At 37.7% G+C, this 123,240-nt stretch overlaps 1 protein-coding gene across 4 annotated transcripts; it reads left to right on the forward strand.

The window, feature by feature from the left end:
- Window positions 1-34,491: 34,491 nt before the first annotated feature.
- On the forward strand, window positions 34,492-114,292 carry TBC1D15 (TBC1 domain family member 15). Of its 4 annotated transcripts, none has more exons than XM_086398680.1 (18): window positions 34,492-34,543; window positions 56,369-56,467; window positions 57,017-57,091; window positions 61,969-62,107; window positions 67,105-67,315; window positions 74,323-74,425; window positions 75,447-75,497; window positions 75,811-76,008; window positions 77,432-77,560; window positions 78,546-78,649; window positions 80,220-80,314; window positions 96,863-96,979; window positions 102,960-103,060; window positions 107,231-107,330; window positions 108,190-108,287; window positions 110,213-110,329; window positions 111,619-111,705; window positions 112,973-114,292. In XM_086398680.1, exons 1-18 carry the CDS (start codon window positions 34,514-34,516, stop codon window positions 113,192-113,194), a joined length of 2,076 nt encoding a protein of 691 aa, XP_086254806.1. In that variant the 5' UTR covers window positions 34,492-34,513; the 3' UTR covers window positions 113,195-114,292. The 4 variants fall into 4 exon arrangements, with proteins under 4 accessions (XP_086254806.1, XP_086254808.1, XP_086254804.1 ...); XM_086398678.1 differs by lacking the exon at window positions 34,492-34,543 and adding an exon at window positions 53,771-53,921; XM_086398682.1 differs by lacking the exon at window positions 75,447-75,497.
- The last annotated feature ends 8,948 nt before the right edge of the window (window positions 114,293-123,240 follow it).

A 123,240-nucleotide genomic window follows, 5' to 3' on the forward strand; every position in this document is an offset into this window, starting at 1 on the left:
TGTGTACTCCAGAACAACAGATTTATTCATATTTGACTTTTAATGAAAACAATTCAGACAGCAAGTTAAGCACAAGTTTACATGGTTTTGTTAATTGTTTCCATATGGTATTTTTAAAAATTTAAACATGTTCTCTGTTCATCATGACTATCAATTTCATTCATTCATTGAGTGCCCAGAGCATGCAAACGGGAACCAGACTTTATAGTTAGAGCTTGGAGATGGGGAACTGATTACTATTGCCCACAGTCTAGGATATAAATGGTTTATTTGTGGATATGAGATCAACCAAGCACATGCTAACATTCTGTTTGATCACATAGATAGGTACTGGTCAAACTTGTGAGGTGCAGTAATGAGAATGACAGTAGTTGAAGTTGAGAAGTGAATTTGCAGTAAAGCTGAACAGAATTTTGGGTCTTGCAAACAGTACATTTTCTAGCCAGATTAAAATAGAATACGTTTTCTAGCCTTAAGTGGCAATTAAGTCCTCAAGTTCTTATTACTTTTCCAAATTTTGTGGTAGCACTGAAGAAACAGATGTCTTTTGCTTGTTTACACAGCTTTTTTCTTTAATCTTGAAAAAAATGTATTTAAAAAAGCAGTTGTTTTCTTTGCCTTTGACAGATGTCCCCTGTTGTCAGATAGTAATCCAGGACACAGTCCATTCCCGAGTGACAGTAAACCCCTTTGGGGAGGGTAGCGTGCTGACGTGTATTCTTTCTTCTGGCTGTGTTGGGTCTTCACTGCTGCGCATGGTACTCTAGTTGTGCACAGGCTGCTCATCACAGGGGCTTCTCTTGGTGTGGAGCACGGGTTCTAAGGGGCATGGACTGCAGCAGTTGTGGCTCAGGCTCTAAAGTGCTGGCTCAGTAGCTGTGGTGCACAGGCTTAGTTGTTCTGTGGCATGTGGGATCATCCTGGGCCAGGGATCAAACCTGTGTTCCCTGCGATGGCTGGCAGATTCTTGACCACCGGGGAACTCCATAACATCTATTTCTAAAGGCACTTTCCAATTTAGGAGTATGGGTTGCCTTTTTCCTTCCTGAAATTGAAGATACAGGCCAGAAAGACAGCTTCATGAATACCAGGATTTCCTAATACTCTTTCCAGTGCCTTTTAAGAATATTTTTGATACTGCAGTGTGTTATTAAAGTTATCTATGTCTCTTCTTGATCCTCTTGGGTAGAAAACAAAGTCAATTTATTGACTTGTTTTTAAGAAAAACTATTCCAAAAAAAAAAAGAAAAGAAAAGAAAAACTGTTCCATGAACCAGTTATCAAGAAGTAACTTCTTTTCATCTTCATTAATTCATCTCCACTAGTTCACAAAACGTGAATACTTTTAATAATCTAGTGACAGCTCTTCAAAACGTAAGAAGCCTGTAAAGGAAAAACTATATCATAAGAACAAGAGGCTTTGAGACTTCTGGCTGTCTCCTGGGTAACAAAGTTATTCCTCTTATCCAAATACTATGCAATATAAGCTCCTCGCTCCCCATTTTGAGTCCCATGTTGGTATTATGAAACCTGAAAACGTACTTTAGCTGAAGAAGTGGCATTTAGTATTTCCTCCCTGTCAAAGATCAACAGTAGTGGCACAATAAATTTATTTATTAAGGATATAATCCAGGATGAACTTTATTGAAAATTGCCAGGTATAGCATTGTTCATTTACTGAGAACTTAATCTTCAGTAGGTTGCCTTGAGGTTGTCATGTGACAGTTCTAGTTCCTCAGCATTTGATTCACTGCTTTGCTACAACTACAGCTGTGCCTCTTCCAATAAAAAATTTAAAAATTATTAACTGGATATAGAGTTATTTACAAAATAATCACCATACATGAGCAGTTCTCATCTATGAAAGATTTAACAAAATATGACTAATATATGGGGGCAGAAAGGGGGAATTATCTTAAATACAGAACTAAGAGCTAAAGTTCAAGAGTTGTGTTGATCAAGAGCTTCATTCAGTCTGGTAAGTGAGTTGTCTTTTTCTATGAACAGTCAATCTAGGAATATAGGTGAGTTTAATTAGAGAAATAAAATTTGGCAAGATTTGTGATTCAGAGTATTAAAAGTCAAGAATGCAAGAATAGCCACTTGAAAACATACCATCAAAGAATCAGAATATTTGTGGCAGTGCTAAAAAAGGAAGGAAGAAACTCTAAGCTAAGCTCTGCTTTTTTTCTTTTTAAAGAAAAAAAAGCTTGCATTTAATAATGATAGAGACATTTGAGTATGTCCCTCGCCTAATAATAACTTCTACTAACAATATTTAAAGTCAGTTTTAATATTAGGGAAGACTGAGATAAGTTCTATGACCTTTAGTTAGTAAGATTAACTAATACCTTAGTCAGCTCTTCCCTGCCCCCCAATTACAGTCTTTCGCCATGATAAATTACACAGAAGCTTCCAGCTACTTGGCATTTCTGCAATGAATTCCCAAATTTTTCATATGCCACAAGTTCTGCTAATGCTGTCCTTGAATTTCCTGACCAGTTTTGCTCTCTTGTTTTTTTGGTGGTGGTGGTGATGGCAGGGTCTTTTTGAAGCTGATTATGGCACTGCCTGTTATCTTTTGGAAACACTTGAACTAGAGAACTTTTACCATGTCTCACCATTTTTGCCCTAATATTAAAAACTGGGTGGAAGTTAGTATCCCCAAATTCTTAATTTCTAATAGAAAAATATTTTTTTTAATGTTTTTAGCTTCTTCAGTATTTCAAGGTGATTTAGCTGCTGTTTCCTGGTTACTTTGCAGTTAAAAATGCACATGCCAGTTACTTATAATTAATTCAGTACATTTTAATGGGATATTCAAAGCAGATCACTACACTTACTATATTAACTGAATTTTTATGCTATTTTAATGTACACACCAAGAAATACTAAAAGGAAAGTTTGCATGTACCTGATAGGCGCCCCCCTCCCCGCCCCCCCCTCCATCCCAACTGAGAATTAAACAGTGAATGGACAGGAAAAGAGGCAGAAGGTAAAATAAACGAGTCATAGTCTCAGGTTGTCATTTACACTGATTAGCCTTGTAGATGGACATTTATCTACAGGCATACCTTGTTTTAGTGAGCTTTTGCTTTATTGCACAAAGAAGTTTTTTGTTTTTACACAAATTGGAGGTTCCTGGCGACCCTGTGTTGAAGTCTATCAGCATCATTTTTCTAAGAGCATTTGCTTACTTTGTGTCTGTTTCACATTTTGGTAATTCTTATTTCAAGCTTTTTCAGTATTATATTTGTTACAATGATTTGAGATCAGTGATCTTTGTTAACTATTGGCAATTTTTTGGTGTATTTTAAAATTATTCTGTAGTTTTTTTTTTAGACATATGCTATTGCTCACTTAATAGTATGGAGTAAAAAGTTTTATATGCACTGGGAAACCAAAAAGTTTGTATGACTCACTTTATTGCCATATTTGCTTTATTTTGATGGTCTGGAATGGGACCTGCAATATCTCTGAGGTATGCCTGTATTTATCTAAATAAGAAATAATGAAAACTAATTGCACTTATATTATTTGAATGTTGTGGTCGGGATTCATATCTTGAGCTTATGAATGCATTGGTTAGATCTCCAAATCTCAATTGCCTACCTTTAATGGTCTTTGATAGTCTTAGAATACTAGCACATTTGAAAATTTATGCCTCAGTTTTTAGGAGTTGGGAGTGTGAAATATATACAGTCAATATAAGATCTAAGGGATATTAGTCTACTATAAAATACAAGGAAGAATCAATTATTGAAGAAGTGAAAGAACCTCATCATGAGGTTTGAGAAGAGCCTTAGAGTTAAGCTGAGGGATAGTATCTTATGACTCTGAGGAAAATCTACAAATATTTATTCATTTTGGCTGGGCAGTGTTTTTTTGGTTCGTTTCTTTTATTTTTAAAGTTTATTTATTGAAGTATAGTTGATTTACAATATGGTGTTAGTTTTAGGTGTATAATAAAGTGATTCAATTATATATATATATATATACACACATGTATTTAATCTTATGTTTCTTTCCTGGATGTGTGTTTTTATCTATAGTAGCATTTGAGCTACTTAAAATATTAAACATATGGAAACTGCTTTATATATTTTTTGGTTGGGCAGTTTTCAGAGCTGCTTTTTGGGAGTTGGGGAGTTCCCTAGTGTCTAGTGGTTAGGATTCTGGGCTTTCACTTCTGTGCCCAGGTTCAGTCCCTGGCGGAGGAACTGAGATCCCACAAGTCATGTGGCATGCCCTCCAACCCCCCTCCCCCCACCAAAAAGCTGCTTTTTGTCTATACTTTCTTGAATTTTCATCTTATTTCACTGTATCATACAATTATTGCTACTTTACTTCACCTAATGAAAATTTTAATTTGGAAGTTAGAATTTTTAACCACATTTGAAAATGCTTTGGGGAAGGAACATTTGCTTTATCATGTGAAATTCTGATTTTGTGTAGTATTTTTAAGAAGGACACATGACTGATTTATTCTTCTGATATCCAGGTAACTGGTATACTTTGGAAATATTTTAATAAGATCTCTAACTATAAAGAAGACTGATTTTCTTGTATATAGAATTTAATCTTCTGTTTTGTGCATGTAAACATCTTTGGTTTAGATCTATGTGATATTAAGCTTTAATGACCATTTCCCCCATCATGTTATACCTAATGTGTATAGCTGTTACATGAAATCATACATACCTTTAGGAAAACTATTATGGACAATGAATGAATATTATCAAGGATGTTTAAGCAAAACTGAAACTAAAATTTTTACTTTTTGTCTGCAATTTCATATGTAAATCCAAGAAAAAATCTTACAAGCTGAAAGGCCTATTTTATTGCAAAGTATATATGTGACATTTTATTTAAAAAGTTATTGTGGTAGGAGAAGGGAATTAGATTCCATGAATGGGTAGAACTGATAAATTTCTTTTTAGAAGGAAATCAGTTTTGGTTTCATTTGTGGGTGAGACCTGGAAAAAGAGATATGAGTGAATCACTGAGACAGATTCAGAATTTAGCAGGCACTTCATGTTTTTGTTTTCATAATAAAGAACCGTAAACCGTTCTATGCAGAGAATTTCACTGGTGCTCTGAAAGGTGTACAAATGCAGTACTATAATTTGTGTCCTCAAGGAACTTAAAAATCTAGGGGAAAATTATGTAACAGATGTGAGGGCATTCAGAGACATTAAAAATGGAGGAGGAAGTAAATTTATAGAAGATAGGAAAAGGCTTCAGAGAGTCAACTGAAAGGAGTATGCTAAAACTAATGAAGTCACTGGGTATAAAATTAGTCACAGAAAGTAAAAGCTTTCATTTAAACAAATAATAGGCAGTTCACAGGTATAATTGAAGAAAAGTCCCCTTTTAAATGCCTAGGAATAAACAGTATGCAAGACTGCAAAAAGACCATGTTTTTTCTGAAAAGAAAGTTCAAGCACATGAAAAAGCATATCGTATTCTTGGATAGGAAGACTTAAAGTCATTCATGCCAGTTCTTTGTAAATTATTCTATAATCTTAATGTAACCCCAAGAAAACTGTCAGGATTTTCTAAAACTAGAAAGCTGATTCCAGACTTCCCATGAAAAGGAAGCAAGACTAGCCAATAAGACTCTGAGCAATGAGGGCAGACTAGTCTTACAGGATTTTAAACTAGAGAGCACTAATAATTAGAAGAATTTGGCACTGGCATATGGCTACTCAGATGTTTAGAAGAGAATAGAAGGGTAAGAAACAGACCCAAATATGGTAATTTAGCACAAGGCAAAGATGACATTTCATTTCAGTGGGGGAGAATATGGTTTAACTCATTAAAGATATTAGGACATCTGATAGCTATTTGGAGGATAAATAGTTGGATTTGTATCTCATATTATACCAAAATAAAACCCAGTTTTAAATGTAAAACTGAAATGTTTAAAGTACCTGAAGAAATCATGAGGAAATTTTAAAAGATTTTAGTGTGGTGAAGGCTTTTCTAAATTTGATATAAAAAGATAGATTTTCACTATAAATTTATAACTGATAAATCATACACTATATAAAATAAATTCTTCATGGCAGAACCCACTGTAAAGAAAAATGACAAATGTACAAAAAATATCTGCAAATCATGTCATGCTTTGCTTAATATATAAAGAACTCCTATAATTCAATAAGAAAATGTTCACCAGTCCAAAAGAAAAAAGATCCAAACTGTAAACAGTTTTCACAGAAAGGGATATGAATGACTTAAACTGGAAAAAAAAAGTTCAGCTTCACTATTAAGAGAAATACAAAATAAAACTATATCAAGAAACTTTTTTAACATATTTGAACAAGAAAGACTTTAATGTTTATAAAACACTCTTATATCCTAGATATCATTGGTCAGAATTGAGGAACAAGTATTTTTGCTGGTAGAGGTATAAATTGAAACAACCCCTGAGGATGGTGTGCTAAGCCTTCTTGGATAAACTCACTCAACCACCAGTTTGCCTACCTAATCAGAGAAGTTGATAGATAAATACATTTCCCAGATTTGTGTGTGTGTGTGTGTAGCTAGGGTTCTGGAAGCTAATCAGGTTTTCTGAGTTAAATGTTCTCTGCATGATTTGAAAAGAGAAATGAGGCAAAGGCCATCTTCTGGAGGTCTTTGAATGTTGCAAAATTATGTATGATTGCAGAGATAGTAGCTCCCCTGGTGAATTTGTTTTATATTAAGGTGGGATTAATCCTGGGAAACTCAACCTAGATTCCCAGACCTTGCTTCTTCAGCCCTTCCACTGAATTTGTAAGCACCAAATTCCCTATAACAAATGCCTTCCTGTTTTAAGTATCTAGAATGGTTTCTGTTTGCTGCATTGAATCAATTTGGTGATTGATCAATTTGGTAGTAGCAATAAGAATTGTAAGGGCATTTCCTTTTGACCTAGTCTAGGAATATATCCTATAGATATGCTTGTATATGAGGGAAATGAGTTTGTACAAGGTTTTCCAATGCATTATTTATAAATCGTCATCAATAGGGGAATTGTAAAATCAATTATAGTTCTTGTATATAATAGAGTTATGGGTAGCTAGCTATAAAAAAAGGAATTTACAAAGCTTTGTGTGTTTAAAAGAAACAATCAACAGGGTATCAGTTCAGTTCAGTCACTCAGCCGTGCCCAACTCTTTGTGACCCCATGGACTACAGGACGCTAGGCCTCCCTGTCCATCACCAACTCCTGGAGTTTACTCAAACTCATGTCCATTGAGTTGGAGATGCCGTCCAACCATCTCATCCTCTGTTGTCCCCTTCTCCTCCCGCTTTCAATCTTTCCCAGCATCAGGGTTTTTTCAAATGAGTCCGCTCTTTGCATGAGGTGGCCAAAGTATCAGAGTTTCAGCTTCAGCATCAGTCCTTCCAATGAATATTCAGGACTGATTTTCTTTAGGATGGACTGGTTGGATCTCCTTGCAGTCCAAGGGACTCTAAAAGTGTCTTCTCCAAAACCACAGTTCAAAAGCATCAATTCTTCAGTGCTCAGCTTTCTTTATAGTCCACCTCTCATATCCATACATGACTACTAGAAAAACCATAGCTTTGACTAGATGGACACTTGTTGGCAAAGTAATGTCTGCTTTTTAATATGCTGTCTAGGTTGGTCATAGCTTTTCTTCCAAGGAGCAAACATCTTTTAATCTCATGGCTGCAGTCCCCATCTGCAGTGATTTTGGAGCCCAAAAAAATAAGGTTTCTTACTGTTTTCCATTGTTTCCCCATCTATTTGCCGTGAAGTGATGGGACTGGATGCCATAATCTTAGTTTTTGAATGTTGAGTTTTAAGCCAACTTCTTCACTCTCCTCTTTCACTTTCATCAAGAGGCTCTTTAGTTCCTCTTCACTTTCTGCCATAAGGGTAGTGTCATCTGCATATCTGAGGTTATTGATATTTCTCCCTGCAATCTTGATTCCGGCTTGTGCTTCTTCCAGCCCAGTGCTTCTCATTATGTACTCTGCATAGAAGTTAAATAAGCAGAGTGACAATATACAGCCTTGACGTACTCCTTTTCCTATTTGGAACCAGTCTGTTGTTCCATGTCCAGTTCTGTTACTTCTTGACCTGCATACAGATTTCTCAAGAGGCAGGTCAAATGTCCTGGTATTCCCATCTCTCTAAGAATTTTCCACAGTTTGTTGTGATCCACACAGTCGAAAGCTTTGGCATAAAGCAGAAGTAGGTGTTTTTCTGGAACTCTTTTGCTTTTTTGATGAGCCAACAGATGTTGGCAATTTGATCTCTGGATCCTCTGCCTTTACTAAATCCAGCTTGAACATTTGGAAGTTCACGGTTCATGTACTGTTGAAGCCTGGCTTGGAGAATTGTGCATTACTTTACTAGAGTGTGAGATGAGTGCAATTGTGTGGTAGTTTGAGCATTCTTTGGCATTGCCTTTCTTTGGGATTGGAATGAAAACATGTTTTTCACTCCTGTGGCCACTGTTGAGTTTTCCAAATTTGCTGGCATATTGAGTGCAGCACTTTCACAGCATCATCTTTCAGGATTTGAAAGAGCTCAACTGGAATTCCATCACCTCCACTAGCTTTGTTTGTAGTGATGCTTCCTAAGGCCCGCTTGACTTTGCATTCTAGAATATCTGGCTCTAGGTGAATGATCACACCATCGTGATTATCTGGGTCATGAAGATCTTTTTTGTATAGTTCTTCTGTGTATTCTTGCCACCTCTTCTTAATATCTGCTTCTGTTAGGTCCATAACACGCCCATGTTTGCATGAAATGTTCCCTTGGTATCTCTAATTTTCTTGAAGAGATCAACAGGGTATATTATTTGGGAAAAAAAAAAAGGCAGGGGGCAGAATTGTGTAAACTGTTTTTAAAAATTAGCTTTGTTGAAGTATAATAGACACAAAATACATACATAAAGTGTGCAATTTGACACATTTGACCTAGAAACCGTGATCACATAGACAACGAATATACCCATCACCCCCACCAAAGTTCCCTTATGCATCTTTGTAATCCGATTAGTTTGAATTTTCTAGAGTTTTATATAAATGGAATCAAACAGTGTGTGTACTTTTGAGTGTGGCTTCTTTCACTCTGCATAATTAAAGACTCATCCATGTTGCGTTTATTCCTTTTTTTTTTTTTGCCAAGTAATATCCCTTTGTATGCATGTACTACTTTTTGTTTATTCATTCATTTGTGGATGGACGTTTGGATTGTTCTCCATTTGTGGTTATTAAAGCTTCTATAAATATTAGCATACAAATCTTTGTAAACATAGATGCTTTTATTACTCTTGGGAATTTACCTCAGGGTAAAATGGCTAGGTTATTTGGTAGGTGTGTATTTAACTTTTCAAGAAACTGTCAAAGTGTTTTCCAAAGTAATTTTACATTCCTACCACCAGTATGAGAGTTTCAGTTCCTATACATCCTTGCCACCACTTGATATATGGTCAATTTTTTAAATATACCTTTTAATAGGTAATGACAAATGCTGTTGAATGTTTTTCATATGCTTATTTGACTTCTGTATATCTTCTTGGTTATATGTCTATTCAAATCTTTTGCCCATCTTTTATTTAGTTAGTTCTGAGAGTTCTTTATGTATTCTGGATACAAGTCATTTATCAGACACATGATTTGCAAACTCTTCCTCCTGGCTTGGCTTGCCTTTTCATTCTCTTTCAAAGAACAGAAGTTTTAAACTCTTCTCTGGATTGTGCTTTGGTGTAGTTCCTAAGAACTCTTTGCTTAGTTATGGTCACAAAGATTTTTCTCCAATATATTCTTCAAAAGTTTTGTAATTTTAGGTTTTACATTTAGTCCTGTGATTCCTTTGGAATTATTTTTTTAATATGGTTCAACGTAAATATTAAAGTTTTTTGTTGGTTTATTGCATTACTATTTGTTGACAAGACTGTTATTATTTATACCTTTGTTGAAAATCAGTTGTCCACCTAATGGGTGGTTCTACTTCTGAACATTGATTTGTCTCTCTTAATGCCAATACCACACTGTACTGATTATTGTAGTTTTATAGTTGGTCTTGACATCAAGTAGTGTTAGTCTCCAACTTTGTTCTTTTACAAAATTGTTTTTGTCCATTGTAGGTTCATTCCCTTTTTATCTTTTTAAAAAATTCTTCTTTTTTTTTTTTTTTTTGAGGGGAGTCATTCAGTTTCATATGAATTTTAGAATCAGCTTATTAATTTTTATAAAAAAATTTTTTTAATCTTACTAGAATTCTATTAGGATTGCAGTCAATTCATAGATTGATTTGGGAAGAGTTGCCGTCCAGTAATGATTCATCTTTGAATCCGTAAAGGTAGTATAGCTCTCTATTTAGATGTTCTTTAATTTCCTTAAGCAACATTTTGTAGTGTTTAGTGTACAGGTCTTTTACCAGAGGTATTCCTAAGTATTTCATGTTTTTGATGGTACTGTAAATAATATTTTAAATTTAATTCTAATTTTTCATTGCTAACATAGAAACAAGGCTTCCGAGGTGGCTCAGTGGTAAAGAATCTGCCTGCCAAGCAGGAGATGAAGGTTCAATCCCTGGGTCAGGGAGATCCCCTGGAAGAGGAAATGGCAACCCACCCCAGTATTCTTGCCTGGGAAATCCCATGGACAGAGGAGCCTGGCAGGCTACAGTCCTTGAGGGGTCGCAAAGAATCAGACATGACTTAATGACTAAACAACAACAGCAGCAATATATAGAAATATTTGGTATTTCTGTATTGAACTTGCATCCTACAACTTTGCTCAGCCCACTTATTAGTTGTAATAACTTCTTTGTAGATTACATAGGATTTTTTAATATAGGTATTACATCTTCAGTGAATGAAGACAATGAGATTTCTTCCTTTCTAATTTGGATGTTTTTACTTCTTTTTCTTGTCTTCTTGCACTGGCTATATTGAATAGAAGTGGTCAGAAATGATATATTTGTCTTGTTCCTGATCCTTTTGTTGTTGAAAAATAAAAAAAGGGTAACTATACATATTTGCCTCTATAAACCTAGAATATCTCCAAAAACTTACATTAAAAATTGATGATATTGGTTGCTTCTGAGGAGAAAAGCTGAATTGGATGGGGAAAGGGATGAGAAGCAAACTTCTTTTATAGGTTTTTTTGTTTTGTTTTGTTCTTTTTTCACTTTATTCTTGAGAAGCAAACTTCTTACTAGACACTTTTTGGTATATTTTAATATAGGAGCCATTAGATACAAATCTTAATTTATGATGGGGTTATGATAAACCCTTCAAGAGTTGAAAATATTGTAAGTCAAAAACATGCATTTAAAATTCCTCACTTACCCACCATCATAGCTTAGCCTAGCCTATCTTAAATATGTTTGGAACACTTACAGTAGCCTACAGTTGTGCAAAATCCTCTAACATAAAGCCTATTTTATAGTAGTGCTTGAGTAGCTCATGTGATTTATTGAATACTGTACTGAAGGTGAAAGACAGAATGATTGGGTACAGAATGGTGGTTGTAAGCTTATCAGTTATTTCCCCTTGTGAGTGTGTGCTGACTGGTAGCTGTGGCTCATCCACTCCCCAAGAGAGAATCACACATGGCTAGTCTGGGAAAAGATCACAGTGCACAGTTAGTATGGTTTCTACTGAACGTGTATTACTTTTGCACTATCCTAAGGTCAAAAAATCGTAAGTTGAACCATCCTAAGTTGGGGACTGTCTGTATATTGCCTATTCCAGAAAATAAGAAAACTTAGGTGTATAAACAGATCATTTGCTAAAGTACTGAACATTTCTGTAAAGAAACATCTTAAGAACGGGTCACAAGAGATCACAAAGTTAAAAATTAGCAAAGATTTGCTGAAATATTTAAGAATCTTTAAAGAATACTTGGGAGTAGGTAGTCTTTGCAGTAAACTTTGAAAGAGGAGAGACATGAATTGAGAGTGAAGTAGATATTTTGAGAGGAAGATATGTATAAAGGCATGAAAATGGTAAATGGCAAACTTTAGCAAGCAAATTAATTTGACTGGGGCATTGGGCCTGGGAAGGGAAATGAGAAGAAAAAGTTAGATAAAGGAGGGCTTTGCAGAAGATTTAAGACTAACATAAATGCAATTTCATATGGTTCACTCCAATACCCACGCAATCCAAGGCACGTACTTGCCTTCAGTTATCTTAACTGGTTGACAGACACCTTCAGTGAGTGCCTGCTCTTCACTAGACCCCGTGCCAGGTGTTGCGTGTGTATCCATTTAGCTGTGAGCCAAATGGACATGATGACTTTTCTGGCAGAGGTTTTAGTCTAGTGGGCACCTCTGGGCTTCAACAAAATGAGCAACCCCATGTTTCCCTTTGTTTCAAAGTTCTGGGTACAGATTCAGTCTGACACTCGTAAAAACCCTAACCCTTTGCCCACTCCTAAATATAACCATTTCGATAAAGATTCAAACCATTACTCAAACCCCTTGACCTCCAGTCTTCCTCCCCTTTCACACTTATCAGTACAGGATAGGAATGGAAACCAAAGACTCTGAAGCCAAATGTCTGAGTTTGAAATTTCACTTTACGTTTCCCTTTGTGATTTGAGCAGTTAACTTTCTGTTTCCCAGCTTCCTCAATTATAAAATAATGATAGTAACAGTATGTACCTTGTAAGGTTGCTGAGAATATTAAATGAATTATTACATATAAAGTGCTTAGAATATCTATATACATTTGAGTTTTAAATAAATATTAGAAATTGTACTATTATTAGTAGAAGATCTTGCTTGTATCATTTCACCCAAGCCTAATACTTCTCACAAACTGTGTCCCACCTTCATAGATGGTTTCATTTTTCCCATAGCATATTCAACATTCTGGCCCTTTTCCTAGAATTATAAACATGCGCAAGAGCTGCCCACCCAAAATCCATCCATAATTGGGAGCATCTCTTCTCTATTGTTTTGTAATCAAATTTACTGAAAGTTCACATGGGCACCTCTTTTCTATTCCTTAATCTATTGCAATCTTGGTACCTGACCCCATCACTCCACAAAATTGCTTTTGGATCATGCACAACTATTTTTAAGATGCTTCCTGTACATTTTCCCATTGTACCCCATGACCTGCCATCCACTTGAAAATTATAATTTTTTAACACTTCCTATTCCCTCTAATGGGGTTTCCTGGGTGGCTCAATGGTAAAAGAAAAAATAAAATCTGCCTGCCAATACAGGAGATGTGCATTCAATCCCCAGGTCGGGAAGATCCCCTGAAGAAGGAAAGGACAACCCACTCCAGTATTCTTGCCTGGGAAATTCCATGGACAGAGGAGCCTGGTAGGCTACAGTATGTGGGATCACAAAAGAGTTGGACACAACTGAGCAATTAAAACAGCAATTCCCTCTAACATAGTATAATTTTTACTTATTTATTTTGTTTTTATCTGTTTTGCTTGGTTCGATTGTAAAATCAGGAAGGACAGGGATTTTGTCTGCTTTGTTTACTGCTACATACCCAGCACCTAGAATAATGCCAGAATATAGGTATTCACTAAATATGTTTTGAATGAATGAGCACTGAATTGTGGTGATCTATTAATGTCTTCTACATTAGATCAGGAGCTACTTTGAATACTGGAACTGGTTTTTTGTGTTTTTTTTTTAATCTCTTTATTAGCCCTATTAGTTTAGCAACTGACCCATAGGTAACAGTGAGTATAACAAATGTACTGGAGTCATTATGGTACCAATACTTTTGGTAAATGCTTCTGGATGATACTCCAGGGCCTAAAAAAGTAATTTTAAATTCTGAAACCCTAGAGTTCCAATGAGCTAATACTAGGATTTTGTAAACAATGGAAATTTAAGTTGCCTAAAGAAACTATTTAACTTACATGCAGAGTACATCATGCAAAATGCCAGGCTGGATGAATCGCAAGCTGGAATCAAGATTGCAGGGAGAAATATCATCAACCTCAGATATACACACATGTTACCACTTTATTGGCAGAAAGTGAAGAGAAACTCAAGAGCCTCTTGATGAGGGTAAAAGTGAAGAGTGAAAAAGCTGGCTTAAAACTCAACATTCAGAAAACTAAGATCATGACATCCAGTCCCATCACTTCATGGCAAATAGATGGGGAAAAAGTGAAGCAGTGACAGATTTTCTTTTCTTCAGTTACAGTATCTCTGCAGATGGTAACTGCAGTCAGGAAATTTAAAAATGTTTGCTCATTGGAAGGAAAGCGATGACAAACCTAGACAGTGTATTAAAAAGTAGAGACATCACTTTGCCAACAAAGGTCCATATTGTCAAAGCTATGGTTTTTCCAGTAGTCATGTACAGATGTGAGTGTTGGTCCATAAAGAAGGGTGAGCGCTGAAGAATTGATGCTTTAAAGTTGTGGTGTTGGAGAAGGCTCTTGAGAGTCCCTTGGACAGCAAGGAGATCAAACCAGTCAATCCTAAAGGGAGTCAACCTTACTATTCATTGGCAGGACTGATGCTGAAGCTCCAGTACTTTGACCACCTGATACAAAGAGCCGACTCATTGGAAAAGACTGTGATGCTGGGAAAGATTGAAGGCAGGAGGAGAGGGGTGAGACAGAGGATGAGACGGTTAGATAACAATGACTCATGGACATGAATTTGAGAAAACTCTCAGTGGAGGACAGAGGAGCCTGGGGTTCTACAGTCCATAGGGTTGCAAAGAGCGAACACAACTTAGCAACTGAACAACAAAAACAAAGAAACTACGTTCATCAGCAGCCTCCAGAGAAACAGGACCGATGGGAGATTATCTAATTATCTGTGCTCATCTATTTATTATGAGGGATTGACTTGTGATTACGGAGGCTGACAAGATCTACAGTCTGCTATCTGGAAGCTGGAGACCCAGGAAAGCCAGTGATGTAATTCAGTTTGAATCTGAAGGCCTGAGAACCAAGAAAGCTGATTAAGTACCAGATTTGGGACAGAGGATGAGTTGAGAAGTTAAAGCAGTAAGACTGGAGAAAAGAGGAATTCCTTCCTCCACCATTTGATCTATCCAGGCCACTAATGGCTTGGATGCCCAACTGCAGTGAGGGAGGGCCATCTATTAGTAGTTTACTGAGTCCATCAAAGCAAATGCTAGTCTCATCCAGAAACACTCACAGACACACTCGGAAATAGTGTTTTATCCAGGCAACTGACACAGGAAATTAACCGTCATGCTCTTTATCCCTTTAATTTGTGTTATTAAGATTCCTGAACTTCCCCGGTGGCACAGTAGATAGGAATCTGCCTGCCAATACAGGGGCCACGCGTGGCTGCCAAGCAACAAAGCTTGCAGGCCACAACTTCTGAAGCCCATGCACTTCAAGCTTGTGCTCCACAATGAAATAAGCCACTGCAACGAGAAGCCCTGGCTTCACAATGACGAGGAGCCCCTCTCGCTACAACTAGAGAGCCCTTGGGTGGCAATGAAGACCCAACGCCACCAAAAATAAATAAATAATTTAAAGCTTTTTGAAAATTCCTTGAACATTGTTCCATTGCCAAGGAAGTTTGAAAATGGTAGCCACCAAAGATAGAGGAGGGAAAGAAGTATGAAGGAAGGACAGAGGACATGGTTCTCAAGCCTAAATCCACATTCAGATCACTTGGGGAATTTCTATATTGATTTGGACCCTACTCCCAGAAATACTGATCAGGGCGAGGGACTGAGCATAGACCTATTTCTGAATTCTTCAGATGTTTCTAATGTACAGTCAGGGTTGAGAACCGCTGAAATAGGTAATCTATAAGAAATGGGGCGAGGCTACCAGGGAAGAAGAATGTCTATTGAGAGAAGCAAAACACCCCTGATGGTTGCTTAGGTTTCTCTCCAGTAACACTGGGCCAGAGGCAGTCCCTGTCACTGATTTTCTGTGCTTATGACCAGTAATTGTATCCAGACACTGGAGGGGACATAAGAGCAAGACCAAGTACTAAACAGTTACTTTATGGGCCACTAAGAGCCACTAAAAATTAGAAAAAAAAATCATTCTTCCTTGAAGTTTTCTAAAAGGTTAATTATACACCAGCTCTTTCAACCTTTAAATTACTTCCAGAGGGTGAATTAGAAACAGGAGCATGATCCATGAGGTCATAAAGAGTCAGATACAACTTAGTGACTGAGCGCGTGTGTGCACATGCACACACACACAGACACACACACGAATTCCATTAGCAGATTGTGGTACTTTAGATTAATTTTTCTTATTAAATGGTATCTTGTTGTTCATTTTTCCCCACAAAGAGGCCAACTTAATCTTTGTTTTGAGCTTGCATATTGAGCAATTCTGTATAATTGTATGTAGACTGATAACCTTTATAGCAGGCACAATTCAATGCATAGGAAAATTTGTACTTGGAATGCAATTTCAATTTCATAAAGTGGAACTTAGTATCTTGAAAAGGGAGTATATGAGTTTCTTGGTGGTGTATTATTCCCAAGGGAAATTTCCAATTATTCTGTGACTCAGTGTAGACTCAGGATAAATATATGCTACAGGCACCACCTGAGGCATACTCACAAATTAACCACATTTGATTTATTAGCGGGTAAGTATGCTTAATCAAAAGTTATATAATTTTGGCCATGAGTATCTTGTTTTTCTTAGTATTCTCTTTATGAAAATACATCTCAATGACAGCAAAACTCTCTGTAAAGAAGGATAAGTTATAATCCAGTCCTTTGTAAAGAGTAAGCTATTTTCATAAGATACAGTAGAAATTTTTTCCCTTCAGATTAACTGGTGCTACTGAGTAAATTTGATGAAATAGTTTACCACAAGGATTGCCTTTTACATTCCAAAACAAAAGCATTAAACGATAGTTGAGTTTAACAGAAATGGATATTGCACTAATTCTTCAAGTGCCTGTATTTTTTATTTTGTAATGATTTGTATTCCCTGATGTGCTTTATCTGATGCATGGCTGATTACAAATGTGAAGCGGGGTTAAATGTATTTGCTGTTGGCAATTTAGCATTAATTGTAATACGCTGTAATCCAAATTACAATCTGTCACTTCCAGTCAAATTGTGAAGCACTGTAATTGTATTTCAGAATTCCACTGCCATTGATTATAGCTACCTCATTTGTGTTTTAATATACCATGACGAATTTGTGAATGGAAATACAATCTTGTAACAAGGCAGGAAACAAGCATTGTTCTTCCTATTATAGCAGCAAGAAAATGATTTCTTAACAAATGAAAAGAGGAGGAGATGGTAAGAAGTAGAGGATTCAATTAAGGATGAAAAAGACAAAAATGACTTTAATTTTCTAGCAGTGCATAAAAATAAGTGAGCCATGGATTTTTAGAAAACACTTTTATACCAAACAGTACAAAAATATTCTTTAAATTAACATTATTTGTAGAATCTACTCATACTAGTACAGATACTCTAGTTTATTCATATGAATTGCCACACAGCATTCCACAGACATTCTCTCCCTGATGATCATTCAGGTTGTTTAGAGGTTTTTACCACAATAAATAACGCTGCAGTAAACATTCTTGTATATGACTCTTCATATACTTGGAGGATTCACTAGGAAACATACTTAGAAGTGGGCTTTCTGGGCTGCAGAGTATGCGTAGCCTCTATTTTACGTTGTATGTGTGTGTGTGATAACAACGCAACATGAGATCAACCCTCGATAAATTTTGAAGTATATATTATTGTTGACTATAAGTACAGTATTGTATAACCACATCTCTAGAGCTTATTTCTCTTACTTGACTGAAACTTTTATGCCCATTGATTAATAATTCCCTCTTTACCCCCACCCCACCAGTCCTTGAAAACCATCATTCCGGATTTGTTTCTATGCATTTGAGTATTTCTGATACTCATATAAGTAGAACTGTGCAGGATTTGTTTTTCTGTGATGGCTTATTTCACTTAGAATAATGTTTTCAAGGTTCATCCATGCTGTCACATATATCAGATTTACTTCTTTTTTAAGGTTGAATAGTATTCACTGTATATATATGCAACATGTTCTTTATTGGCTTATCTATCAGTGGACATTTAGGTTGTTTCCATATCTTCAGTTCAATTCAGTTCAGTTGCTCAGTTGTGTCTGACTCTTTGCGACCCCATTAATTGCAGCATGCCAGGCCTCCCTGTCCATCACCAACTCCCGGAGTTCACTCAGACTCACGTCCGTTGAGTTGGTGATATCATCCAGCCATCTCATCCTCTGTCGTCCCCTTCTCCTCCTGCCCCCAATCCCTCCCAGCATCAGAGTCTTTTCCAAGGAGTCAACTCTTCGCATGAGGTGGCCAAAGGACTGGAGTTTCAGCTTTAGCATCATTCCTTCCAAAGAACACCCAGGACTGATCTCCTTTAGAATGGACTGGTTGGATCTCCTTGTAGTCCAAGGGACTCTCAAGAGTCTTCTCCAACACCACAGTTCAAAAGCATCAATTCTTCAGTGTTCAGCTTTCTTCATAGTCCAACTCTCACATCCATACATGACCACTGGAAAAACCATAGCCTTGACTAGACGGACCTTAGTTGGCACAGTAATGTCTCTGCTTTTCAATATGCTATCTAGGTTGGTCATAACTTTCCTTCCAAGGAGTAAGTGTCTTTTAATTTCATGGCTGCAGTCACCATCTGCAGTGATTTTGGAGCCCCCAAAAATAGTCTGACACTGTTTCCAGTGTTTCCCCATATCTTGGCTATTGTGAACAGTGCTACAGTGAACATCATGAGAAACACTGGGCTGGATAAAGCACAAGCTGGAAGCAAGATTGCAGGGAGAAATATCAATAACCTCAGATATGCAGATGACACCACCCTTATGGCATAAAGTAAAGAAGAACTAAAGAGCCTCTTGATGAAAGTGAAAGAGGAGAGTGAAAAAGTTGGCTTAAAGCTCAACATTCAGAAAACTAAGATCATGGCATCCGGTCCCATCACTTCATGGCAAATAGATAGGGAAACAGTGGAAACAGTGGCTGACTTTATTTTTGGGGGCTCCAAAAGCACTGCAGATGGTGATTACAGCCATGAAATTAAAAGACGCTTACTCCTTGGAAGGAAAGTTATGACCAGTGTAGACAGCATATTAAAAAGCAGAGACATTACTTTGCCAGCAAAGGTCTGTGTAGTCAAGGATGTGGTTTTTCCAGTAGTCACATATGGATGTGAGAGTAGGACTATAAAGAAAGCTGAGTGCCTAAGAATTGATGCTTTTGACCTTTGGTGTTGGAGAAGACTCTTGAGAGTCCCTTGGACTACAAGGAGATCCAACCAGTCCATCTTAAAGGAAATCAGTCCTGAGTGTTCATTGGAAGGACTGATGTTGACGCTGAAACTCTAATACTTTGACTACCTGATGCAAAGAGCTGACTCATTTGAAAAGACCCTGATGCTGGGAAAGATTGAAGGCGGGAGGAGGAGGGGAGGACAGAGGATGAGGTGGTTGAATGGCATCACTGACTGAATGGACATGAGTTTGGGTGGACTCCGGGAATTGGTGACGGACAGGGAGGCCCGGCGTGCTGCAGTCCATGGGGTCGCAAAGAGTCGGACACAACTGAGCGACTGAACTGAACTGACTAGAACACTGGAGTGCCAATATTTATTCAAGATGTTGACTGAAATTCTTCGGATAAATACCCAATGGTGAGGTTGCCAGGCCATATGATAATTCTATTTTGAAATTTTTGAGGACTGTCCATACTGTTCCCATAGCAGCTCTACCATTTTGCATTCCCATCAAGTGTGCAGGAGTTCCAATTTCTCCAACAACATTTGTTCCTTTTGATTTTGTTTTGTTTTTGATAGTTTGGAAGTGCTCCCTCTTCTTCTGTTTTTTGGAATTGTTTGAGATATATTGACTTGTTTTTAAATATTGGTAGAAATCATCATTGGAGCCATGTTGTTCTATGTTCTTCCTTGTTGGGAGGTTTTTGATTACTGATTCAGTCTTGTCAGTAGTTACAGATCTGTTCAGAATTTTTATTTCTTCAAGATCTAATCTTGGTAGGTTGTATGTTTCTAGGAATTTATTCATTTCTTCTCTGTTAAACTATTTTTTTGGCATATAGTTGCTTCTAATTGTCTTTTGATCTTTTTATTTGTGGCATCAGTTTTACTGTTTCTTCCTTCCTTTTTAATTTTGTTTGAGTCTTCTTTATTTTTTCTTAGTTTAGCTAAGAGGTTAGCTATTTTCTTGGTCCTTTCAAAAAACAGTCTCCTTGTCTTGATCATTTTTTCTATTTTATCTTTATTTTTGTCCTGATACATTTTTCTTTCCTTCTACTAACTTTTAGCTTAATTCGTTTTTCTACAAGACTCTGATGAAAAAAATTGAAGAAGATACAAATAAATGGAAAGACACACTGTGTTCATAGATGGAAAGAATTAACACTGTTAAAATATCCGTACAGCCTAAAGCTACCTATAAATTCAGTGCACTCCCTTTCAAAATCCCAATAGCATTTTTCACAGAAATAGAAAAAAAAATCCTAAAATTTTAATGTAACCACAAGAGAACCCAAATAGAGAAATTCTGAGAAAGCAGAACAAAGCTAGAACCTTTACACTTCCTGATTACAAACTATAGTCTATGGCCATACCATCTTGAATATTCCTGATCTCATCTGATTGCAAACTATAATACAAAACTATAGACAGAAAGACAGTGTAGAACTGGCATAAAAACTGACATGTAGACAAATGGAATAGACTCAGAGAGCCCAGAAATAATCCCACACATACACAGTCAACTAGTATTTGACATGTGAGCCAAGAATACTCAATGGGAAAATGATAGTCTATTTAATAAATGATATTGGGAAAATGGTAATTATATGCAAAAGCATGAAACAGCCCCTACCTTATACCACTCACAGTAATTAGCTTGACATGGATTAAATGTGTAAAGATAAGACCTGAAACTATAAAACTAGTAGAAGGAAACAGGGAAAATTCTCCTTGTTATTGGTCTTGGCAAGAATTTTTCTGGTATGGCTCCAAGAGCACAAGCAACAAAAGCAAGAATAAACAAGTGGCACTACATCAAACTAAAAAGCTTCTGCATAGCAAAGGAAACAATGAACACAATTCCCAACCTATGGCATAGGATAAAATATTTGTAAGCTATGCATTTCATAGAAGGTAATACCTAATATAGCAATACGTGAACCGTGAACTTCCAGATGTTCAGGCTGGTTTTAGAAAAGGCAGAGGAACCAAAGATCAAATTGCCAACATCCTCTGGATCATGGAAAAAGCAAGAGAGTTCCAGAAAAACATCTATTTCTGCTTTATTGACTATGCCAAAGCCTTTGACTCTGTGGATCACAATAAACTGGAAAATTCTGAAAGAGATGGAAATCCCAGACCACCTGACCTGCCTCTTGAGAAACCCCCTGCTTATTTAACCTCTATGCAGAGTACATCATGAGAAACACTGGGCTGGAAGAAGCACAAGCTGGAATCAAGATTGCCAGGAGAAATATCAATAACCTGAGATATGCAGATGACACCACCCTTATAGCACAAAGTGAAGAGGAACTAAAAAGCCTCTTGATGAAAGTGAAAGTGGAGAGTGAAAAAGTTGGCTTAAAGCTCAACATTCAGAAAATTAAGATCATGGCATCTGGTCCCATCACTTCATGGGAAATAGATGTGGAAACAGTGGAAACAGTGTCAGACTTTATTTTTGGGGGCTCCAAAATCACTGCAGATGGTGATTGCAGCCATGAAATTAAAAGATGCTTGCTCCTTGGAAGGAAAGTTATTACCAACCTAGACAGCATATTAAAAAGCAGAGACATTACTTTGCCAACAGAGGTTGTCTAGTCAAAGTTATTATTTTTCCAGTAGTCATGTTTGGGTGTGAGCGTTGGACTGTGAAGAAAGCTGAGTGCTGAACAATTGATGCTTTTGAACTGTGGTTTTGAAGAAGACTCTTGAGAGTCCCTTGGACTGCAAGGAGATCCAACCAGTCCATCCTCAAGGAAATCAGTCCTGAATATTCATTGGAAGGACTGATGCTGAAGCTGAAGCTCTAATACCTTGGCCACCTGGGGGAAGAGCTGATTCATTTGAAAAGATCCTGGTGCTGGGAAAGATTGAAGGTGGGAGGAGAAGGGGATGACAGAGATGAGGTGGTTGGATGATATCACTGACTCAATGGACATGAGTTTGTGTAAACTCCAGGAGTTGGTGATGGACAGGGAGGCCTGGCGTGCTGCAGTCCATAGGGTCACAAAGAGTCGGACATGACTGAGCGACTGAACTGAACTGAACTAAACTGACAACAAGGAATCCAGTTTTTGTACAGAACAAGAACTTTCTAACAATGAGGGGGAAAAAATAAACTGGTTTTTAAAATTTTAGACAATACAAATTGCTCAAAGTAGAAAGTGGGATTCCTCTGACTCTCTCAGGAGTTTGGTGTTTGGTTTAGAATCTGCACTGCAGACACTTAGGGTCTTTTGTCTGTTCTCATTCATGCCTTAACAGGTAAGGAAACCAAATAGTTCACTTAAGTAGTGGGCTCTGAAGCATCCTTAAATTCCAGTAACAGGATTAGCAGGCAGGACTCCTGAATCTATCAGCTAATGAAATCATGTTTCGTGGATACTGTATGTCTTTTCTCACTGTTAATATGGACTCAATTATGCATGCACATGCTATTTGTAGGCAACATTTGCAATAATGCCTTTCCAGCTTTTGTAGAGAAATACATCCCCCAAACTGTGGATGCAGTAGTAGACTGTAGCAACTGTTATTTTCAAGAGTTCAATTTATGCAAATATCTGAATGTACTAGTTTTGTTTTCCATTACCTTCATCAGAGCACAAAAGCTAAATGCTGTAGATTCATACCAATATAATTTAAATGATTATTACATTGATATTCTTTTTTCTCCCCAAATAGCTAATAAATTTTGTTTTCCTCCTCCAATTATAGTTAAAAAAAAACATTTAAAAACATAAATCTCTATGACACATTAAAGGAGAGAAAAATGTAAGTGGGTAAGCAATGAAGCTGAGAAGGAAACATTTAATATTGGGAAATATGTGTCCTGATAGGAGAAAACAAGAATACCTCCTCAGGCTTCAACAATAACTCCATTTCTCAGTAGTTAGCAATGTTATTCTTCTGAAATAAATGGAAACATTTTATGAATAATCAGCAGTTTGGGATGCTATTTTTTATTATTTGCCTAACAGGGGTCTTTAATTTCTAAGCATCATAACATCAGAGAAAAAAATATTGTATGTACAGGCTGCCACTGAGAAACAGTTGACACTCAAAAACTCCTTATATATAACCATGCCTCAGGTTTGAAGTTTTTGTTTATTAGTTTTTCAGTTGCTCTTTATTGCTTTTCTAGCTTACTTTTATAATTCTATTAGTAGAGGTTCTTTTGTCTATTACCACTCTGATGAAGGATTGTGGAGAAGCCTTCCAGGAGAAGGATTGATACCCTGGTTGATTCTTAAAGAATAAGGAGCATTTCCTAGTGGAAATTTATAGGTTTGGGAATGGAAAGCAAGGGCATGCCAGGCTGAAGAGGGCACATCAGCAAAGGAAGAAATAGCATAGTGTTCAGAGAACCTAAATAGTTGGGGTCATTAGAGTATCAAGTTCTGCACGGAATGATGGGAAATAGGCTGAAGGGTCAAGAAGGGGTCCTGAATTTCATTCCATCAATGTTGATGAAAAATTGGTGGATGATTTATGGGATTAATGACATTGTGACTTAAGGGGGGGAAAAGGAAAGATTAAGAAGATCACTGAGCCTCATTGTAGGAAAAGGATTAGAAGGGAAAATATTTTAGGCAGGGAGTATTTGCTGCACTTATTCATGGGGGTGATGACAGTGTCCTCAGATATAACGGGTAATGATAGGGCTATTACTTTTCAATTGTATCAAGGGTTAAACAAAATTTTAATCCCAACTGTACATATGTTGTGACAGACATACAGCCTGTCTACCCAATAACCAGTTTTCCCTTTTTCTTTGCTGCTTTCTAGTATTGAGAACCGTATGCTCAGGACCATACTACATTTCCAGAGCCATACTAATTTAGGAATAAGATGCAATTCTGGCCAATGATTTTACAGAAAACCTCCTGAGGTCTTTTCGTTAGCCTTAAAAAAGGAACCCAGGAAAGAAACGTTCTCCTGGTCTTTGCATGTTTTTATAGAAGGATGTGATTAATGGGGCTGCTGTAGTCATTTTGAGATTCAGTGGACAGTTTTAAGACCAGGTACCAACATTCTGGAAATGAAGAGGGAGAAATACAGCACGAGGCTGGGTCTTTGACGACCTAGTTGGAGTGATGAATTAATCAACCCTGACTATCTTTTGAATTTTTGCTTTGTAAGACAAAACAAAATCCACTTATAATACATTTTTTGTGACAAAAAAAATTGATTGGAGTATAGTTGATTTACAATGTTGTGTTAGTTTCAGGTGTACCATGGATATATCTACTCATTTTTAGATTCTTTTCCTGTATAGGCCATTACAGAGTATTGAATAGACACACACCACTATAGTAAAATAGGGGCTTCCCAGGTGGCTCTACTGGTAAAGAACCCACCTGCCAATGCAGGAGATGTAAGAGACAGGGTTCGATCCCTGGGTCAGGAAGATCCCCTGGAGAAGCAAATGGCAACACACTGCAGTATTCTTGCCTGGAGGATCCTCATGGCCAGAGGAGCCTGGTGGCTAAGTCCCTGGGGTCGCAGAGTTGGACACGACTGAGTGACTTAGCCCAGTGCACAACTAACAAGGCCCATACTGTATAGCACAGGAATTGTCACAATTTTGACACAAAGTAGCATAAAGTAATATGATACAGCATAATTTTTCAGCATGACTTTCAAACATTGTGCCCTGGAATCTTTCACTTTTGCCCTTGCCTACCGACTCTCTTTCCGCTTCACCAGCCCTACACCCCAGTGCCTCTGGAGCTGCAGCCTCTGCACTCAGCTTCATGCTGGCATAGGCAGTGGGGCATCTGCCCTTGAGAAGTGTCACCCTTCCTGCTCTGGACCCATCACCTCTCCTCCCCAAGTACTCTGCCTCTGCAGTTACCCTGTCTGCTTCCAGTATAAGGTTCTCCCAGGCGGTGGTCCTTCTTTTCGGCAGACAGGCCTGCTCAGGAGTCTCCCATCCTGGCTCCATGGGCCTCTGACCTTCCAGCCCCTTCTCAGAGTTCCTTCTCCACACACCCTCTCATGACCTTTGTCTGCACTTGATGTCTCCAACTACTCACCAGGTACTTTCTGTCTGACCCATCCTGATCTAACCTCCCTCTTTATATATATATATATATATATATATATATATTTGGATTGTTTGCTACTTGTGGCCAAAGTTGGCTATCCTAATACACATTTAAAAATATATAACTGAATTTCAAATATCTAATATACACAAAAACTTTGGAAATTTGCCAAAAAAAAAAGGATGGGCAATTTCCATATACTTTTCACCCACTTTTTCCCAATGATAATATTTTATAGAACTTTAGTACAATACCAAAACCAGGCAATTGACTTTGATACAATCCACAGAATTTACTCAGATTTCACCAGTTTTACATGCACTTATTTGTCTATGTATGTGAACACTGAATATAGTATGCAATTTTATCGTGTCAATTTATGTAACTATCACTCTGATCAAGATACAGATCTGTTCCATCGCCACAAAGCTTCCTTCCCTTTATAGATACTCCCATCCTTTTCCCCTTTCTCCCTAATCCCTAACCCCTGGAAATAATAATCTGTTTTTAATATCTATAATTTTGCTATCTCAAGAACATTATATAAATGGAGTCATGTAGCATTAACCATTGTGGAACTGACTTTTTTTTTCATTCAGCATAATTCTCTTCATCCATTCAAGTTGTTGCATGTTATCAGTTTTGTTGTTCTTCAGTAACTGAGTCCTGTCCAACTCTTTGCAACTCCATAGACAGCAGCATGCCAGGCTCTCTTGTCCTTCACTATCTCCCAGAGAGAGTTCGCTCAAATTCTTGTTCATTGAGTTGGTGATGCTATCTCACCATCTCAGCCTCTGCTGGCCCCTTATCCTTTTGCCTTCAGTCTTTGCCAGCATCAGGGTCTTTTCCAGTGGGTCAGCTCTTCATATCAGGTGGTCAAAGTATTGCAGCTTCAGCATCAGTTTTTCCAATGAATGTTCAGTGTAGATTTCTTTGGGGATTGACTGGTTTGATGTCCTTGGAGTCCATAGTCCATAGGGACTTGTGCATAGTTTTCATTTCCCTGGGATAAATGACCAAGAGAACAACTGCTGGATCATATGGTAAGTGCATTTTATAAGAAATTGACAAAGTATTTTCCAGAGTGATTGTCTTACTTTATAGTCTCACAAGCGATGTATTAGTGATCCAGTTTCTCCATATCCTTAAAAGGTTTGGTGTTACCCATACTTTTTTATTTTAACCATTCTAATAAGTAGGTAGTGATACTTCATTATGGCTTTACTTTGCATTTCCCTAATGACTAATGACAGAGAAGGCGATGGCACCCCACTCCAGTACTTTTGCCTGGAAAATCCCATGGACAGAGAAGCCTTATAGGCTGCAGTCCATGGGGTCGCTAGAGTAGGACACAACTGAGCGACTTCACTTTCACTTTTCACTTTCATGGCAACCCACTCCAGTGTTCTTGCCTGGAGAATCCCAGGGACGGGGAAGCCTGGTGGGCTGCCGTCTATGGGGTCGCACAGAGTCAGACACGACTGAAGCGACTTAACATCAGCAGCAGCAGCAATGACTAATGAAGTTGAACATCCTTTAGGTGCTCATATTGCCATCTTTATGTCTTCAATGAAATGTGTGTTTATGTGTGTGATAGGAAGAACAGTTTCCTCCCAAACATACTATGCCACTATCCCCAGAACCTCAAGAAAATGTTATTTTGCATAGCAAAGTTACTTTGCTGATGTGATTAAAGGTATGGACTTTGAGATGGGGAGAGTGTCAGGAATTATCTAGGTGGACTTAATCTAGTCTCATGAGTCCTTACATGGAGAACCTTTCAGGTGGAAATATGAATCAGACAAAATAATTTACTCTGTTGTCTTGCATCTTCCCATGCTTTTACTAGCAAGTTCAAATATATATTTATTCTTGTCCTTTTCATGCAACATATTTTTCCCCAACTGTGCAAGTTTTTACAATCTTTTGATTCTCATTGTCCTGAAATGTTACAATTACATCCCTTGCTGTTAGTCTTTCTGTTACACTATGCTGGGTGCTTGGTGTGCTGATTCAGTTTGAAAATACGCATCTGACATGTCTGAGAAAATTTTTTAATTATTTTGTTTAGTAATTTCCTTTCCTCCATATTTTCTGCTTGCTGTCGTTTATTTGTGTTTAAGATATCCTGTCTACTCCACTAATTTTCTTAACTTTTCTCTCTTCATAGTGTTCTCTTTTTGTTCTGTTTTCTGGGACATTTCCTCAGATTATCTTTCAATCCATTTATGGGCTTTTGAATTTATGTTAGCATATTTTTAATTTCTAAAAACTTATTTTGGTTTCCTAAACATTCCTTTACATGGCCTTTTATTCTTGTTTCATGGATACAAAGTCTTCTCTCATCTCTTAAAGGAATTTATTACAATTAAAACATTTTCTTCTGGGCATTGCCTATTTGTCTTGAATTGCTTGTTTGTTGATTTGTTCATTTTGGTCTCTGCCTTTCTGCTTAAAGATCTTCTTCAAATGTGGAGTGATCCATAGTTATCTGTTCATATTTAAGAGACTGGAACCAAAAGCTGATTGGAAGTTTTAGGTATAAAGGTGGGGCCTGTTGATTTTTGTTTTTCATGGTAGAATGATGTGGTTGGGTCATTTCTGTGGAGATTCCCAACTGTCAGTACTTAGAGGTCTGATTTCTTCAGCTGGCCAATTTATCCCAAGAGAATGGCAGAAATCTCTTGCCAGTCACCGGTCTATGCTTTCTTCATGGCACCACCCTGTGTGCGTGCGTGCATACTAGTGTGTGTGCTCAGTTACTCAGTCGTGTCTGACTCTGTGACCCGTGGTCTGTAGCCTGCCAGGGTCCTCTGTCCATAGGAGTTTCAAGGCAAGAATACTGGAATGGGCTGCCATTTCCTTATCCAAAGGATCTTCCTGACCCAGGGATCTAACTCACTTCTCCTGTATTGGCAGGCAGATTCTTTACCCCTGAGCCACCTGGGAAGCCCACTACCTTGTATAGTTAAGCATGAAAACAAAGTTTTTAGTCTGACTGTTATAAGAATTCAGGCAAGGTAGGGATAAATGAATGGTGACAACATTGGGGAGATCGTAATACATGATGTGTGACAGGGACTAACCCATGAAAGACGAACAGGCCAGTCAAACTGAGGTGCGTGAAAATCAAACTGAACAGTTAATTAAATTCTGTAGTTTAGAGAGGGGAGTGATCACTTTCAGTTGATAAGTGTAGCACAGCCTACTAAGACACATATCTCTAATGAAGTTTCTTGACAGCCATAAAGTAGTTCATGACTTTGGCAAACCGTTAATCTCTAAGAGCCTCAATTTCTTCAGCTGAAAAACCTGGGAGATTCTCTCTAAAGTTCCACCCACGTCCAATGATTCTTTAAGGTGCTTCTTAAGATTCTTTTGCATTATATGATTATTTTGAGTGATAAGTTATAATTAGTGAATGGCTATGTAGTTTATGAGAGTGAACTTAGAAACTATAAAATTGCTCAATTCCATGAAGACAGTAATTATTTTAAGTCATAGGAAACACTGACTTTATTTACATTAAATTTATGAATGTACACTTGTTATACATAAATAAACTATGTTTTTTTCCTTCTACTGTAGTAAACTCCTACAAAGGAAACAAATTACATTGATATTCTGACATTCTTGCTTCCCCTTTGCATACAGGCAGAGGATATCATTGAAAATGGTCTCTTTCCTCTTGAATGTAAAGTTTCAGTTCAGTTCAGTCACTCAGTTGTGTCTGATTCTTTGTGACCCCACGGACTGCAAGACGCCAGGCTTCCCTGTCCATCACCAGCTCCCGGAGTTTACTTAACTCATGTCCATCTAGTCGGTGATGTCATCCAACCATCTCATCCTCTGTTGTCCGCTTCTTCTTCCACCTTCAGTCTTTCCCAGCAGCAGGGTCTTTTCAAATAAGTCAGCTTTTCGCATCAGGTCGTCAAAGTATCAGAGTTTCAGCTTCAGCATCAGTCCTTCCAATGAATATTCAGGACTAATTTCTTTAGGATGGACTGGTTGGATCTCCTTGTAGCCCAAGGGACTCCCAAGAGTCTTCTCCAACACCACAGTTCAAAAGCATCAATTCTTTGGCACTCAGCTTTCTTCACAGTCCAACTCTCACATCCAAACATGACTATTGGAAAAATCATAGCTTTGACTACACAGACCTTTGTTGGCAAAGTAATATCTCTGCTTTTTAATATGCTATCAAGGTTGGTCATAACCTTTCTTCCAAGGAGCAAGAATCTTTTAATTTCATGGATGCAGTCACCATCTACAGTGCTTTTGGAGCCCCCCAAAAATAAAGTTTGTCACTGTTTTCATTGTTTCCCCATCTATTTGCCAAAAAGTGATGACCAGGTGCCATGATCTTAGTTTTCTGAATGTTTACTTTTAAGCCAACTTTTTCAGTTTCATCAAGAGGCTTTTTAGTTCTTTGCTTTCTGCCATAAGGGTGGTGTCATCTGCATATCTGAGGTTATTGATATTTCTCCCTGCAATCTTGATTCCAGCTTGTGCTTCATCCAGCCCAGCATTTCTCATGATGTACTCTGCATAGAAGTTAAATAAGCAGAGTGACAATATACAGCCTTGACGTACTCCTTTTCCTATTTGGAACCAGTCTGTTGTTCCATGTCCAGTTCTAACTGTTGCTTCCTGACCTGCATACAGATTTCTCAAGAGGCAGGTCAGGTGGCCCGGTGTTCCCATCTCTTTAAGAATTTTCCACAGTTTGTTGTGATCCACGCAGTCAAAAGCTTTGGCATAGTCAATAAGGCAGAAGTAGATGTTTTTCTGGAACTCTTTTGCCTTTTCAATGAGCCAGTGGATGCTGGCAATTTGATCTCTGGATCCTCTCTGCCTTTACTAAATCCAGCTTGAACATCTCTAAGTTCATGGTTCACGTACTGAAGCCTGGCTTGGAGAATTTTGAGCATTACTTTACTAGCGTGTGAGATGAATCCAATTGTGTGGTAGTTTGAGCATTCTTTGGCATTGCCTTTCTTTGGGACTGAAATGAAAACTGACCTTTTCCAGTTCTGTGGCCACTGCTGAGTTTTCCAAACTTGCTGGCATATTGTGTGCAGCACTTTCACAGCATCATCTTTTAGAATTTGAAATAGCTCAACTGGAATTCCATCACCTTGACTAGCTTTGTTGGTAGTGATGCTTCCTAAGGCCCACTTGACTTCACGTCCTAGGAGTCTGGCTCTAGGTTGGTGATCACACTATTGTGATTATCTGAGTTGTGAAGATCTTTCTTGTATAGTTCTTCTTTGTATTCTTACCACCTCTTCTTAGTATCTTCTGCTTCTGTTAGGTCCATACAATTTCTGTCCTTTATTGTGCCCATGTTTGCATGAAATGTTCCCTTGGTATCTCTTATTTTCTTGAAGAGATCTCTAGACTTTCTCGTTCCATTGTTTTCCTCTATTTCTTTGCATTGATCACCGAGGAAGCCTTTCTTATCTCTCCTTGCTATTCTTTGGAACTCTGCATTCAAATGGGTGTATCTTTCATCTTCTCCTTTGGCTTTCACTTCTCTTTTTCACAGCTATTTGTAAGACCTCCTCAGACTACCATTTTGCCTTTCTGGATTTCTTTTTCTTGGGGATGGTCTTGATCCCTGCCTCCTGTAGGGAGGTCATGAACCTCCGTCTATAGTTCTTCAGGCACTCTGTCTATCAGATCTAATCCCTTGAATCTATTTCTCACTTTCACTGTATGATCATAAGAGATTTGATTTAGGTCATACCTGAATGTGGGGTCGCAAAGAGTTGGACACGACTGAGCGACTGAACTGAACTGAACTGAACTGAATGGTCTAGTGGTTTTCCCTACTTTCTTCAATTTGAATTTGGCAACAAGGAGTTCACGATCTGAGCCACAGTCAGCTCCTGGTCTTGCTTTTGCTAACTGTATAGAGCTTCTCCATCTTTGACTGCAAAGAATATAATCAATCTGATTTCAATATTGACCATCTGGTGATGTCCATGTGTAGAGTCTTCTCTTGTGTTTTTGGGAGAGGGTGTTTGCTATGACCAGTGTGTCCTCTTGGTAAAACTCTAGTACCCTTTGCCCTGCTTCATTCTGTACTCCAAGGCCAAATTTGCCTGTTACTCAGGTATTTCTTGACTTCCTACTTTTGCATTCCAGTCCCCTATAGCAAAAAGGACATCTTTTTGGGTGTTAGAATGTAAAATATAGCTGTGCCATTTCTAAGTGGGGAATTAGTTGATATTAATGTTAAACCTTTATTTAATATCTTCTATGGGTCAGGCATTTGTGTCAGGTGCAGTGGTAACACATATAAAAAGCATTGTACCTGCTTTTCAGTAATTCATAGCCTAGTGTGGAAAGGAAGGCAGTTCATTAAACCACAAAGTATTTTCCAGCATGACACCATGAAAGTGCAGAAATGGAACCTCTTTAGTTAATCTCTGCTTGCATGCTTAGGAGTCAGTCATTTTTTTTGGAATGGTTCATGGATTTTTCTCTGAGAATTATTATTCTGCTATTTACGTGTACTTTGACTGGAGCTGTGGGTATGTGACTCAAATCTGGCCAATCAGAACATTATATATTTTGGGTCACTGTGATCAGTTCAATGATAATTCCATGATCCAAACCAAGTCAGTCTGCTACAGTGAGAAGCAATCTTGGGACACAGCATGGAACATTCGAGGAACCACAGTTATTTGGCTGTTGTTGGAGAACTGGGTCTGAGTTGGGAAGGTAAAGCTAAAATGGTAGGCAGCAACAATTTATGAAGGTGCTTCTAGCTATGCTGGAGAATTTGGACTTTTTCCTGAAGAGATAGGGAGCCATTAAGAGATTTTTAAGCAGGGAGCTCACATGATCATGTTTATGCTTAGAAAGATTAATCTGGTAGGAATACAAAGGATAAGATGGGGTAAGATGAAGACAAAAGCAAGAGAATGAATGAAGATGCCAGAATAGTTGTTCAAATGAGAGACCTGACCTGCAGGAGTGGTAGTGGGGATAGGAAGGAGCAACATGATGGGGATGTTTCCCAGAAGACAAACCAAAAAAGCATACCATGATAGCAATACTTTCCTGGAGAAACTGGACTTTGACTGCATCTCTACTTCAGTAAATGGTAGTAATTTTCAAAGAAGAAAAGCAAAATTTAAGTTTTATTTAAGACCATGTTTCTCAAAGTTTAGTATATACACAAATCACCTGGGGATGTGTTAAAATGCAGATTTTGATTTGGTATATCTGGGGTGGGATGTAGGAGTCTGCATTTCTAACAAGCTCCCAGGATATGATGGTATTGCTTGTCTGCAGACTACACTTTGAGTTAGTAAAGATTTAGGATTTTTTAAGGTGTGAGTGGGCCATTCAACTTAAAAGTTCCAGTAGGCAGTATATCTAGGCTCTAGATTTTAGAAAAGGGAGAGAGACTGGGACTTGAGATATTTGGGAATGATCAACATTTAGAAGGTGATGATATCAGATCAAGATATTATTACAGAATTAGCTTTTGGAAAAAAGGAAGGAAGTCCAAGGATAATCCAAGGAAATCCAAGGTAACATCGTAATATAAGGTGCAGTCGGAGGTCATGAGGCTTAAGAACATAAAGTAGCAGATGAACCAAATTTTCAATGAAAAGCCTTTAATTCCCAAGTTTGTTATATAAATATCAATAATAGCTACAATTTATTGAGTACTGGATTCCGAGTACTGTACTAAGGGCTTCAATTTTCTCCAAAACACAGGGCATAAGAGATGTCATTAAAATTTTTCTCTAACCACACCCCATTACTCCAAGCTGATGGAAAACTTAATCTGTGTCTTGATTAGGGCTCAACATCACACCTAGGATTGCATGAAGTTTCCAGGGGTCACACTTAGTCCAGTACTCTTAGAGAAGGCCCTCAAGTCTTGACTCAATGCTGGTTACTGCTAATATTCTCCTTTCCCCAGCTTGTTCATACTTTGTGGGTGAGCTGTTTTGCCTACTGAATACCAAGCTTGGGCATGGAATCTTGGCCATGGGTGGTCTCTCTGATGCAGTCCTCCTTGTAGTAGGACTGCATCCATTCCCATCTAAGGTCTTGCGACCTCCTTCACCCATTAAGTTTCCAATATTCCACTCCAGTATTCTTGCCTGGAGAATCCCAGGGACGGAGGAGCCTGGTAGGCTGCCCTCTATGGGGTCGCACAGAGTCGGACATGACTGATGAGACCTAGCAGCAGCAGCATTCCCAGAAGTAGTAACCCCTCTCCTCTGTTGATTACCACTCACTCAACCAACCTCGAAAGCCTCCAACCTCTCTCCACTGTGGGAAGAGAGAAGTACCTCAATGCGCACAGGTGTTTTGCGTACAAAGGGAACTTTTACTCAATCCAGGGGCAAGAAAAGTCCCGTATTGTGTGCCAGAGCGATTAGGGGTAGAATCCTATCATTCTCTGACATTTTTCTCCAACACTGAGAACAAAACAAATTATTATCCTAATATCTCAACAAATCATCTCACCACATATGCACTGTCCCATGAGATCTTTACAACCACTCCATAAGTATTTCTAATTTTCCATCCTGAAGCTTGGATGAGTTTAAAAACTTGTTTCCAGTCAACTGTGTAGGAGTTATGAGATACTGTGCGCTGGACTCTGGAGCAACGAGGGCGTGGTATTATCGCAGTTCCTATCAAAATACCTTGGTCATATGTCAGTGGCAGTCACCAGACTCAACGTCAGAAACTACACGAAGGCGAAAAGTCTCTGTGTGTGCGCCTCGGATAAAGGGCTGGATTCTGTTAACTTCACTACAGCCCTATTTCAATTTTACAAATGAGACTTTGAAGCTGAAGGTGGAAGTGACTTGCCTATGGTCACAAAGTCATAGGTTTGTTGGGTCCCAGTATGGTGTTCTTTCCATCATATGGTGTTCTCTTCATCAAGCTGAAGAGGCCTGCGAACAGCTCACAGCCTCGCTCCCAGACAAACTCCCAAAATATGACCACTTCAACTTCTATACTCGCCAAGGAAAATTAAACTGGTACTTGAGCCAGAGACTCCACCCAAGCAGCCTCCGAGTCCTACTCAGCGCGCATGCGTCAGGCGGCTCCTCCCGCCCCCGCCCCTTCACTCCTCCGCCTTCCCGCCTCTCCCCGCCCCTTTCCCGCCCGGATGTCTGTCTAGCTTTGCCGGATGTTGTTGTGAGTCCGGGAGACACGTGAGGCACTGCTACGTCATCACAGGCACGCGCAGGAAACATGGCGGCGGCGGGTGTTGTGAGCGGGAAGGTAGGTAACGGCCCTGGAGGGACACTCCAGTTTTTCTCCGGGTAGGGCTGCTTTTGCTGCTTGGAGGCCGGCTGGGGAGGGATGCGAGGGCCTTTCTGTATCGGGAACAGCGTGTAGAGGATGTAGGAGAAGATGCCTAGTTGTCAGCTGTTTTTCTTGAGAATGCCGGCTCAGCCCGGGAATTAAGAGACCTGGCTCCTATTCCAAGACTAGCTAGGCCTTGGCGTGTTTGGTCCGCTCTGCCCCAGGGCGAGAGGCTTTTATCTGTATTGCCTTATCTAAGAGACAGGTGGTTGCTCTATTCCGTTCTTTTTCTGGCTCGATTTTCTCTGACTGTCGTTCTTTCTGTCACTCTTCGGACTCCAGGGATTTTTCTGTCTTCCTTTGAGGCGTCACTGACTCGCCTCTGCCTTCCTCTGCTTCACTCTGGTAAGGCATCTTTGTCCTCTTCGGGGGGAGCTGAAAACAGGTGCTTTGCAGCTCTGCACTTAGAAGAGCGCATTGGATCTATTTTACTAGATTGCCGAGTTGATTGGTGATGGTGAGCAGTAGGGATGTTTCCTCTCAGGGAGCTGGAGATTTACAGCATCCCACCCTTGTTTAGGAAGGCGTTCGTTACGGTATTTATTTCGGACGCAAAGCTGTTATGTTCCCGTGGGAGACTGTGCTGCATTTTTACGGAGTTGGTCATTGACCGCTTCGTTTTTCGTTAGGAGTTAGGATTAGGTGCGGAGGATATTGCATTGCATACTGCCTATTCATGTTCCAAGGGAACGTCTTAATGCCTGTTAGTACTACTGTGGCATACTACTGGCAACATTTACAGTTGCGGGAGTATTTCGTAAACAGTTGGGTGGGGTAATGACTCATCTTATACCAAGGACTATTTCCTTTCCGCGGATAGCTACCCCTGTTCCTTGATTTCACTCATTTTCTTTACGCTGCCCTCTGCATACCATTTTGAATTGAGTGACAGCATTTGTGCTTTAGTGTATGAACTACTAGGCAGAATAACACACTACTTTTACTCTGAATTGTGACCTTGCGAAATTGAGGAAGCATGACTTCTCTGTCCTTCAAGGTCTTTATCTCCAGAATGGATGTGGTGCTAGTCATTATTTCTTGCATTGGAGTTAAGATTATATGAAATGATACAAGCATTAAGAAAGCACGTCCTTCTGCATACTGGATGTTTTAAATGATGGGTTGGTCATCGTTTTCGAGTTTTCTCGGTCTTTGGTTGTCTGTTTTTGTCTTTAGGATGGGTGCTGATCTTCTCGTTGACTCATTACATGTAGTAAGATTTTATTTCTGGACTGATCCAATCTAGGACTTTACAAGAAGGGATCCTTTCTATTTGAACTACATTCTGTCTTTCAGGTGTGGATTGATTTTGATAGAACCTTTGCGATGATGAAGCGGAGTTGTGAAATAGGACTTTTTTCACCTTTTCCTTCCAGGCACTCACTACGTTTCATAATTTGCGTCTTTTACTTACTTTATTTATAAACCGCATTTATTCTCACATATTGCAAACTTACACCATTCTCATCACTGCACCTAAATTTGTTTTTTTTTTTCATGCCAAAGGCTGCCCATCTTTCAAATAATTCTGTTGTGACCAGTGAAACTTGCTTATTCCTCCTTCAGCAAATTCAGATCTAGTTAATGGCATCATCATTTACTTGGTTGCATGTAAAACAAACTTGGAGATGTCCATTTCTGTAACAGCATTTAGTCAATAAGATGGTAGGACTAATCAGATCCTACCAGTTTTACCTTAAAGAGATTTCTTAAATTTGCTGCATCCTCTTCATTCAGACATTTAGTCTTGAGTTCTCTGCAGATTTTTCTTCTTTTCTACAGTCTTTTTGCCCAAAGTCTCCTCTCTACACAACCACTAGAGTTATTTTCTAATGCACGAGTCTGATTGTCTCTTCTTTAAAAAAAACAAACAGAAAAGTCTTCATTTTCTTATTGTCACCATTAAAATAATACTCAAGGCTGGTTAACATGGCATTAAAAATCTGTGTTGACTTTCTGGCTTTATCTTATGCTTTTCTACTTCTCAGTCTTGTTTCTTTGGGAAAAGGGGGAGAGGAAAGAAAACACACACGTATATTTGTGAAAGAGAGTGTATATGTGTGTCTCTGTATTTATTTATTCCCCATCCCCACCCCAAAGGTTCAGCTGCTGCTGCTGCTGCTGCTGCTGCTGCTAAGTGGCTTCAGTCGTGTCCGACTGTGCGACCCCATAGACGGCAGCTCACCAGGCTCCCCAGTCCTGGGGATTCTCCAGGCAAGAACACTGGAGTGGGTTGCCATTTCCTTCTCCAATGCATGAAAGTGAAAAGTGAAAGTGAAGTTGCTCAGTCCTGTCCGACTCTTAGCGACCCCATGGACTGCAGCCCACCAGGCTCCTCCGTCCATGGGATTTTCCAGGCAAGAGTAATGGAGTGGGGTGCCATTGCCTTCTCCAAGGTTCAGCTAAGACCTGTCTAATTAGAAACCTAGGGCAGTGAGTGTTAACCAAGACTTAGGAATCACGTGTGGTACTTTTAAAACTATGGATGCTGGGTCACAGCCCAATTCTATTGATTAGAACCTCACGGAGTTGAGATCTAGGATATAGAGTAACTTTCCTACTGAGTCTACTTGCTTGAAGCTTTGATTCTAGGAAGTCATGTGGTGAGGAAGTTAATGTCTGTCATATGGAGAAGCAGTGTAAGATAACAGGTAAGAGCATGGACTCTGGAGAGCCAAGCCAGTTTCAAAAACTAACTTCACACTTACTAGTGACATCAGTCAAATTACTTAATGTCTCTTTGTTTCAGTTTCCTTATCTGTAATACAGGGATGATAATAGTATGTACTTCATGGAATTTTTAGGATTCATAAGGAAATGTATTAGAACAAAGCCTGGCATATAGTGTGTAGATCCTGTGTAGGTGTTATTCATCATCTTGATTTCCCTGCAAGTCAGTAGTTAAGTATGGTAGAATTTTGAAGGTTTAGAATATGGTTTTTGGTATGAGTGTGAAATTCATTTTTGAATTTCAGTTCATTTGCTCAGTTGTGTCCAACTCTTTGTGACCCCATGGACTGCAGCACGCCTGGCTTCCTTGTCCATCACCAACTCTTGGGGCTTGCTCAAACTCATGTCCATCAAGTCCATGATGCCATCCAACCATTTCATACTCTGTCATCCCCTTCTCCTGCCTTCAATCTTGCCCAACATCAGGGTCTTTTCAAATGAGTCAGTTCTTCTCATCAGGTGGCCAGAGTATTGGAGTTTCAGCTTCAACATCAGTCCTTCCAATGAATATTCAGTACTGATCTCCTTTAGGATGGACTGGTTGGATCTCCTTGTTGTCCAAGGGACTCTCAAGAGTCTTCTCCAACACCACAGTTCAAAAGCATCAATTCTTCGGCACTCAGCCTTCTTTGTAGTCCAACTCTCACATCCATGCATGACCACTGGAAAAACCATAGCCTTGAGTAGATGGACCTTTGTTGGCAAAGTAATGTCTCTGCTTTTGAATATGCTGTCTAGGTTGATCATAACTTTTCTTCCAAGGAGCAAGCATCTTAATTTCATGGCTGCAGTCACCATGTGCAGTGATTTTGGAGCCCAGAAAAATAAAATCAGCCACTGTTTCCACTGTTTCCCCATCTACTTGCCATGAAGTGATGGGACTGGATGCCATGATCTAAGTTTTTTGAATGTTGAGTTTTAAATTCTAATTCTCAGTGTTTTTTAGAATTTGAAAAATACCTTGTTTTAGAAGTCACAGGGAGTTCTCTAGGGGTCGAATGGTTAGAACTCTGTGCTTCCTCTGCTGGGGAACTGGGTTGCTGCATAGTGTGGCCAGCCCGCTCCAAAGTCATGTGGTTGTGATGAATGAGAAGCCATCACGGTAGGGCAGTGGTGAAGGAGACGGAGCCTGAATGCTGGAGTCCAGAACTGGGCTCCACTGCTGTGTAGCTGTGTTACTTTGGGCAAATGTCTGAACTTTCTGTGCACCAGTTTTCTCATTTGAGAAATGGGAGCTAATGATTTAATAGGAGCTAATGATGTAGGATGGGAGCTAATGATTATTTTCCATCATGGGGTTGTGGAGAGGATTAAATGAGTTAATATTTGCAAGGCATTTAGAATAGTGCCTGGTATCAGATAAGTGCTTAATAAATATTAACTGCTGTTATTATTATTGTTAAGGAAGATCTTTCAGACTGTCTTAAAGTTGTAAGGTTATTATTTGTTTGGAAATAGTTGAGTATTTGTTTTTTGCTGCCTTTTTCTACAAAGAGATTAAAGCTGCCCCAAAATACTAAAGCACTATAGTTATGTAAAATAAATTGGAGGGAAAAAAGGCAAAAGGAAAGTAAAGAATTGACATATCACTATATAAGCTTAACGTGCACAGCCTGATGGTTTGATTTATATGTATTGTGAGATGATTACCACAGTAGGTTCAGCTAACTCTTCTTCTCATATAGATCCTTCTATATGAGGATAGATCTTCTCACGTAGATTGTGTTGTGAACTTTTAGGGGAGAAATAGGGCCACTCCCTGCAAAAGCTGTCCTGCTTTAGGATAATTAATGGACTAAGTTGACTTATCACAAAAGAGGCAGGAGAAAAGAGATCGTTAGAAGTAGGTTTTGGCCTTTATACCCAGTGCCTATGAGGGTTGCAGTTTTCTTTTATTCATTTACAGAATATTTATTAAACACCTGCTTTTTTCCAGGCACTATTCTAGGCATTAAGGATACATTAGATAGTCCTTACCTTGGAAATGACAGATTTCAGTTTTTCAGAAGGAAAATATTCACTAAAATCCACCCCCTTATCGTGTTTAAATAAATTCAGTGAGTTTCAGGTTTTTGAACTGGTGCTGTTAATACTGATGTTTGTTTTCTTGAGGCTTGTAGACTAGACTCATCCTCATGAGGGCAAGGTCTGAAATGTTTCACCTGTATCTGGCATAGATGCTGTCACAGAGTATGTATTCACTGAGGAGGAAAGAGCAAGAAAATAGAGGGAAAATAAAATGAAGGGGGATTAGAGGAAGAGTGATGGGTTCACTGAAAGCGCTCTAGTTTTGGACTTGAAAAGTCCTGTGTTAGTATATTTGCATTTCTCTCTAGGCCTGTGGTTTTTTACTGTGATGGTGGTAGATTTTGGTTCTGTTGAAAATAGCTTGAAACAATTGGGAAATCACCTGTTATTTTTTTTTCCTGAGTTTTTTTTTTTTTTAATGGTTTTCTTAGGAAGAATTTATTTTGTAGCTTAAATTTGGCCCTTTCCAGTTCCTTTTAGATACGTTTATAGTCCTGTGAAATCCTGTGCTTAAGAAAGATTGATATTCTTATTATCTGGTAGGTTTCCCTGGAGAATTTTCTTAGACTGTGTATGTGTTAGTTGCTCAGTCATGTCTGACTCTTTGTGACCCCATAGACTGTAGTCTGCCAAGCTTCTCTGTCCATGGCATTCCCCAGGCAAGAATGCTGGAGTGGATTGCCATTCCATTCTCCAGAGAACATCCCAACCCAGGGATCGAACCCTGGTCTCCTGCATTGCAGGCAGATTCTTTACTGTTTGAGCTACAGGCAAGTCTTTTTCTTAGACTAGATCTTATTAAATGGTAGTATCTTCTTGGTTTAGGATACAATGAATATGTCTTCCTTATTTTTCTGGCATTGTTTAACAAACATTTGAGTACTTTCTGTGTGCTGAGTTCTTTATTCTTGACACAGCACAGTAGTTTGCCATTTTAATAAGTCATTTCAATCTGTGATTTAATAAAAACATGACTTGGGGAAAGAATTTAAATATTGTTTGCTTTGATGGGTTTTAGTTGCTGAGACTAAATGAAAGGAAGGAAATCCTTTTGAAATTTGTTTACTGTTTCTTGCACAGTCTGTGGCGTGTCTGTAGTCATTGGCATAAGAGAAGTCCTTCATTAAATCCTCGTTATACCTCCTGTACTGCCTTCCTGTCTCACACAGTTTGGCACACGATGCACTTAAGAAGCATTAGTAGTTCTGCCTGCCCTTTATTGAGAGCTGTACTATCCTCAGTGTCTCTCTGTCTTCACTCTCAGAAGTTGTGTGGTTTGTTACTCTTAAAACCACCTGTGTTCTACATTTCTCTGAGTTACACAGTCATTACTGACTGCTGCTGCTGCTGCTCCTCCTAAGTCGCTTCAGTCATGTCTGACTCTGTGCAACCCCATAGACGGCTGCCCACCAGCCTCCGCCATCCCTGGGATTCTCCAGGCAAGAACACTGGAGTGGGTTGCCATTTCCTTCTCCAATGCATGAAAGTGAAAAGTGAAAGTGAAGTCGCTCAGTCGTGTCCGACTCTTAGTGACCCCATGGACTGCAGCCTACCAGGCTCCTCTGTCCATGGGATTTTCCAGGCAAGAGTACTGGAGTGGGGCACCATTGCCTTCTCCTTCGTGACTGACTAACATGCCCCAAATAAAACTCACTGTTTACATTCTTCCTTCTGTATTCTCTCTCTCGGTGAGTAACCACATACACTCAGGTTTGTCCTTGAGTCTTCTCCCTTCACCTCCCACGTCTAATCAGTCATGACGTCCTGTCATTTTGACCTTGAAATTAGCATTCTAAGCCATCTGCCTTTCTTCATCCCACTGCCGCTGCCTTGGTTCAAGCCACCATGAATTGCTTCCTCTGTGGATTATTGCAGCTGTTCTTTCTTGGCTCTCCAGCTGGTGTGTTGGTTTTGAAAAGGCAGGTCTGACATGGCATTCCTCTGCTAGAACTTTCTAGTGACTTTTAGTGGTAAATAATTGTCTTCAGGGTAAACTCCAAACTCCCAAATTCCTGAGCATGGTTTAAAAACATTGTAGTCACTGGGGGCTTTCCAGATGGTAAACAATCTGCCCGCAGTGTGGGAGACCTGGGTTCGATCCCCGGGTTGGGAAGATCTCCTGGAAGGGAATGGCAACCCACTGCAGTATTCTTGTCTGGAGAATTCCATGGACAGAGGATCCTGGTGAGCTACAGTCTATAGGGTTGCAAAGAGTTGGACACGACTGAGCGACTGACACACATCATCTGATTTGGTTCCTGCTCTTGTGTCGAAACTGTTAGTCACTGTCGATCAGGGTTGCAGCCATTAATGAAACTACTCTCTGCATAGAACACATACCCTCTGCCAAGAACATACACCCTCTTTGAGGTAACATTGCCATTCTTCAGGTCTCGGGCTGTATGTCACTCTAGTTAAAGTCTTTCTGATTTCTCATCCTGCCTGACCCCTTTCATGTAGGGTGGAAGTGTTGGTTGCTCAGTCATATGCGACTGACTCTGCCACCCCGTATACTGTAGCCCGCCAGGCTGCTCTGTCTGTGGAATTCTCTAGGTGAGAAGACTATAGTGGGTAGCCATCTCCTTTAGGGTCTGCTTTGGCAACTGTTTACATATTTATTAAATCATACGTTGCTTTTATCTGTTTCCTTGTCCTAACCCCCAATTAGATTGCTATGAAGACAGTGACTGAATCTTACTTATTTGTACCCAGAAGCTTGCTCAGTGCCTGGCACTGTGCAGGCATTCACTATATAACTATTGAAGAAATAACTGTGATTGACATCTCATACAAGATCCTGTGTACACTTCTGTCACAGTTTTCTATGATCGTTGACTTACATGACATTACTAGTTAGTCAGACACTTTTTATGATGTATGTTTTTCCACCAGCACTTTTTATCTCCAAATCTAGTTGGTGCTACGTAAATGTGAATGAGTAAAGAAACTTAAATCAGGTTAGATGGAATGCAGATTGGATGTGTTTGGATAGGCTCTACTTGTGTCCTTTTGAAGGACTTAGTAGAAGTTGTTTCCACAGAGAAGGTATAAAAGGGTGTTCTAGGTAGAAGGAACAGAATGCACACAGCACGCAAAGGCACAAGGCTTTGAGGAACAGGGAAATTCAGAGGGGCCCGAGGCACGAAGTATTGAGGAATGACAGGTGTTGCATAGTTGTAGAAGGAAAGGGTGGAGTCAGAAGATTTTTAAGCTCAGGTGTGGTATGGTGAGACATACATTTTATAAAGGTCATTTTTGTCAGTTGTTATATACTATACAGTTTACACAGATTATTGGAAGGTGACTAGATTGGGGAGGAGTGATCAGAATATTATTTTAGTAACCCAGGCTAAAAATGATGAAGGGTCAGTGTCAGGGGAAGGTTTGAGGGGTTTTAGGAGGTAGCATGGGGATGGTGAAAGAGACATTTAGGTACTGGGTGGAGGGGTTGTCTTACAGTTGGGAATATCAGAGGAGCAGATTTAGGATAAAACATACTGAGTGTAAGATGTCTGTGGATGGTTCAAGTGGAGACATCCAGTGGGTGCTTACATATTTCTCATTAGAGTTTCTGGGCTTATTCTGGCATTTCCTGCAGATAACATCTCTGATAAAAACTTTAAATTACTTATATGCTGAATAGTGTTAAAGAAACTGAATTTTGTAACTTTTTTTGTTGTTAAATTTAGCTTAAAAATTCATAGTTGCTAAAGCTCAGAATGTATGTTGTGTATAGTAGGTGTTGGATTTCCAGTTTTGGATAGAGATTTAGGGCAAGGATTTTGTCCCTAAAGCCTAAATTTCAAATATTAGTTGAATGTTTTATCTTTAGTCTTTGAAAATAGAGATTATAATAATACAGATAAAAATCCAATTCCAGTAAGGAACAAAATTAAAAATTATCTGCCATTGTATTGTGCAACTTTATTCTAATTTCTGCTAAATTAAGAGGTCAGTAAGTTTATTCTAAATAATTTGCTGTGGTTCCCAGAGTACTTTTAATGAGTTGTGTGGGACATGGTTTCTTTGGTAAAGGAAAAAAAAATCTGCAGTTTCTGTCGCAGGCTGTCATTGGAGGTTTTATAAATATAATTACCTAGTTAGGCATCTTAGCAAATATTTAAGACCATTTTATTCCAAATAGAGAACTTTTCTCCTTTTTTAGTACCTTTAGAAATTCTCCCCCTCTCCTACCCCCAAGAGGGTGGGAAGCAGTTAGAATGCTCTAGCTTGTGTCAAGATTTTACCCTTTTTATAAAAGTACCAGGTATACAGGCAAGGAACTTTTATCTTGTTTATTTTTTCTGCTCTCCATGGTGTCTGGCACATAATAAGTGCCCAATAAAAGTTTGTTGAATTAAGTTTAGATAATTGATTTATCACCACCAAGTGGCAAGTCTTTGAATGTGCTTGATACTTTCTGTTCGCTGTGGACACTTAATCCCCAAAGAAAAATAGATAGGGTGTGATTTTTAAAAAAATTTTGGCAGCAGGATCAGCTTTTTTTTTTTTTCCAGTAGGGTACTTCTGCCATGTGTTCACTTTTATACAGGGTTTTGCGGTGTAAAATAGACTTTCCTGTAAGTTGTTTTTTATACAGCTTTATTGAGGTACTAATTGACAAACAGTAAGTAGCACATAGTGTGTATAATTTGATAACTTTTAATGCACTATAGACCCATCAGTAAAATCAAGATAATGACATATCTACCACTCAAAAGTTTCCTCTTGACGTATTGTAATCTGTCACTACCATCATCCAGTCCACAGGCAACCACTGAGCGCTTTTTGTGACTAGATTAGTTTGTACTTTCTGCAGTTTTATATAAATGGAATTATATGGCATGTACTCTAGTTTTGGCCTTTCTTTATTCAGCATAATTATTTTGAGGTTCATTCATGTTGTTGCATGTATCATTAGTTCATAATTCCTTTTTATTGCCAAGTAGTATCCTGTCCTATAGGTGTATGGGTTTATTCATTGATCTACTGATGGACACTTTTTTTTTCACTTCTGGCTTTACAAATAAAGTTTCTGTGAACATTGATGTATGAATCTTTGTATGACTATATGCTTTGTATTTTGTCAGGCAAATACCTAGGTGTAGAATGGCTGGATCATAACGTTAGTTGCGGGCTTCCTGGATAGCTCAGCAGGCAAAGACTCCACCTGCAGTACAGGAGACACGGGAGTCGCAAGTTTGATCCTTCGGTCAGTAAGATTCCCTGGAGGAGTAAATGGCGACCCACTCCAGTATTCTTGCCTGGAGAACCCCATGGACAGAGGAGCCTTGTGGGCTACAGTCCACATGGTCACAGAGACTCAGGCTGAGCACATGGCACAATGTAAATTGGATATTTAGGATTTCAAAAAGCTGGCAAACTATTTTCCAGACCATTTTACATTCCCACTGGTGGTGTATAAAGGTTCCAGTTACTCTACATCTTTGTTAGCATTTGGCATGTTTTAAAAATTATAGTCATTTTAATAGATGGTTTCAGTTTGCAGTTCCCTAATGACTTAGCAACTAAAAACAGCAACAGCGACTTACGATGTTGAGCATTTTTTTCATGTGATTTTATGTCATCCCTATATTTTCTTTGGTGAAGTGTCTGTTTAAACCTTTTGCCCTTTTTCTAATTTTAAAATTTTTTGTTCATTTTCTTGTTACTGAATTTTGAGAGTTATTTATAAAAATAACTGGATATAAGTCCTTTATTGCACATACAACATGACTTGCGTGTATTTTCTCCACCTGAGCTGTGACTTTTCATTTGCTTAATGTCTTTTGAAGAGAAGTTTTCAATTTGATGATTTACCAGTCTTTTATGCTTTTGGCATCATTTCTAAATTTTTTGTTGTTGTTGAACCCAAGGCCACATAAATTTTCTGGTTAAAGCTTTGTAGGTTTAAGTTTTACATCTAAGTCTTGTTCTGTTTGATTTGTGTATGTAGTGTGATGTATGGGTTGAAGTTTTATTTTTTTGTACATAGGTATCCATTTATTTGAGCACTGTTAAAAAAACTATAAATTTAATTTTCTTAATCTATACTGTACTAAGGGCAGATTATCTTTTTCATCTGGTGAGTATTGGTGGCTATGTCTCTTAGATTTGTTTTAATTTGTCAAATTCATGAGTATAAATTTTTCATAAATATTCTTGGTATCTTTTTTACTTGTGTACATCTGTAGTGATGTTAAAGTTCTAATTCCTAATATTGGTAGTTTGTGTTGTTTGTTTTTTCCTCATCTGTTTGGCTAGAGTTTTAACCAGTTTTATTTAAAACTGGTTAAACTTTTTTGTATTTTATTTAAACTTTTTTATATTTTATTGATTTCTACTCTGATCTTTATTTCTTCCTGCCTTCTTTGGGTTTAATTGGCATTTCTTTTACTAGTTTCTTAAAGTAGATGCTGAGGTTATTAACTTGAGACCTTTTTTCTTTTCTGATAAAGGCATGGAACCCTGTGTGTTTCCCACTAAGCACTGGTTTACTGGCATCGCACAGACACGCACAGGTTTTAATATGATAAGCTTGCATTTTGGTTCTGTTCAAACACTTTCTAATTCCCCTTTGATTTCTTCTTGACCCTTGGGTATTTAGAAATATGTCATTAATTTCCAGATATGTGAGAATGTGCCAAAGATATTCCTATTACTGATTCATAATTTGATTCCATTGTGGTCACAGAATGTACTTGAATTCTTTTATGTTTATTGGTATTTGTTTTATGGCTCAAATTTTTTTTTTTTGTGGCTCAATTTTTGATCTGTCTTAGCAAATGTTTTGTGTATATTTGGAAGAATGAGTATTCTTTCAAATATTCAAATGAATACGCGTTCAAGTAAGTATTCAAATGAGTACTGATGGATGGAATGTTTTGTAAGCATAAATTAGGGTCCAGTTGGTTGATGGTGTTATCAAGTCTTCTATATTATTACTGATTTTCTTTCTATCATTTGATCAGTTATTGAGAGGGGTTTGCAATTTTGCAGTAATTGTGGACTTGTTTATTTCTTCTTGCAGTCCTGTCACTTTATGCTTCATGTTTTTTCAAAGTCATATTAGGTGCATAAACATTTAGGATTGTTAGATCATCTTGAACCATTGACCACTTTATCATTAGGAAATTATCTTTCTAACCAGTAATATTTCTCTTGCCATGAAGTTTTATTTTTGTCTGATATTAATATAGTCATTCTAGTTTTTTTCGAATTAGTGTTAGTATATCTTTTCACCTTTTTCTTTTTAACTTATTTGTGTCTTTATATTTAAAATGCTTTTCTTGCAGGTAGCATAGAATTGGGCTTACTTTTCAATCTGATACTCTTTTTAGTTGGAGTCTTTAGGTAATTTGTATTTAATGAGGTATGGTTAAATTTAAGTCTTACAATCTTGCTAATTTTTATTGTGCCATCTCTTCTTTGTTCCATTTTCTTTTTCTGCCTTTTTTGTGACTAATCAAGTGGTTTTCATTATTCTAAGTTTTATTTCCTTTGTTGACAATTAACCGTTAACTCTTATTTTAGTGGTTGCTTTAAGGCCGGTAGTATCATCATTAGCTTATGACATTTACCTTCAGGAGTTATGCTGCTTCACAAAAGGTATAAAAACCTAGAACGATATACCTTCATTTCTCTTCTCCCGACTTTTGTGCTATTTTTCTTATTTTACTTTTGCATATAGTGCAAACTTAACAAAAACATAGATTCATTTCTTTTTAAAAAATTGTATTTGTTTTCGGCCGTGCTGGGTCTCTGTTGCTGACCGTGGACGTTCTCTAGTAGAGATGCCTGGACCTGTCATGGTGGTGGCGCTTCTTGTTGCGGAGCATGGGCTCGGGGGTGTGCGGGCTTCAGCGGCTGTGGCCTGTGGGCTCGAGAGCGCAGGCTCAGTAGCGGCAGTGCGCAGGCTTAGGTGCCCCACAGTTTATGGAATCTCTCAGACCAGGGATCAAACCTCTGTTCCCTGCATTGGCAGACGGATTCTTAACCACTGGACTGTCAGGGAAGTCCACGTGTATATGAAAGTGAAGTGAAAGTGGCTCAGTCGTGTCCGACTCTTTGTGACCCCATGGACTGACTATTACAGTCCATGGAATTCTCCAGGCCAGAATACTGGAGGGGGTAGCCTTTCCCTTCTCCAGGGGATCTTCCCCACTCAGGGATCAAACCCAGGTCTCCCAAATTGCAGGATTCTTGACCAGCTGAGTCCCTAGGGAAGCCCCCACATGTATTGATTTATTTAGGCTTTAAACAAAGGGATTTGATTAACAAAAATATATATATTTATTCACATAGTTACCATTTTTGGTGCCTTTCATTTCTGTATGGATCCACATTTCCTTCTAATGTAATCTGTTCTTCCTGAAAAACTTATTTAAACATTTGTAATGTAGGTCTGTTAGTGATGAAGTTTTTAAGCTTTTATATATCTGAAAAAGTCTTTCTCTCTCTTTTAGATTTTTTTTTTTTTTTTAAATTTAGTTATGGCTGTGCTGGGTCTTTGTTGCACTGGGTCTTCCTCCAAGGAGGAAGGAGGAAAACTTTGGGAAGTGATGGATATGTTTGTGGCTTGATGGGGATAGTCTCCTGGGTATATACTTAGACACAACTTACCAAGATGTATGTGTTAAATATGTATAGCTTCTTATATGTCAGTCATTCCTCAATAAAGTGATTTTATTTATTTATTTATTTTTATTTTATTTTATTTTTTAACTTTACAATATTGTATTGGTTTTGCCATATATCAACGTGACCGCCACAGGTATACACGTGTTCCCCATCCTGAACCCTCCTCCCTCCCAATAAAGTGATTTTAAAAAAAGCATTGCTCCATTGTTTTCGATCTCCATTGTTTCTTAAAAGGAATCTTCTATAATCACTATGCTTAATTTTTTTTCCCCCTCTGGCTCATTAAGATTTTCTGTGTGTTACTGATTTTGCATAATTTGATTGGTCGTAGTTTAGTCACTAAGTTGTTTCCAACTGTTGTGATCCCGTGAACTGTAGCCTGTCAAGCTCCTTTGTCCATGAGATTCTCCAGGCAAGAATACTGGAGTGGATTGCCATTTCCTTCTCCAGAGGATCTTCCTGACCCAGGAATCGAACCCAGGTCTCCTGCATTGCAGGCAGATGATTTACCAACTGAGCTATGAGGGAAGCTCATAATACATTGTAATTTGATTAATACACTGTAGTTTGATTACAGTGTGCCTTTAAATGATTTCTTTGATTCTTGCTTTCATTTTGGAGTTCATTGGTATGTATATCTATGGGTTTACAGTCTTAGTCAAATTTGAATAAACTTTTGCAATTATTTTATCTAAAAAGGTTTTTTTTGTTTCTTTTCTCAGTCAACTCTTTCAGGTACATCAGTTATGTTAATACATACACTAGATCAGTTGAAATTTCCCTCCAGCTCATTGATGCTTTGTTCACTTTTTTTCTCAGCCCCCTCCCCTTTTGTGTTTTGTTTTATATAGTTATTGCTGTAACTTCAAGTTCATTATTCTTCTAAAATATTTAATCTGCCAATACCCCATTAAGTGTATTTTTTATCTCAGAGTTTGTATTTTTCATCTCTAGAAGTTCGTTTGGATCTGTTATATTTTTGATGTCTTAGCAAGTTGTAACTTGTTTCGAGTGTCCTGAACAATAGAGAATTTAGTTATAATAATGTTTTAATGTCTTTCCCTGTGTTATTAATTGTGTCATATTTAATTGGTTGATTTTCCCCCTTATTGTGAGTCATATCTTTCTGATTGTTTTTTTGGTACCAGATGCCAAAATCTATCTGGTAGTTGTTTTTTTTTTTTAGCCAAATGTCAATGTTGTGAATTTTATATATATATATAATTTTTTTTTCCCTGTAAAATATTCTTGAGTTTTACCCTAGAAGACACTCACTTGTGTGGAAACGATTTCATGCCTTTGGGACTTGCTTTTAAGCCTTGTGAGATGTGGTCAGCACAGCTTTTGCTTTCTTGAAGTATAGTTGATTTACAGTGTTGTGTTAGTTTGCAGTGTACAGCAAAGGGATTCATTTATATGTATATTTTCACATTCTTCCCATTATGGTTTATTGAAGGATATTGAATGTTTCCCTGTGCTATACAGTAGGGCCTTGTTTTTGTCAGTACAGCATTTCATGTAAGACCAACAGTGCCCACCGCTGAGGCAAGACTGTTCTGAGCATCTACCTAGTGCCCTGTGATTTGTTAGTTTTCCTGCACTGATGAGGGGCTTCCCGGGTGGTCAAATGGTAAAGAATCTGCCTGCAGTGCAGAAGACCTGGGTTTGATGCCTGGGTTGGGAAGATCCCCTGGAGAAGGAAATGGCAACCTGCTCCAGTATTCGTGCATGGAGAATTCCATGGACAGAGGAGCTGGTGGGCTACAGTCCATGGAGTCACAAAGAGTTAATACCAGAACAGTGTTCACACATGCTAAGCCTTAAATTGATTGTCTTTTCCATTATGTACTCTTTGGACAAATAAAACTTGTCCGAGCAGACATGAGTCTCAATCCCGGAATAATGGAAATTGTTGTTTTTGTTCAGTTCCCAGGTTATGTCCGACTCTTTGTGACCCATGGATGCCAGGCTTCTCTGGCCTTCATTATCTCTTGGAGTTTGCTGAAATTCATGTCCATTGATTGAGTCAGTGATGCTATCTAACCATCTCATCCTCTGCCACCCTCTTCTCCTTTTGCTTCCTGTGTTTCCCAGCATCAGGGTCCTTTCCAGTGAGTCCGCTCTTCTCATCAGGTGGCCAAAGTAGAGTAATAGAAGAACTTTGATCAAATCACTTCTGGGACTTTCCTGGCGGTCCAGTGGTTGGTCTCTGTGCTTCCACTGTGGGCGACATGGGTGTGGTCCCTGGTCACGGAACTGGGATCCTGCATGCTGCATGACCGAAAAAAAAAAAAAATTACTCCTTGCCTTTTTTTTCCCTCAATTGCAAAGTGGGAATGATAACATGTATCTAATAGAATTGTGAGGATCAAATGTGGTAATGTAGAAATGCTTTGTAAAGTAAGGAATAGTAAAAGTATTACATGGCCAATAATAGCATTTGAACTTTTCTTTTTATTTTACATTAGAAATTATTAACAAAACCAGAGTAAGGAAATTGGAAGCATGTTTTACTAAAAGTATTGAACATTACCTTAGATGAAATTCCTGGTATCATAATTGTTCCCTGTTACAAAATAATTTTTCATATCAAACAAGCTTAGAGATAGCTTTTCAGATATTAACCATTACTATTGGTAAATGGAGGAAGCAGAATGTCCTGTGGCAGTCTCATCCTCCTCAGGAATCAATTCACTGTGGAGTTTAATGAAGAAATATCATCTTTCATGCTGTTGTCAGTGGAGAAGGCAATGGCACCCCACTCCAGTACTCTTGCCTGGAAAATCCCATGGATGGAGGAGCCTGGTGGGCTGCAGTCCATGGGGTCGCTAAGAGTCGGGAACGACTGAATGACTTCACTTTCACTTTTCACTTTCATGCATTGGAGAAGGAAATGGCAACCTACTCCAGTGTTCTTGCCTGGAGAGTCCCAGGGACAGAGGAGCCTAGTGGGCTGCCGTCTGTGGGGTCGCACAGAGTCGGACATGACTGAAGCGACTTAGCAGCTGTTGTCAGAGGATCAAATTCTTTTTTTGGCTTCACTACACAACTTGCAGATCTCAGTTCCCCAAACAGAGGTTGAACCCAGGCCCCTGTGGTAAAAGGGTGGGGTCCTAACCGCTGGACTGCCAGGGAATTCCCTAAGATCAAATTCTTAATTGGATTTTAGTTTCTGTATTTTGAACTGTTCAAGTAGTTGATACAACTGTGTTTTATTATATGCATGTACCCATAAACTGTGGTGATGAACATATATATGCTGTGAATAGAAAATAAGTAAAATCATGCCCTCAAAAAAAGTAGAGTAAAGGGTTATCATATTAAAACAAATGATTCAAACCAAGGTGCTATACAAGGGGCTAAACTTCTCTTGTGAAATGTTTAGGCCTTCAGATGGGGGAGAAATGAAGGGTTTTTGTTTAAGGCCAAACTCTTAAATAGTTAGCTGTTCCATTGATCTATAAATTAAAGGCATTTAAAAATTGTTGTTAGGTAATTCCCTGGTGGTTCAGTGATTAGGACTGTGTGCTTTCACTACTGAGGGCCTGGCTTCACTTTCTGGTCAGGGAACTAAGATTCCACAAGCTGAGAAGTGCAGCCAAAAAAACCTGTTTTTTTGTTTTGTTTTTAGTCCTTGAAGCAGCATTATTTTCTGCATCTAAGCAATTTCAGAAACCATCTTCTAAGGAAGCTATGTAGGATTTTTCTGGTAGATTCTTGAGGCAGTATTCATTGAGATTTAATGAGTGAAGGTGCCAGGAAATCTGAAATCCACTTCTTTCTTTGATATAAAGTCACTTAACAGCTTTGTGTCTCAGTTAATTCTTTAAAAATGGAGGTAATAAGATTAAATATTATATTTGAAGTAAATTATGTACTAATGTAATGATTATTTATGTTTGTATGCCTTTGAGTCTAATAAGACTTAATGAAGTTTAGTGGGCATGAAGGTAAATTTACAAATTTTATTCCTTCTGCACAATTAATTTGTATTGGTTAACATCATACTTTTCAAATCAGAAAGCTGAACATAACTGCTTTCTAAAGACAGTACAAGTCAGGGTTTAGAATTGTCAAATTTTGGACATGTAATTTGTCCCTCAGAAAGTGCTAAAAAGTTAAGAACATGAGATGGGTACAGATTTGACTTTTTTGGTGAGGTGCCTGGTGCTTTAGTATTTTTAAAATATTTTCCCAACTGAATTACTTAGGAAACAACTTTTTCTTAAATGAAAAAGAGTAAGGCTACACTTCATTGACATGCATATGGGAAAGAAAGAGCCACTTGATGTGCTTCAGTTAGGGGACACGTTGCATGTGATTCTTTAGGGCTCATTTATTTCACTGAAGTTCCAGAATCTCTTTAGTGTTAATAGTACCACAGAATTTAAGAAGCAATATAACACTATTTTTGCACTTTGAAATATTCAAACAAGTCCAGCATTAACATAGAAAGTTACAGTTTCTCTTTCAACCTTTCTCTGTTCCATTCTCTTTTTCAGAAGTAGCCTTTGCTAACATTAAAGTATGTCCTTCCAGAGCTTGTTGTCTGTTATTTTACACAAATAAGAGTGGATACAACTGAAGTGACTTAGCGCACATAGCACACACAGAGACACTTTTAAAAAATATAAATGTCATTATCTTATATATAATTGGGAGTTCTTTCCATGTATGCCTGTTTAATCTGTTTAATCTACTCAACTTCTGAGTACTGTTCTCCGAAGAATGAATATTGCAGATTGTATTTGATAATTTCTTTTTGTGGTCATTTAGGTTCATACTTTCCTTTTCCTCCTTTCAGCCCTACCACCCACCATGTTATAAATAATAGTATTGTGAATATTCTTATGCATATCTTTGTGTACATCTGTGAGTAAATCTGTATGCTTTAAAATGTAATTTTTCATTTCTATACAAACAGTACAGACTTGTCTCCCACCACTCCTTAACTCAGGCTGTCCCTAGTCTTTGCCTTCTGCTTAATGCTAGTCTGGTGTTTAACAGCTGTTTCATTGAAGGCCATCTAAGATTTTTGAGATCAGAACTTCTCTTGTGATCTTGATTACTGAAAGGACTCTTTTTTGACTTGATGTAAGTCTGTATCAGAAGCGATTAACATAACAGGAGAAGTAATAAATTAATGTGGGAACTTTATAGTGCAGTGGCTAAGAGAACGGTTCTCTGGTGTCAGACTGCCTGGGTTTCAGACTCTGCACCACTCCTTAACCACTCCTTACTATATGTATCTTCAACCTTAGGCAAGTTATTTAACCTCTTTCAGATTTCTCAGCCCATAAATGCTCTCCTCATCCTAATGATATAGTTATAATAATATAGAACCTATGATTATTGTAAGGATTAAGCTATAACATGGAATTGTTGGTTCATAAATGTTCCATAAATGTCCTCTGGGGAGTGATAATGGTGAGCTTTGTTGCTCGTCCTACATTCTTGGTCCCTATGCTATTCAGTCACCCAAAGCCAGACATTCTAGAGTGTGAAGTCAAGTGAGCCTTAGGAAGCACTGATGTTAATAAAGCTAGTGGATGCAATGGATTTCCAGTGTGTGTGTTAGTTGCTCAGCACTGTCCACCTCTTTGTGACCCCATGGACTGTAGCCCGCCAAGCTCCTCTGTCTATGGAATTCTCTAAGCAAGAATACTGGAGTGGGTTGCTGTTCCCTTCTCCAGGGGATCTTCCCAACCCAGGGGTCAAACCTGGCTCTCTTGTATTGCAGGCAGATTCTTTACCGTCTGAGCCACCAGGGAAGACCAGTAGAATTCCAGTAGAGCTGTTCTAAACCCTAAAGCATGATGCCTTTAGGCATCAACGTGTTGCGGTCAGTATGTCAGCAAATCTGGAAGACCTGTCAGTGGCCACAGGATTGGAAAAGGTCAATCCTCATCCCAGTTCCCAACAAGGGTAGTACTAAAGAATGTGCTAATCATTGGACAGTTGCCTTTATCTCCCATGCTAGTACGGTCATGCTTAAAATCTTACATGCTTAGCTTCAGCATTATGTGAACCAAGAACTTCCAGATGTCCAAGCTGGGTTTAGAAAAGGAAGAGGAACCAGAGATCAAATTGCCAACATTCGCTGGATTATAGAGAAGGCAAGGGAATTCCAGAAAGACATCTACTTCTGTTTCACTGACTACGCTAAAGCCCTTGACTGTGTGGCTCATAACAAACTGTGGAAAGCTCTTAAAGAGATGGGAATACCAGACCATCTTACCTGTCTCCTGAGAAACCTGTATGTGGGTCAAGAAGCAACCGTTAAAACCGTGTGTGGAACAACTGTTTAGTTCAAGATTGAGAAAGGAGTACGGCAGGGCTGCCTGCTGTCACCCTGTTTAACCTATACACTGAGCACATCATGAGAAATGCCAGGCTGGATGAGCTAAAGCTGGAATCAAGACAGGCGGGAGAAACATCAGCAACCTCAGATACGCGGATGATACCACTCTAATGGCAGAAAGCGAAGATCAACTAAAGAGCCTCTTGATGATGGTGAAGGAGGAGAGTGAAGAGCCGGCTTAAAACTAAATATTAAAAAAACTAAGATCATGGCATGTGGCCCACATTACTTCATGGTAAATAGAAGGGGAAAGGTGAAAGTAGTGACAGATTTCCTCTTGGGCTCCAGAATCACTGCGCCAGTGACTGCAGCCATGAAATCTGAAGACGACTGCTTCTTGGCAGGAAAACTGACAAACCTAGACCGTGTGTTGAAAGCAGAGATACTACTCTGTGACACATGTCCGGATAATCGTGACTGTGGTCTTCCCAGTGCTCGCGTATGGTTGTAAGAGCTGGACTGTAAAGGCAGAACACCAAAGAATTGATGCCTTCGGATGTGGTGCTGGAAATGACTCCTGAAAGTCCCTTGGATAGCAAGGAGATCACACCAGTCAGTCTTAAGGGAGATCAGCTCTGAAAACTTGTTGGAAGGACCAGTGCTGAAGCTGGAATTTCAGTATTTTGGTCATCTGATGCGAATAGCCGGCTCATTAGAAAAGTCCCTGAGACTGGGAAAAATTGAGGACAGAAGGAGAAGAGGGTGTCAGAGGGTGAGATGGCTGGATGGCATCACCAATGCAATGGACATAAACTTGGGCAAACATCGTTCGTTAGATGGTGTGGGACAGGGAGTCCTGGCGTGCTGCAGTCCATGGGTTTGCAAAGAATCCGACACAACAGGGTGGCTGAACAACAGCAACAAATGCTATTTTGAATAGTGTGATTGTGTTGATAAAAGGTCTACATAAATAGAAAGTAGACTGTATTCCAAACTTATGTCAAAATTACTTAGGTCTGGGAGTGACTATTTTATTTTCCTTTTACTTATTTTCATAATGAAAAGTAATTTCTAATGGTTTGAAATGGGTCCCAGAAATAGAATCTTACTATATCAGATAATGCTTTTAGCAAATAAGATTTAACTTTATAAACATTTCAATTTACGTAGGAATTAATTTAAGTCTCCCCTGTATTCCTGTAGGACATTGTACTGGGACCATGTCTTGTGTGCTTAGTCGCTCAGTCGTGTCCACCTCTTTGCGACCCCATGGACTGTAGCCAACCAGTCTCCTCTGTCCATGGGGATTCTCCAGTCAAGAATACTGGAGTGTGTTGCCCTGCCCTCCTCCAGGTCGTCTTCCCAACCCAGGGATCAGACCCAGGTCTCCTGCATTGTGGGCGGATTCTTGACTGTCTGAGCACCAGGGAAGCCTCTCATAGCCTTACACTTACCTTTTTATATGCTTTTACATATAGAGGCACTCAGCAAGTGTTTATGAACTTAAACTAGTTCTGATCATCCCAAGAAGGCCTCATTATTGCTTTTTAATATTCCCATATTATTCCATGAATTTCTGGGCCATTGTGCTATAAAAAGCACACCAAAATAAACTTACAGTAAAAACATATGCTGTTATAGAAATAGTTAGAAATCATTAATTTCCTATTATATTTCATATTCCTTATTTTTAATATTTTCTGGTTGAACCCAATATTTTGCTTAATGTTTGTTAAAAATATTTGTGTGAAATTTGCATATAGTGTCACATAACAATTAGCCTGACATCTTTGTTGAAGGAGAAGATCAAGATTGTGATTACATATCACCAGCCTTGCATGTGTAACAAAGCAAATTCCTTTCTAGTTTATGTTTGAAGTGTTTTTAAGTCTCAGTAATATTTTTCAGATAATGCACTTTTATATGAAATAATCAAAAACTTGATTCAGGCATTATAGAAAAACATCTCAAATATTTTAAGAAAAATTTTGAAACCATACTGCATAAAAATGGTTTGATTAATCTTATTTTTGCTATTTCAGATCATATATGAACAGGAAGGGGTCTATATTCACTCATCTTTGGGAAAGACCAATGACCAGGACAGCTTGATTTCAGGAATATTACGTGTTTTAGAAAAGGTATGTTTCTAGTAAATGGCTTTATTTAACAATTGTTTAAATAAATTTTTTAAAATAATTGTTTAAATTAATAATTGGGACATTATCAGGAAGTTTGAATTTCACATGTAACATAAAATTATATAATTGACAGTGGTTGTAAATTTGACATCAAAGTGATGTTAGAAATAAAATTCTTCAGATAAGTCAGTAAAATGGCGTGGAATATTTTTAAATTTAGTAAAAGTTACAGTAGTGTAATTTTTTATAATGAAAATCGGAATTTAGAAATCTGCATATTGTTTGTTGTCAAATAGTGATTGTTTACATATGGTATGGATATTAAGGTGCTAATAAATTTAAGAGGTTAAAAATTGATTTTGGGGGCTTCCCTGGTAGTCCAGTAGTTAAGAATCTGAGCTTCCACTGCAGAGAGCGTGGGTTCAATTCCTGGTCAGGGAACTGAGGTCCTGCATGCCTTGTGGTGCAGCCCCCCAGGGAATTAACTATCGGTGACTGAAAAATAAGATATTGCTGAAGAGTAAATATGGTTAATAATTTTTTTCCTAGGATGCTGAAGTAATAGTGGACTGGAGACCATTGGATGATGCATTAGATTCTTCTAGTATTCTCTATGCTGGCAAGGTATTTAAGGAAGAAATATCTGACTAAAGGAATGACATTTTTAAATAAAAGCTTTATTAAGATATAATTCATGTACCATAAAGTTCACTGTTTTAAAGGACATAATTCAGTTTCTTTAGTATATTTACAGAATTGTATAACCTCACCAGTAACCAACTTTAAAACATTTCTATTCCAAAAAAAGCAGTCACCTCTCATTCCCACTTAACTCCAGTACTCTTCACTCATTAATTTACTGTCTGTCTCTGAGGATTTGCTTATTGTGGACATTTTGTCTGAATGGAATCATATAACGTAGTTTTTTGTGACTGGCTGCTTTCACATAGCATACTGTTTTCAAGGTTCATCCATGTTCTAGCACCTGTCTGTTCTTTCCTTTCTTTCCTTTTTGCTGAATAATACTGCGTTTATGGATATGTGCCATATTTTGTTTATTCGTTCATCAGTTGATAGCACCCCACTCCAGTAGTCTTGCCTGGAAAATCCCATGGATAGAGGAGCCTGGTAGGCTGCAGTCCATGGGGTTGCTAAGAGTCAGACACGACTGAGCAACTTCACTTTCACTTTTCACTTTCGTGCATTGGAGAAGGAAATGGCAGGCCACTCCAGTGTTCTTGCCTAGAGAATCCCAGGGACGGGGGAGCCTGATGGGCTGCCATCTATGGGGTCGCACAGAGTTGGACATGACTGAAGCGACTTAGCAGCAGCAGCAGCAGCAGTTGATGAACATTGGGGTTGTTTCCATCTTCAGGCTAATATAAATAATGCTGCTGTGCATGATCAGGTTCAAATTTCTGTGTGGACATATTTTCCTTGAAAACCTAGGAACGGGATAGTTGGATTAGTTTATGTTTACTGTGTCTAACGTGTTGAGTTCTCGCTATGGAAGGGGTTTAGCTCTGTCTTATCTCTTAACTCACCTTGAAACTATGGCTCAGTTGTGTACATTTCTTCTCAAAGTATTAATCACATAGGCGATCTAATTTTATCTTCTTAAAGACATTTCTTGCAGAATTTTCTTCCAAGTTCCTTCTGAACTGGCTGCTCTCTTGGTTTGCTGTGCAGCAGTTATCCTGGGGGTTCCTTTTGCCTCTCTCCCACAGTTTAATCCCTGTTTCCTGTCTCCTGTGCTGTCTTCTCTTTTGGTTTACTCTCTAGTTTTGGTGCACCTCCAGTGCTTCCTCAGAAGCATGTATGAGACCAAAAACATCTCTATTTTCAGACTTTTTTTATCCTTCTGTGAACATTTGGGTTGAGCTATCAATTCTGAATTGATGACTGGCTGGCATAGAATTATAATTTGAAAAGAAATTACCCCCATATTTTTGGAAGTTACTATCTTTACATTTCTCTTATTTCCTTTATTGATGTTAAGTCTAATGTATTTGAATCCTGATCCTTGCTATATTTTTTTCCTGTTCAGAAGTTTTAGAATTACCTTTTTGTTGGTAGTATTCTAGATGTCCTGGAAATGTGCCCTTGTGGTCCTTTTTATCCTCTGTGTGGATGCTTGATAGGCCTTTTTAATGTGAAAACTTCTATCAAAAAGTTTTTAGAAAATGTTCTTGAATTGTTTTAGTGGTGGTTTCTTCTTCCTGTCCATTTTCTACTTTGATTCTTTCTGGAACCCTCTACATGTTTTATATCGGTCCTATAGTATTTTAATTGCTGCTGTGTCGCTTCAGTCATGTCCGACTCTGTGCGACCCCATGGACTGCAGCCTACCAGGCTTCTCCATCCCTGGGATTCTCCAGGCAAGAACACTAGAGTGGGTTGCCATTTCCTTCTCCAATGCATGAAAGTGGAAAGTGAAAGTGAAGTCGCTCAGTCGTGTCTGACTCTTAGCGACCCCATGGACTGCAGCCTACCAGGCTCCTCCATCCATGGGATTTTCCGGGCAACAGTACTGGAGTGGGGTGCCATTGCCTTCTCCAGTATTTTAATACTTTACTATTTTCTAATTCTTTGTATATGTGTATGTTATTTTCTAGGAAATTTCTTTAGTCTTATGTTTCAGTTCTTCTGGAGTCATTTTCATCTTTGCTGTTTTTTAAATTTTGAATGCATCTTGTTCAGTTTAGTCGCTCAGTCGTGTCCAACTCTTTGTGATCCCATGAATCGCAGCACGCCAAGCCTCCCTATCCATCACCAACTCCCAGAGTTTACCCAAACTCATGTGCATCAAGTTGGTGATGCCATCCAGCCATCTCATCCTCTGTCGTCCCCTTCTCCTCCTGCCCCCTATCCCTCTCAGCATCAGGGTCTTTTCTAATGAGTCAAATCTTCGCATGAGGTGGCCAAAGTATTGGAGTTTCCACTTCAGCATCAGTCCTTCCAATGAACACCCAGGACTGATCTCCTTTAGAATGGACTGGTTGGATCTCCTTGCAGTCCAAGGGACTCTCAAGAGTCTTCTCCAACAACACAGTTCAAAAGTGTCAATTCTTCGGTGCTCAGCTTTCTTTGTCCCCTTTCCCCCCTTTAAAAGAAAAATTGTATCCTGTTTTTCATGGATGCTATTCATCCATGATTCCCTTGTATCTGAGGAATTTAAGGATAATTTTTTAGATGTTTTCATTTCTGTATATAGTCCACTTTCTCTAATTCACTATCTTTCCCCCTGTTTCATTTAGACTTTTATCATTTATGTAGACACTTACCTTTGTTTGGTGATGGTTGTATTGTGGTGCTAATAAACAGCACATATGAAAAACTGATCATACTCTCAGTGTATAGATAGGTTTGTTGATAGTTGGGACTCAGGGTGACCTGGCTAGGCTGTTGCCTTGGGGAATCCCTGATGTTGAAACCTGGGTCTTTTTTCTTGGACTGGTCATGTGTCAGAGAAGAGTACAGATTTCTGCCTCAAGAGGGAAAACTGGATTCTACTGTTCTGGGAACTGATTGGAGGAAGAGAGCTGGGAGTCTTGCCACTCATTTCATGAACTTTTGATTCATTGTCCTGTTTTCAGTTATTATCTCTTTGCTCAGTGTCCCTGGTTGCTTGTAATCCAGAGAGAATCTGCTTTACCTTTTCCAGTGAATAAACCTCCAGCCTTCTGGACTCTTGTTAGTAGTCCTTTTTTCAGCTTGACCTTTATCCTAGTTTCCATAAGTACGTGATTCACCAGGTCCAAGCCTGCGGGTGGGGTTGGATTCTGTAAATGCTGTTTAGCTTTCCTCTTTATTAGTAGTGATGGTGGTAAAGGTTGCATTTTTTAAATTGGGCAAACAAGGAGGACTCCCTGAGAAGTGACATTTGTGGAAGGACTCTGAGGAAAAAGCACTCCACTTTATAATTTCATTCATTCAGTTTTTTTCTGCCCTATTCTTCAGTCTGTTTCTATTTCTTTATAATATATTCCTGTTCCTATAAAATCTTTTTTCCATTTTTGAATAGAATTACACTAGTAATCCATATTGTAAAAATTCAAATAATAGAAGGTTGAAGTCCTCCTTGACTAGAACCCCATCCCTCACGTGTTTACTGTGTATCTTTCCAGACTTATCAGTACACATTTCCTGCCTTATCTGTGTAGCTGTGTATATCCATTCATTCGTCCATTGTCCCTGGTTTTCTCTAGTGTGTTTCTCATTGTGTGTGTTCCATGCAGTTGTTAACGCTGCATACATTGTTTCAGGATTTCCTTTTATTTACTTTTACATATTGAACATAAATACACATGAACAGATATCAATCTTTAAACTTCTGCATAGCATTTTATTGGCTACCCCTAGTTTATTTACTTTTTCATTGATGGCTAATAAGATATGTTCAGCTTTTCACTTTTACAAGCAATGTTATGATGAGGATTCTTATATCTGCCTCTTTGTATACATGTGTATTTCTTAATGTAGATAAAGTTATTGTGAAATATGCATATTTTAAATTTTAATAAATATGACTCAGTTTTCATTTCAGTCAGTACTGATTATCCCTGTTATCAACAGTGGGAGATAGCGTTTCCTCACACTGTCTTCTATTTTTTAATTGAAGGGTGCATAAAAGCTGAAATTCATCTTGCTTCTCTTTATTTCTGAAGTTGGACATCTTTATTTGTCACTTCATGTTTTCTTCTTTGATTTGCTTGTTCATGCCATTTCCTTTTCTCTTTCTGATATTTGTTGATTTCTAAGTACATTGGTAGGGGTTATTTTTATATTCTGCATGTTTTCCTGTCATCTTCTATGTATTTTAGAAAGATTTCACAAGTTTTGCTTATCGTTAACTTATGTGTAGTATCTTTTGTTGACTAGAAGTTAAATTTTTTGATTTAGTCAAATTATTAATGTTGCGTTTTAGACTTGGTTTTTTTTTTTTTTTTTTTTAGGTTTTTGGTTGTTTTTTTGTTTTAGTCTCTTTTAAAAGAAAGTTCTTTAGGACTAAACATGTAGATATGTTATTTGTAGCTTTTAGGTTATTTTGATTAAGAGAAATATAGCAGCCAATGATGATGACTTCCATAAGTGGCTGCTGTTGGCTGTTTTCCTCAAATAACTTTCCTCCAGAAGTCTGGAGGTTTGGAGTTCTTTGCAATGTTTTTCTTGCTTTTTCTCTATGGTTGTAAGGTGGCTGTTACATTTTTACCAACATAGCTGCATTGAAAGCAGGAAGTATCAAAGCATTCCCAAGGCCTACTGTTGTCTTAGCTTGTATTTCACTGATAACTCTGTCTGTAGGAGAGTCTGGACACGCTTTTCTTTTTTTGTTAACTTGAACAAGGGAGAAAGGGTAGGAAACAGTGTTCAGTTTTGCCATCAGTGATGTCTGCCACAACCTACAAACTTAATTTATATAGAAGCTGAGAAGACATTATTGATTGAAATGAAATTCTAGTCTTAGTCCCTAAATATTTTATATGTTATAATTATTTTAGGACTCCAGCTCAGTTGTAGAATGGACCCAGGCCCCCAAAGAAAGAGCTCATCGAGTCGCAGAACATCTGAACAGTTACGAAGCAGAGTGGGACATGGTTAATACAGTGTCATTTAAAAAGAAACCACATACTAATGGAGGTATGATTTCAGTCTTTTGAAATCTTAAACTGATTTGCTACAGTATAAACAAAAGTGCAAAGAAAATGGTTTCATGCTTCTTAGAGGAAGGAGGATTTGCTGCTTTGATTAATATGTATAACTCTTACGTTTTTATTCCTTTATCATCTTTTTGTTGCCTTGGTTGTGACTTCATAAAGTACTTGTTCTGTTTAAGTTATTAATGGCATAAAATAGAAGCACTTTAAAAATTGCTTTGGTTGTCTCTCATGTATATTTTTCATAAATCCTGTAGAATTAAAAAAAAGTCATGTTATTTCATCCTTAAAGCACCAGGGGGAGATGGAGGATACCGCTACAGCATATTGTTCTAATTTCAGTGTTTACTGGGATCATCACAGCTCATTGCAGTCTCCCCTTTATATATATGTTCAGTGATTATTCTCCTTTATATATAAATTTATGTTTGCTGTGTGGTGACTGTCTACATGTAGATAACAAGAAAGAGCCAAGCCAGCAGTCTGGTAGAACACATACGTATACTATCCCAGATACAAGCTCGCTAGCCTGTCTGTGATGTGGCCAACTTACTGGAGGTCTCTTTAAAAAATACTAAACACTCTAAATTAGAGTTACATTTTTTTGGTTTTGATTTCTTTGTATTTTATAACTAATAGGATATTTGATCTTTTAATGATTTTGGTCTGAATTTAGGATTTATCGGCATTTACCATAGTCAAAAAGGCTAGCCAAAGTTTACTAGAATATGTATTGCTATGTTTAATATATGTGTTGCTATGTTAATATAAGTAAAATTGATTTTCATGTATGGCCTGGGGAATCATTCTCATATACACTTTGTACTATATCATTTCTTGGGAACAGTAGCAATTAAGAAATAAATAGTAAATCACAAACTTTTTTTTAACAATCAGCTCATGCATATATTAGGCAAACAAAAAATAGCAATTCACATAAACCAACCCTGAAGGTCTAATCTAGAGAAGTTAAAAATCCCTCACATGCTAAATATACTAAAATCCTGTGGTTTTCTTTTCATAACATTTTTACATTGTTCTGATAAGAACCTTCCCTGTAGAATAGGAATGCCAAAAAAAAAGCATATATGCATGCATGGTGGTTTAGTTACTAAGGCGTGTCCTACTCTCGTGACCCCATGGACTGTAGGCTGCCAGGCTCTCTGTCCATGGGATTCTTCAGACAAGAATATTAGAGTGGGTTGCCATTTTCTTCTCCAGGGGATCCTCCCAACCCAGGGATCAAACCCACTTCTCTTACATCTTCTGCATTGGCAGGCAGGTTCTTCACCACTAACGCCATGGGAAGCCTATGAGCTAGGGCTAGCTTTCTCTTATAGAAATACAGTGGTCCAAATGAGTGGGTTGAAACCTCAAGAAAGAGCTTTGAAAAGAAAACCACTGAATTTTAGTATATTTAGCATTTGAGAGATTTTTAACTTCTCTAGATCAGACCTTCAGAATTGGTTTATGTGAATTGCTATTTTTCACTGCCTAATATTATTGCTAAATCCTTGAAAATGAAAAAAGTTACAGAAATGAGCAAAATGAGTGAATTTTCAGAATTTCAAAAAGGAAGCATTACATGTTTGAGAAAAGTATCTGACAGTAAACATCTTTTTAGATTAATGGTTTTTAACTTTGGCTGTGCATTGAAATCACATGGGGAAGTTAAGCTGTTAAAGAAACTACCAGTTGGGACTTCGCTGGTGGTTCAGTGGTTGGAAGCCTCCGTGCTCCCACTGCAGGACACAGGTTTGATCCCTGGTTGGGGAACTAAGGTCCTGCATCCTGCATGCTGTGCTGCATGGCAAAAAAGAAAAATCAAAAAAGTACCAGTGCTTGGGTTTCATGCAGCAAATTAAATCATCCTCTGGAGATGGAGCCCAGGCACCTGTATTTCTCAGAAGTTCTGGTGATTTTAGTGTTCAGAGTTGATAATGTCTGTGTAACTGCGTACTGCATAGCTTAGCAAGAAACAGACATAAATGCTGCTTGTATATCTTGGCACTGTATGATGGCTTGTAAAGAGCCTTTATTTAGTAATTATTAAAAGTTAAGGACACGTTTTCTTTTTCTCTATTCTCTCCACTACTTAAAAAATTTTATGATAGCAGTAAGAAATATATTGCACCGTGTGGCCCAGTGTGCAAACACATGTACATATTTAACAGCACAAGGAGTTAATGAAGTACATGTATTCCATTTCTTCCCATTCCATCTCAGCTTATCCTTGGCTTAACCTCATCCAGTCATGTTTCATAAAAACTGCTTCTTAAGACATTTTCTTATCTTAATGTTTCAGAATTAAAAATTAGGCCATTAAATTTTTGTTCGTTTTTGAAAAGCAGTTTTTCAAATAAAAATTTTAACTTTATTATTATAACCTTCACATTTTTTACTTTTTTGGTGTGATTTACAGAGGAAAAGTTGGGGCAAACCTTAAAAAAGTTGACTATTGAAAACTTTTTTTAAGTTTATATTTCTTAGGAAATATACTGCTAAGTCTTTGTTTTTATGTTCTAGATCAGATGCTTTGAAAATACATCTTTCCAGAACAACAGACTGCCATGATGTTCTGGAAACCTATTCAAGTAAAATGTCATGACCTTCATGTTAATTCTGTTTAAGACATACGGAGACTTACTATTTTATTCACTTTTCTGCTGTTGTAGCCAGTTTGTTGTCAGTGTGTTGGAGGTATTTTTTACATGTATTTGGTAACATGATAAGTTCATCAGAACTAATTAGTTTCATTTACCTTTCTCTAAGGAGAAAGAAGGAAATTTGGGGTTAACTCAGGTTCTGTTAGTTTTCTTCTGTGACATTTTCTAGTTCTGGCTAGCTTGTGTTGGTAGACCAGATTGCACATTACTTTTCTGTTGACTTGTTACTAGGTTGTTATTCTATTTAACACACCTTTGAATACCTACTATGTGCTAGTCACTTTTCTAAGCACTGGGCATATAGCTGTGAATGGAATTAAAACTTACACTCTAGTAAAGGGACTTCTAGAATTGACTTGTAATGTTTCTCTCATCGTTTATCAGAGCTTTAAGTGAGGAAATGTGTGAGGCATTTTCTGTCATATTTAGTATGAAATGTGTTTCTCTTCCATTAACAAGAGAAAATCTGTGTAAAATTTTTACTTTGGGAATATGCACAAACTTCTGATAGTTCGTATAGTCTGCATATATTATTTAATATTCTTCATATGATATTCTTGCATTACTTTGGATTAAATACTTTTTGTGTAATTTAAGAACTTAATTTAAAAATTGTATCTAGTTTCTCACTGTTGTTTTGCTGTGAAAATATTTTTGTCTTTGTAGATAATCTAGTAGTATGAATTCTTTATAGGTAGTCGAGATACATTCATATGTAGGTGACACATGTTGGAATTCTAGAATTGTTCTCACTTTGCTGTTCGTTTGTAATGGTGTTATGAGCCTGTAATACAAATTCCAGTGAAACTTGATGTGTAGTCATAGTACTAAATCTGTTATCAGCCTTGGATATAGTTCACCATCTGAACAGGAAGTCGGCAGGTCACTGCATAGATAAGTTACTTTAGCCTTTCTGGACTTTCTTTCAAGTGATACTTGTTAAAGGTATCACTTGACCACATGTCCGTGAAAGAGTGATGGTGTCTGCATTCCCTGCAAGTAGAGGTTTCTGTAAGGTGTAGATTCCTCTGGGTCAGTTGAGGAGATCTTTTTGGAGGTGATGGAGTTGTAATGTTCCTGACTGTATAGGAAGGTGACATACATTCAGGTCAGTACCGACTGATCTACCCTTTGATTAAGTTCTGTAAGCAAATATTATCTATGTGGTTTATCTTTGTGGAATTGATAGTGTTGGGACAGAATTAGTGACGATTTTCAATAACAGGATAGTATGACACTTCTTATGAAATAACATTCAAGAAAGGGTTTTTTAAGATTTCAGAATCTTTCCTGCTTAAGGTCCGAGTTAAAATGTTAAAATGACATTTTTAGATAAGAAATTAATTATAAGTATTGGATAGCATTTTTTCCTTTGTTCTTTACATTTTTATTTAAATAGATAATCTTTAAATTGATTATGATATTATTCACAAACCTAGGATTTTAAGTCTCTCTAAAGAGCCCAAATACTAGGAAATGCTTTATTTTACATAGCTATAGTTTGACTTGAACTGAGGTCTTAATTTAGTAAAAGGTTGATTTTAGCCGTGATATTCAATGTATTCATTCTTTTTGAAGCATTCACAACTTGATTACCTTTTTATCCTCAATTTCCCACTGTTATGTGGGTTTTTGCAAATGTTAGTCTGTGTATTCACTCCAGTGTTACTTTTTATATTGGCGTACTTTTACCTTCACTCAGTGTAGTCTGCTAAAAATAATTGCAAAAGGATGTGAGGAATAAAGGTTGGTTTTTGTTTTAAATGCATTTTGTTTTAAACGCACTGTTGAAGTGCATCGTTTGATTTGTTTTTGAGGGAAGTGGAGAGGATGAATATTTATTATTTGCTCTGTACTTGACACCATAGTAGTTAGTTGACAAGTATTTTCTTTTTAATTCTTAGAATAACATTGGGAGGTAAGTATAATTATCTCCATTATACAGATGAAGAAACTAAGGCTCAGAGAGATTCAATTATTTGCCCCAAATAATTCAGTTAGTAAGATGGTGGTGTTGCAGTTTGAATCCAGCCTACCTGCTTCTAAAGCCACTATCATTTTGGGACAAAGCTGATATTTTAAATAAGGATAGCATTTTTTTCAAATTTGTATGCAGTAAGATAATTATTTTAAAGACTGTTCTTTAAAGAAAATGTTTGTTGCCATTTCTAATACAGGTGGAAGACATGGTAATATGAACGCTGCAGTCACTCCCTAGGTTCAGCAAATTTCTGTTAGGCAGTTGTGAAGAGTGCTGTCAGTACCTGTTAAAAAGGTGAAAAAAAATATTTTGCCCCACTTTCTTGTTTTTAAGATGCTCCAAGTCATAGAAATGGGAAAAGCAAATGGTCATTCCTGTTCAGTTTGACAGACCTGAAATCAATCAAGCAAAACAAAGAGGGTATGGGCTGGTCATATTTGGTATTCTGTCTAAAGGATGACGTCGTTCTCCCTGCCCTGCACTTTCATCAAGGAGACAGCAAACTGCTGATTGACTCTCTTGAAAAATACGTGGCATTATGTGAGTAAGTATCCAGCTGTTTTCTGCTTCCTGGAACTGGGTTGCTGTGTTGGTCCCGGGCAAGCTGTTCTCACCTGTGTTGGGCATCAGTGACCCATGTGCACGTTAGGGGACAAGCAGCTTGGCTCTTTCTGGGGTGCTGACTGTTTTGGATGAGTGAATAACATTTTGCCAGTTCAGTAATTTGGGTCTGCAGTGTATCACCTTATTACTGCTTTAAAGAAAAAAATGGTCCCGTATTTTTAATACACATTTAAATGAATGATGATACATCACTAGTTAAGGGGTTATATATTTACCAATTTTACCTTCTACGTAGTTTCTCTTTAAGAGTTTCGTTTGTAATGTTACAGATTTAAGTCAGGCAAATTTAAGGCCTTTATAAAATTATTCTAAGTGTGGAAGTTAGGGCGTTCTCACTTTCCAAAAGTCTTGTGTCTGAATTTATTTATGCAGGTGTGTGTGTGCACACATAGTTTTTCTGGCTGTCACTCTCCACAAATACATTTGTGATACCTACTATGTTCTGAGCACTGTGCTGGTTGTTTGATATTTAGAATCTAAGTGAACAAAACAGGCATGTTCCTGGATATCTACGAGTTTATGGTCTAGTGAAGGTGGCTGATAAGTAAATAGCAGTAAAAGTCAAGAACTAAGATGGAGGAAGTACAAGGAAGGGAGGAACGGTACTTCAGATGGGGAGTTGGGTAGGTATCAGGGAAGACTTTGTGGAGGAGGTAATGTTTAGGTTGAAACCTGACAAATGAGTGAGCATTAGCATGAAAGGAAAGGCGATATTTAGAGCAGAGATGTTTTAGATGGAGAGAAGAACATACAACATGCTGTAATCATGGAACAGGGTGTAGTCAGTATCACAGGTCTGCATAGTGGGGGAAGGGAGGACACCAGATTTAAAGATGAGGTCAGAGAACTGAGTACAGGCCATAGAGTGAAGGATCTTGTCAGTCATGTTAGCAGCTTGTTCCAGTCATCTAGAGGAGTTAATGGTGGCATGAACTAGGAGAACGATAGGAAAGAAGTATTGGAGGTATATTTAGTGTTAGAGTTTGCGATTGATTGGATATGTGGAGGTGAAAGAAGGGAGAAGTTGAGATTTTTAGTTTGGGAAGCTGTAAGGGTGATTGTTAACTTTATTAATGCCCTCACTTTCATAGAGAAACATCATGCCTAAATGTAGATTATATAAAGCTAGGAGTGATCCAGAAGCTGAGAGATACTGTTTTCGGCATGGAGTTCTCCTCTCTTGCATGTTGACCACCTCTGGCTGGCACTGGGCATGCTGATGAGTACCTGTAACCATGAGAAAAGTCAAATCTGGTTGGTGGAATGTGGTCTTGAACTGAGAAACTGTGAATAGGCTACCACCCATGAGGTTAAGTGGATTTCAGAAGGAGCATGGTCATAACTGGGGCAGAAGGCTTGGTTGGCTCTTTGGGGGTTTTAGCATCATAGCAAGCTCCTTTCGCTCACTGTTGGGATATAACTGTTAAGAGTGAGGTGAGCTGAGACTGTTGATTGACGCATACTCCCTACAGTGAAGTGGTAGTCCCTCCCTATCCTAGTAAGATCGTATTTTGGAGAACTGGGCTTAGTTTTAAACACTGTGTTTAAATATATTAGACTAACTATACTACATGGAAAAGATGACTAGTATAATGAGAGGGATCAAAATGATATCATGAAAAACACTAGAAGGATGTGGGGATTTAACTTAAAGAAGAAGAGTTTAATGCTGTACCATTAAATAAAACCCAAGCTTCTTACTGTGCTCAGTGACCTGCCGTATCTTAGCTCTGTTTATTTCTTAAACCTCATTTCATGCTATTCTCTTCTGTATTCTAGTCACATGGTTTTCTCTCAGTTCCTGAAAGGCCCTAAACTCTTTCTTAAGTCCTGTATGTATGTGTTTCTTTTGCTTAGATTCTTCTTCTCTCTTTCTTATCTCTGAGGTCTGTTTAATGTCACTTCTTCAGAGGGGCTTTTTTGGATCTTAGTCTCCTGTTTAATGTAGGTTCCCACTCCCGTGCCTTTTTGCTTTCTCATTCCTTTGTTTGCTTCCTTCATGGCCCTTAACAGAATGAAATACTTTTGTCTGATTACTTCTGTTATATTCTACTCTAGATACAAGCCCTTAAAGGGAGGGATTGTATCTATCTTATTTACATTTTCTCCTGAATTCCTAACCAGAGTGCCTGGCGTGTAGTATTTGTGCAGTAAATCTTAGTTGCATGAATAAATGGCAAGATACTTACCAGTTCTACGAATAATTTTGAAAGCATTGTTAAATAAACTGGACTCCAAAGATAAATAGATAAATTAGAAGGGAATAGCTCCAAAATAGAAATTAGAAGAAAAGAGCTTAAGAGATGGATGAGTTCAAGGACAGACTCAACAATCACTTAGGTGCTTAAAAGAAAATATGTACCTTAAATATGTGTTCCTGATGTTTTAATGAAGGTTGTAAGTGAAACTATGTTTCCTTCTCTGTATTTGTAAACAAGAGAGAAGTAATACAAGAATCAGATAGATGGAGATAAAAATATCATTATTGGTGAGGCTTGTATATGTAGCCTCATAATAATTCAGCCCAAAACAATCATTGTTGAATTCATCCAGCTACCACTTTTGGGCAATCACAGTTCTCCCTAGTGAGGGCAGACCACTTATGACATGAATGAGAGCAGGCTAGAAGCCACTTTCTCCCTTGGCAGGTGGATCCAAGAGGTAAAGAGAGCCTGGAAGGGGCTATGCCACATGTGCACCTTCCTCTTTTCTGACCTCAGCAGTTAGATATGTCTTTATTAGATGTGTGTGCATCCACCTGGAAACAAGAAGCCATGGGAATGGTGTTCCCCTCTTTTTTTCATTCAACAGGTATTTTTTTGTTGTTGTTGAGGACCCACCATGTCCTAGACGTCGTACTAAGTGGTGGAAAGGAGCACTTAGTCAAAGAGATAAGACCTCTGTCTTCACGGAGTTTGTATTGTTTGCAGGAAAGACAAACATTGCTTATACAAATAAATGTAAAATTTCAGCTGTTAAAGTGCTATGAATTAGAAATTTAGCACAATGAAATATAGCATATAATAGGGTAATATGTAAGTTTGTGTGTGTGTGTGTGTTACTAGTAAAGCTCTGAGAGAGAATGAGATTAACTAAGGAGAGGATAAAATGGGACAGAATGAGCTTAAGTGATTAATTAGAGCCTTTAATGACCTGGTCAAAGGGAAGACCCTAGCAGAGGAGTCTGACTCCCTACACTTTGTTTTCTCTCTGCCCGCCAGGGTTTATCACATTTATGGTCAACCAAAGATGTGACTGTTTCTAGGGGAGGAGATAGCAGTGTAAAGTGAGTCCTTTAAAAGCTACATCCCTAATACCAGCCACTTCTCTATTGTGTATTCTCCTGTGACACTGGGGGCCAGTTTATTCTTTGCCCCTGAATAGCCTGAAATGTACATCAAAAATTTTATCCTCAAGGCCCCTCTGTATTCCAGGCAGAAAATAAGCACCCCTTAATCTTTTTCCCATCATAAATTGTACCCAATTACATTGTGTCATGTAGGTTACCAGAGATTGTATGCCGAGTCCAGGTGGTAGGATATTAGAAATTCCAGATAAACAGTCACCAGTATAAAAATAAGTCACAAATTTGTATAAGCTATCTCCTATTATCAAATTCTTAGGGAGATACTAAAGGTTCTTGTTTTTTATGTTCACAACTTAGGATCCAAATAAATGGAATTTCCAACTAAGTCCAAAGAAATGAAAATTCCCAACTATCCCCCATTTTTTACTTTATTAGGTTTCATTTCCTGTCTGTGGAGCAGTTATCCTAAGCAAAATGGTGTTTTCAGAGGCATGTTCCTATGGTCACAAATTGTAGAGACCAGAAGAAGGAGAGTAGGCCAGGAAAAGCTTGGTTTCAGCAGCTTTACTGAGATCCTGGCTGCTGTGTTGCCAGGTCATCCTTCTTATCTTCTGAGTTCAAAACATCAGTAGAGGTAGAATCAGACTACGTTATCTTTTTTCTCTGATTAACATACATTAAGGAATGTGGCTTATATCTTTGGCTGTGATGTCTTCCTAATACTCCCTGAAATGAATTAAGGGCCTTAACCATACAGGTGAAAGGAAATTGCGGATTTGCTAGTGAGACAAAGGCTGGGGCAGCTATGCACGTTTCCTTCTTTCAGTTTTAGCAAGTGGATCAGTCAGCACAAAGTAGGCCAGCTTCTTGAGACTTAACTAGTTTCTCAACTAGTTTTCTTAACTACTGGGAAAAACAAATTGTCTTATTCGTTGATGTTCTGTACTGTTTGACTTATCAACATTTAAAACATCGTATTTAGTGGGATCAAAGAATGAGCCACAGACACATTCTTGTTATTTTTCTGGAACCAAGTTGGTTGCTAGGATGTCAGTGAAGGTTATTGGTTCTGTTAAAATTATTTTATATATTAGGCCATTTAAAAATTAATACATAAATATCCAAACAGTGAAATATTTCCTTAAAAAGCCAAATTGGTTGTATCATAACACCAGCCATTTACGAGATTAGGTTCTTGACCCTTATATATTCTCTTTGTGAGATATATTTATGTGTGTTGTGTGTGTGTATTCGTACATACATATGTACACATTTGTTCAGTTGCTGTTGAGTCCGACTCTTGGTGACCCCATGGACTGTAGCCCACCAGTCTCCTCTGTCCATGGGATTTCTCAGGGAAGAATACTGGAGTGGGTTGCCATTTCCTTCTCCAGGGGATCTTCTTCACCCAAGGATTGAACTGCGCCTTCTGCATTAGCAGGAATATTCTTTACCACTGAGCCCTCAGAGAAGCCTATATAGAAATTATATAAATAGGATTAAACTATACAGTTTTGCTGTAAATATTCTGTACCTTTTAACTAACCTTTTCTCCTTTGTATCTTTTGCAACATTATTATTTATTTAGCTTTCCATATTGATATCAGTAGCAATATAAAATAGTTACTGTTCCATCTCAGTGTGCAAACATTCTTCAGCTGTTGTAATTTCTGAATTCTGAAGTCTTTGAGAGAGGCTCACTCTAAAGTACTTCTGAATTTTCAGTAATTATGCATCTATAGTTAGGATGTTAGACAGTGGTTTTCTTTAAGTCCTTTAGTAGGATCTAATAGAATTGCTGATGTTAGCATCATTAAAAGTTCTATCTTACTGCTGCAGTGAGGTTTTGAAAGTCTTGAATAACGTTGTTATGAGTGAGCAACTTCCCAGAATCTATAATACCCCAGAATATGTAAATATAATAATTACTCTTTCCAGATTCATTCAGTATGGTAATCTGTCAGGTGGAAATGGGACAGTGTTCTGGAATGCTAGGCCTCCTTCTGGTGAACTCTGCAGTTGTTTAACAGCATATCACCTGTCCTCTTGCTGATGTGCTTGAAAAAAATGCTTTGTTGATTTCTTTAGGGGCAGACAAGTATAACGTGACTTCCTCTAGCCCCTCACCACAGAGAATTAGTTATTAAAAAAATAAAAGAAATTCTTCCTTTTATAAAAGTGTCTGTGGTTGGTCGTTGGTTGAGCAGTGATTTCTTCTTTGGATCTCCAGTCTTGTGACCATAGTTTTACATCTGGAGCCAAATAGTTGGCTGGGCACAGATAACTGAAGGTTGCATATGTATTCCCCTTCAACATGCATAAGCCAGTGTTTTGACTTTCATGATCACTTATTTGTAGTTAAAGAAAAAAATTGATTTAAACTATGTTTAGAGACAAATAACCATAGTGCCAGCACCACTGTGTTAGGAAAAAATACATTCCTGTATTAATTATTTTCTTTTTCTGATGCTACATTTACAAGTTGAGCTATCACTTAGAAATGGCTTGTGAGAACCTGTAGGTCTTCATGTTAAGCATGAACCACCCCCCAGGAGAGATTCAGAAAAGTGATTAATGAAAATCGAACATGTAAAAGTGATTTTTTTCCACTACTTCAAATGACTCAACCTTAACTCTTTTAAAAAGCCAAGGGGCTTATTAAGCTGTTATTGTCTTTGAGGAGTGAGTTCTGACTAAGAGTAAAATCTGTTTTGGATTTCATGTCCCCCCATCATTGCTGTTGCATCCTCTTATGTAAGAATTGAGAAGAGATAACTGATACTGAAGTTCTTATCTCAAGTTTTTATAATAAACTAGAAGTAGATAGCAGCAAAACAGTGCATTTAATTTTTGTTTTTAAATACAAAAGTTGTGGATTTATTACAGCTGGCTTACTAACTTATAAAACTTTTGAATAGAAAAAGACTGGCTAATTCGTTTACTTCAAATTGGGTCTCTTTTTGGAAAGCATTTTGTTTATTCTGTAGTTACTAGGAAATGTGAAGAAAAACTTGTGTCCAGACCTTAGTAAGCAAGAACTAAAAGTACACTGTTATATGAACTGTACATTACAGCCATGTGTGTTATGATAATTATTTGCATAATTAATGATCTTTAACAGATAATCTTTTGTATCTTATATTTTTAACATCTTATATTGAAATACTCCCAAGCTGTGAAGTGTCCATTTCAAAATAGGATGTTTTCCTGTAGTGTCATATTACATATATCAATGAATCCTGAAGGGTGCTTCAACTTTCTTTATAAGAGAAAATATATTCTTATAATAAGGGAAGATATATTTGTAAGGGTTTTTTACTATATTCTAAATAAGAGTTTGGGTTTGGGTTCATTATAATTTAGTTCTCTTGAATAAAATAAAATAGAAATACACTTCATCCTTTTTTATTTGTTAATTTAGTAGTTTCATGTAGTTTTGGAACTCACTTAAGATAGTTACTAAATAGTTGCTAATACTGTATTGATGGGAAATTGTCATGGAACTGGACATTTAAGGTTTGTTGTTGTTAAGGAAAAATAACTATGCATTAGTAATTACGCAGGTATCACTGATAAAGTGTGCTACTGTTTTCTACAAATCCCTTTTTTTTTTATTACAGATCTCCACAGGACAAAAGAACACTTCTTGTGAATTGTCAGAATAAGAGTCTTTCACAGTCTTTTGAAAATCTTCTTGATGAACCAGCATATGGTCTAATACAAGTATGTTTCTTAAGTCTCAGTTCAGTTCAATCGCTCAGTCGTGTCCGACTCTTTGCAGCTCCATGAATTATAGCACGCCAGGCCTCCCTGTCTATCACCAACTCCCGGAGTTCACCCAGACTCATGTCCATTGAGTCGGTGATGCCATCCAGCTATCTCATCCTCTGTCTATTTTGTATTAATCTGTTAGTCTGACCCCATTATTTTATATATATGCTACCTCTTACTTTCTTAGAGATACAGAATGAGGCACATGTCTGTTTGTGTGTAAACTTTATGGAACTATTCTCTGTAATTTTATAGAAATAGTATGTATCATCCTATAGAAATAGTATGTATCATCTAGTTTGAATTTTTATTTTCCATTTAAGAAGGTTCATTTGGGGTCAGGTTAGTCTAATTTCTCTTCAAGTATTTGAGTATATCCTTGAATTTGGCTAAAAAGCACAGGCAGAACTGAAGATAATTTTTTACTCAGATTTCTATGTAAACTTAATGGCATTTTTGTTGACTCATTTGTTTATTCACTAAAGATAATTTTTTACTCAGATTTCTATGTAAACTTAATGGCATTTTTGTTGACTCATTTGTTTATTCATTCAACAAATGCTTGAGTGCTTACTTTGTCCTAGATGTTCTTTTCTTGGTTCTGACGATAAAGTGGGGACTTTGTAGGAAGGAGGACAGGAGAGCTCTTGAATGCTGATTAAAATAAAAAGTGAGGGAGCAGTTTTTCTTATTATGAAAAATAATCATTTTAAAGATAGACCTTTAAGAAGTAGCTGTTTTGCTAAATATGAATAAGCAGGCAGTTTTGGATTTAGAAATAACTTTTGCAGTAGAAAAATGTTTTTTTACTGTTTTCTAGGACAGCACTGTCCAGAACAAATTACTCTACTGGCATGAGTTACCCGTATATGTCAACTAATATTTAAATATTGTGAGTGTTTAAACTTAGCTGTCAGATATTTTGTATTAGTGTGGTACTGCACACTTTAAGAAGTATTTTTTTTTTGTGAAGGCAGGACTACTAGACAGAAGAAAGCTGTTGTGGGCCATTCATCAGTGGAAAGTAAGCACTGCATATATTTCTGGTGTATGCAGATTGAATGAAGCCTGCAAATCATTTGTTTATCTGCAATTCAATCAGTAGTGTTAGCTTGTCATTTAATACGCTATTTTAACCAAATGAAAATATTGGCTTAGAAAATTTAAATTTTTCTTCCCAGAAAGAAATGAAATTTTAAAATAATCTTAGAATACTGTTTTCGTTCTGATTTCCCTCCCCCTTTTAAAAAATTTGGCTCTTATGCTAATCTTATCATGAAGTATTTTTATTGTTTATTTGAATTAATTGTGCCAATATTTTTCTTCTTACTACATAGAAAATTAAAAAGGATCCTTATACAGCAACTATGGTAGGATTTTCCAAAGTCACAAACTACATTTTTGATAGTTTAAGAGGCAGTGATCCTTCTGTGCATCAGCGACCACCTTCAGAGATGGCAGATTTTCTTAGTGATGCTATTCCAGGTTTAAAGATAAATCAACAAGAAGAACCAGGATTTGAAGTCATCACAAAGGTGAGTGGAGTTTGTGTTAATATAGCTCTTGTATTTTAGCAAGAGAAATGCTTTTTAATGCTACAGAAATGCATTTCTATAGAAATATAGAAATTAAATGATATATAGAAACTCAGTTTTGGTCATACCTGGCTTCTTTCTCACAATCCTTTCTTATAACTTTTTGCTGACAGATAACAATTCAGGCTTGTCCTGCCACCAGATTCTTGGTTGTTTCTTCACCAACTATACTGCTTTCCTTTTCTATTCATCAGTGTTAGATCTCTTTTCTTTGATTACTTTTTGATAATAATGAATAGGTTGTTCGTTTCATTGAATGCATAGTGAAGTCGCTCAGTCGTGTCCGACTCTCTGTGACCCCATGGACTGTAGCCTACCAGGCTTCTCCATCCTTGGGATTTTCCAAGCAAGAATACCTGGAGTGGGTTGCCATTTCCTTCTCCAGGAGATCTTCCCAACGTAGGGATTGAACCCGGGTCTCCTGTGTTGTAGGCAGACTCTTTACCGTCTGAGCCACCAGGGAAGTCCACTGAGTGCACAGGAGTGAGTAAATAGTAAGCCTTGCATGTTGCCCATAGTTCTGTTCCAGATTTTTGTTTCTCAGTTACTCTACGCAGGCAGCTAGTCAGGACACTACTCTTGGGCTTTCATTCTTATGTGAATATTTTCTTTATAAGTAAGATTAATTTTGGCTTTGAATTATGTCAGATCTTTACATTTGCTCAACAAGACTTGAATTTGTTACAATTCTAGGCTCCACACAGAACATTATGAAATATCTAAATTATAGTACTTAACAGAGAAGGAAATGGCAACCCACTCCAGTACTCTTGTGTGGAGAATCCCATGGACAGAGGAGCCTGGCGGGCTACAATCCATGGGGTTGCAAAGAGTTGGATACAATTGAGCAACCAACACACACATACACTTAAAGAACTTATCTTACAAATGGCATTTAAAAATTACCAACATTAATTGAATAAAAAACTGTATAAAATGCAGTGTGAAGCTAATGAATCATGAATCAATTCTGAGAGCTACCAATTTTAGTTTGGAAGAAAAGTTAATTTTAGAATATGAATGGAATAGTACTCTATTTTTTAAAAATAATATAGCATACCATTTAGTTTGAAGGGTTTGTTTTAGAATTTATATGTTGAATATTCTATACTTAGGTAATTGAAACCCAAAGTAGCCAATGTTTTTCTGTTTCTGAATTTATCACTCAGTTATTTGTGTGTTTAGTAGGAGAGAAAAATGTATGTAGTGTTATTGCAGTTTATAAACTAAATATTGGAAACTAAGGGAAAATATTAGAAATGTTGGAACTTATGTGTGAGTAATAGTATTTTAGTTTTAGTTGCTATATACTTTGATTTCATTTCACTTGTGAAAGGTGTCCTTTTTGCTTATCTTATTTTAGATTGATTTGGGCGAAAGACCTGTTGTTCAAAGGAGAGAGCCAGTATCATTGGAAGAATGGACTAAGAACGTTGATTCTGAAGGAAGAATTTTAAATGTAGATAATATGAAGCAGATGATATTTAGAGGGGTAATTACTTTAGTATTTTAAATTGTTGGTATTTGAGTTTTCTTTTTTCTTTGAAATGTTGGAGAGATGAACTCCATTTTGATGAATGATATTTTCAAATATCATCAGTAGGACAGAGTGAGGTGCTTGTGATGTCCTTGAGGGTTGGGTTGGAGGGATATACTGTTAAGCCTGTGGAAAGGCACTCTTTCTTACTTGGAAGTTCTGTGGGTGATATGAAGGAGGTGATGTGTTTCTCTGTGGTAGCTGCCTTTTCCAGTAGGGTTTGGGTTTAGGAAGACTAATCAGTTCCACTGTCAGCTGTATAGTCTCCTGTATACTCTTCATTGTTTGTTTTCTGGCAGCTGCTTACATCTTTAGAATCTCAAAGTCAAAAACAAGGTAGTATTCACTGAATTGAGCTATTTTCATATATATATACGTACCTTGGAGATATTGTGGGTGCGTTCTAGACTGCTGCAGTAAAGTGAATATTGTAGATAAGCAAGTCACTCAAATTTTTTGATTTCCCAATGCATATAAAAATTACACTTATGCTGTGTACTGTATTTAGTTGATTAATTGTTCAACAGTGTCATGTCTAAGGAAAAATGTACATATTTTAATTAAAAAAATACAAAACAAAAAGATTTAATAACAGTAACATCAGAGATCACTGATCACAAATCACCATAACAAATAATAATGAAACAGCTTGAAATATTGCAAGAACTACCAGATTGCAACTCAGAGACATGAAATGACAAATGCTGTTAAAAAATTATTGCAAAGATAGATTTGTTTGACACAGGCTTGTCACAGATGTTTAATTGAATTCAAAAATGCAATATTTGAGAAATGCAGTGAAACAAAGTGCAGTAAAATGAGATATGCCTGTATAAAACTATCTCTTAATCATTAGTTTTTCTGTTTATATGCGAGTTTTGTAAGATAAAATATTGCATTCATTTTTTACAAGTGTGTTTAATATGCATATTTTCTTCAGGGACTTAGTCATGCATTGAGAAAACAAGCATGGAAATTTCTTCTGGGTTATTTTCCTTGGGACAGTACCAAAGAGGAAAGAACTCAGTTACAAAAACAAAAGACGTAAGTAATGGTCTTTTGTATGCTTACTAAAGAAACCCAAGTAACTTACCCATATAAAGTGTAATATACTGGGATATGGGAGTATGTTCTTATTTTCATTTTTTTAATTTAAATATTATGAGTGCAGTGCTGCTGCTGCTGCTGTGAAGTCGCTTCAGTCATGTCCAACTCTGGGCAACCCCACAGACAGCAGCCCATCAGGCTCCCCCGTTCCTGGGATTCTCCAGGCAAGAACACTGGAATGGGTTGCTATTTCCTTCTCCAGTGCATGAAAGTGAAAAGTGAAAGTGAAGTCTCTCAGTCGTGTCTGACTCCTAGCGACCCCATGGACTGCAGCCTACCAGGCTCCTCCATCCATGGGATTTTCCAGGCAAGAGTACTAGAGTGGGTTGCCATTGCCTTCTCTGTTATGAGTGCAGTAGTTAATTTCAAACCAGAAATGCTTATTAGAGAGATTTTATTGCAATTACATTGGTGAATATATTGAAAGATGGTTTAAAAAATTCTAGTTCCTTTGTATCTACATTTTAAACAAACTTAGATATAGATTTTTAAATATATCTCATTTATCTTGATTCATTTTTATAGTTTATTATGAAATTATAAAAATGGTTCATTAGAGTATTTGATATTTAGGTTAATTGCCTTTAAATTATTTTCCTGGTGCTCTTATAAACTGGTCTTTGATTCTTTTTTTGGGAAGTGTGTTTCTATTTTTAAGTAGTTAAAACTTAATTAGAAAAAAACTTAAAAAGAAACACAGACCAACTGTCCAGTTTTACTTATTCCCAGTTCGTCAGTCTAACCTTTAATTTAAAGCTCATTTTCAGTCATTATATATATATTCAAACTCACACAGTCCTTTCTCATCTCAATATGTTTGCCAGAACTTCTTAGACATTTTCACATCAACAAATTTCTGCAGTTAACTGGTTGGAAAATGGCACTCTTATGTTACATTAAAGAAAAGAGAATTTTTTTTTCCTTAGGTTTATATTGGGTTGGCCAAAAAGTTTATATTGGGTTGGCCAAACAAGCTTTTTGGCCAACCGAATATTTGTCATTATTCAGAAACTCTAGTGGTTATAAAGTATTTAATGACAGGAATAAGTTTAGGTCTGATATTAAGGATTTAAATAATGTTTCCTTAAAATCTCACGTAAATTAATCACGTAGTTTAAACAAAGCTTATGACATAAGGTTATTTTATTTTTCCTTTGTTTTTACTAATTTATCATAACTTGAAACATTCACTGTCGTTTGTAAGTTTATATCTCATTAGCATGGCAGCCCACTCCAATACTCTTGCCTGGCAAATTCCTGAGCGACTTCACTTTCACTTTTCACTTTCATGCACTGGAGAAGGAAATGGCAACCCATTCCAGTGTTCTTGCCTGGAGAATCCCAGGGACGGGGGAGCCTGGTGGGCTGCCGTCTATGGGGTTGCCGAGAGTCGGACACAACTGAAGCAACTTAGCAGCGGCAGCAGCATCATAAATGCTTTGATACATTAGAATTTTTTTTAGGTGTTCAAGTAACTTTTTTTTTGGTGTAAAATTGTTTTTTGCAGTGATGAATACTTCAGAATGAAACTGCAGTGGAAATCTGTCAGCGAGGAACAAGAGAAAAGAAATTCGAGGTTAAGAGATTATAGAAGTCTTATCGGTAATTTTTTCTTAATTTTGGAAATGTTTGAAAGGATTGCATGGAAGTTTTGATGAGATTTAAGAAATGAAGATATATAGTGAGAGTTAGGGCCCAAATAAAAAATCAGAAGCTTATGGCAAAGATTCTTACCATGAAAATACCTCAAACCTCCTAGGACAGCCTTTGGAATATGATTTAGGTGCTCTTTCTAGCTGCAAGCCTCTCTCTGGCTCTGTAGCCTTCTGAGGAAACTAACATTGTTGTGAACTTGGGCCAGATAATAAGGTCATAAAGCTGTGTCTCAGAGAGAGAAGATGGAGTAGAGGATGCAAAACTTACCTTTCCCCCTAAACACATCAGAAATCTACACGTGGAACAATTTTCACTGAAAACTAACTGGAGACTAGCGAAGAGAGTCCTGCACAGTCAAAGCTGAGAGAAAGATATACATGATATTAAATAGGAAAGGAAGACAAGTGATGAGGTTGGGACTTGTGTCGCTGGGAGAGGACTCAGGAAATTACATGGGTAGAGGTCCTCCTTGAGGACTGAGTGGGTTGAGCCACATACTAGGTACCACAGTCATGGGGTCCAGGACATGAAAAATGAGCCTCCTTGGCTGGTTGGAGGGCGAGTGGGCCTAACAGGAGGCTTGTAGGAAGCCTGAACTCTGCTCTTGAGGAGGGTGCACATACTTACCTGAGGCGGGGTGGAGAGGGTGGATCGAAAGCTAACCACCCTTGCACCGTCCTGGCCTGAGCTAAACAGACACTCTGTAGTCCTGTTTAGGAGACAGGCTGTGAGATACAGAAGCAACTCAGGCCTGAAGCAGCATATGAACAGGGTAGGGGGCACCCATTACAGGCAGAATATCAGAAGCAGTCTGGATCTATGGCCTTTGCAGGACCCATAGCCCATGCCCCCACACTTGGAGTGCCCAGATTAGCACCTCTTGTTCTACCAGTGTTCCCACTGGGAGAGGTGTATAGGGTACATACTTAGAGGGAAGAGAACCCACTCAGACTGACCCCTGGGCCTTGTGCTCCAGGAATTTGAGTCCTGACCCTGTCCCTGAAAGGGAGATGACAGCAGAGGGTCAGACAGCCAGCTCATAGCCGGCTCTGGCCCTAGCCCCTCCATCTTGAGCCACACCTCCTACCAAGGTGATAGCTACCATCATGCTCTCAGGGAAAATGTGACCTGTGTTCAGGATTAATCCAGCTTTCCCTCCAAAGCCATGGGCACATGCTGACTGTATAGGGATTTCCCCACGTAATGACACCCATAAACTGTTTCTCTATGAAATTAGGTAAAGGTTAAACAAAACAAGAAGACAGAGGAATTTGTTTCAACTGAAAGAGTAAGAGAAAACCCCTGAAAAAACAGCTAATGAAACAGAAATAAGCAGTTTACCAGATAAAGAATTCAAAGCGTTTTTATGAGTAATAACACAGAAAATAGAAAAAAGAACTGAAAAATACAGACTGAAATGAAAAACACACTGTAAGGAATTAATAGTAGACTGGATGATCCAGAGCACATAAATGGTCTGGAAGATAGAATAATGGAAATCATCTAACCAGAACAGCAAAAAGAAAAAAAAAGGAACAGTGTAAGGGACCACTGGGACAACATGAACTATACCAACATTTGCATTATGGGAGTCCCAGAAGGAGAAGGGGCGGAGGTTGAAAATGGATGACATTTTCCACAAAACTAGAACAGATAATCTTAAAATTAATAATGTAACTGCAGAAGACCCCCAAAATGCCAAAGTAATCTTGAGACAAAAAAAAGCTGGAGGTATTATGCTTTCTTGACTTCAGACTATACTACAAAGCTACAGTTATGGATACAGCATGGTACTGAAACAAAAACATACATAGGTCCCAGTGGGACAGAATAGAGAGCCCAGAAACAAACTCACATACTTACGGTTATTTAATCTACAACAAAGGAGGAAAGAATATATAATACAGAAAAGATAGTCTCTTCATTAAATGGTGCTGGGAAAACTGAAGAGCTGTGTATAAAACAGATTAGAACATTTCCTCACACCGTATATAAAAGTGTAAACTAAAAATGGATTAAATACCTAAATGTGAGGCGTGAAACCATAAAATTCCTAGAAGAGAACTTAGGCAAGGTACTCTTTGACGTAAATCATAGCATTGTTTTTTTTGGATTTGTCTCCTAAGGCAAAGGAAACTAAAGCAAAAGTAACCAAATGGAACTAATAAAAACTTAAAAGCTATTTCACGGCAGAAGAAAACCATTGACAAAATGAAAGCCTGTTTCTGGATGGGAGAAAATATTTGTAAATGATAGGACCTTTAAATGGTTAGCACCCAAAAATACATAAACGGCTCAAAAAAATCAATTAAAAAATAGACAGAAGACCTGAATAGATACTTTCCAATGAAGACATCCAGTGGCCAACAGGCACATGGGAAGATGCTCAGCAGTACTAACCAGTGGAGAAATGCAAATCAAAACCACAGATGTTACCTCATACCTGACAGAAGGCTATCACTTAAAAAGACAGATAACTAATGTTGGTGATGTGATTAAAAAGGAATCCTTGTACATTTTTGATGGGAAATGTAAGTTGGTGCAGCCACTATAAAAAACAGTATGGAGGGCCTTCAGAATACTAAAAATAGAACTACCATTCAGTTCAGTCCAGTCGCTCAGTCGTGTCCGACTCTTAGTGACCCCATGAATTGCAGCACGCCAGGCCTCCCTGTCCATCACCAACTCCCGGAGTCCACCCAAACTCATGTCCATCGAGTCGGTGATCCCATCCAGCCATCTCATTCTCTGTCGTCCCTTTCTCCTCCTTGCCCCCGTCCCTCCCAGCATCAGAGTCTTTTCCAATGAGTCAACTCTTCGCATGAGGTGGCCAAAGTATTGGAGTTTCAGCTTCAGCATCATTCCTTCCAAAGAACACCCAGGACTGATTGCCTTAGAATGGACTGGTTGGATCTCCTTGCAGTCCAAGGGACTCTCAAGAGTCTTCTCCAACACCACAGTTCAAAAGCATCAATTCTTCGGTGCTCAGCTTTCTTCACAGTCCAACTCTCACATCCATACATGACCACTAGAAAAACCATAGCCTTGACTAGACGGACCTTTGTTGGCAAAGTAGTATCTCTGCTTTTGAATATGCTATCTAGGTTGGTCATAACTTTTCTTCCAAGGAGTAAGTGTCTTTTAATTTCATGGTTGCAGTCACCATCTGCAGTGATTTTGGAGCCCCCCAAAATAAAGTCTGGCACTGTTTCCACTGTTTCCACATCTATTTCCCATGAAGTGATGGGACCAGATGCCATGATCTTCGTTTTCTGAATGTTGAGCTTTAAGCCAACTTTTTCACTCTCCTTTTTCACTTTCATCAAGAGGCTCTTTAGTTCCTCTTTGCTTTCCTCCATAAGGGTGGTGTCATCTGCTTATCTGAGGTTATTGATATTTCTCCCAGCAATCTTGATTCCAGCTTGTGCTTCTTCCAACCCAGCATTTCTCATGATGTACTCTGCATAGAAGTTAAATAAGCAGGGTGATAATATACAGCCTTGACGAACTCCTTTTCCTATTAGGAACCAGTCTGTTCCATGTCCAGTTCTAACTGGCTTCCTGACCTGCATCTAGGTTTCTCAAGAGGCAGGTCAGGTGGTCTGGTATTCCCATCTGTTTCAGAATGTTCCACAGTTTATTGTGATCCACACAGTTAAAGGCTTTGACATAGTCAGTAAAGCAGAAATGGATGTTTTTCTGGAACTCTCTTGCTTTTTCGATGATCCAGCGGGTGTTGGCAATTTGATCTCTGGTTCCTCTGCCTTTTCTAAAACCAGCTTGAACATCTGGAAGTTCATAGGTCTTGTGTTGCTGAAGCCTGGCTTGGAAAATTTTGAGCATTACTTTACTAGCGTGTGAGATGAGTGTAGTTATGTGATAGTTTGAGCATTACTTGGCATTGCCTTTCTTTGGGATTAGAATGAAAACTGACCTTACTCAGCCATAAAAAAAGAATGAATTTCTCCCATTTGCAATGGTGCGGGTGGACCTAGAGAGTATTATGTATGGTCAAATAAGAGAAAGGTGAAAGATGAATAATCTATTACCAGTTATATATGAAATATAAAAAAATACAGTGAACCAAATGTATATGAGAAAACAGAAACGGAATAATAGATGTAGAAAACAAACTCGTGGTTATCAGTGGGAAGAGGGAAGAGGGATGGGCCAAGATAGGAGTACGGTGTTAAGAGATACACACTACTATGCATAAGATAGATAAGCAAAAGGATATACTGTACAGTACAGAGAAATGTGGCTGTTATTCTGTAGTAATTTTAAATGGAGTATAATATATAAAAATAGTATCACTATGTTACATACCTGAAACTAATACTGTAAGTCAATTATAGTTTAAAAAAAGAAATCAGAATGGAAAATGTTTTAAAATGTGTGTTGAATATTTTTGGTTGTCTCTTCCAATAGGAATATGAGTGCAGCCAGTATAAGTACTAATATATTTTGAGTTCCAGAAATGAATTAAAGAAATGTTTAACTTTATTTGCTTGTTAATTTCATTAAAAAATGATCGTATTCCTCCTTACAGAAATACCTTGTTTATTATAGAAAAATTAGAAACTATAGATGAGCCTAAGAGAATGAGATAAAAATCTTGTTTCTGTCATTCAAAGAAAACAGCAATGGTTAAGAGGCTTTGGCTTACATCCTTCAAGACCTTCTTTAAATATACATATATTTTATTTTTTAATCAAATAAATGACTCCAGATAGTAAATCTTTATCAGTATTTAAGAACTGCGTAACTTCATCTGGGAATATTTATTCTCTGAAGAAGAGATACTTGATAGAATTTTACATTAAAAGAATTACTTTTACCAAATAGTTACTGGATTGTCTGGCTCTTATGATAAAGGCCAGGTTGGTATAAGTTACTGAAGGTGTGTAGTTACTGTTATACATGTTTACCTGAAAAGTTCAGTTCATAACTTCCATTTTACAGATAAAGAAAACTGAAGCATTGAGAGCATAAATGTCATGTAGTTAATAAGAGCAGTACCCAGTTTTAACACTTACTGTTTGTTGCCTGGCCTCTATATAATTTTAGGATAGTTTTTGATAGTAGTGAAACTTACTTGTAAAATTCTTATATTTGGTTTTGTGTATCTGTAAGCTTTATAAATAAAGATTTGAGGGATGCTTTTGACCACCATGATCATCACTATCATCCCATGAAAGAAAAATTTCTCTAAATCATAGGAATCCCAGCGTAAAAGACTGATTTGGCAGCTTTTGTATACATAAAGACAAATGCTGAGATCTTTGTTTGATTGAAAAAAATCTTTATTTTCCTGAAAAATAAATTAGACCAGAGGAAACCACATCCTTCCTGTGGTTAAGGCAAAAGTTTGGAGATCTTGAGGAATGGGGTTATCTGAAGTTTCCACCTGAAGCCTCCTGCTATTTTCTGTTTCAGTAGGAAAACGATAATGTACTCTTCCTTCTGCTTAGAAACATTGGGAGTGAAAGGGATCTTAGAGAAAAACGAACCCAGTGTTTTAAGCCCTTTCCTTCCACATGCCGTCCTTTCTTCCCTTTGTCAAGCAGCAGCGGTGATGACTGATCTCACTCTTTCCTGTGTCCTGTTTTCAGTTTCCATGAAATTGAAAGAAAAATTTAGATGTTTTAAATGCCTGTTACGTAATTTGAATTGAGACAAAATTTACTGTAATTTTCTCATTTTTAGCAGATAATGAAATGGAAGCTCAGAAAAGGTTAGTAAATTATCTTAAGTCATCTATCTGGATCGTTGCATAGCATAGACTCTTTCCTAATCAGATCTTTCAACTATACTGTGCTTTTTACAAATACAAGTATATAATGCATTCGTTTAAAAGCATTTTTTTTCCTGTCATACCTTTTCCCAAAAATATTCCTTAGGACTTTAGAAAAAATTACCAAAAGCTCTTTGTTGTTGTTTGGTATAAATTTTCTGTAAGTATTATTTTTAAATGTACTCCTTTTTGTTGCACTGGGCCTTCGGTGCTGCGCGTGGGCTCTTTCTAGTTGTGGGGAGTGGGGCTCTTCTCTGTTGTTGGGTGTGGGCTTCTCACCATGCTGGCTTGTCTGGTCGCCGAGTACAGGCTCTAGGTGGACGGGCTTCCGTAGTTGCGGCTCTCGGGCTTTAGAGCATGAAATCAGTAGATGTGGCACAGAGCAGCTGCTCTGTGGCATGTGCGATCCTCCTGGACCAGAGATCGAACCTGTGTTCCTGCGAACCTGTGTTCCTGAATTGGAAAGCAGATTCATAACCACTTGACCACCAGGGAAGCCCTGAATTCTCTGTATTAAAAAAAAAAAAATGCAGATAAGCTGTAGGCCTTGTGGATCATGGCAAGAAGGTGACTTTTATTTTAAATATGAAGAGGAACTGTTGAAGTATTTGAAGTAAAACCCTATTTATATTTTAAAGTCATTTTTTCTGCTGTATGTAAATTGGATTGAATCAAGATAAGAGTAGGAACAAGGAGACCACTTAGTAGGAATGACTCCAAAACAAGAGATGGTGGTGGTGGAGATGTAGAGAGGTAGATTGATACAGGTTATATTTTGTGATAAAATTGGTAAGACTTTGTGAGAAATGAGGGATGGGACTGTGTTTCTTGGCTTGAGAAATTGATCATTTGGTGGTGCTACTTACTGAGATGCATGGAGTATCAGTTCAGTTCAGTCACTCAGTCGTGTCTGACTCTGATCCCATGGACTGCAGCACGCCAGGCTTCCCTGTCCATCACCAACTCCCAGAGCTTACTCAAACTCATGTCCATTGAGTTGGTGATGCCATCCAACTGTCTCATCCTCTGTCGTCCCCTTCTCCTCCCACCTTCAATCTTTCCCAGCATCAGGGTCTTTTCAAATGAGTCACCTCTTTGCATCAGGTGGCCAAAGTATTGGAGTTTCAGCTTCAACATCAATCCTTCCAATGAACACCCAGGACTGATCTCCTTTAAGATAGACTGGTTGGATCTCCTTGCAGTCCAAGGGACTCTCAAGAGTCTTCTCCAACACCACAGTTCTTGGCTTGCAGCTTTCTTTATAGTCCAACCCTCACATCCATACATGACTACTGGAAAAACCATAGCTTTGACTAGACAGACCTTTGTTGGCAAAGTATAGTGTTGTTGTTGGCATGGAGTATAGTGAAATTGAATTAGATGTTACATATATATCTTAAGGTAGGATATACAAATGGAATGTCAAGTGGCAGTAATCTGCAGTAGTCTGGATAGGTTATATAAATTTGGTTATTGTTAATGTAAATATCCATGGTAATGGAAGATATCGCCTAGGGAAAAAAGAGAGGCAGGAATACGAGTCTTTTTTTTTTTTTTTTTTTTTTTTTTAAATTAAAAAAATTTCAGGTATACACGTGCTCCCCATCCTGAACCCTCCTCCCTCCCCCCTCCCCATACCATCCCCCTGGGCCGTCCCAGCACACCAGCCCCAAGCATCCAGCATCGTGCACTGAACCTGGACTGGCATCTCGTTTCATATATGACATTTCACGTGTTTCAATGCCATTCTCCCAAATCTTCCCACCCTCTCTCTCTCCCACAGAGTCCATAAGACTGCTCCATACATCAGTGTCTCTTTTGCTGTCTCGTATACAGGGTTATCATTACCATCTTTCTAAATTCCATATATATGTGTTAGTATACTGTATTTATGTTTTTCCTTCTGGCTTACTTCACTCTGTATAATAGGCTCCAGTTTCATCCACCTCATTAGAACTGATTCAAATGTATTCTTTTTAATGGCTGAGTAATACTCCATTGTGTATATGTACCACAGCTTTCTTATCCATTCATCTGCTGATGGACATCTAGGTAGCTTCCATGTCCTGGCTATTATAAACAGTGCTGCGATGAACATTGGGGTACACGTGTCTCTTTCCCTTCTGGTTTCCTCAGTGTGTATGCCAAGCAGTGGGATTGCTGGATCATAAGGCAGTTCTATTTCCAGTTTTTTAAGGAATCTCCACACTGTTCTCCATAGTGGCTGTACTAGTTTGCATTCCCACCAACAGTGTAAGAGGGTTCCCTTTTCTCCACACCCTCTCCAGCATTTATTATTTGTAGACTTTTGGATCGCAGCCATTCTGACTGGCGTGAAATGGTACCTCATAGTGGTTTTGATTTGCATTTCTCTGATAATGAGTGATGTTGAGCATCTTTTCATGTGTTTGTTAGCCATCTGTATGTCTTCTTTGGAGAAATGTCTATTTAGATCTTTGGCCCATTTTTTGATTGGGTCATTTATTTTTCTGGAGTTGAGCTGTAGGAGTTGCTTGTATATTTTTGAGATTAGTTGTTTGTCGGTTGCTTCATTTGCTATTATTTTCTCCCATTCTGAAGGCTGTCTTTTCACCTTGCTAATAGTTTCCTTTGATGTGCAGAAGCTTTTAAGTTTAATTAGGTCCCATTTGTTTATTTTTGCTTTTATTTCCAATATTCTGGGAGGTGGGTCATAGAGGATCCTGCTGTGATGTATGTCAGAGAGTGTTTTGCCTATGTTCTCCTCTAGGAGTTTTATAGTTTCTGGTCTTACGTTGAGATCTTTAATCCATTTTGAGTTTATTTTTGTATATGGTGTTAGAAAGTGTTCTAGTTTCATTCTTTTACAAGTGGTTGACCAGATTTCCCAGCACCACTTGTTAAAGAGATTGTCTTTAATCCACTGTATATTCTTGCCTCCTTTGTCAAAGATAAGCTGTCCATATGTGCGTGGATTTATCTCTGGGCTTTCTGTTTTGTTCCATTGATCTATATTTCTGTCTTTGTGCCAGTACCATACTGTCTTGATAACTGTGGCTTTGTAGTAGAGCCTGAAGTCAGGTAGGTTGATTCCTCCAGTTCCATTTTTCTTTCTCAAGATCGCTTTGGCTATTTGAGGTTTTTTGTATTTCCATACAAATTGTGAAATTATTTGTTCTAGCTCTGTGAAGAATACTGTTGGTAACTTGATAGGGATTGCATTGAATCTATAAATTGCTTTGGGTAGTATACTCATTTTCACTATATTGATTCTTCCAATCCATGAACATGGTATATTTCTCCATCTATTAGTGTCCTCTTTGATTTCTTTCACCAGTGTTTTATAGTTTTCTATATATAGGTCTTTAGTTTCTTTAGGTAGATATATTCCTAAGTATTTTATTCTTTCCATTGCAATGGGGAATGGAATTGTTTCCTTAATTTCTCTTTCTGTTTTCTCATTATTAGTGTATAGGAATGCAAGGGATTTCTGTGTGTTGATTTTATATCCTGCAACTTTACTATAATCATTGATTAGTTCTAGTAATTTTCTGGTGGAGTCTTTAGGGTTTTCTATGTAGAGGATCATGTCATCTGCAAATAGTGAGAGTTTTACTTCTTCTTTTCCAATTTGGATTCCTTTTATTTCTTTTTCTGCTCTGATTGCTGTAGCCAAAACTTCCAAAACTATGTTGAATAGTAATGGTGAAAGTGGGCACCCTTGTCTTGTTCCTGACTTTAGAGGAAATGCTTCCAATTTTTCACCATTGAGGATAATGTTTGCTGTGGGTTTGTCATATATAGCTTTTATTATGTTGAGGTATGTTCCTTCTATTCCTGCTTTCTGGAGAGTTTTTATCATAAATGGGTGTTGAATTTTGTCAAAGGCTTTCTCTGCATCTATTGAGATAATCATATGGTTTTTGTTTTTCAATTTGTTAATGTGGTGTATTACATTGATTGATTTGCGGATATTGAAGAATCCTTGCATCCCTGGGATAAAGCCCACTTGGTCATGGTGTATGATCTTTTTAATGTGTTGTTGGATTCTGATTGCTAGAATTTTGTTTAGGATTTTTGCATCTATGTTCATCAGTGATATTGGCCTGTAGTTTTCTTTTTTTGTGGCATCTTTGTCAGGTTTTGGTATTAGGGTGATGGTGGCCTCATAGAATGAGTTTGGAAGTTTACCTTCCTCTGCAATTTTCTGGAAGAGTTTGAGCAGGATAGGTGTTAGCTCTTCTCTAAATTTTTGGTAGAATTCAGCTGTGAAGCCGTCTGGACCTGGGCTTTTGTTTGCTGGAAGATTTTTGATTACAGTTTCAATTTCCGTGCTTGTGATGGGTCTGTTAAGGTTTTCTATTTCTTCCTGGTTGAGTTTTGGAAAGTTGTACTTTTCTAAGAATTTGTCCATTTCTTCCTCGTTGTCCATTTTATTGGCATATAATTGTTGATAATAGTCTCTTATGATCCTTTGTATTTCTGTGTTGTCTGTTGTGATCTCTCCATTTTCGTTTCTAATTTTATTGATTTGATTTTTCTCCCTTTGTTTCTTGATGAGTCTGGCTAATGGTTTGTCAATTTTATTTATCCTTTCAAAGAACCAGCTTTTGGCTTTGTTGATTTTTGCTATGGTCTCTTTTGTTTCTTTTGCATTTATTTCTGCTCTAATTTTTAAGATTTCTTTCCTTCTACTAACCCTGGGGTTCTTCATTTCTTCCTTTTCTAGTTGCTTTAGGTGTAGAGTTAGGTTATTTATTTGACTTTTTTCTTGTTTCTTGAGGTGTGCCTGTATTGCTATGAACTTTCCCCTTAGGACTGCTTTTACTGTGTCCCACAGGTTTTGGGTTGTTGTGTTTTCATTTTCATTCGTTTCTATGCAAATTTTGATTTCTTTTTTGATTTCTTCTGTGATTTGTTGGTTATTCAGCAGCGTGTTGTTCAGCCTCCATATGTTGGAATTTTTAATAGTTTTTCTCCTGTAATTGAGATCTAATCTTACTGCATTATGGTCAGAAAAGATGCTTGGAATGATTTCTATTTTTTTGAATTTACCAAGGCTAGCTTTATCGCCCAGGATGTGATCTATCCTGGAGAAGGTTCCATGTGCACTTGAGAAAAAGGTGAAATTCATTGTTTTGGGATGAAATGTCCTATAGATATCAATTAGGTCTAACTGGTCTATTGTATCGTTTAAAGTTTGTGTTTCCTTGTTAATTTTCTGTTTAGTTGATCTATCCATAGGTGTGAGTGGGGTATTAAAGTCTCCCACTATTATTGTGCTATTGTTAATTTCTCCTTTCATACTTGTTAGCATTTGTCTTACATACTGCGGTGCTCCCGTGTTGGGTGCATATATATTTATAATTGTTATATCTTCTTCTTGGATTGATCCTTTGATCATTATGTAGTGACCTTCTTTGTCTCTTTTCACAGCCTTTGTTTTAAAGTCTATTTTATCTGATATGAGTATTGCTACTCCTGCTTTCTTTTGGTCCCTATTTGCATGGAAAATCTTTTTCCAGCCCTTCACTTTCAGTCTGTATGTGTCCCCTGTTTTGAGGTGGGTCTCCTGTAGACAACATATGTAGGGGTCTTGTTTTTGTATCCATTCAGCCAGTCTTTGTCTTTTGGTTGGGGCATTCAACCCATTTACGTTTAAGGTAATTACTGATAAGTATGATCCCGTTGCCATTTACTTTATTGTTTGGGGTTCGAATTTATACACCATTTTTGTGTTTCCTGTCTAGAGAATATCCTTTAGTATTTGTTGTAGAGCTGGTTTGGTGGTGCAGAATTCTCTCAGCTTTTGCTTGTCTGAGAAGCTTTTGATTTCTCCTTCATACTTGAATGAAATCCTTGCTGGGTACAATAATCTGGGCTGTAGGTTATTTTCTTTCATCATTTTAAGTATGTCTTGCCATTCCCTCCTGGCTTGAAGAGTTTCTATTGAAAGATCAGCTGTTATCCTTATGGGATTTCCCTTGTGTGTTATTTGTTGTTTTTCCCTTGCTGCTTTTAATATTTGTTCTTTGTGTTTGATCTTTGTTAATTTGATTAATATGTGTCTTGGGGTGTTTCACCTTGGGTTTATCCTGTTTGGGATTCTCTGGGTTTCTTGGACTTGGGTGATTATTTCCTTCCCCAGTTTAAGGAAGTTTTCAACTATTATCTCCTCAAGTATTTTCTCATGGTCTTTCTTTTTGTCTTCTTCTTCTGGAACCCCTATGATTTGAATGTTGTAGCGTTTAATATTGTCCTGGAGGTCTCTGAGATTGTCCTCATTTCTTTTAATTTGTTTTTCTTTTATTCTCTCTGATTCATTTATTTCTACCATTCTATCTTCTAATTCACTAATCCTATCTTCTGCCTCTGTTATTCTACTATTTGTTGCCTCCAGAGTGTTTTTAATTTCATTTATTGCATTATTCATTATATATTGACTCTTTTTTATTTCTTCTAGGTCCTTGTTAAACCTTTCTTGCATCTCCTCAATCCTTGTCTCCAAGCTATTTATCTGTGATTCCACTTTAATTTCAAGATTTTGGATCAATTTCACTATCATTATTCGGAATTCTTTATCAGGTAGATTCCCTATCTCTTCCTCTTTTGTTTGGTTTGGTGGGCATTTATCCTGTTCCTTTATCTGCTGGCTATTCCTCTGTCTCTTCATCTTGTTTAAATTGCTGAGTTTGGGGTGTCCTTTCTGTATTCTGGCAGTTTGTGGAGTTCTCTTTATTGTGACTTTTCCTCGCTGTGTGTGGGTTTGTACAGGTGGCTTGTCAAGGTTTCCTGGTTAGGGAAGCTTGTGTCGGTGTTCTGATGGGTGGAGCTGTATTTCTTCTCTTTGTTCAGTCACGCTCCTTTCGAAGAGTTGGATTGCTTTTCTGGGTGCCTGATGTCCTCTGCCGGTATTCAGAAGTTGTTTTGTGGAATTTACTCAACGTTTAAATGCTCTTTTGATGAATTTGTGGGGGAGAAAGTGTTCTCCCTGTCCTACTCCTCCGCCATCTTGGCTCCTCCCTCCGGAATATGAGTCTTTAGAGCATTGTTTCCTAACTTTGACTGCGTGTTAGAATCACCAGGGGTCTTTTTAGAAATCATATTATTTTAGACAATCATATATTCATTGATTTAATAAATATCTACTTAGTGCCTATTACTAGCATGTGAGATGAGTGCAATTATGGGGTAGTTTCAGCATTCTTTGGCATTGCCTTTCTTTGGGATTGGAATGAAAACTGACCATTCCCAGTCCCGTGGCTACTGCTGAGTTTTCCAAATTTGCTGACATATTGAGTGTAGCACTTTCACAGCATCATCTTTCAGGATTTGAAAGAGCTCAACTGGAATTCCATCACCACCAGTAGCTTTGTTCTTAGTGATGCTTCCTAAGGCCCACTTGACTTCACATTCCAGGATGTCTTAGGTGAGTGATCACACCATCGTGATTATCTGGGTCATGAAGATCTTTTTTGTACAGTTCTTCTGTGTATTCTTGCCACCTCTTCTTAATATCTTCTGCTTCTGTTAGGTCCATACCATTTCTGTCCATTATTGAACCCATCTTTGCATGAAATGTTCCCTTGGTATCTCTAATTTTCTTGAAGAGATCTCTAGTCTTTCCCATTCTGTTGTTTTCCTCTATTTCTTTGCATTGATCGCTGAGGAAGGCTTTCTTATCTCTCCTTGCTATTCTTTGGAACTCTGCATTCAGATGCTTATATCTTTAGTAAGTACCAAATCTCCAAAGTGGATATATTAGGTGTGGAATTCAGGGAAGAGCTAGGGGCTGGGGATAGAAATTTAGAGATCATCAACATATCGATTGGAGAAGGCAATGGCACCCCACTCCAGTACTCTTGCCTGGAAAATCCCATGGACGGAAGAGCCGGGTAGGCTGCAGTCCATGGGGTAGCTAAGAGTCGGCCCCAACTGAGAGACTTCACTTTCACTTTTCACTTTCATGCTTTGGAGAAGGAAATGGCAACCCACTCCAGTGTTCTTGCCTGGAGAATCCCAGGGACGGGGGAGCCTGAAGGGCTGCCATCTATGGGGTTGCACAGAGTCGGGCACAACTGAAGTGACTTAGCAGCAGCAGCAACATACTGTTGGTAGGAGACTAGATGAAATTACCAAGGGTGTGGATGCATTTAGAGAAGAAGGGGTCTGATAACAGCCCTGAGGCACTTTAACTTGTAGAGAAGGTTGCTCAGTCGTGTCTGACTGTTTGTGACCCCATGGACTGCACAGTTATGTAGAGTCTTACCAAGACTGCCTCTTGTTAAGTACGTGATTGAAGAAAAGTGAGAGAGTTAGTTGCTCAGTTGTGTCTGACTCTCTGCCGTCCCATGGACTGTAGCCCGCCAGGCTCCTCTCTCCGTGAAATTCTCCAGCCCAGAGTACTGGAGTGGGTAGCCATTCCCTCTCCAGGGGATCTTCTCAACCCAGGGATCGAACCCAGTTCTCCCACATTGCAGGCGGGTTCTTACCAGCAGAGCCACCAGGGAACAATTAGGAGAAATCAGTAAAAGAGGGTGAGAAAACAACCAGAGAAAAAGGAGAGAAGACGTGAGAATTTGTCCTGAGGTTAGCTGAAAGCGTTTCAAGAAGGAGTGACTGGGATGTTAAGTAAGATGAAAACTTGGATTGACTGTTGAGCAGAGTGATAAAGAGATCCCTAAAAATTTTGATGGAAAAGGAATTTTGGTGGAGTGGTGGATGTGACAGCCTGATTGGAGGTGAGTTCCAGAGGAAATGGGAAGAGAGGACATGGAGACAATATATACAGTTCTTTCAGGAAGTTTTGCTGTAACCAGAATAAATGGGGCCGCAATTAGAGGGAAGACTGAGGTTAAGAAAGATTTTTATGATGATAGAAGCAATTGGTTGAATGCCGGATGAAACTAGAGAAGGAAGCAAGAATTAACTAGGACCTTATCTTTGAGTAGCCAATAGGGCATGGCTTTTATGCACAAGAGGAGGCATTTAGTTGTAACTACAATCATGGAAGCTTTGTAGCAATATGATAGAGGAGGAAGACAGAGGCTGCTGTGTAGTTAAAGTAGTAGGAATCTATGGAGTTCTCTTCAGATAACTTTCATTTTCTCAGAGATAGGAAGCAAGATCCTCAGAGATAAGGTGTAGGGGGAGGATAATATACTGGCGGCTTGGGAGAGGAGAAGATGTAAAATAATACAAAAAGAAAGGGAGCACATGAGAGAAGTAGAGCATGATTGCCAGGCAGGGTCCGCTCGACGCCGGTAACGATGAATGTAAAACGGAGCAGTCTGCGTAGTTGTGCTTTTCTTCAGTCTTCGCTGCATCAAGTTAGAGAGTTGGATTTAATGAGGACTTTAAAAAAAAATTCAGTGCTCATTTGCTTTCTAGAAACACTTCCCTTGTATCATTTTTGATACCTTTTTGTTTTCTGCCTGGCATGTCTACTAAATACACAAGAGGAACGAAATACAGATAGTTCTTGAGGGCACAAATAATTTTTTACTGTGTTTAAAAACCTGTAAGGGAAGAAATTCTATGTTGGCATTATGACTATGTAAATTGCACTTGAGTTAATAAAAATAACTTACCATGTGCCTCTTTATCAACCATGATATGAGAATGAAAGCTGTTTTTAAATGAAATTTGACATTTATAGCATGATTTGTTTGGTGTTGCTTTTCCTTGTTTGAACGTGTATTCACAGTGTTCTATAGATAGGTGCTTATATTTATTGAATCAAGTGTAGTATCTTTTAGCAGAAAGCTAGACTATTGTCCTTATGATTTTTTAAACACTCTTACAGAGTCTAAATTCATGCTATGTTAGATTCTGCTTTGTTGTAAAATACCTCCTCATCTCTTCACAACAGTTAATTGAGAATGTTTTCAGATTATTCCATTTACTGGGGCAGGGATGGGGAAGAGAACAGTTATAACTTTTAAACAAAACTGATTATAGAGTAGGTTAATCACTGTAAATTTCTTTACGTTATTTTTTCTTAATTTACTGAGGGATTCAAGTTTGAGGAATGCCTTTTTAATTGTGTTTCACAGCAGTATGCATCTAGTAGGTAGTTGAGATACCCTCCTGGTGATGTTTCCAGATCTTTTTTTAGTGTCTTAAAATCATTTCCAGAAAAATGGATTTTCATTTTTTCAGAATTAAAATAGATAGCTCATATAAACTGAATAATGTATATATGAGAATACGGAAGTAGTTTGTCCTAAAGATGATTATGGAACATGACAAAGAAATTGATAATACTTCTTATAATGAATGAAGCAATTATGAAAACAAATCTCTTTGATTACACTTGGCTGCATATTAACTTTTTTCATTACTGTTTTCGAATACTACTGCCTATCACATGTATTCATGATTGGCGTTTTTATTGCTAACTAATGTGAACTGTTACTACTTGGTGTTGGTTTTAATTAATTAAAAATATTTCCTGCTATTCAATTGAAAGGTTTCTGTTTAGATAAAAATTGAAAAATATTTTAAAATATACCCAAGAGGAGGTGGACTGACTTGGGAAAAAAATTTCAAAATGTTAGCTTTATTGCTTATCTGAAATGGAATTTGATGAACTTTTTCGTTAAGTAAAAGCTTAGTAAGAGAGTAAAATTAATAACAAGAAAAATAACTACTTGTATGATATGAGCTTTATAAAAATCTGTTATTCTAAAAGTTTTCAAATATGTGATTTTCTTTCTCAGAAAAAGATGTTAACAGAACAGATCGAACAAACAAGTTTTATGAAGGCCAAGATAATCCAGGGTTGATTTTGCTTCATGACATTTTGATGACCTACTGTATGTATGATTTTGATTTAGGTAAGTTCTCCTCTGATACCTTCATTTAAAAATGTATGTTTAATTTAGAATTTAAATTTCTTAAACTGCTAGACGTATGTAAGAAGCTCTGTGACCTAGTTTTTATAGGGGTTGTTCTCCTGGGGGCTGGAAACTTAAAAGGCTGTGGTTCCCAGACCGTGCTGCAGAGAGCACTGGGCCGCTGCAGCAGGCTGACGGGACCAGTGTCGGGTGTTCTCCATGTGTGAGGGAGACAGAGGGACATCTGTAGGATGCTGCCCTAACTACTAGCTGGAGTTGTTCCGGGTTTCAGCGCTAGATCACCACATTCCTTCCTTCTGATGAAGTTGTGTTTACAAAGGAGAGTTTTTGACTTTGCTGTGATAAGCAAGTACTGTGAGAAAATAGATGAGGATGGTGGCATCCAATTGGATTCCAAAGTTTGAGATGTAGTGTGGTGCCCAACAGGTCCTAAAGTTCATAGGATATACATATTTATTTAGTCGTTTGCTACTGCTACTGCTAAGTCACTTCAGTCGTGTCCGACTCTGTGCGACCCCATAGACGGCAGCCCACCAGGCTCCCCTGTCCCTGGGATTCTCCAGGCAAGAATACTGGAGTGGGTTGCCATTTCCTTCTCCAATGCATGAAAGTGAAAAGTTAAAGTGAAGTCGCTCAGTCATGCCCGACTCTTAGCGACCCCATGGACTGGAGCCTACCAGGCTCCTCCGTCCATGGGATTTTCCAGGCAAGAGTACTGGAGTGGGGTGCCATTGCCTTCTCCGTTAGTTGTTTGGATATGTTTAATAAATGGAAATGTTATTAATATTTTTGAACCTGGGATGCCTTGGAAAAAAATTCCTGAGGCGTACTGTGACCTGAGAAAGTTTGGAAACCTTTTTTTGATAAGACTTTCTCCCTTGTGAAGAAAAATGCTGATTTGACAGCATAGATAAGAGGTGCAGATAATTACCTAGGGCATGTGAAACTTTACTCTTTTTTCTTGGTTAGTCTGCTTTCTACCAGGAATGGGTTGGAAAGATTGGGGCTGGAGGTTGGATTGGGGCATTGCATGGGAAAAGTGATGCTAAGGGCTAGAAAACCTGAGGAAACAGTATTTTAAGGGACGAGAGGATTTGAACTGTTTCTTTAAGGAACCAACAAACTCCTAAGCATCCGCCTTTAAGTGAGTATAAAGAGTGGACAAGTTTCTCAGTTACCTACTGATGTTAGTGACTCCCAAGTAGAGGATAGTGAGGGTAGCTGTTTCCAGATTACCTTAATAGAACTTAAGACTTTCTTTTGGAGAAGGCAGTTGGGTATTTGTCGTATTAAACCCAAATGAACCTTGAACTGTGAGTATATTTTCTTCACTGTTTGTGTCTATGAACCGAGAATTCTTCTTGGCTTCTTATATGTGGGTTAGGGAAAGATGTAAACCCTTGAGGATCTTGCAGCATCAGCCTCTTATGACAGTAAGTGAATATCACAGATTTCTCTTTAAAATGTGAAATGTGCCCAGTCCTGTTGGGTCACAGTTATAATGAACCCCAGATTGGATCACTGAAAATACTAGGGACTGGAATGCTTCTCAGGTGACCGAGTGTTGTCCTGCTCAATTTTGATTGTATTAGCATTCTCTTTTAAGAAGTGGAGTAATAATCCCAGTTGTATGAATAAAGTTATATTGATTTAGAGAGTGACTCAGGGCTGCATAAGTAGTAAATACTGGACTGGGTGTAGAGGCCCAGCTCTTTATTTCAGGCTGGCATTTTTAAAAATATTTTTATTTATTTATTTGGCTGTTGTGGCATATGGGATCTAGTTCGCTGACCATGGATTGAACCCAGCCCCCCCCCTGCTTTGGGAGCGCAGGGTCTTAGCCACTGGACCACCAGGGCATTTTCCAGGCTGCATTCTTACCTCCACATGTTCAGCACCCCGACCCATTGCCATTTCAGTTTCTGTTAACCACTGTTGGAAATAGGGCTTTTATCGTAGAGATAAAAAAGAGGCATCCTCTCCAAAGGTAATTGTGAGGTAGGGATTAATGTATATTCTCAGGAGTCGTTCCTGAGTGCTCAGTTTTTCCAGGCATTGAGTCCCAGACAGGCTATTTGGATAAATTGCTGTTTCCATTTGTCTATATTAACCCCACATTCTTAAGTTATCTGAAACATACCCAGGGATTTTATTAAGAACTCTGGCATTGAAAGAAGCCAGGGTAGTTTTCGTAAAGCCCTGGACCAAATTGCTTGCTGTTTGACATGGATTTGAAATAGCAGACAGTCACGTCTGACTCTTTGCAACTCTGTGGATTGTAGCCTGCCATATTCCTCTGTCCATGGAATTTTCTAGGCAGGAATACTAGAGAAGGTTGCCGTTTCCTCATCGAGGGGTCTTGCTGACCCAGGGATTTAACCTGCATCTCTTGCGTCTCATGCATTGGGCAGGTGGATGCCCCCCACCTTCTTACTATTTACTCACAGTAAAGTAACCTGGGCTGTATGTTTACTTTTGTAGTTGATTTTGTCCTATTGAGTTGTTTGGCTTCTTAGCCCACAGATGAGGTATCGGTGTGTTTGCATTTAATACAATCTCATTAGTAGTGAGGAGGAAGGCAAAAACCATCAAAAGCAGACAGAAGACAAACATTACCAAAAGCAGACAGAAGAACTCAAGGAAGAGTAGCTTTTACTTAGTGTAGATGGAACACCTAAGGTGTTTCTGTGGGAGGTACCTATTTTTTTTCTACAATGTATGTTTATAATCATAATCCTGAATAATCAACAGAAGGTTAAATTATACTCAGAATACTGTATGTAAGAAGGCAGGAGTGTGTCCAGTAGAAAAAAAATGATTTCCAACGCTTAAGATTTTTTTTTTTAAGTTTTATTCTCTAATAACTGAATAAGCTTCATTAACCTGGAAAATTGACCTATGTAAAGATGAAATCTTTTTTTCTTTAAGAATGTGTACATTAGGATGATGAGTTCATTTCTAACACCTCCCAATGGAAACAACTTTGTTATGAAAATAGGGGAACTTCTTCAGACACTGATGATTAAGATGTGCATCAGTCAGCACTAGTGCAGAGTCTGAACACCACTGAATGCTAATTTAAACAGCTTTAATCTTTCTTTAATTAAAAGGAATTTGTGCATTAATTCCACCCCCACAATTCATGACATACCCCAAAGAACATCATGTATACAATAAAATAGATTAAAAGCAACAAGAGTATGAGGAATAATTTGACTAGTTGGGTTAACTAAAACTTACAGAAGAAATATAGTACTGATCTGGTATGAAAGCTGAAGACTTAAAGGATTAAATTAGCTTCTTAGAAATTTTTATTCATTATAACTTTATAATAAAACTCGTTTTCCCCCAGAAGAAAGGTGCTTTGTAAATCTTTTGAATAGCACACTTTGAAATACTTCTATTATAGACTATAGATAGTCAGACCCAGTAAAGTGGTACTCTTTTGCACTTTGTTGAATTCAGATAAATTTCCTTCATGCTTTGATTGGTTTAACCTTTATGTTTGTCATTGCTTTCATTGTGTCATTGCTATGTAGGAAAGTTTTGGTGATAACAGCCTAGTCTTCCTTCTAACCTACTTTTTTCCTTAAGAAAAATGTTGTATTAGCCAGGGAAAGAAAGAAAGAAAAAAAGATCGCTTATAAGATACTGGCTTATGTAATTATGGAGACGAACAGGTCCACAGTTTGCCATCTAGAAGCTGCAGACCCAGGAAAGCTAGTGGTGTAGTTTAAAGCCTTCTGAGAGCAGGAGAGCCGTGGTATAGGTCTCATTCCTGAGTCTGAAGGGATGAGAACCAGGAGCACTGAGGGCAGGTAGATGTCTCAGGTCAGGCAACCAGGCAGAGAGCAGATTCAGTCTTCCTCCACTGTTTGTTCTATTCAGGCCTCAGTGGATTGGATGATGCCCACTCACATTTCTGAAAGCCATCTGCTTTAATCAGTTCACCAATTCAAGTGCTAATCTCTTCTAGAAAAACCTTTGCAGATACTCCCAGAAATAATGTTTAACCAGACATCTGGGCATCCTGTGGCTCACTCAAGTTGACATACAAGATTCATCATCACAAGTGTGTATTATTTTTTTTAAAAGCATCTGCAATAAATTTGTTTGAATGCTTACATTTAGGTATCACGTCATACGCCGTTTTTTCTAGCTCTTTTCTCTAAATGTCTTGGCTACTGCATTGCTCAGCACTGTAATAAGGGACCCAAGTTTGTGTGTGCGTGCGTGTGCACTAATGTGCATGGAGCTGTACTTTCCCACGGGGTGTAGTGCAGGCATAGTGAGGTTATGGGGATTAGGCATAGCAGCAGATGACAGGGAGAGGCTAACAGCAGACAGAACTAGACTTCTATTTGTAGGGAGATCCCGAAGTGAACTGGGTGTCTTTATTACAGTTTTAACCCAAGTTTTCTTAAGAGACTTTGGCTTACCTGCTTCCTGGGGTCATTTTTAAAGCTTTCTTCCAAAATAGGAAGAATGATGTAAAATTATGCATAATTTCTTCAGAAATATCCCCTCTCCTTTAAAAATATGCATACTGTTTTAAATGACTTCAGTGCACATAGATTTTGGTGAATGATAAGAATGTAAGTTTTGGTTCTGCAAATGAAAGCCTGTTTTCCTCAGACTGTCATTGGGGGAAAAACTTCTCTGTGTAACTTTAACAAATATACAAGTTACCAAAGTTGAATGATAATATGTATGTGAAAAGGCTTTGTAAGAGCTCTTGTCCCTTGGCTCATTCAGGTCTCTGTATTTTAAGTTTGAAATCTAATTGTAAAATAGTTAAGAAAATTGAGGATTTTTAAGACTTTTGACATGGTCTGGTGAAAAGCAAAGCTAAGACTTTCTGTTTTTTTTTTTTTCTTTTCTTTTCTTTTATTTTTTTTCAATTTTAATTTAAAAAAATTATACATGTGTTCCCCATCCTGAACCCTCCTCCCTCCTCCCTCCCCATACCATCCCTCTGGGTTGTCCCAGTGCACCAGCCCCAAGCATCCAGCATCGTGCATTGAACCTGGACTGGCATCTCGTTTCATACATAACATTTCACATGTTTCAATGCCATTCTCCCAAATCTTCCCACCCTCTCCCTCTCCCACAGAGTCCATAAGCCTGGCAAGAATCAGCAAAAGAGACACTGATGTATAGAACAGACTTTCTGTTTTTTTAAGGGAGGACCTGATTCTTTAACTTTCCAATTTTTCTTTTAATCAAGGGTTTTAAATTAGTCTCATGATTGAGAAACTGTAAGAGCATCAAGAGAAAGATGGCTGAAATGGCAGTTTTAGATACAAAATATTGATCGGATTTAAGCCCATTTGCTAGCATTGGTTGGGTTAGAGTAACAGCAAAAGGAGAAAAAAAAAAAGAGAAATTAAAAGAGTTAATTTTGTTGTGGTTATTTTTGTGTGGATTACCAATATCTGGTTGCTAAATCAGTTGGACCCCTTTTAGTTCTTATTTCACTTGGCTTATTCATGGCAGTTTGGTGGTAGTGTCTACTCTGACCTTGCAGCTTCCTTCCCCTTAACTTTTCCAACATTCTTCTCCCTTGCTTTCCGCCCCCCTTTCCTCTTGACTGTTCTTTCACAAATCTTCTTTGACTATGTTCTTTTCAGTTTGATGTTTCTCTGGGTTTCCCATCATCCCTCTTTATCATAATGCTTTTGCGCATAATTTTTTAGTATTATCCTCTCCTGATAGTGATACCTACACTGAGACACACAGCAGTTACTTATCTGCTTTGACCTCTCAAGCACCTCCCATTTCTCACCTGGTTGCTAGATTTCCTCCTCATTGTTTAAGAACATCAGTATACACAAGTTTGTGAAACCTGAAAAAGGTGTAATTTTAAGTGAGTTGGTGGAGATATGCATAGATGGATACAGAAAGTTTAGGTTTTTAGAGGTAAGATTAGTTTTTCTTGTTTTTTGTTTTTTTTTTTAAGGCTATGTGCAAGGAATGAGTGACTTACTTTCACCTCTGTTATATGTGATGGAAAATGAAGTGGATGCCTTTTGGTGCTTTGCCTCCTACATGGACCAAATGGTAAGAACAGAGATTCCTTCTGTTAATCAAACTAATTTTGAATATTTTAGTTATATAATAATCTTATTATATAAAATAGATGTTTATATTTAGGCAGTCATGGTAGAACTTAAAAAAAATTGCTCAGTTGTTTGTTTCTTTTCAAGAGGCTTGGAAATGCTGGTAATGTTTTTAATATAAAAAGTAGGTAGTAAGTGCCTATAGAATAGGAATAATCAGGATTTAATATTGGTAAATGCTTATGATCTGCAGACGGGTAATGAATCATAGAATATTGATGAAGTAGATGATTCAGTTCTTGTGAGGTAGTTTCATTTCATCTGTTTCAGAGATAAAGCTTAGTCATGCCAAGTAATATCCTTACCTTTTGTGAACATTTTAGATTTTATCATTATAGTGACTGATTTTTCTCCAGATGTTTTTGAACTATTTGTAACATTGACACTTTCTTAGTTTTTTCATAAGCATGTGATTATTAGAGTTGAACTGTCTATATACATATTATTACGAAGAACATTTTATCTATTATCATTGATATATCTTAGAGACAGAGTTCTAGGACAATAGTACACAGAGAGTATTAACAGGAAAATAAAATAGAACAGTCTTCTCAAGTAATCTTTAGAAAGTGGAAGGGGAAAAAAAGCAAAGGGGCTAAGAGCAGATAAAAGCGTATGAAATCCAAAGACCTGACTACATAGGTCTCTGTACTTGTTCAAAATAAAATTAATATTCTTAATGCTGGCCCTTGATGGTCGGATATTGAAGTGGCTTGCTTGTAAGGGGATAAAGATTTCAAATCTGTAATCATATGCAATGATTTCTTGTAATATAGAGTCTGGGATACAGATGTGAAACTTTTTGATTGCTTCTGTTTTTTGATGACTTCTGTTCTTCCTTTCTTGCTTGCCTGTTTTTATTTCCCCTTCTAATTTGTCTCAGTTTTATCTGTTTTCTCAAGTCTCTCCTCCATGGTTCCAACTCATCGTTACTTCCCCTAGTTCTTTTCCATACTTAATAAGATTTGATAGTTTTCAAATATTTTCTTACTATTAAAGTAATAAATATTCAAATTATATAGTTCTTTATCATGAATTAATGTTTTTGGATTATTTAGAAAGATTATTAATTGCAGTAATCTGGTAATATCATAGTTTGTCTTCCTTACCTTTTTGATTGGTTGATTTTTACCTGCCTTCTTAGTTCCATATACTTAGTTCCATAAGCGTTCTAGAAACCTGAGGCATTTGTTAAAAAGGTACAACTGATAAAAATTGTATAAAAACTGTTGTTTAAACAAGTTTTCCTTGTGTTTTTGTTGTTTATCCTCTTTTCACTAGAGCTAATATGATAAAGAGGTCATGTCTTTGTTTAACTCGTTTTGTGATACGCTTCCAGAATTTTCCCAATGCTTGACATGAGGTGTTCAACAGAGTTTTGTAAAATAAATACATGAATATTTCCCCAGTGCTTAGTTTAGATCTCAGCTTATAGTAGGTTTTCTCAGAATTAGTACAAACGTATGGCATTTACTTTTTCTGTTGTTGTTCATTTGCTAAGTCGTGTCTGACTCTGTGACCCCATGGACTGTAGCACTCCAGATTCCTTTGGCTCCTGGAGTTTGCTCAAATTCATGTCCATTGAATCAGTGATGCTATCTAACCATCTCATTACAGAAGTAGTTTTCATAAAGAGCTAAAACTGGCATGTTCAAATACATTATCTTGTGTGCCAGAGACGTATATACATGCATATGTGTGCGTGTACTTAGGCCTCAGATGTAAAGACCACTTTCTGAACATCTTTAATACACATTTCACAGTCTATTTGTCATTTTTGTGTATGGAGGTTCAAGTTCTTTGTTCTGTCTTTTTCACAGTAGATGTTGTCTGTTTGCCTTTTTCATTGACAACGGTCTGGGGATATTCCTAGTCTTTATTCTAAAAAGATTTCTTAATGTCTACTAACACCTTTTGTTTCATAATATGAAACACAACATGAAACATTTCATAATATGAAAGGGCAGTAAGTTACAATCAAAATAGTCTGCACAATTATTTCCACTGCATTGTTACTGTTTTCGTGTTCTTGAATCTGTTCTGCTGTTTGATTCCTTCTTTTTGTTTTACAGCTTTATTTCATGTAAGTTTTTACTACTTTATGGAGGCTGAATCCAATATCTGTAGATTCACTTTTGTTGGTATTTATTCACATCTAGTGTTGGTCTAGGCATAGACTTCTGTCTGTTACCACCATATTATAGAAGCAACTGCAAAATGATCTAATGAACTTCCTTAGAGCCAGCGTTCATTTTGCCATATAGTTTTCACTTGCCCTTCCTTCTTACCCCTTTCCATATACACTACCCATAACTGTATATATGTACATATACATACGTGTATAATGCACACATGTACATACATATGTAATGTACATACACATTTATTTATAGTTCGACTTGAAGCCCTTTGTGTATCCATTGTCGACCTCCTTTTCCTTTCTGCAGGAATAGCTACTTTTCTGAAGTTGGCTTCTATCATTTTGGGAATACTACTTTTTGTAGCAGTGGCTGTGCCACGTTGTTACTTCCAATACAATGGAAGCTTTTGGCCATGTCGCAGCAAAAATTATACTGTTAATCAAAGAGTTCGTACTGCCTTTCCCTTTTATTTTTCTGTGGGAAATGTGAAGAAACTATATCCCAAAAACTTGTGTTCGTCTATTAAAGCATTTCATTCACTAATTAAACTATTCAGATCACTAAAGAGAAGCCAGTTTATTGAGAATCAGTAGCCTTAAATTTTTTTTTAACCAACTAATCTGATAGATACTTCTAATAAAGCACTATTATTGTCTCAAAGACTAAAAGAAATGTGAGAGGGAAAGGATGTTATTCTTAGGCTTTTCACAAAGATTAGGGCAGTAGTTCACCATAAAGGGGTTAGAACGTGCGGGTTAAAGGGATCATAATCATAAGAAACCTTTCATTTATTTTGGTGCTCTCCCCATCCCCAAACCTTGACTGAACTTTTGGTAGCAAATCTACTCACTTTCAGAGATTAAAACATTTAAACCACAGTAGTTCTCAAACTTTATGATCTTAGGACCTCTCCACACTCAAATATTATTGCAGATTCTAAGAGCTTTTGTTTATGTGGGTTATATCTGTTGAAGTTTGTTATGAAAAGTTCTAGGAAATTTATAAATATCTTGTTGTTTAGTTGCTAAGTTGTATCCAACTCTTGCAACCCCATGGACTATAGCCCACCAGGCTCATCTGTCCATGGGATTTCCCAGGCAAGAATACTGGAGTGGGTTGCCATTTCCTTCACCAGAAGATCTTTCCAATCTAGGGATGGAACCTGTATCTCCTACATTGGCAGGTGGATTCTTTACCACTGAGCTACCTGGGAAGCCCAGATGTTTATTTATTTATTCATTTAAAGATAACATTCATTTAAAGATAAGATTCATTTAAAGATAAACCTTCTGAAATTTTACATACATTTTTAAAAAATGAAAAATAACTTTTCTAAAACAGAATTTACTGAAAAGAGGGATTATCTTCCAGTTTTCATTTTCTTTTAATGTGTAGTATTTAGTTTAATAGGAGACAGCTGACTTTCACATCTGTTCCTGTATGCAGTCTATTGCAATATATAGCCTTTTTATAGCCTTTACAATTATGGGAGAGTTTAAAGTGCAAAATGCATAGATTGTTTTAGTATTGCTGTTGTCATGAAAATGGTTTTGACTTCATAGATCCCTTAATGTCATCAAATCATAAGAAATAATTAGTTAATTCTTTAACACTGGACACATATTAAGGCTAAAATTAATTTTATTTCCTATGTTAATTTGAAGAAATACTTAGCAGTAAAGTGATTTGATAAAAGTCTGTATCCCAAATGTATGTTCCTTTCACCCAGGTTTCTTATTTGATATAAGAATAGTATATCAGTCAGTCTACAGCTGCTGTTGTCTGCATTATTCTTTATCTTAAAAAATTGAATAGTGGGAAAAAATAATCTTTTAGCATTTTAATTAGTTGTGATTTTATAATATAATCAATATGGTGTAAGTCCAACATTTGTCCTTATTTTAATGGCACAGTTATCAGTGGTTATGTATTGTAAAATATTTATTATTACTGAATATTTTTTTTTAAAGCATCAAAATTTCGAAGAGCAGATGCAAGGCATGAAGACCCAGCTTATTCAGCTGAGTACCTTACTTCGGTTGTTGGACAGTGGATTTTGCAGTTACTTGGGTGAGTTGAGTGAAACAAAGCTATACTCAGCAAATTGTGGGGTAATATGCAGAGAGAAAAAATGTAAAGACTGTATAACCCACCAATGTTGCCTGGGTTCCTCTGAGGAATAAAACTGGGACCAAACTGTCCCCCTTGTACAGTTCGGCCTTAAAACAGTTTAATCATACTATGAAATACGAGTCATCTCTCATTTGTGAGGACTGTCCCTGGGTTGGGAAGATCTTTTGGAGGAAGAAATGGCAATCCACTACAGTATTCTTACCTGAAAAATTCCATAGACAGGAGCCTGACGGGCTACGGTCCAGAGTTGAAAAGAGTTGGGCCTGACTGAGTGACTGAACACACATACACTCTCACCCCCATATCAAAATCCGAGGAGACTCAAGTCTCTTACATAAAATGGCATAGTATTTGCATATAGCCTATGCACATCTTCCTGTATACTTTAGATCATCTCTAGATTATTTATCATACCTCACACAACATAATTGCTGTGTAAATAGTTGTAAATACAATGTAAATCCTTTTTAAATAGTTGCCAAGTACAGCAAATTCAAGCTTTGCATTTTGGAACTTCCTAGAATTTTGTTTTTCCCCCAAATATTTTCCATTCACGATTGGTTGAATCCACAGACACAGACCTGAAGAGATATGGAGAGTCAGCTATTACTTGGTGGTTTGCTTTTAAAGAAGTTAGGCTGCAATTCTGAATCGTTTCCTTGAATTAGTAGAAGACAATTAAATTTATAGGACTTCTAAGCCTAAGATGAACAGAAAAATTTGAGTTTGAAATAGGTACCCTATTCTGAGATAATTTAAGAGGAAGTAAGGTGTTTTGTTTTTGTTTTTTTTGTAGAGTCCCAGGACTCTGGATACCTTTATTTTTGCTTCAGATGGCTTTTAATCAGATTTAAAAGGGAATTTAGTTTTCTAGATATTCTTCGATTATGGGAGGTAAGTTCTTAAATTATTGTAAAAATGTAACACTTTTTATGGAAATAACCATTTTGTTTTTATAAACGGATTATAGTATCCTGGCTGAAATTTCTAAAGCAGTTTTGAAATTCTGATGTTTTTGGTCTCTCCTTAAAAACTATGTTGAACTGAATATGTGGTCTTGGGAGCTTTTTTCTGTAGATCACATCCTTGTGAGACTGGGGGCCAGGAGATTTCCCAGAACCAGTTGTGTAGACCATTTGACCTTGGGATACTTTATGTGAGACTGTGCTGAATTTGGGTGTAGATTTAAATATAGTTAAGGAAGTTTTGGCAGGCCAGTCAGTTAAGATGGTACTTTATTTGTAGTCTGGAGTATTGGGAGGGAACTGACTTTTGTTCTGCTTTTTAAAGAAATTTAAGTTAGAGCAAAATACTAAGAATAATGTAACAAACATGCTACTATCTGCATTCAACGTACGTAATAATTTTGCCTTATTTACTTCTATCGAGTTCGCCAGAAAGTTTGTTCGAATGAACTTTTTGGCCAATCCAGTAGTCTTTTCTCTTTCTTTCCAAGGCAAAAAATATTGAAAGATATAGCTTAGATCTTTAATCACCACCCCAAGCCCCATTACCCTTTTCCTCACTCTAGAGAGTATTCATGATCATGTTTTTGGTTTGTATCTTTTTATTCCATTTTGTACCCAGGGCAACTCATGATGAAAAGCAAGAGAGTATTATTTTCTTCTCATATATCTGTTAATTGTTAACAGATTGTAGTGCTTTCGAAATAGACTATTGGCATAATGACCATCCACTACCTTATCTTTATAAAAGTAAAGGTGACAGAAACTTTGCCAAGGAAAGAATGGGGGAAATACTCTGTTTGAATAATAAGTAAACTTAATATGCAGTGAGTATCATGAGGCTTTTACACCTGGAGGTTGATTCCTATACTTTTGGAGGCTACGCTCCCATTAGAGAAGGTGATCCACTAACTGAAGGATCCTTGCTTTGTGGAGGAGCACTTTGTTTGGAATTAGAAGGAAAACTTACATGTTCTTGATCTAGAATTGTACTTTAAAGTTTATCAATTTCATTAAATTAGTATCTCAGCTTCTTTTTAAAAGTTTTCAATAATTGTAATAACTCCTTAATCTGTGTTTACCAAATAAATTAGGACTTTTAATGAACTCTTTGAGGTTAATTGCATTATAATTAAACTTTCAAAAATGGATTTAGTCTGAAAATGATTCTACTTGGTTTATTTTTAGTAAAAGAAGTAAGAACATTTCTGGTACTTTAATAATATTGTTTACATGAGACTTTGATCTTTCTAAAAAAGATAGTAAGTACATTAACCAGAGGAAATTAAGACTTTAAGTTTTAGGACATTGATTAGGAAGAAATGATCAAATGTTGTACACATTTGGGTATAAATTTTGGGTGGTTGATTCAGTTTTTGTCACAATTAGAGATATTCTGATTTATTATATAATATGTTGTTTTAGAATATAGAGCTACCTCTGGATGTTTTTGATTCCATGTAGTGTATAATTTTTATTCCTATGATGTAGCTTTTCCCTCCACCCCCAGAGACTGAAGATGATTTAAAAATGAAAAACTGAAGGTTCAGAAAATATTGAAAATACCTCTAACCCTTACACCTTAGCCATTTATAGTATTGATTAGGCTCAATGCTAACTGTAGTCACCTAAAGAGATGTGTTTGAAATTCATCATAATTCATTTATTGTTCGTGGGTAAAAAGGTAAGACTTTCATTCCCCACACCTCATTTCTTAAGTAGAAAAAGAATGAACTACTCCATCTAGGCAACTTCTGCTTTGCATAGAAGTCATTCAGAATTGAGCATCATATCTATGAAGAAAATATTTTAGAATTGATAGAGTTTACTAAATATGTGTTCTGTTTTCTATAGGTAATGTGGACTGAACTACCATGTAAAAATTTTCATCTTCTTCTCTGTTGTGCTATTCTGGAGTCAGAAAAACAACAAATAATGGAAAAACATTATGGCTTTAATGAAATACTTAAGGTAGTTTTTCTTTTAATTTAGATTTTAATATTTTGACTCTTTCCTCTTTTTGTTGGAAAACAAACATTTCCTTGGAGTGTTGTTGAATCTCTTGAGTGACTTAAAATTTTATCAGTAGTAATCAATACTAGGACCAGTTCTCTGAGAATGACAGTTCAGCAAGTTGAACATGTTGGCCAATTATTTTTTTTCCTTGCTAATTAGAGAAACAAAGTCAACAAATGCTCTTTTATGTTGTTTACTTTTCTAAACAAAGTAATACTTTTGCTTATAACTTTGAGATAGTAAACTTGGGACAGCTGCTGGATTTAATGTTCCATAAGCTTATTATTAATAGCTGTTCCTTAGCTTTAAAACTTGAAATGATCTAATGAGGGATATATTAAATTACCTGTTTACTTGTAGTCTGAGGGTATTTTGTTTTGAGGATTTTATCTGCAGTGTAATATAACTAGTATGACACCACCCTTATGGAAGAAAGCTAAGAAGAACTAAGGAGCCTCTTGATGAAAGTAAAAGAGGAGAGTGAAAAAGTTGGCTAAAATTCAATATTCAGAAAACTAAGATCATGGCATCTGGTCCCATCACGTCATAGCAAATAGATGGGGAAGCTGGCTGACTTTATTTTTGGGGGCTTGAAAATCACTGCAGATGGTGACTGCAGCCATGAAATTAAAAGACGCTTGCTCCTTGGAAGAAAAGTTATGACCAACCTAGACAGCTTATTAAAAAGCAGAGACATTACTTTGCCAGTTAAGGTCCATCTAGTCAAAGCTATGATTTTTCCAGTAGTCATGTATGGATGTGAGAGTTGGACTATAAAGAAAGCTGAGCACCAAAGAATTGATGCTTTTGAACTGTGGTGTTGGAGAAGACTCTTGAGAGTCCCTTGGACTGCAAGGAGATCCAACCAGTTCATTCTAAAGGAGATCAGTCCTGGGTGTTCATTGGAAGGACTGATGTTGACGTTGAAAGTCCAATACTTTGGCCACCTGATGCGAAGTACTGACTCATTAGAAAAGACCCTGATGCTGGGAAAGATTGAAGGAGGGAGGAGAAGGGGATGACAGAGGATGAGATGGTTGGATGGCATCACCAACTCAATGGACATGAGTTTGAGTAAACTCTGGGAGTTGGTGATGGACAGGGAAGCCTGGCATGCTGTAGTTCATGGGGTTGCAGAGTTGGACATGACTGAGCAACTGAACTGACTGAATATAACTAGTAATAAATTGTGTAATAGAGTATAATAGTGTTTCAGTTTCAATTATTTTATTGATTTATTCTAGCATATCAATGAATTGTCCATGAAAATTGATGTGGAAGATGTATTATGCAAGGCAGAAGCAATTTCACTACAGATGGTAAAATGCAAGGTATACAGTATTTTAAGTAATGGAAAGATTTTTTTGTCTATGATTTTGGTGGATTGAGGTCATAAAATTTTTCTTTTTAAAAGAAGTTAAATTAGTAAGTTGATGGCAGACACAAAGTATTGGCTAACATTTGTTTACCATTATAGATTTACAGCACTTAATTGAAAACAATTGAATAATTATGCTAGGAGACAAACAGTAATAAGACGGAATGATAAAAGTAATGAAAACACTTTGGCAACAACAAGAGGCTGTAGAAGCATTGATATATTATCAAATTAGTGAACACAGAATAGGACCTCATATTAAATATATAATGTCTTCAAGTAAAGACAGATGCTAATCAGAAATAATTAAATGAATATTATTTGGTCAGTGTTATTACATTTATATCAGTCAAGCTCTTAATTATCTCTAAAAACAAGGCAAGTTTGAGGTGTTATGTCCTGAATTTAAACCAAAGTATTATACTTTTGGTGTATTTTGGTTTTCAGATTTTTAAGAGAATTCTTATTTAGTCTTTGTGTCATTTGTTCATGGTTCCAAATATTTATTTTGGCTCAGTTTTTTTCTTTACAATTGTACGTATTTATATACTTACGGCTGCACTGGGACTTCATTGCTGCCTGGGCTTTTCTGGTTGAGGACAGTGGCAGCTGCTCTTCCTTGCGGCTCGCAGGCTCCTCCCTGCAGGGGCTCCTCTGTTTGGGGAGCTCAGGCTCTCGGACTTCTGTGGCTGCAGCACATGGGCTCGGTAATTGAGGCTCCCGGGCTCAGTACTTGAGGCGCACAGGCTTAGTTGCTCCATGGCATCCGGATCAGGGATCGAATCCATGGCTTCTACATTGGCAGGTGGATTATTTACCACTGAAGCAGCAGGGAAGCCCTATTTTAGTTCACTTATTTGATGGCTATTCTGTTAAAAACTTGTCAGTGCTACTTTTCAAGTTTAAGGAATGTGTGTGTATTGAGGGAAAAGAATGAAAGAGAATGAAATAAATGCAAAATGTTAGAAAACAGTATGTTTGTGGGAGTGGTGGGGTGGGGGTAGAGTGGGGAGTGGCTAATTAAGAATAGAAGATCAGAAAACCACTTATTAAAAAGAGTGATTTGGATTTCATTTCGAGTGGAGAAGGAAGGTCTGAGAAGGTGCATAACAATTGCACTGTTAGAACAAATGTTTGATGTTATCTTAAAAAGTAAGTGTTAATTTGTGATTACTTTTCCTCAATGGTGAATGATTTTATATTTGGTTCTTCTTATTCAGGAGTTGCCACAAGCAGTTTGTGAGATCCTGGGGCTTCAGGATAGTGAAGTTACAACACCGGATTCAGACAATGGGGAAGATGAAAATACTGGCATGACTATTTGTCCTGCATCTGCATTTCAGAGTAACTTGTTACCTGTCCTTACTGCCAGTGGAGGCAGAGATGACAACCCAACAGAGATATCCATGTCCCCAAATGTCAGCAGATTAACACCTGCATGATCATTCTTTGAAGAGACACTTTGTTACAACTCTTTTTCAAGTACTTGAAAGGTGGAAATTTGAAATCTTGGTATTGATCATGCTTTAAGGTTTATGGAAAGAATGTGTACTGATGTTCTTGCATTAAAGCTTTACAGAGATTTAAACTAATTATTTTTGTAGTTACTTCTACCAGATAGCCTTTCCTTTTCAATAACATTCCTTAGTATTTTTTATAGCTAAGTACATTTTATTTTCTTGCTGATGAACTGGAATTGGAAAAATAGTACAAGTGGATGAGTTGGAAATTATGCACTTTGAAAACATTCACTTTGTTTACTCCAAGTTTAGCAGGTTTGGATTTGATGAAATGCTGAGCCTTTCTATAGCTTTCTAAGCTGAGAAGTAGATTGTGGCCCAGTGATGAAATGAAAGAATTTATTTTTCTCTCTTGTTTACAAAAATACTTAGCTTAAATATTTACACTGGTTGAATGTGATTTAAATTGGACATTTTCATCAATGCAATTTAATGTGTAGATAAAGAGCTATTTCAACCATAATAAGTGGATTGGCAGTATATTTTTTACATTGAACTTTTCTTCACTTGTATATAAAGACTGTATAAGTACTTATTTATGAGTATAAGAAAGGATAGGCATATTTTCTTTAACTGAATAAACTTGACTATTGATTTATATAACCTGATTTCACAAAGTAAATACATAGCTTCAGTATGAGATCTTTTTCAAAGCTATTTTCTTAACCAAACATTTATTTCAGGAGACTACATTCAACCCCATACCTGGTGTAATTTTCAAGTTAATTGCTTATAGTCTCATTTTACTAATAATGTTTACTATCTTTCCTAATAATGCATTAACTGATTAATCAGGTCTTTAAATTTTTATGAAATACTCTTTACCAAAAGCTTACGTCAAAAATTTCACTATACTATAACGAGTCTCAAAATAATGCTCTTTTGTATATGAATGAAGCTGTTGTTTTTACCATGCAGTGTTGCATGATTTAAGTTATGTGTAATGAACATAACTGATTCCATTTTAATTGTAATTTGTTTACTTCTGTACATATCATTAAAATAAATCTGAAGTTGAAATGGTGTTTTCAGTTAAATTGCACTTGGAAATAATCTGCTGGTTCTTCATCAGAAAAAGAAAACCCTAAGATAGACCCTAGTGCATCTTGTATTTTTATATGATTGAAACAGTCATTTGAATGAGTTGTGGAAAGAAGTGAGAAACATGACTCTTTTATAAAGAAACTTTTTATTAGCATGAAATTGAGTATAGTATTGCCTTGGAGGATATAATTATCTGAATCAGTAAAGCAACTTCCTACAAGTGAAGTTAATAATGTAAAATAAAAGTTATGTAGTTCTAAAATGGTCCACTAGATAGATTCCCAGCACCCTGCCTCCGACCCCAGAGAACTAGGGAACCAAATGAACTTTTCTTACTTGAGCTTTAACTGACAATCATGACAGTAGAACCATTAGATTGTAGTTTTTAATATCATGTGTGTGTTATCTTTCATCAGTTAATAATGAGTAAGTCTATTCAGAAAAAAAAGTAAACGGATCAAAGCTCAGTATCTCCAGCCTTTCATTTCCTGCTGTTCAGGAAATTGCTGAGAACATCTTGATGTCCTTGTTCTTCCTGGACAGGGACTTTTGGGGAGATTTTTTTTTTCCCCCAACTATGTAATATAATGTCTACTTCAGAGTTTTAAAAAATCTTAAGACATTTAGTAAGTTTAACTTTTGTGAAGTTTTATTTTTAAAACTACTTGTTAAAAACATTTTTACTAAACATGTAATATATCTCTTTGGACCATTTTTTATATGTAAATAATAATAATAATACAGTGCTAAGTAAAGTCTGACTTAATCCTACTCCTCAGAACCAGCTAGCAAATAACCATGTAAACTTGAACCGTTGATATTGCTAAGATAGATATAGTTCAGGTAAGTGTCTTAGTCTGACTTTTAAAAGAATTGTTTGTTTTAATTTTCACAAGTGCTCTGTCCTTGCCAATAACACATAAAATATTGAAGGTGAAAGTGCAAGTCGCTCAGTCGTGTCCGACTCTTTGCAACCCCATGGATAGTCCATGGAATTCTCCAGACCATAATACTGGAGTGGGTAGCCTTTCACTTCAGGGGATTTTCTCAACCCAGGAATTGAACCCAGGTCTATCCGGATTGCACGCAGATTCTTCACCAGCTGAGCCATGAGGGAAGCCCAAGAATACTGGAGTGGGTAGCCTATCCCTTCTCCAGCAGATCTTCCCGACCCAGGAATCGAATCAGGGTCTCCTGCATTGCAGGTGGATTCTTTACCAGCTGAGCTATGTTATGTGCTGTAAAAAGTGTTTTCAATTCTGATGGGAGTCTATGGGCAACCTTTTTGTACTGGAGATTTAGAGAATTGCCATTGTATATTGTATTGCTTGGCTTAAATTTTGACTTACAGTTAGGTAGACACGTCCTTAAGGTTTGTTTTTTTTTTTTAAAGTAGTTCCTTGATTTTCTAAGGTGAATTTGCCCTAGTTCTGGTCATCATTTTTAGTAAAAAGTGATGACAGTCAATTTTGACTATTTTATGTAGGTTCCTCCTCTGTTCTTAACATTTTGAAGGGAAACTTTCAGTGTCATTTTATTTCTTAACAGGAAACAGGGTTAAATTTGAGATGAATCTGAAAGTTGTTTTAATCAGTATCTAATGTCATTATCCGACAGTAAACGTCTGTGCTTACTGTACTGAGTTGGCCAAAATGTTTGTTAGGGTTTTCTGGTAACATCTTAGGGAAAAACCTGAAAGGACTTTTTGGTCAACTCAATACTTTTAAGATGAATGCTGCTGCTAAGTAACTTCAGTCGTGTCCGACTCTGTGCAACCACATAGATGGCAGCCCACCAGGCTCCCCATCCCTGGGATTCTCCAGGCAAGAACACTGGAGTGGGTTGCCATTTCCTTCTCCAATGCGTGAAAGTGAAGTCGCTCAGTCGTGTCCGACTCTGTGCGACCCTATGGACTGCAGCCCACCAGGCTCCTCCATCCATGGGATTTTCAGGCAAAAGTACTGGAGTGAGGTGCCATTGCCTTCTCTGTTTAAGATGAATACTGCCATTTAAATGATAACAGTGTATTTGGCTGTCCTCCCTTTGGGTCCTTATAATATGGGAGTTTTTTAAGTTGTTGGATTTTTAAGTTGTTTAAGTTGAGGATTGCTCTGATAACAAACATTTTTATCTTTAGGTCTTATAAGTAGACTCCTATTTTTCAGGCTGTCTTAACTTAGGGAAAAAGAGTGTGTCATCTTTAGATGCAGAGAGGGGTGGGGGTGGGGCAGTGTGATTGGACATACTTCTGTAAGTTCTGGGGTATCCAAAGCACTCTTGGCACATGGGAAATTGCATTGTTAACAAACTCACTGTAAAGAAAAACAGATCGTAATCCAAATCTCTTTCTAAGAACCATCAGGAATCAGAAATGCTGTATTTACCTAATGTAGTTCAATCCCTAGAGTTAGTTGGAATACTAGAATAATAGAGTGAATGCTTCCTCAGTCGTGTCTGACTCTGGGATTCCGTGGACTTCAGCCCACCAGGCTCCTCTGGGATTTTCCAGGCAAGAATACTGGGGTAGGTTGCCATTTTCTAGAGAATCTTCCCCAGAGGGGTCAAACTTGTGTCCCCTGTCTCCTGCATTGGCAGGCGGTTTCTTTACCACTGAGCCACCTGGGAAGCCCTAGAATAAATAGGTGAGCTATTAAATACACTTCTCCTCAGATATCTCTCTGGTATATTGCTCTTCACATCTCTATGTACTAAAGTAGACAATGAAAAGAACAAATTCCAGTAAGCTTCGCTGTGATCAATGAACAGGTTCCTTTCAGGTTTTTTTAATTAAGATGTATTAACTTCAGAAATGGGCTTTTGCTGTGACAGTCAAAAATACATATTTTTGATACCACACTAGTCTGGAGGCACCAGACCTGATGAGTTAGCCAACTGCTTTAAAAACACAGTGAGAGCTGTTTTTAAGATTGCTTCAGATGTTTTATGGCCCGATTGTACCTCACATTTTTTCATGAGTGTCACAGGATCACTTTGTAAGGCAAATTCTCCAGCGGAGAAGCCATCAAGGTACTTCTTGATGCTTAGTATTAACACTGCATGCCACTGTGCCTGGCAAGCATGGAATGCAAGATACATCCAGAGAAAATCTGAGTCACGTGCTTTTTGTTACCTGAATCAAATGTTAAATAGGCCAAATGGAGTATTTGCTGACCAGAAAGTCATTAGCAATCAATAGCATCTAACTGAAATAGATGATATAAAGACTTAAATTGTTTTCTAAGTGAAATTATTTATTTTTTTATACTCTTAATAGAAGTAATGCTATTGTAAGCACACATGCTCCTATTTCTGCCTTCCAAAGTTCATGATAAGTTCTTTCACACACGTCAGGGTGTGAAGACGTTAACCTGAAAAACGGTTTTGTTAAATTCAATTTAAATGCAATTTCTGAATAAATTTGGGACAAATATTTTATTTGCTTCTGGTTTACAGAGCTTTTAAGGATTCTATATGTAGGCTAATGAGGGGAAACCCAGTCTGATGTTTCTAGCTTCCTTCATATCCTATTACATTTTCCAGACCAGCTTTTTAACTTTTTGTTTAATACAACTTATCCCAAAATTTTATTGATTGGTGAAGATTGGGGGGAAAAGAATCAGTTTCATTGATACTTCATACAAACAAAAAAACCCTTGCTGCTTAAACTACAGCTTACGGAATGGATGGGGTTACTCTCTTTTTTTTGGATGTCTTTAAATTTTTTATTCTGTATTGGGGTATAGCCAATTAACAATGTTGTGACAATTTCAGGTGAACAGCAAAGGGACTCAGCCATACATATACAGGTAATGGATGGGTTAGTCTTGACAGAGGTACATCTTAGGGAAGGAATTTAAGGAATAGGAATGTTTGAACTGTAGTCTGGTGAGTTGAATTCAAGTGGCAGAATCCTGGAGCCATCTGCGTCAGCAGAATCATTTTTTCCTAACCTATTCCCTTGTTCCTGACAGGACTATAAGTGAATCATTCCAGCCATGAGAATCTATACCCCACCCCACTCTTTTTGAACACTTGTGGAAAAGGAAATTCTTTACCACAGAAATTCCTATTTTCTTTTGATCACTCTAAATTTGATTTTGTAGTGCTTCTCACATTGCTGGGCTGCTGAATTTTCCCTATTTTCAACTCTTCAGAATTAGAAGAAGGTATGTTTAGAAGAGTGGCTCAGTGGTAAAGAATCCACCTGCCAATGTAGGAGACTCAGGAAACGGGTTCGATCCCTGGGTTGGGCAGGCTCCCCAGAGGAGGAAATGGCAACCCCCTCCAGGATCCCTACAGGGAAAATCCTACGGACAAGCCTGGTGGGCTACAGCCCGTGGGGTTGCAAAGAGTTGGATATGACTGAGCAGCTGAGCACTGCCCGCCCCCCAAGTTTATTCTGCAAGAAGAGTTGAATAATTGTGAGCATTTTATTTGTTAGCTTTACAGTGTGGAGTGAGTCCATGAGAGTCCTGGCCTCGGGCAAGGGGGTCCCTCTTTAATCTCGTTCCATGGTTTCCTAAGTTATTCTTAAGGACTCACATTGTCTGAGAGCATCACTATGGCTTTTTTTTTTTTTTTAAATACAGGAGCTTCTTTGTTAAACTTTTAAAAACCTTGAAGTTTTGTATACCTTATTTTTCTTGCTGTTTTCTTATTTATTTGCTATCACTGACTTAATTTCTTGGCCACAATTTAGAATAGCATAACTATGTATCAACACAAATATGAGTTCTTTTGATTGGTGGTGCTAATGGACAAATGGTACAACTAGTTTGAGGTGTTTGTTTTCTCAGTTCAAGGTGGCTTAGGGTGGGGTGTAGGTGCTTGGATCATAAAGTGTTCTGTGTTCTTGCCACAGTCATGGAGTTTACCCTATAATATTCTGGGAGTCAGGTGTCAGAAAAAAATTTATTCACACTGAATGGTTCGACTAGAAAATGCAAAACATTTTCTTAACGAATGCAAAACAGAAGGGTTAAACTATTTGCGTAGGAGCACACGTTTTCGAGTCAGGTAGTCATGGATTTGAGACCTGGCTCCGTCGTTCTTAATATTGTGACCATAGTGGTTCCCAGTAAATGGAGTATATGTAAAATGTTTAGTACAGTGCCTGGCATGACAAATAAATGCTATTTTATTTGATGACAATCAAATAGATACCTCTGCAGGCCATCGTTTTTTATTCTTAAAGCCATGTGGTCTGCTTTTCCTGCCAAAACACAGTATCCAACAGGTATGGCCTGGGGGCGCCATTTGATTTGTTTTCATTGAGGTCATTTTGATTTTAAATCTGAGCTGTGTTCTGGTTTCATCTGAGCCGTTGCCTCACTGACCCCAGAATAAATCACTATTCCTTTTCTGCTTTAGTTTTATCCTTTTCAAATTGGTTTAAATGTGCTTGCCTTTTATGAGTCTCCCTTTATGGAAGTTGTCATAAAAACATGATAATGAAAACACAAATGTAAGATAGATTTCATATTTTGCTTATTAATAAAGAGAGAAGTCTCTAGTCAACCATCTTCGTCAATATAGAAAATTATAAAAAATAAAAACCACCAGACTTGTCTGCACTAAGTATTTTAGTGGTATGGGAAATTATAGTGTCTACTTGATAGTCAAAGGTCCGTCTAGTCAAAGCTATGGTTTTTCCAGTAGTCGTATATGGATGTCAGAGTTGGACTAGAAAGAAAGCTGAGCTCCAAAGATTGATGCCTTTGGTGGTGTTGGAGAAGACTCTTGAGAGTCCCTTGGACTGCAAGGAGATCCAACCAGTCCATCCTAAAGGAAATTAGTCCTGAATATTCACTGGAAGGACTGATGTTGAAGCTGAAACTCCAATACTGTGGCCACTTGATGGGAAGAACTGACTCATTGGAAAAGACCCTGATCCTGGGAAAGATTGAGGGCAGGAGGAGAAGGGGACAACAGAGGATGAGGTGATTGGATGGCATCACCAACCACGATGGACATGAGTCTGAGCAAGCTTTGGGAGTTGTTGATGGATAGGGAAGCCTTGCATGCTGCAGTCCATGGGGTTGCAGAATCGGACATGACTGAGCTACTGAACTGAACTGATAGTCATATGAACATTTTATCAGGAAAAAAATTGATTCCTAAGGCTGTAGCAGCTGTTTTTGGTTATGATTTAACATTAGGTCAGTTCAGTCCGACTTTTGATACCAAATCACCCTTATCCTTCATGACTTAATTCAGATTATATTGTCGGATGTCTGGCTGGTTGATAGAACATCCTTGCAAAATTTAAATCCATCTTTATCTTTGTTGAAATTTTTTTCTCAAAATGATCGTTTCTATAGTCTTTGGGTATGTTCCACAGGAGTAAATCATTTCCATTGTGTCTGCACACTTTCGTGTATTATAGTATGAGTGGATGTAGTGGTGGCCACTTGAGTTGGTGTTGTTTGGGGATTTTCTTGCTGTGAGCACAAGTGCATACCAACTATGAGTGTGTGCTCAATCATGTCCAACTCTGTGGCCCCATAAACTGTAGCCCTCCAAGCTCCTCTGTCCATGGAATTTTCCAGGCGAGAAATACTGGAGCAGGTCACCATTTCCTACTCCAGGCAATCTTCCCACCAGGGATTGAACCTGCATCTCTTGTGTCTCCTGCATTGGCAGGCGGATTCTTTACCACTAGCGCCACCTGGGAAGCCCCATACTGACTATCACGGCATAATCAGTTTTATGAAGACTTCTCATTGAAAGAGTGGGATCTCCTAAGATCTCATGTGAGCCTAAGACTTTTTTTTCCCATAACTGCTGCTTTAAAAAAAAAAAAAAATCCACTCGTAGATACTTTAAGTACCAGGATATGGTTCTAGTGGTAAAGAATCTGCTGCTAATGCAGGAGATCTAAGGGATGCAGGTTTGATTCCTGGGTCGGAAAGATGCCCTGGAGGAGGACATGATAACCCACTCCAGTACTCTTGCCTGGAGAATCCTATGGACAGAGGAGCCTGGCAGGCTCTTGTCCATAGCGTCACACAGAATTAGAAATGACTGATGCAACTTAGCATACATGCAGAGTACTAGAATAGATGACAACTTCATTAACTATGTATATGACAGTTGGTTTGTGAATATGTTGAAAAGAGAATAGTGTTATGTAAATACCTGCTTGAGTTTCTTAAATGTTAGTCATGGCAGGCGTGTTTCATTTCTTTACTGATAAATTACTACTAAGTTAAGGAAATACTTCAGCTATGGCATAAGTTTATTTTGGTGTGGTATTCATGTGGTTAGGTTGGAGGAATTAGGAATGGATGGTATAATAGTGAACAATTCCTGTCACAGAACCAAAAATGTACCCTGTAAACCCTAGGAGTCAGATGTCAATGGAAAAAAAAAAAAATCCAACCAAGGTGATCATTAGGTTGGCTGGTTTTGTGCTATGAAGTTAAGCCCTTTCTCTTGCCTTATTCAATGTGGTTTAAGCACAGAAGGCATACTGTCATATTTGCTTGTGACACAAACTGGATAGGCTGGAACGATGGCTTACAACCAGAAAGACTTAAGGGAAAGAGACTTTTTGTTGATTGCCAATCTCAAAATAACCACTCTTGATTATTTTTCAGGTACCTCCGTACTCTTACAGCCCATGTCTGTCCTTTAATAACTGCACTCGCCTTCTCCATTCATCTTGGGGAGGGACCAGGAAAATTTTTTGTTATCATCAGCGTATTTCCTTTTATCCTTCCCCTGAACATATTTCTTTACATCTCTGAAAATTCACTTTGATGACATTGTAATCTCAGTTGGATTTTTTTCTTTTTTTTGGCCATGCCACGTGACTTGTGGGATCTTTGTTCTTCAACCAGGAATTGTTTATTCCCTCTCCCCTCAGTTCCCACTGTATACATGCACCCTTCTTTGTTGTTCTGTCTTCCAATATAGTTGATATAATATCAGTTTGTTCTTGTTGTTTAGTTGCTAAGTTGTGTCCGACTCTCTTGTGACCCCCGTGGACTGCAACCCACTGGACTTCTTTGTCCATGGGATTTCCCGGGCAACAAATGCTGGAATGGGTTTACATTTCCTTCTCCATGGGATCTTCCTGACCCAGGGATCAAACCTGTGTCTCCTGAGTCTCCTGCATTGGCAGGCAGATTCTTTACCACTGAGCCACCAGGGAAACGCATTATATTGGTTAGGTCAATGCAGTTCTTAGCTGACACATGCCTTTCTTTGACCCTTTAATTTTTCTTTGGGAGTCAATTCTTATTAAGGGTGGTTTTTTTTGTTTGTTTTTTACATAATTATCAGTAATCCAATCTACCATATGTTTAAATCGGGGCTTGCCAATGATGGGGGCTTTACCATAGGGTTATCTGATTGCTCTATTTTGTTCAGAGCTCTCAATGTCTTTTCAGGTTTTTCTTTCTTTCCTGGTCAGAGTCTTCAACCATTTCCCCATGACCTGGCTGCAGGGTAAAAGCCCGGCTCTCAGCCTCCTGTCGTTTGAGTCTCTGTATTCAGTGCACACGTTCCTTTAATCACTTTACTTTCAGGGTAATGGTGTTCTCAAGCATGTTTAGTGCCCTTCTGTCCAGAGGTCCTCTGTTTTACAGTTTCCAGAAAATAAGTTCCATTCATCCCCCTGGGGGCAGGAAGGGAAGTGGCTTGGCTATGTAGAATAGAAGAGGGGAATATAGAGCTTTAACTGCCTTTAAAAAAATAACAGTTTTATTAGGATATAATTCATGTGCCATAAAATGCACTCTTTTAAGTGTGCAGGTCACTGATTTTTAATATATTCACAGAGCTGTGCAAGTACTCTAATGTTTAACCTTAGAGTGTTTTCATAACTGTCAGAAGAAACTCGGCACTCAGTAGTGGTCATTCCTGCCTCCCCACTCCCCCCAGCGCCAGGTGACCATTAACCTACTTTCTGTCTGTCCACC

Source organism: Bos grunniens, chromosome 5 (assembly GCF_055505025.1).
Source record: "Bos grunniens cultivar Pamir isolate PY7600 chromosome 5, Bosgru_T2T1.0, whole genome shotgun sequence".
NCBI classification, from domain to species: domain Eukaryota; kingdom Metazoa; phylum Chordata; class Mammalia; order Artiodactyla; family Bovidae; genus Bos; species Bos grunniens.

Excerpts from the sequence above, each read along its gene's own strand:
- TBC1D15 (XM_086398678.1), top strand. The coding sequence starts at position 53,874 with ATGTCAGCAAATCTGGAAGACCTGTCAGTGGCCACAGGATTGGAAAAG. Across the intron at positions 57,092-61,968 it reads GTATTCTCTATGCTGGCAAG|GACTCCAGCTCAGTTGTAGA; the intron begins GTATTTAAGGAA and ends TAATTATTTTAG. Across the intron at positions 111,706-112,972 it reads TACAGATGGTAAAATGCAAG|GAGTTGCCACAAGCAGTTTG; the intron begins GTATACAGTATT and ends CTTCTTATTCAG.